Source organism: Arachis hypogaea, chromosome 20 (genome assembly GCF_003086295.3).
Source record: "Arachis hypogaea cultivar Tifrunner chromosome 20, arahy.Tifrunner.gnm2.J5K5, whole genome shotgun sequence".
Classification (NCBI taxonomy): domain Eukaryota; kingdom Viridiplantae; phylum Streptophyta; class Magnoliopsida; order Fabales; family Fabaceae; genus Arachis; species Arachis hypogaea.
The window spans coordinates 140,927,501-141,069,616 of record NC_092055.1 but is presented as its reverse complement, the minus strand read 5'-3'; the positions used below and the strand labels follow the sequence as shown (position 1 = coordinate 141,069,616).

The following is a 142,116-nucleotide window of genomic DNA, read 5'->3' as shown; positions in this document are numbered from 1 at the left end:
AGGGAACCAGATAATATATTATAATTGAATATACTCATTTGGTAATAATGGATAAGTGTTAAAACTGCAAAAGCCTGGAAAATGGATAAAATACATAAAACGGCAAATTTTAGTATGTATTATTTATTATTTATGTGTACTGACTACTGAATAAGAAAAGATCACATATATAATAAGGCAATAACTCATATAATGTAACAAAATTTTTCAAAACAAGGACTAATTTCTTATCCTAATGAAATGGTAGAAAAAAATGTTAAAAGGGCTGGATACTTGGAGTTTATACATTAATTAAAAATATTAAAAATATTATTTCTATGTTAAAATCAGCCACTAAAATTAATTATTAATATATTTGAATATAAATATATATGTATAGTTTAATTTATTTTTAATATATTTTTATATTTTAATATATATTTTATATTAGTAACTAATTTTAGTGTATATAAAAAATAATATTTTTATCTTTTATAAAATGTCTAAATGACACTTATTCTCTTTTGAATAAAATATTTTTTAACAAATATTATAATTATATATAATAGTAAAAATATAAAATATTTATTTAGTATTATCATAATACATTTTATTTATTTTTAATAATTTAACACATATTTAATTTATTTTTTTATATATTTCATGATTAATGATAAAATACTAAAAATAAATAAAAATTAATACATTAATTATAAATATACATTTTATATTATTATTTCATTTTTTTAAACAACCAAATAATTACAACTAATTAGTGTATATATAATGATTATTGAAGAGTATTTAATAAAATGAACTGAAGTGTAATGATTTAACTCTTACAAAAAAAGAAGAGTATACATTTTTGAAATAGAGAAAGAAAAGCGTTATTTATAGATCTAACTAGGGGTGGCAAGCGGGGAAGCCCGCCCCGCCCCGCCTAGTGAGGCGGTCCCAGAATCCTAGCCCGCTCCGCCTAACGGCGGGCTGGCGGGCCGGCGGGCTAAGCCCGCCAAATATCCTCTTTTTTTTTTTTTTACTTTTAACTATTAAATAATATATATAAAGATATAAAAAAATCTCTTTTGTTTTTTACTTTTAACTATTATAATTTCTAAAAGTATAAACAAATTATAATTTTTGTATTCACAAACATTAAAGTATTTGTAATTATAAATATTGTTTTCAAAGCAAAATAAACATAATCCAAAACATAATTAACAATATTGTCTCTAAAACAAAACAAACATAATCTAAAACACCCAATTTTCATCTTCATTCTCTTGTAAGTTGGGTTAGGGAAGTTGGGTTTTGGTAAAAAAAATTATAAAAATACCCCTTGCTAAAAAAAGACTAAGCCCGGCGGGGAAGCCCGCCAAAACCAGCGGTTTAAGCGGTGCGGGTTAAGCGAGCTTTTGCTATTTGGCGGTCCCAATTTTCCAGCCCGGCCCGCCTTTTTTGGCGGGTTACGCGGGCCGGCCCGGCGGGTTTAGGCCCGTTTGCCACCGCTAGATCTAACAAACAAAAAAAATGTTATTTTTTCTTATTAAATTCACAAAAGTCAGAGTATTATATGATATTTTTATATTCATAAATCACTAATGGTGAGTTTTATCTCTCTAAAATTGTAAATAGTAATTTTTTCCAAGCTCGTATTTACGAAAATCTCCTCACTAAATCATTTCGTGTAATTTCACCGTTTTAGGGGGCTATATTCGAAATTTTCAGCCTGCTTTTTACAACTAGTTTTTGGTCATTTTTTATTAATCGATCATTTTAAGTTTGGTTGATTTGACACATTAACCTCTTATTCCTTGTTGAATGTTATTTTATAATTTGTGAAGATACAAGAGTTTATTTATGATGAATTATACACAGAATTGCAAAGAATTTTTATTAGGTCCATATTAATATTTTATTTGCTCACTATCTAGATTAGAAAATGAAAGGTGCTTTGAATACATAAACATATTTTGGCTTCCAATTAAAAATGTGTTGAACGGAAAGCGAAACTATTCCAAATAAGGTTCGTGGATATGTACGTACTTGTATTTTTTATTTGAAAATAAAATCATATTTTCATTCATTTTTATTAATTTTTTTTAAATTTAATTATTTATATATTTTTAATATCATTCTTGCACAATAATCTTAGTTGAGGTATAATTTTTTTTAGTACTAAAATATAACTCCTTTTTCCGTTTATATAGAATTTTCTGTTTTAAGAATATAGATGCCGAGCTATACTTCAATTGTCGAGGATCATCGGAAAGAATTGGGACCTGTAAAAAGATTCTAATGTTCAAGTAAAAATAAGTATAAGATGAGGTATAAATTATTTAGAGGGAATAGCGTATCTTTTATGTGCTTTTGTATTTATAGAGTTATTATGCTATGAGTGGTTATCCCATAGTCTTAGTATTTTGATAACGACTTCTGTACGTGTTCAGATAGTTTCGTTATAACTGAGATTCTCTCTATTTAAAATAGACACATTTTATTTATTTTATTTAAATTCCGCTTTATAGCTAAATTTTATGCCGAGCTATAGCTAACGGATCAATAAATAAATTTAGGCCGAGTTATAGCTAACAGATCAATAAGTAAATTTGGGCTAAGGTATAGATTTTCATTGGCCGAGTTATAGTTAATGGATCAAGACTTGTTCTTTGAGTAATAGGTGGCAATTATTGAGTAATACGGAATAGACCAAATTATAGGGCTGCACATGGATCGGATAATATCCGCATATCCGTGGTAATTATCCGCATCCGATCCGAATTTGGCAGATATTATCCGATCCGCACCATGGTTGGATCGGATTGCGGATTTGACAGTGATATCCGTAGATCCGATCCGCAAATCCGCATATCCGCACATCACATATAAATAGCATAGTTTAAAAAATTAAACCCTAATGTGATATGAATTTTAGTGTGTCATTTTATGAATTTTATGATATTTTGTTTTTAATTTTTTATGTTGTACTTTAACTTAGAATAATTAAACTTAAATCTTGTGTTATTATTTTGTTTTTGTTATTCAAGAGAACTATTATTGATAATATTTTAGGAGTAAATAGGCTTAAACAGATAAAAAATGAATTTTCTGGATATTTTTTTTGTAAAAACAGCCAAACAGAATCTTAAAATAAATTTTTTTTGAATTATGCGGATATACCCGATATCCGATCCGATCCGATCCGCATAAGCAAGTATGCGGATCGGATCAGATCGGATCCGGCGTAAAAAATGCAGATATCGTATCCGATCCGATCCGATCCGATGAATGCAGTGCGAATCGGATAGAATTTTAGGTTATATCCGATCCGATCCGATCCGTGTGCAGTCCTACCAAATTATAACGGCCAAGTTATAGATATAACGACCGAGTTATGTGTTCGTAACTTATGAGTTATAAAAAATCTAACGTTCTTTTCACTTAATTTTCGAATTATAACTTGTAATTGTTGAGTTATAGTGACCAAAACATAGCTCCAAACTTGACCTATTTATTTTCAAAAGAAACAGATTGAATTTTTATAAAAATTAAATTATAATTTAGCATAATATAAAAGAGATGCAGTTGTGCTATAATTTAGAGATATAAAGATTAATCTCTAAAATTATCTTGATAATCTTAAAAATAAAATTAGATAAATTTGTCATTGAAAAAGGTGTTAATTACTTATATTAGTATATTTTTAAATGAGTTTATAATTGGTTGTTTGTTGAATTGACACTGACTTATAAATGTTGGTATACTTTAACTGATTTCGATTTATAATTATCAATTTATTTAAAGTGATTACAATTTATAGGTATTGATTTGTTTAGATTGATTTCAATTTATAATTGTTGGTTTATTAAATTGATCTCAACTTATAATTATTGATTTGTTTGAATTGATTCCAACTTATCCCAAGACAATAATTAGTTAAGAGAACAAAATACTTATTAATTATCTTTATCCAATTTCATATTTGTTATACTATAATATTAAATAAAAAATTAATAGATACGATAATCCTACACTATACCACATGCCCATGCCACCTACACTATACCACATGTGTTGCTAGCAACTTTAAATATTTTGTTTTAAAATACGAGAAATAATGTTATCTAAATAAATAAATATAATGTTGTTTAACAATTGGTGAGAGAAATTATGTATATATGTAGCTGGAATTTCCCCCTTAAAGTGACAAAGCCTATAATTAAATAATGGCTCTTACATGAATTGTTGAAATTTGTAAACAATTTAAAAAAAGAAAGAACCAAAAAAGAAGGCAGGAAAAGTTCAGTTGCAACACGATATATTTATAATAATATACAAGTAAAGTATTAATTTGGTTTCTTATATTTGAGCGTAATTTTATTTTGGTCTTTAAAATTTAAAATGTCTTATTTGAATTTAAAAAAGTTTCATTTAGCTTAAATATAGTCTTACCGTGATGTCAAAATTAAATAATTAACGAAATGTCATACATAACAGCAGTACAAGAACAAGGTCGATACTAGAGAACAAGTACAAGTTCCAAATGTACAAAATCAAACATTAATGCATCAATACGTTTATTTATTTATTTTCTCTTTAGTTCTATAAAAAATATTTTATTTAAATTGTAAGAAGAATGATAAATAAATATATTGATGCATCTACAGTTAATTTTATGCCTCTGAAATTTGTACTTATTTTTTAGATATCGACGTTGTTCTTGTACTGTTGTGATATAGGACTACATTGAAGTTAAATAAATTTTTTTTGAATTCAAATAAGACACTTTAAACCTTAAGGACCAAAATAAGATTACGCTCAAATATAGGAGACCAATTTAATACTTTATCCTAATATATAATGACAAAATATGTTTTGTTGTCTATTTTTTTTTTAATTTTATCCTTTATTTTTAATATTATTTTTTATTATATATCAGTTATTACACGTATATAATAGAGAAAAGATAAGATCATGACAGTTTCTAGACATGGAATAATTAATATATAATAAAAAAAATTATTAAAAAGGACAGACTAAAAAAAATTAGACACCAAATTATATTTTGTCATTAGATACTAATAGATATAAAATTTCAAAAATTATTAAATGAATTAATTTTATATCCAATAAAAAAATAATTAAATAAATATAACAGTGTCCGACAAATTTTATAATTTGTAGTTATTAATTAATTAATTATTAATATTTTAATAATATAAAATTATATTTAATAATATAAATTATTTTTTTTATTAATTAAATATTGACCAAATTTTAATAAAAATATTAGTTCTAAATTTTTTCATATATATATTTTGAAGATTAGTAATATATAACACAGTCATTACTGCCTTACCTAACTAGTCGGAAGTTGCTTCAAGGAATCATTGATGGTTATATTTTTGTCATATTTTTATAGATGACATATCCATTTAAATAAGGTGGAAAATAATAGACTTTTAATAATTACCCCTAATTCCCACCCTTCACAATCTGAACTTCCTAATTAAAATTAAAATACAACAAAAACCTAGATAACTTAAATAAGCTAAGTAGCTTTTAAGAAATGACACGTATGATAAAAATTTGGGATATATCTAAAATTATATATATATAAAATCTTTGTGTTGATTCTTATAAAAAATTTACAAGATCAACAATTTCTTTTTCAATGGTTAACAACAGTAATAATTTTTTTTATTTTAGAGTAAAATATCGTTTTTGTCCCCAACGTTTGGCGTAAGTTATAAAGTTGTTCCTAACGTTTCAATCGTCCTATTTAAGTCTCTAATGTTTCAAAATTGACTCAATATCGTCCTGCCGTTAGGGATCCGTTAACAGAATTGACGGCGAGACAAAATTGAGACGATTTTAAAACGTTAGGGACTTAAATAGGACGAAAACGTTGGGGACAAAAACGATACATAAAAATAAATTTTAATTTAATTTTATGTTTCAATAATATCAATTTTTTACTGTACATAGTATTCAATTATTTTTTAATTACATCTAAGTAAATTACACTTAATTACATTACTTTCATTTTAAATAAATTTATTTTTTTATAATTTTAAAGAATTTTGATACATTAGAGAGACAAAAGGTATAATTTATATTTTATTGTATATATATTATTTTTTTCTTTTCTGCAAGTTTATATACTAGTTATTCTACAAACATTTCATAATAATTAAAAATCTTTAAGAGTAAAATTATAAAAAAATAATTTATTTAGAATGAAAGTAATATAATTAAGTGTAATTTACTTAGATGTGATTAAAAAATAATTGAATACTATGTATAGTAAAAAATTGATATTATTGAAGGATAAAATTAAAATTTATTTTTATGTATCGTTTTTGTCCTCAACGTTTTCGTCTTATTTAAGTCCCTAACGTTTCAAAATCGTCTCAATTTTGACCCGCCGTCAATTCTGTTAACGGATCTCTACCGGCAGGATAACATTGAGTCAATTTTGAAACGTTCTACCGGCAGGATAACATTGAGTCAATTTTGAAACGTTAGGAACTTAAGTAAGACGATTGAAACGTTAAGAATAACTTTGAGACTTACCCCAAACGTTAGGGACAAAAACGATACTTTACTCTTTATTTTATTACCTTCTGTACATACACGTTCAATATAATTTATACGTACACTTACATTGTATAGAATCTGCATGTAGACTAACAGAAATTGAATACACATTACACACATACATAAATTATTATACAAAAATATTATATACACATAACAAAATTATTCACTAAATCAATTTTTATATATTTGTGTGAAAATACGATACATATTTAATTTATTTTTAATATATATTTTATATTTTATTATATATTTTATATAAATAATTGAATTAGTAGTAAATTCTTTTTTCACAAATAACACGGTTGATTATTGTATTAGTGCATGCACACATGTTTGAGAATATTCTATATAAATATTGTAATATATGTAGGCCAAAAACTATTAGCTTCATTGCAATCTAACAGGAATTTCTATCATCACTTAATGAGTTTGGGAGATGTTATTAAATTTACAGGAGAAGAACAAAATAAAAAGATAATATTATAGGTAAAATTATTGTATTAAAGTTATTATATAATACAAGAATCATTTATTTATAAAGATATTATTAACTTAATTTTTAACTATTAATTATTCTAATAATATTTTAATAAAAAATGTTATTTGTACACTAAAATTAGTCACTAAAATTAATCACTAATGTATTTGTGTATAAATACATGTGTGGTTTAATTTATTTTTAATATGTATTTATATTCCAACATGTATTTTATATTGGTGGGCTGACTTTGGTGGCTGATTTTAATGTACACGTAGCATAATCTTATTAAAAAAATAATAGATTTATGAAATTTAGGTTAATAAAGACAAAAATGATACATAAATTTAATAAAAATAGCGATGATTGTATCTAATTATTTTGTAAGATTTGAACTCAACTATCTTAACGTGGAGTCAAACTTAACAAGTAACGCGGCAAATTATTATACATACAATTGTACAGCTACTCCTAATACAATTACAAAATTTTGTGCAGAAATGTGCTCCAACCTCTTGATAGAGATCTCACTTAACTTTTATATATAGTCACACAAAAAAACTTAAAATTTATATGCTCAATTTTTTAAATCAAATAATAAATTATTTTATAAAAAATATGAAGTTACATGTGATTAATTATAGATTTATTCAGCTTATTGTATTATTTATTTACTTAAATAAATATTAAAATTTAAATTTTATTTTATATATAAAATAATTTATTAATTAATTATAAATTTTAAATAGAACTCAAATTTATATTTATAGTGAATTATGACTTTATATATTATGAAGATAAATAATGTCTATAAATTTTTAAGATGCTACATATGCTTGAATAAAGATGACACTATTTTATCACGACCTTCAATTATTTATCTAATTTGGAAGAGAGATGTTTTCGAGTAATATTTTATTTTTATATTAATAAAATTAAAATCTCAAATTTAGTATAAAAATATTTTTACAAATTAAATATTAAAAATAATAAATTTTATTCAAATTGATAAACAGCCTCCATATTATTCCATGTTAGTCGTTTTAATTTTAAACAATCTAAAATATTTTAAAAGAAAAGTATAAGTTGACAATAAAAATACTAAATAATGTGAATAATAGATATATCGGATGTTCATTTCATTAGGTGTACGGATTGTTATTTTAATATTGAGATTTAGATGGTTAATTTAAAAATATAATATATTTTTATTTGATTGGTAATTATTCATATTGTTCAAAATGATCATTATTTACCTAACACTCTCCTATTTTAAATTCACGGTGAATCTAAAATATGTTACTGAATTATCTTTCTAGTTCTAATGTATAATTTTAACACGTTAATATAATAATTAAAAATTATTAAATAATTTAATAAATTTAATTAAATTATCATAAAATTAACTACACTAAATTTTTACCAAAACTGCAAGTGACAGTTGTGCCGACAAATCTGAATTCTTAGCGAAGCTGAGTCAATGATATGGTTTCATGACTTATGAGGTATACCACATGCACGCATGTCCTCCATTAATTGGATATTTAGTTAAGTGCACAAGTGGGGATGCTGCAAAACCCCACCTCATCTTATCTTAATAGATTATGGGATTCGAATTTTTTTAATATTCTATATTAGCTATCTATATTTTGATTTACATAAAGTAATTTTATTATTGGTTTAAATAATAAAAAAATAAATTATAATTAGAGTAAAGTATATTTTTTGTCATTGAAGTTTGACAAAAGTTTTAAAAATACCCATAAGTTTTTATTTTGTTTTAATTTTGTCCTAAAAATTTTCGATTTGCATCAAATATACCCCGAACGGCTAATTTTTCAAAAAATTTAAGACTAATTCAACAATAATTTTATAAGAACAACCCTCAACACAAACAAATCAAGCATAGTTTTCATACATTATTGTTAGATTGGTCTTATTTTTTTTGAAAATTTAGTTGTTAAGGGTATATTTGATGCAAATCAAAAATTTCTAAGACAAAATTATAACAAAATAAAACTTAAAAGTATTTTTAAAATTTTTACTAAACTTTAAAGACAAAAAATATACTTTACCCTTATAATTATTTATCGATGAGGTCTTAATGAGAATAAACTAATACTAATCTATTTTATGTGGTAGTAATGATCGTTGCCAGTGTCACATATTTGTAATTGTAGAAGCCATTGTTGTCAACAGGAAAGATTAATTTGACCATCAAATAAAAATTGAGAAATTAATTTAATTGTTATCTGTTAAAATAAATATAAAATCATAATATGAAATATGCTCACATCAATGATTTGACATGTTGACTAAGGGCTAAGAGTGCAATACACGTTATTCTGTTTATAGTGTGTGAACACTAGTTAATATGCTTATCAAATTTATAATTTACTAGTGTATTAATAGGTCTTAGCGTGCTTATTAATATACTTTTTTTTATAAATTAAATATGTATAATAATAAATATAAATTTAATTAAGATGGTAAATATTTAACATTCCAAATAAAAAAGATTTGGATTCAAATATTCAAAATAGTAAAATTATTGATATTTCAAAACTTAAAAAAGTTTTTGTTCCAAATGTTGGAAATAGCTTTTTTTTTCTTTCTTTTTATTTTTTTTTTCTTGTTGACATTGGTTTTAGAGTTCTTGGGTTTGCCGAGATGTGAAGCTGAATAAGTGGATCAAAAATTTTTTTTTTGGTAAAATGTTGGAAATGGCTTTTTTTCGTTCTTTTTTATATTTTTGTCTACATTTTTTTTCCCTTCTTATTGGTTTTAGAGTTCTTGGGTTTGCCTAGATGTGAAGCTGTATAAGTGGATCAAATTTTTTGGTTGCCCATAATATTTTTCAACTCAATAGGTCAATGATTAATTTCTCGTAAATCGGAGTTTCATTTAAAGATTTATCGCTATCTAATGAGTCACTGCATGCACAAGGCGAGATTCGAATCTCCGACACTTACTTAAGCAGACAAGTAAACTAACCACTCGACCAACCCAAGTTAGTTAATAAATGGACCAGTTTATCACAATAAGGATACACTACACCTTGGACCCAAAATTAGAGTGATGACCAAAAACTATAAACGATGGACCAAATTTGGAATCCAAAATGTAGTGATTAACTTTAACTCCGAATAGTGTTGTATCCCGGTCCTTAGTTTGTCATTTTGGGCCTTTGGCCTATCATAATGTATTATAAAACATTAGGCTAATCGTCAATTTAGTGATTGCTTGCCAAATGCCAACTTAATTTTTCTTGTCCTTCCTTTATTTTTCTTTTCATTAAAAAATCCAGAATACAACCCCTTACAATTCAACCAAAATCTCTTTTTACCATTTTTTACTCCTACGGAGTTGATTAATGGAGGACAACATGATTAAAAGGGTTGCGAGCACTAAGCAACTTAATGAGAGAGTTCAATAGAATAATCATGAATGATTTACAAATGATCGAGAATCTATGATCTATATTATTTATTGTAGTTTCATTGTTTCACTTCATTACACTCAGTCATAAGCCCATTAAAAAGCCGGAATGAAAAACGCAAAAAGACCACATTATCACATGCGATGAGTATTTATAATTTTATATAACTTACTAGTGGCTATCCTTTCAAATTAAAGTGTAAATACATACATAACCTAAAGCGAAAGTAAAATTCTTACATGATTCTATCTGACAAAGATGGAAGCCTCCGAAAGAAGTTCAACGCCGGAGAAGGAGACCTATCACGGAAGATAGGGTGCCGAAGATAGTAGAACCCAGCCGCCATCGCCACCATCTTCGACGGCACCAAGTACAGTATCAACGCCACAACCAAGCACAACAAAACAAACATCCCCGTGGCACGTGGATCACGCCACGTCACCAGCGCCTGCACGCGCTCTCCTTGCGTGGCAAAATCTCCTAGCACAGTTTGCACGCGCGCCCCAAGCGTACGCAACTTATCATACCTCGCTCGCACCATCTCCGATGAACCACTGCTTGGCACAGCATCAAACTCTTCATCCAGCTCCTCTCTATCCACCACCTCAGCAAGCGAAATTTTGGGATCAAAATGTGGAAGTGGGTCACGCGAACGAAACCTGTAGTTCCATGCACCAATCACGAAGACGTAGAACAAAAATGTTGGAATGATCAGATCTGGAAACCACACTAGCATAACTAAAAGCGCGTGAACAAGGATCGTGGCCGTTGGATTCTTCCATCCACGTGTATCGTCAATCCACCGTACGATATCGATGACTCCGGCGACCACGTTAATTATCCTATACCAATTCGCACGCACTTTTCTCATGCTGAAGTTGTGAGAATCGGCATCCAGCATGTAGTAGACAACTTCCTTTCTCAGCGGCGGCTCCGATCTCGACAAGTGCATCGCCACCATTTTCACCGCCGTGTTCCGCAGCACTTCCTGTTGCACCACCCCCAATGGCTTTATGTGGTGCATTAGTGGCAGCATCGGTTGTGAGTACACGTGGAGAAAATCTAGCCGCTGAGTCGTTCGAATGAACCTAATTGCTATCTCTATTTCACCCATCTTCTTCAAACCAGCATGTGTCAGGACTAGTAGCGGGTACGTATTTCTGTACACACGACCCGTTTGGAGCGTAGAAATACGGATACGTACCTTTCCTATACGGAAATCGGGTCTAGTAGATTCTTTAGGACTGTCCACTTCGAATACACCCCAACTATCGAATACTCCAATGGTTAAAACTGTGCAAGGATCGTATACCTTCCACGTGTACTGCTCATTCCACTTTGGCTCTAATGTATCAGATACAGTTCGTGTACGTACCCATTTGTTGCCGTATTTGGCTACGCAGTATCCATCTGTTGAGCTTTTACCGTTCACCGTCTTCATCGGTATCAAGTTCTTGCAACCGATTATTCCAAGCTCAACTGTGCCAACTGCTGGCTTCCAAAGTTGCCTCGCCGTTGGGCGAAAATCGCTACACACGTGAGCTGACTCATCCATCACGTGATACCCTCCGTCAAAGCACAAGCGTAAGTGGACTCTGCCTTTGTAAGAACTCTTTTCCTCGTTTGGATCTTCGAATGTGAACCAACGCGACGCGACGTTCCGGTCATCCACTCTCCTTTCAATTGAGGCCAGTGGTATCATAAGAATTCCCATTGTCACCGGCGCTTTGGGTTGCCGGATTTCCAAAGTGAAAACGAGGTCTCCACTAACAGGCTCTGCCGCTACAAAGAGTAAATCTTCATTCCACAAAGCGGTGCCGTTTCGAGCAACGGAAGCCTTTGACTTCAGCACCTGAAATCCAAGTTGAGCTTTAACTTGAAACGAAACCTCCTTTGACGACGTTAACGGCATGATATCTTGAGCTTCAAGAACAGTGGCTCGTAAGTACCACAGCTTCGGTGACTGATACACCTTGGCTCTAGAGTTAACGTGGCCATGTGTGTCACTTTTCCACGCGTCCGCAAATGATTCGTCAGCTTGTGTGCCGAGCCACGTGGCAAGCATGAGATCACCGTGTTGGGCTCCACCTCCTTCTAGCCTGTACCACTGTGGGGCCAAAGGGCTATCCGGTGGGTCCCTCACAGGAATTTCTGTTACGTCAAAGCATACTCCACCAAGCAAGCTTCGACCGTCAGAAATAGCGGGGTCCCACACGGAGACCTCAAGAATGGGGGAAGAATCTGGTGCGTCGCGGCTGAAAGCGAAAGCCTGGTTCCACTCGAATAACGTGGTCTTGCGAGCTGGTCTGGACATGACTTGGTTACCGGAAACCGCTATCTTCACCACCGGGTTACCGTTGGTAGGCAAGTACCTCGCCTTCACCACATGAACAAAGAGGTAGTGCATCTTCTCCACGAGATCAAACGTGGACCGTTCGATCAAAACACTATCGGAAGAAGAAGCTTCCGATGTAAAGCTTGCCGTTGACGCAACCCTTCTTATTGGCTGTGGAGCGTTCATCCCACTGAATCGTACCTCAGAACTCGACCTTGACACCGACGCCGCCATAACATCAACGTTTAAAGGAGGCTGCGCAGGTATTTCTGGTACTCCCGGATCCACCTGATCCACGCTTCCATTTGGTTCAGGTTCTTCATGCACCGACTCAGGTGGCTTTTCAACTTCTGGATCTGCTTTTTCTTCTGCGTTACCGTTTTCAGTTGTCTCTTCTTTAGCCTCGTCACATTCCGGCTTCGCGTCAGCCTCTACCTTCGGTTGTTCTTCAACTTTCTCAGGCTCAGCCGGTGGTTTTGTCTCTGATTCCTGCGATGGCGGCGGCGGTGGCAGTGGTGGCTCTTTCTGCTCCGGTGGAAGTTGAGGCGGTACCTCCTCGTCTACGTAGTAAATCTTCAAGCCAATTTCGCCTTGGATCATGCTGAGTAAGTACTTCTTCTCGAGCGCGTAATATATGAGAGCCTCTTCGCCTTTTTTCACGAACTGCGTAGAACTAAGCTTTAAACGTCCCAAAGAGTTGTTCCTCCGGGTAGGGCCGTGGTTCTTGTCGTGGTAGACGTCGAGTTCGAGAACGTCGCCGAAAATGTCAGAAGGCGTGCCGACGTTAAACGACAGCGTTTCGTTCCAGACAGGGTTGAGGTCGCGAAGCACGGTGTGCGTCTTCCTCCGCTGGCCATAGAAATCGATAACGACGTAGGGGCTGGAAGTTCCGTGGCCATCCTTGGGCAAGAGGTTGCGAGCATCTACAACTTCCACAATGAGTTTCCGAACGGTTCCCATTCTTGCATGTGGCTTCTAATGATTTATTTGTGTTTGTACTAATTTAAGCTGAAGCAATTATTATCATGGCAATGGTGTTGCTGTGTTTGGGAATTCTGGGAGAGAAGAAGGAAGAACGGTCTCAGCGAAGGTATTCCCCTTATATCATTTGAGAAACACTGTGACAATGAGCAGTTAAGCTGGTCAGTGATTATACTTCTATAATATGAAACTATTCTATACTATTTCTTTCTTTCTTTCTTTTTTTTGCTTATTAATGTTATCTATTCGATTTTTATGCAAAGAAAATATTGAGTAAATAAGAGTTGAGAAAGCAAAGAATAAAAATAATACAAAATCCAAGGTATATATTCTTTAAATTTTCTGGCTGAACTTAGCTGTTTTTTTTTTTTTTTTTTTTTTTAAAGAATATATGATGATAATTAAATTGGTTTTGTTTGATATCATCTTTCCACTTTTTGAAATTAAGAATAAAATTATTATTCCTATTGATTTGTTATTTTGTTGTGGTCATCTTCAATTTTTTTTAAAAAATAGAAAGGTTATTAAAATTTATTATTTTTTGTCATGAGTTAGTTATTAATATTTAAAATAATAGGATAAAATATATTGTTGAATTACTAGATTAAAGAAATTAGACTAAAGAAATTGAGTTGGTGACTGAGTGATGATAAAAAATAATAAATTCTAATGGTACCTAATAAATTTCAAAAAATATTTATGCATCAAATCAAATTTATTTTATTTGTATAATTATTTTTTAAGATAATAATGTCACAATCAATTTATATTTAAATACTCTAATTTAAATTTAAAATGGTTTTATAAAAAACTATTTTAAGTAATATAATTATAAAAATGAGTATATAAAATGGAAAAATTTTTAAGTGCAGTGTTTTAATAATTTTTAATCATTAATTTTAATTATAAAAATATATATAATTAAAATTAACGGTTAAAATTTATTAAAATAATAATGTACCGTATATTTAAAAACTTTTTTTATGAAATGATTGTTTTTATTATTATTTAATATATGATGATTGAAGTTAACCCAAAAAAATGCTTTTTTTTTTGTGACCAAAAAAATGCTTTTGTTTATATACATAAGTTTTAAATTATTATTTTTATATTACTTACAGTTAGTTATTTTTAACCAGAAAAAAAAATATTTTCTTTAATAATTCCCACACGTGCTCGTAGAGTTCTTTTTCCCCTTTTATCTTCAACTTAATCTCATAAGAAAAATATTTTGAAATCTTCTCTTTTTCAGGCAAAGCTTATGGCACTTAAAATTTACCTATTGCTTTGTTTGAGTTAATAAAATATATTTTAACTAGAATCAATCAAGAAAAAAGGATTACATAAATAACTATAGTCAATAACCAGATTAAGAAAAGCAGGAGTGGAAGTCTTAGCTGTGTTGTTTGAAAAAGATGTGTGGTATGGAAGCCAGAAGTGATGATGAGGGGTATAAGAAAATAATGCATATATAATAAGGTGTATGTGGTGCTTAACTTGATATGCAAGCACCTTTAGACCTTTGCAGCTTTGTGTGTCTGTCTGTCCAATTGCACCATAATTTTCTTTTGCTTTGCATATTAGGTTAATTAATATATATATATATGGTTTCCCTTTCTCTCTTTTTATTTGTATTCTTAGTAGGGAAGATTCTTTGTCAAACTAGGCCTTTGCTTTTTGGCCGTCCCTTGAATTAAAGGTTCTATATAAATTAAGAAGACGAGCGAGAAAGAAGGGCATGGCAAGCCTTTTTCTTTTCCTTCCAACATAAATGGCTTTTGTGTCACCGACTCATCATCAAAGGTTCTTGTCCGTGTGAATACATGTTTAGATATGAATGATAATTGGAATTTTTTGACGAAAAATATGACACTAGCTCTAGCTGCAGCTTTTCACACGTTTCAAGGTTCTAGGGATAATTACGATCGGAACATATTAATCAATGTTATCAAATTGGTCCTTAGATTGAAATATTATTATTATTCTTTAGAAATATATTATTATTTAATTCTTATCCTCGATCGTCATTAGTTCTAGGAAGTTGTCATTACAATTTTTTGTCTCCAAAGTTGTGCAGTTTTCGTTCTTTTACAATTTGGACTGTTGCCTTCAGCGCATCTTGAACAGCTTAATTACTCTTTATTTGTTGGACTGGGTACTTATATGTTACCAACAGTGTATCTGCCAACTTCTGCTAACTCTTATTTATAATTGTATTTTATGGAAGTGTGTTCGTGGATGTGTCTAATAAAAATGTCTTTTTTATAGCTGTGTTTAATAGAAGTGTCTTTATAAATATATTTTCTGGATGTGTCTCTTTATATATGTATTTAAAATATATTAATTATTAGACATATCCACGAACACACCTCCATAAAACACAATTATAAATAAGAATTGGTAAAAGTTGACAGATAATATGTTGGTACCCTATACTTTTCCTATTCACAGGATTATTGAATTTAATTCTCAACTTTCACACTTTTAAATGATAAAAGCATTTGGTTCATTCTTGTTCAATTCAACTAAACCTTGGGTGGTGTGACATTTAACTCTAGTCTCCACTCTCCAGGGTTCTAATCTTTCGTTAATGTTCTTCATATATACTTAGCATTAAATGTATTTGAACATGTAAATAAATCATTGGATATGTTTGTTTGGAAGAAAATGTTTCAAATTTTAAAAATAAGTACTGCCGTATTTGAATAAAAAAATGGTGAAAACTCATGTGTCAGTCGATTTCATATGAAGTTGATACTTAAAAGTCGTTAGATGATTTGACTGATTTGACTAAACTTTTATCTAACAGCTTTCACCTGAGTTTTCACCAAACAAAATAGTGATCAAGTATATCTAAATATGAATTTCATTACATGTGAATTTCATTTACTTTCTCACTATACAACTGAGCTTCATCGTATGAAATCAAGTTAGATTCAATAGACGCTTTGAAAATTGAATAATGTAAGAGTATATACCTATCCCTAAACTCTTCAACAATGGAAAAACATAAGAGAATATAACTAATCCCAAACGCTTCAACAATTGAAAATGGTAAGGGAATAAAACTGCACCAAAATCCAATAGATGTCTCCACAACAAAAGAGCACAGCAAAATATGAATGCTTGTAGTGATGTGCTTTTCTCGTTCCCTTGGTTTGTTCTTCTTCCCTCATCTATGTGCCGTTTGTGCAAAACCATCATCTCATCATCATCAAGTTCAGGTTCAGGCTCTGGCTCGGGCTCAGGCTTAGGCTCGAGATGAATTGAATTTTCAACTTCCGTTACCGACATGGTGTCTTGTTCCAACGGCACATCGTCCGCTGTGGCTGATTCGTCTTCGATTTTGTAGGAGAGTTTCAAACCAATGTGGCCTTTCATATTCTTGAAAATGGACCTCTTGAGAGGGTAATATCTCAAAACTTCCTCGCCTCTCTCCACGAAATGCTTCAAGTCCAAGCAAACTTCACCAAGGTCGCCACTCCGCCGGGTTGGGCCATGGCTCTTGTCATGCTTCACCTTCACGCACATTCCAGTGTAGTTAGTGGAGGCACTGTCACTGCTAATTTAACTTGCCTTATTTAGCATTCATTCATGCCACAATTAATGAATGCTAAATAAAGCAAGTTTTCATTGTTGTCTTTCTAGCATTACCCATTTATTTAATATTAAAACAAGCTTTCATGTGAATTAAGCCCAATCAAAATAATAAAATTTGAGTGAGAGTAATATTTGTTGATATCCTAAATAAAAAGATGAATTCTATTCTATTAACAAAAATAATAAAAAAAATTTAAAAATTAACTATAATATAAATCAACTAAATCAATTCTCTTTTTTTTTTAAATTAAAAAATTAAAATAATAAAAAAATTTATAATCGACTTATTTTCCAACTAATTAACTATAATTAGCTTTACTTCTAGCAGAACTGATATAATAATTAAGACATAGTAACACTTCTATATATTAATTCCGTTTGCACGAGAATATTAAATACTCATCATTTGATATGAAAATAAAAATGCAAAAATTGTAGGAATAATTTTTTCTTAGGAATAAGTTATTTTGAGAATTAGATTTTAAAGTAGTTTCAAACAAATATGAGAATAATTTCTCTCTATTGATAACCTTCAGGCATAAATTAGAATTTTTCTAAACAAATACGCACTTAAAACATTCAATTAAAGATTTTTTAAAAACAAATTTGGAATACACATGAGAATGTTATCTGAATATTTGGGAAGTACTTTTGTCCCACTAATAAAATTTTCTGCTTGTGAGTTGTGACTTGTGACTGACCTTGAGGCTGATAACATCATTCCGCGGTCGGTTGTTGAGTCTAAAAAATTTAACAGTATTGTTGTTGGGTAAAGGTGGTTCTATCTCAAACGACAACGTTTCATTCCAGACCGGGTTCAGATCACGAACCTTGGTCTGGGTCTTGTATTCCTGGGATCCAAATCTAACCACTACGTAGGGACTAGAGCTACCAAAACCGTCCTTGGGCATAAGGTTTCTAGCGTCCAAAATTTCCACCCTCAGTTTTCCAGTTGTAACCATTTTGTGGTTTTTCACTTTTTCACTTTTTCTTCTTTTTGAATTTAAGGGAACCACTTATATTTAACTTATGGAACCATGCATGCATGCTTGAAGATATGTATTTATTGGGCAATTATTATATTTGCATGCCCTTATTTTTGTAATAATTTTTTACCATTAAATAGGTAGAATACATCAATTACAAGTATATATATTTGAATATATAAAATTGAGTGAAAATTTTGATAATGAGACGCACTCTCATGCGAGTTTTTTAATCATTTTCTTCCTATATATATTTTAAAAAAAATCAGTCCTAAAATAAAATAAAATTAAAGAGAATATAATCAATTAGAAAAATTTTATATATTTTAAAAAAATTCAGTCCTAGAATAAAAGTAAAAAATGAGAATGTAATCGATTAGAAATTTTAATTATAAAAAATCAATTAAGGGATGTTACTACTACACCCACGCCGATTACTATTGTTAATATTGATTGGGATTTATCAATAACAGCCGCGATCTTTCACGGAGCACGAATGATATGTGTTTTAAATGTCGGTTATACGAAGAGTTAAAGTATTATTTAAAAGTTATTAGTTTATTTTTTTAGAATGTTCAATTTAGTTTGATATATTTTAATTTTATTTATTTAGTTACTAAATTAGAATTTATGTTTATGAATTTAGAATTTTTCTTTATTTTAACCTAATAAAAATGTTATAAATATCTCAAAAATTATTGTAGATGATATTCAAAAATTAGAGGTGTGAGATATTTTTTTTTGGTTTCGTGATAAAATTATGATATGGACAATTAAAGTTGAGTGAGTTCCTCTCTTGTTGTGTCAAGAAATTACGTCGAAAATAGAGTTATATGAAGATTTCAAGTATTATTTAAAAGTTATTAGTTTATATTTTTAGAATGTTCAATTTAGTTTGATATATTTTGATTTTTGTTTATTTAGTTATAAATTGAATTTTATGCTTATAGGCTCATAATTTTCTTTATTTTAACTTAATAAGAGGTTATAAATACCTCATAAACTATTGTAGTAGTTATATTGAGTGATTAGCGATATGAAATCTCCTTTTTTTGGGTTTCGTAATGAAACTATGGTATGGACAAGTGAGGTTAAGTAAGTCTCTCGTATCTCTTGTTTGGGGAATTGAGTAGACGGTTGAATGAGTTCATTCGATTCAATTTCCAAACTATGATATGAACAAGTTAAGTTGAGGAGTCTTTTTCTTGTCGCATCAAAAAATTGAGTAAAAAATAAAATGACTGTTACGGTGGGTAACCAGAGATTAGTGGGCCGGATGGCGTTGGTTGGCCCAAACGTGTGAGGGAGGCGACTATCGAGTGAACCTGAAACTCGGTGTTCCTCCGTTCGACTTGTACGTGTGGAAGAATGGGGGGTGGTACCTGCAAAGACACTCCGATGCCTAAGTTAGCAAGAGTGTGAGCAAGTTAGAGAATATTGGACTTAGTGATACCTGAGGGAAGTCAGGGTATTTATAGTGGTGAGCCAATAACCACCGCTGGAGTAGTGCCACCTTTTTAGGTGGATAACCGTTCCCATATCTTAGGGAGGTTAAGATATGGCTTTATGAGGTGGTTAGAGAGTTTCTAGGGGCAGTTACTCATTCGAATGAGTGTTATCTGCCAGCTAACCTCGTATCCGACTTCTTTGGAGCAGGTCGTGTTCAGCACCGACTTCTTGGGATGAAGGTTGGTACTGGGTTAGGGCCAACCCTTTGGGTTGGGCCTATTTGCTTGGATCCTAGACCTTTATTATTGGGCCAAGGTATGAACAATGGCTATCTTTATATTCAATTTCAATCTATCTGTTTTGTTTTTATTTCAATTTTAATATATCTTTTTATTTAGTTTGAATTCTTATATATCTTCTTGTTTATCCTCTTTTTCTTTATATGACGCATTTTGATTTATGTTTTTTGAATTAGTTCTCTTCTATGTGTCCCTTCAAAAAAAAGCATCAATTCTTATTCTTGTGTATGTAATAAAAAAAATAAAAATGTTATAAATCAGATTTTACTTTATCTTTGTTATAAAAAGAAATAGTTAAGAGGAATAAAGAAGATATAACGTAATCATATGAATAAGATTAAGTGTAAAATATAATGATGTGACATATTATGATACATGTTTAATTTTTAAAATGCTTAATTTTAAAATAAATATTGATGGATAAATTTAAATAAAAGAAAAGAAATTCAAGGTGAAACAGTATTACGAGAATTTGAGTAAAGAAGAAAAAAAAAATTAAAACAGTGAAAAAGAAATAAAGATAAAATAAATCAATACAAATGAGATCAATTAGTAATTATTTTAGAATTTGATGTTAGTTGAAAAGAAATATGAAAAATAATATATAAGCTAATTAAAAAAAATAAATTGTAATATTCAAAAATAATTTTTTACGTTGTTAAAATTTAAATTATGTAATATACATAGGTTAAGGTGTTGACTGAGTAAATATTGGTTGAGTAGTATTTTTGTTTCTAGAATTAATTATTGAAAACAATAGTTTATAAATTTGTTAACACCACTTTAACAAAGGAAATCTATATATATTATGAATATGTATATGTGTATGTATATATAATTCTATTAATGATTAAAATTGTCTATTTGTATTTATGCAACTTAAAATTTTGGAGGAGATTACAACATATTATTAGATAATATTGATAAAAAAGCTAATAACTTGAGATAGTTTAATGCGGGTATTGGGTTTTTCTTATTTACATCGTATTAAAAAAAATTAATTGTTATATATATATATATATATATATATATATATATATATATATATATATATATATATATATATATATATATATATGTATGTGTGTGTGTGTGTGTGTGTATATGTGTGTGTGTGTGTAAAGAAAAATTTGATGGTGATTTTGAATTTATTTTTTTATATTTATTCATTTAAAAAATAATAATATAAGTGTTTATCTTATTTAATTTACAATACTCTTATTTTAGCTATTTTATTTCTAATTATACCATTGCATTATAAATGTTAATTTTTGTTTATCATATATGAATATGTAACATAAATTTGTATTTTTCAATAATTATTGAAAAATATTTAAACAAAAATATAATATAGAATAATAAAATATGAGTAATAATTAGGAGACTTAATTTATCCTTTTGAATAAAAATTTAAATATATTTTATTTTTTTAAATGTTAAAAATAAAAAATAAAAACCTTATTTATTTAAATTAAAAAAATAATAATTAGAAGAATAAATTAAGTCTCTTAATTATTTTTATATAAATTAAATAAATTAATAAAAAATGAACTTTGAAAATACTAATAAAACATAAACTAAATAAATATTTTTCATACATCATACGGATATATACATTAGTTTTTATTAACTAAAATTGTTTTATGACCTTGATATTGTAAATAATCTTTACTGTTATATACTTACATTGCTTGGTTGAGTTAGCTGAATGCATCGCTCAAATTTAGAAATGTTTCTTGAACCACAAAAAAAAATTTTTTTTCCTTCCTTTTCTTTCAACAATTTGATTTTTTTTTTCTTGACTCCTTGTTCTCTTTCCATTGTTCTTTTTCTTTTTCTATTATAAAAGTGGTTCCAAGTATCTAACCTACTTTTATAGTTTATCTATCTAAACTTCTTTTAAACATTGAAATGGGGAAAATTCAAAATCTAACACAGTAATTATTGGAATATTTGTTTATATATATATATATCCTTTAGTTAACAAATTTTTCGGTGTATTATATTTGTCGATCATACTAAATATACACTAAAATTAATTACTAATATAAAATACATATAAAAATATAAAATAATATATATTAAAAATAAATTAATAACATATGTATTTATCATAAAAAAATTTAATAATTAATAAATAAATACATAATATTGTTGTATTTGTGTATATTCTTTATTAAAAAAATGACACTCTTCTCACTTAAATGTCTAAATAAGAATTGAAAAAATATATATATATTTTTTCTCCTTTTAAATCAAAATAATTTTCAGAAACTTTTTTTTTACATTGTCAAAATCCAACTTTGTGTCACCAGAAAAATCTTGGGCTAATTCTATGATAAAAAAATTTTTACGTAAAAAAGAGCGTATAATTTATTTTAAAAAAGTAATAAAAATAAAATACACATTCTATATATTCTATATAAGTATTTAACTATTTCTCTTCACAGTAAAATGCACCAAAACCTTGACCCTTTACGATGTAGACGTGCGTGCGGTCCAGGCACGGCATGCTTCTGCAGGCTGCTGCTCTATCACCAAGGTTGGAGATGCATGCATGTGAACACCCTATAATCTATAATCAGCCGTAACTTGATTTTAATTAATATATATTATAAAAAAATATATAATATTAATTTATTATTAATAATAATTAATTATTATATTTTAAACACATATATAAAAAGATATATCTAAAAAATATATATATAAAAATATTTTTATTAAACACTATGATAAAAAAGATATTTTTATTAGATACATTTATAAAAACACTTCTATTAAATACAGTCATAAATAAGAGTTGGTAGAAATTAACAGAAATGTTATTAGCAGAATTAATATATTATATATATTTTTTATAATTTAGATTAACAGTTAAAATAACTAGAATATCGATATTTTTGATACATTTAAAATTCTTCCTAATCTATATATAATGTTGTAACGTCTAAGTTCTAACTTTTAATTAGAGGTGTTTATGAATAAATTCGATCCTAAAAATTTACTGGATCTATTTTGATTCGATTTAATAGTGATATAAAATAAATTGGGTTAAATCGAGTCTATCTGATATATAATTAATATATATAAATTTATAAAAATTTTATATATTAAAGTAAAAAAATTTTATTTTAAAAAATTAAATTTAATAAATATTACATCATATTTATATTAAATAAATTATTTAAAAAAATATCATATAATACAAAAATATTAATTAAAAAATAAAAATATAATATAATATTACTAATTTTATTAACAAATATATATTTTTATTATAAAAAAATTTATCCTAATTCAAAACATAACTCAAACTCGACCCTAAAATATCATCGGATAAAAATAATAAATTCGATACCAATAAAATATATAGAATCCAAGTTGAATTTTACCCCAGACCTTGAACGCCCCTAGTTTCTAACTACATTTATTTTGAAACCCTCATCCTTCGTATTAAAATATCAAAAGTTTGATGAAAAATGAACTGTACGATTGATGCAACTTTTCTCATATATAAAACCATAATTTTCTAGGTTGCATGGCTAATGATGCATCAAAGTATATATCAAAGATAGAAGATTTGTCAGAATAGCATTATATTGTTCAATGGGAAACTCTCAAGGTGGGTTGGGTTTTGGAAAGGAAGAAGTGTGTACTAAAAGCTTACTTGGAAAGCATTGAGAATTATTTGAGCAAAAAATAAAACATCACATGGCACCAAGACCCACCTATACAACCTGCGTTACACATCACCATCAACTCCATTCAGAGCAAAATTTCACTTCATCTTTACCTTTTGGACTTTGAATTCCACCCCAAAAATGTTTTGGAGGGGAGTACACTACTCATGACTCATGACTCCCCCCACTTCCCATTTTTGCTTATGATCCTGCCTTGCCCTTCAAGCAAGAATTGTACTTTTTGGTGACCACAAATAAAATACATAATTTTTAGTTGAGAAAAACACAAAATAGCCCCTAACAATTATCTCAAAAGACAATGAGATCCTTGATAAAAAAAAAATTCAACCCGGTCCCTAACAATTACTTCGAAATGACGAGACCCATGTGTCAAAAAAGTCAATATTATTTTTTTTTGCACAGAAACTAATCAATCCAAAAAAAGATCAGGAGTCGGATTGGGTGCTTTTTTTTTCTTGGGACCTTGTTGCCGGTATTCACTCTTTTTAGTTCTAATCTATTTGCCTTGTCTTTGATTAGTTGCATTTTTGTTTAAGTAACGTTAGGTAACTAATTTTTTTCGATTAATTTTTAAAAAAATTATTTTGTTTATCTTAAATTTAGACTTTAATCATAAATTTTTAACTATAAATCTTAAATTATAAACCTAAACTCTATAGTTGGCTAATTAAAAGTTAGTTTTTTTAATATTTTTTCTCTTTTTTTATTTTCATTATTAATATTTAATGTTTTTAGTATTTTATAAAAAATATGAAGATAATAAAATATTATTTTTATTTTTATTTTTATTTTTTATAAAATTCTAAAATAAAAAATATTGAAATGTAAATAAAAAGACAAAGAAAGTTTTTTTTTGGTTTTAGTCATAAAATTTAAAAATGATATATCTTAATATTTATTGCTAATTTGGTTCTTTAAATGGTAACGTGGTATGCCAAATGCTGATATGTGACAAGTCTTGTTAACATAATTTAGCTTGCCAGTAAGTATTGTAATTTGCCAAGTCAACATTTAGTTAATTAATAAACATCATCATGAGACTTTTAGGGTAAAAAATAGAGGACTTTTTTCATTGCTAATAACCTTTACATATGGGATTTAGAATTTAAGGACGAAGATTAGCATTTCTTATATATGTATTTTATAGAACCAACAAACATTATTGTTAATAACATTTGGCACAAGTATATATCAAATGCTCAAAAAGTATTTTAACAAATGATTTATAAAATTTCTAAAATTAATCATATTATATGAGCACAAAAAAGTTACCGTATAAAAGATATATATTTGGTATTTATCAAAAAATTTAATTATGCTGATGAAAAAAAAATTGATTATTTTATCAGAATTTGGATCTTCTAAATTTTAAATTTGTATTTTAGAGGGTAAAGTGTGATCTTCTACCCTTGAATAGTTTCTCTCTCATATTTATTCTTGCTCCCATCTATAAAATAAATGGTGAGAGATCACACTTTACTCTCTAAAGTGAAATTCAAACTTTAGAGAATCTAAATCCATTTTATCATTACACGTTTGATTATTTTGTTGTAAAATGTTTGTTGATTTAAAACCTAATTTTTTTTGGTTATGGGACATTTTCGTTCTAAAATATGTCCCATGCTACTTTAATGGCTGATTAGTAATACCAACTAGCTTAATTAAATTATTTTATAAAATAAAACAAAAAAAAAAGATAAATAAGTCTCTAACTTTTTAATTCAAAAACATACAAGTCTTTGACTAATTGAAAATATAAAAATGTCTCTAACTTTTTAAAATATAAGACATTTAAGTTTCTCTATGCAAAATATATAAGAACAAATCGATCACTCGAAAAAACTTAAATGTCACGTATTTTAAAAAGTTAAACAAATCAATCACTCCAAAGAACTTAAATATCAAAATGAGTAATATTTTTGTATTTTTAATTAGTCAAAAATTTATTTGTCTTCGAAATAAAAAATCAATGATATTTTTGTCGTTTAATAAAATAGGAACTCATGTTTGTTTAAATAGGAGTCAGTTGTAGTCTCTCCCTAAAATCTCTGTTTCTCTCTGTCTCTCTGATCTCTCTCATATGGCTACCAACATTCTAACCTTCTCAAACCACAATTTGGAGCTTGATTCCAAGAAGATTCAAGACTCTTTGGTGGGTTTGAGGCAACAACTGAATCCATCTTCTCTTGCTGGATTAAGCCAACTTGAAAGGCAACAACTAAGGGAAACCTACAAAGCAGAGTATGGTGAAGACTTAACAAGTCACTTCCAAAGATATTATAATGAAGAAGATGATGGGTTGAAATCATCATCAATGAAATGTTCTTTGTGTGCTTTGTCCTTGTGGATTCTTGACCCACATGAAAGAGATGCAGTTGTAGCCAGAGAAGCTCTTCAACAAGATGAGATCAATTTCAAGGCTCTTGTGGAAATTTTTGTGGGCAGAAAATCAAGTCATGTTCTCCTCATCACACAAGCATATCACAAAAGGTTTAGAAGGCTTTTGGATCAAGACATTATCAATTTGGACCCTCCAAGTCCATTTCAAAAGGTATGCCTCTTTGTTTTGAGTCTTGTGGAGACTACACTCAAATCATTCATGCAAGTTATCCATTGTTCTATTTATAAATCTAAGGAAATGATTTTTTTTTAAAACAAATTTTGTTTGATTATTATTTTATTATTATTTTTAGACATATAATCATTCATGTGTCTAATTTTATCCGTTTAAATTTAAAAAAAAATATTTTGATGATATAATATTAGAATTTCTCAAAAAAAAAATCTTAAGACAAATAAAAATTAGAGATATAATTATTCGTACGTATATTTTTTTCTATTAATTTAACTTTCTGAAAGAAGTAATTTTATGAGAATTATTATAACAATAAAACTACATACAAATATGTCTTAAAAAATTCTATAATATAATATTTAAAAGACAAAATTATTCATAAAAGATTAAAAAATTATTCACTATTAGATAAAATTTTAGTTTTTTTATGGTTACTCGTTGGAGTGATAAATATTTGAGTAAATTATTACAGATTCTGGTGGCATTAGCTGCATCACACAAAGCACATGAAGCAGATGTGAGCCAACATATATCTAAGTGCGATGCAAGGAGGCTTTATGAAACTGGTGAGGGAAGCTTAGGAGCTGCAGATGAAGCTGTTGTTCTTGAAATCCTGAGCAAGAGAAGCATTCCCCAATTGAAGCTAACATTTTCCAGTTACAAACGCATTTATGGCCATGACTACACAAAAGTACTATTAGCTAGCCAACACAATTTCCTACTAATTAAAATTTTATTTAATTGATTATTTGAATTAATTTAATTGGTTTTTTATTAGGCCATCAAGAGGGGAGAGTATGGGCAATTTGGTGAAGCTCTAACTGTGGTTGTTAAATGTATTTATAATCCAGCATGCTATTATGCAAAGGTAACCCCCCTTCTCCCCTGTATCACCTCCATATGTTAATGTTGCGTGTTAGAATCTTATGAAATTAGTCCCACGTTGAAAAAAAAAAAAAAAACTAAAAATTTATAAAATGAGAGACTCATTAATTTAATATCTTTAATATTTTGAGTTGAAAATAGTGTATTTTTATTTTATATTTTCATGGTTGAATTATTTAAAATCTTTAAAATTCTATTGACAGTTACTGCATAGAAGCATGAAAGGGGGAAGAAGAGGCATAGAAACATTGGCACGAACATTGATAAGTAGGGTTGAGGTGGACATGGATGACATCAACAACGTTTTCAAGGAAAAGTACGGCAAGGACCTTACTCATTTTCTTCATGAAGCCATTCCATCTGGTCACTACAGAGATTTTCTAGTTACCTTGGCCACCAGATGTAATAATAATAATAATAATAATAATAATAATAATAAAATTGCTTCTTCTTAAGTATATATATATACACTTCCAAATTTTCCTATATTGAAAACAGCAAAATAATTGGTTTTATATTAAACGAGTTGCTTTTGTAATTAAGTGGCTTGAATTGTAGTGCATGATTGACGAATGCCAGTATATAGTATAATTTTGAAGCACGGACTGATAACTCAATGTTTAATTATATCTATTTTATTAGATAATTATTTATAGAAAAAGTATAAAAAAATAATTGTTAATATATTTTTTAATTTACATTAATAGTATATTAAAATTATATATATGCGTATGTAAAAAACGAATAGATTAATTTAATTTTTTCTTTTGTATATGATTTATTATATTTTATAATAAATATAAAAAATAATAAGATGATTCATTTTATCTGTAATATATATTATAATCAAACTATCTAGTATATATGATAATTAAAAAATAAATCTCATTTAAGATTAAAAACAAAAACAACTAAATAAAAAGCAGTGACATTAAAGCTAGAAGCACATACATCTGAAACCGTTACTTTCCATAACAAGCAACGAAGACGAAGAACCTCAAACTAATCTCAGAAGAATAAAATGGCAGCAATGGCAAGAGTTGCAGCAATGTAGAACGACGACGACGACGGCAAAGAATGAGGAGCACCAGAAGTAGGAGCAGGTGCAGGAGCAGCAGATCCGACATAGATGAGTAGCTTCATCTGACGGTTAACACAGTGGTCGCTCTTTCCACAGATGTACCACTTCCTTCCTTCGGTTTCCAGTGAAATGAAATCATGACCTGAGGAAAATGGCTCTGTGTCGTTTGGGGCGGTGCATGAGTTAAAGAGTGTACCATTCACTTTGAACACATTGTGCTTCTGCTTGTCGTATTTGAACACTGCACAACAAGCGTTAAAAGAGTAAGCTTCCATTATTTAAGCCACCTTATAGTAAGTTTTGTTCCTTTTTATGGACTTAAGTTTTTAGACTAAGTGATTTTATAACATCTTATGATATTAGAATTTTATGTTTAAAAAATTTAAAATTTAATAATTTATATTATTTTTTTATTAATTTTTAAATTTTTAAAATAAATAATTTGATAATAAATTTAATTTAAAAGATTTTTTTAATAAATTTTAATTATTATATCATTATATATAAATATATATTATTTTATTTATTTTTAATTTATATTTTATACGAATATTTTAGAGTGGAAACTCAGATGCAGTCGACTTCACGTAAAGTTGATTACTGAGAACGGTTAGATGATTTGACTGATTTAACTAAATTTTCATATAACGACTCTCAACTATCAACTTCACATGAAGCTGCTATCAACTTCACATGAAGTCGACTGCAGCTGAGTTTTCACCATAATTTATTTAGCACTTGAATTTTTTTAGTAAACATACCGAGGCGGTCACCGACGTGGAAATCTTTATCATGTGCCCACTGTGTGTAATTGAAATAAGGAGACCAGCCCTTGTCATCACCCACGACGTAATCAGTTGCTATACAGACCGACCAAAGCAAAACCATGGAAACAGCAATCAAGGCTAAGCGAGCTGATGATGACGCCATTTAATCTTAATTAATTAAGCTAGATGAAAAAAGAAGCTAATAATAATACGTACTGAAAATTCTCAAACAATGTTTCTTTTAACTATAATAATTAGTGTTCAGAATGATATATAGCTAGCTAGCTACGAGTTTGCATTTTCTGGCTGATCAATATATATAGTATGTGGTATGGTGTCATGGTGATATTAGAATGTTGATGAAGGCGACATTTGATGAAAATTAGAAAATAATATAAGAAAGTGGAGGTACCGGCATAGGGCGGCTTCTTCCGCAACTGAGGGAGGGTGAAAGCAAGTAAGTGTGGAACATTGGTTTAGACGATGGGAAACAATTTTATATTTAATCAAGATGTGAAAAGTTGCAGGCGCTAGAAAATAAGAATGTGCAAATTGGCACATATGAGGAATATAAGGGCTAAAAATTTTTTAAATGGGAGCAAAATGAGTGATATATTTTGACATGATAATTTTTTGTGTTTTTTAAAATTGTGGGAGTACACAAATTGGAGGTTCCGATTTGTGTTAAAAAATGGAAAAAAGCTCATATTACACAAATCGGACCATGCGAGTTGTTTAATTTTAAAATTTTGCTTAAGAAATCGCATGGTCCAACTTGTGGTTGAGCAAATATGAATTTCCGAAGCTAGAAAACAGACCCTTCGAATTGTTTGTTGTTGTCAATTATTTTATGAAATGAAATATCAAACGCAATTCGGACCGTCCGTTTACTGATGAAGAACTCAAACTCTCTGAGTTTTGTTCCACTGACACCACATGGCTGTGAAGCACCTTAATTTTCCATATTCGAGTCTAACACCACTTTTTCTTCCATATTCAAATTAAAAAGTGGAATATAAGGAGATAATATATATTATATGTCAACGCTTGAAAAATAAGGTGTTCATTGCAATTTAATTTAATTTAATGTTTAAAAAATATTGGACTTTCATTAAAATCTGGATAACAAAAATGGCTACACTACTCAGAAATTAGATACAAACTATTCTTCTGTTTTCACTTAACGAGCAATTACAATCATGATTAGAATATTGATCGAATTGGATTGATATTATAACAATACTCTCCAGTTATACTAGTTCAGCTCAATGGACCTTAAGGATTTATAGGAATTTTCTATGGATAAAATTTGAATGATCAGACAAAAACCAAGAAGCTTTTTTAGAGCACTTGCACCAAAACTTTAGGATCCTTGTAGCTGAGTTTTTGTGTTTAGTGGAAAAAATATTGAGGGCAATGATATGATAAGTTTTGCATGATAAAAGACATCTTAAAAAAGTTCTTTTTTTTTTTTCATTATATTCAAAGTATTAGTTACGCCCTTTAAAGTTCTTTTCATCTAAAGATTTGATCCCCCAAATTTGATAAATAGCATAGTCTTGCCAAACACAATCCATTTCAGACTCGCAAACTATGATACACATTACAAGCAAGTCTGCAGATTCTTCTACCAATTTAGTTCTCAATGGGAATATTCGTAAGCAACCCATTTTTCATCACTAATTGGCATCAAAGTGCCACCTCCTTCAACTTCCACATTAGTCTCCCGCGAGTAAACTACCACCCTTTTTCTGCGTCCCGGGGAGCCTGATGCAGTGGAAGGCATATTGTTTGTGTTGGAAGCCATATTCTTGCTGTCTGAGAGTGAAGGTGTGGCTGCAGCCGCCTTGACAACTGATGAGAAAGAGTCCTTCATGCTGCCATTTGCGCATCCAGATGCATTGACAACTGATGAGAAAGAGTCCTTCATGCTGCCATTTGCGCATCCAGATGCAGAGGAGGACCCTTTCTTCTTTGTAACAACAGGCTCTGGAGATGGAATGGCAGTGCATGGGTTAGCACAAACTCTTCTCTTCTTTTCTTTTATTTTTTCGGTCAGAGTTTTACAGCAAACTTTAACACATTGTTTTTCTGTGTCAAATGAACTTATCAATGAATTACACATTATAAATCAACTGTATCGGTTCATCCCCGAAAACTAGGAAAAGCAAAAACAACAAAATCTATTTATCATATTTCTATTTTTTCTTCACAAAATTATAAAAATAGTAAACATCGAAAATAAAAAAAGAAATCAATCATGCCCTTATCTAGCTACAGGTCACTGTATAAAGGCAAAAAATCTGTCATTATAGGTGGCAAAAGGCACTAAAGCTATTAGCACAACATTTCCAAACATCAACAGTGGGAGGCCAGAAACTGCAGCATCCTCAAGGATTCTTATGCTTAGCGCTCCTGGAAATTGTCCAAAACCTTTCTTAAATTGAGTGCAGCATATCATCCACCATATGATGGACAAACCAAGACAGTTTTAATAGATTTTTAGAAAGCAACCTTTTGCTGTCTTTGAAGTGATTAAGCTAGACATTGACCTAATTAATTGAATTGGGTGAAGTTCTGATCTAAAAAGACCTACAATAACACTAAAAGCAGGACTTTCTAAGAGCATATTGGATTCTGTTTACTACTGTATTTGCAACCAAGTGAAAAACCATTGCAAACTTGCCAATTAGTTGTTGTCCCAAAAAAAGCTAATGGCAGTTTAGTTATTTAATAGATTGACTATAATGACCTTAACTTGAATTCTTAATTCTCTATCATTAACATTATGATCTAACTTATATATTCTCGAATGCTAAAGAATATAGTATTTGGCCTTAAGACACCAGAGAATTTACAAACTTCAGGTAAGATTCTGAGATTTCCCACAATCTTGTTTCAGAAAAGTGCAGCGAGTAAAAATGAAAATAGTTTTGAGGACTTACCCTTACTTTTGTTAGGTTGGCTTGATGAGATTACTCCAGGGATTACAGGATAGTTTGGATTAGCATGATGCTGGAATTCAGTTTGGACAGTTGAATCTAAGTAGTCAGGTACTGACTCAGGTTCAAGAGCTTTCCCCGGATGATCTAACAAAGGGAGTAAAGACCTCTGCTCTGACTTGCCTGATCAAAACACCAAGCAGAAATAAAACAACCAGCATTTCAGAGTAAATACCAAGATACCAGGCACTTAAACCTTAATAAAAATATAATAATAAGAAAAAAATATAACTTAATATTTTAATATTTTTTTTATAAATATTTTAATGGCAGTTTAGTTATTTAATAGATTGACTATAATGACCTTAACTTGAATTCTTAATTCTCTATCATTAACATTATGATCTAACTTATATTTTCTCGAATGCTAAAGAATATAGTATTTGGCCTTAAGACACCAGAGAATTTACAAACTTCAGGAAAGCTTCTGAGATTTCCCACAATCTTGTTTCAGAAAAGGGCAGCGAGTAAGAATGAAAATAGTTTTGAGGACTTACCCTTACTTTTGTTAGGTTGGCTTGATGAGATTACTCCAGGGATTACAGGATAGTTTGGATTAGCATGATGCTGGAATTCAGTTTGGACAGTTGAATCTGAGCAGTCAGGTACTGACTCAGGTTCAGGAGCTTTCCCCGGATGATCTAACAAAGGGAGTAAAGACCTCTGCTCTGACTTGCCTGATCAAAACACCAAGCAGAAATAAAACAACCAGCATTTCAGAGTAAATACCAAGATACCAGGAGCTTGCACCTTAATAAAAATATAATAATAGTAACAATACAAATTCTTTGGCGAATTTTGTGCTTTCCAGGTTCCAAATATTCTATAAAGTCACATTTATTTGGAGTTAAATGCAAAAAAAAAAAAAAAAAAAAAAAAACTAAAGCAGAATTCCCTGCCTCAGTTGCTTTAATGGGATATGCAGCTCATTTATTCCTCCTCTTGCTGCTCATCTATATTCTATGGTTAGATTCAGAGGGTTTTACATGTAATATGCAGCAAGAGCAGGAAGCTAAGTTGTGCAGAAGTTCACTTACTGCATTTCAATGATGATCAGTCCTCAGCATTTATAGGTCAATAAATATTCAGATCCATATTTGTGGACATATTATAAAATGGAAAATTATGAAACTACCTTTTTGTTCTTTTAAAGTGGTGTATGCAACCTTTGCTGCATTCATCTCTGCCTGTTTCTTGGTTTTGGCTTCTTGACCAGTGAAAACTTTCCCTTCAACTTCCACGTATGAAATAAATGTCGGAATATGAGCTTCGCCAGATCTTTCTGTATTATAAGAAGGCAGGCTAAATCCTTCCTTTTGGACCAATTCTTGTAAAAGGTTCTTGTATAATACGGAATTATCCTGAATCTTTTCAGAAATCATATGCATGCAAGCAACATTAAGAAAAAGAATTAAGATGTTATACAAGAAATTTCAGTAAATGGCTATAGGTGAATAAGACTAACCTCTTGAAATCCTCCCCGCAATAATGACAATAAAGCAACTTCAGCTGCTGCATGTTCAGCATCCTTCAATTTAGAAAAGGCGGTAGGACATTCGTAGGTCTGTCCATCAAGTGTGACTTTGCACTTGAAACGCATGGCATGAGGAGGGCCCTCCCACTCGGAAGTGTACACCGGTAACGGTAGGTTTTGCTTTTGAGCATAGTTTTGTAGTTGATTCTTGTACAAGTGTGCCATATCTGTAACAAATACAACGGGAAGAGAATATAACAACAGAACTTCTAAATTAGAATATGTGTATATATCGAATACCAACTATATCAAACCATGAGTGTCATACATACAAGAAAATAGATCATGAAATATACCATATTCAAAATAGACAACTACAGCTAAAGTCTTTTTCCTAGAATGACAAATTAGAATTTATACAACTTAACAAGTCTCAACAAAAAAGATATAAACCACAAATTTTGAGCCACCATTCAATCATACACTCACATGCATAAATATATGGTGAATGCTATCCTACCCTCTCTAAAGTAACATGCAAGTTACTCTCTCTGATGTGTCATATTTTAATTGGGTGTTTATTTAATCTGAGTTACTTTAATCTCATGAAAGTTAATAATATCTTGGAAGACGGTGATACTTAGGAGGCACAACGACAACAAAGGAATGGGGAGAAGTAAACGCAATTAGAGAGAATTGGAGTACCTTTTCTAAATTGAATGATTTGGGAAGAGAAAACAAGACACCCAATGAGACAGTGATGCTTGGGAAGCGTAAAGACGACGATGAAGGAGTACAATGGGGAGGAGTAAACGTAATTAGAGAGAGTTGGAGTACGAAAAAATGATTTGGGAAGAGAAAATAAGACACCCAATGAGACGGTGATGCTTGGGAGGCGTAATGACGATGACGAAGGAGTGAGGAGGAGTAAACGCGATTAGAGAGAGTTGGAGTACCTTTTCTAGAAGAATGATTTGGAAAGAGAAAACAAAATACTAATGAGACGGTGATACTTGGGAGGCACAACGACGACGAAAGAGTGGAGAAGGTAACTCAGATTAAAATAAACACCCAATTAAAATATGACACATTATAGAGTAGAAATAAATAGATACAATACTAACAATAGTTTATACAATACCACATGCAAACTTGTGAATCATTCATCATTTTGGATCATTAAATTGAGAAAAGAAAGAACCTACACAACTGGAAATAATTTTAGCATATAAGCATGCTAAACAAATTAAATGTCAAACTAATCAAACAAACTAACAATAACGGAAGCAGAGAAAGAGCAGTTGACTCACTTTTCCGATCTGCTGTTGTCACGGTATCTCTAGCAGCTGTAACAGGGCCAATTATCTGAGAAATTTGGCATCCTCCTTCTAATTTCTGTGGCAGCACTTTACTTGTGGGTAGTATGTTGTTGATACCAGTGCTCGCACTAGGGGTACCTGAAATATACCAAAATCAATCTCATTTTAACAATGTTCAATAAGATCTTATCCATGCATCTTCAATTCAAACAAGTACAAAGTCAGATTATTTCAGTTTGGAAAAAACCAATTCATTTTGTGTTATAAATGAAACTCTCAGAATCACTGATTTGATATCACAAATTTACAATATGAGAATGCAAAGAAAAGACGTACAGTGATGTGAAGGAGCCGATGAAGCAGCGGAATGAGCAAAGAGAGAAGGATGCTGCGGGAAAGAAGAGAGTCCCGGGAAGAGGGTGGGTTGGGGGAAAGAATCCAAGCCTGGGAGAGTAGGAGTGCCGGTGATTGGAATGTTGTTTGGCTTGGGCTTGGGCCTAAGCATGAGCCTGGGCTTTGGGGGGAAAGGAGGAGGGGAAGGGTTTATGACGGAGGGCTGTTGGGAAGAGAGATGCTCGAAGGCGAGCATAGCGGCATTGTTCTGAGCTTCCTTCGAATTCCGGCACAGTGACGGCGTCTCGTAACGGATTCCGTTAACAGTGACGGCGGCAGTGAAGCGAGGGTTATGATCGGGGCCGTCTCTGGTGGTTTCGTACTCCGGCAAGCTCCATGACCTCTTCTGGCACAATTCTTGCACCTTCGTTTTGTACATTTGGTATTGTGGGTGTTTGGTGCCTTCTTTCTGAATTCTGATTCCAATTTATTCTTTTGTGACTCTATTTTAGTGTTTTATTATGGAAGTGCCACTGTTACCTACCTCCGCTCACGTGCTTCAGCTGTAGCATCAGGAATCTCTCAGGTTCAATTGCTCAGGGTAGAGTCTTCAAGCTGACTTTCTTAGAAATCTGTATGGTATCTGCATGATGCATCTAAGGGATTAGATTTGGTACAAACAGAGAAATTTGCTTAATTGGTTAATGGGGGAATTACTACTTGGTACGAATTTTGGCACCGGAAATACCAACACTTTGACAATTTTATAGTTAGGCTTGTTTGGTGAGCTTCTAGAAAAAAATCTTTTTTTAAAAGATTTTATGAAAAAATAAAAGTAATTTTATGTTTGAATATTTTATGTAAAAAGATTTTTTTATATATTAATTATATTTAAATATAATAATATAAAAATATTTATTTATTTATTTATTAATTATTACATGAAAAATATGTTTTTTTAAAGAAAAAAAATCTTTTTAAAAAAGATGTAAATTACAACTTTTTAAAAAAGATATATTTTTTAATTTTTCTAATACTTTTTAAAAATTTATTAAACACACTAGAAAATTAAAAAAAAAATTTATCAAAATAATAGCGTCTAAACAATTACTTACTAGTAAGAAAGTTTATATTCTATTGGTCCCCTATCATGAATTTTCTTTTTTTTTTGTTAATAAAATTTTATTTTTATTTTTTGGTTTAAAAGTAAAATTTTAAAATTGTCAGTTTTACACCCAAATAAGGAGTACTCTTTTGGTAACTATGAATTTTTTGTCTAAAGTAGAAGAACGAATTCTCAAATAAAATTAAAGTTTTAAAAATTAAACCAATCATTAAATTAGTAGAATTAAAAATTCAAAGGTTCAATCAAGATTTATTTAAAGTTGAATCGAATATAATAAAATAATATATTTTATACGTAATTTTAAAAACAAATTTTTTTTGTGATTTATTATTTTAAATTGGTTAAACGTTTTTTTTTTTTTTGTGATTTATTATTTTGATAGATTCTTTTAGTTTTTTTTACCGTATCCTCTATTTCGATGAGCCATAGACCAATTGATTGCTATATGTTTTGATAGGTTCTTTGTCAAGGGATTTTTACTTTGCACTAGACTGGTTTGGCAGGCCGATTTTCGATTAACTTTTTACATTAAAATAGTTACACTTGATATAATAGAATAACAAAATTTTTTTATAATAGTGACCAGTCTCTCTATCTAAATTATATAATTACATGGGCAATAAGGCAAAGAGGTAGAATGATTCACATTCTTTCTTATATTTTTGAAATATACCTGGAATAAACATTGATTTGATAGTCGGAGTATTTTCTGCATATACACACTCCGAAGTCCGAAGCATTACTTGATATCATCTACCAAGGCGAAGTTCAGGGATACCAAAACAATTAACATAATTTTTTTTATAAACTGAAGCTTTCATATTCTTCTCTCAAGATTGGTGAACAAGGCTACATCGGAATCCAATTATACTGGATGGAACAAAACTAATAGCTGCGATTGCATATCAATAAAGATTGAGCAATGCTAAAAAAATACAAAATATTTATCTAGCAGTATAAGGCTCGGTGGGGAAGGGGGAAGAATTGCTCAGAGCATCACCAAACTAAGCACCTAAAATTTTTATAAACTAAAAACTCGGTTATTTCAACACACACAAAACAGCAAATATAAGCAGAACCATCTCTGTTGGCTACTGATACTCTCCTTTCCTACAGTGTTCACTTGCCAAGCTGCTTGCGGATGACCTTAGTGGCTTCAACCATGTTTGTGAGTGCAGGCTTCACCTCCGGGTACTTGCGGGTCTTGAGCCCGCAGTCAGGGTTGACCCACAAAATGTCCTTCTCAAGCACTGCAAGCATCTTGTTGATCCTCTCAGCAATTTCTTCCGTTGGTGGTATTCTTGGGGAGTGAATGTCATACACCCCAGGTCCAATTCCAGCTCCATACTTCACTCCTTCTCTGAACACTGATAGTAGCTTCTCATCTGAACGTGAGTTCTCAATGGTGATCACATCAGCATCCATATCAATGATTGAGTGGATGATGTCATTGAAGTTTGAGTAGCACATGTGGGTGTGGATCTGCCAAATATATACAAGATTATTGAATGTAGAAGAAAAATAGAAAACAGAACAAAGCTATAATTGGGAACTACCTGAGTAGTATCTTGCACGCCAATATTGGTGATCCTGAAGGAATGAACTGCCCACTTCAAGTAATCGGCTTGCTCCGACTTCCTCAACGGCAAACCTTCTCTCAAAGCAGCCTCATCAATTTGGATAACAGTAATACCTGCCTTTTCAAGGTCTTCTACTTCATCCTTGATAGCCAAGGCAATCTGATAGGTAGTCTCGGATCTGTAGATGAATTTTTAAACCATCTTAGGACTAACAACATGCTGATTCCAAGTTATTTCCATTTTCCTGAATGTATTTGAAGTTTATTCTTTTAGGCCTTGGGTATATACCTTGGCTGATCATTACGAACAAAAGACCAGTTGAGAATAGTGACGGGGCCAGTAAGCATTCCCTTCATTGGACGCTTGGTCATGCTCTGTGCAGCCGATGACCAGAAGACGGTCATCGGTTTTGGGCGGCTCACATCACCATAGATGATTGGTGGCTTCACACAACGGGATCCATATGACTGCACCCACCCATTTACAGTAAAGGCAAAGCCAGAGAGTTGCTCACCAAAGTACTCAACCATATCATTCCTCTGCAACAAAAGGGATAAGTAATTAGTGGAACCATAATTGGAATTGGAAACATCGCATTATGGTTAGAAAATATAGGAAGAGCATGATATTCTTCAGAAAGAAAGAGATGAAGAATATAGAACGGACCTCAGGCTCCCCATGTACCAGGACATCAATGTCAAGCTCTTCTTGAAGTTCAACAACTTTGCGGATTTCCTCCTTAATTGCTTTAACATATTCATCCTCAGAGATCCTGAAAAGTATAATATTAGTCAATAAATAAAAAAGGGCATACTCAAATAAACAAGTCTGGATAATCTAAGCATATGTTACTTGTTGGCCTTGTATTCTCGGCGCACCCTCCTCAGTTCTACAGTCTGAGGGAAGGATCCAATCGTGGTGGTCGGAAGGATTGGAAGGTTAAGCTTCTTTTGCTGAGCATCCAGTCTAGCAGTGACATTCGTAGCACGGCGATGGTCAGAACCCTTCAAAGCAGCAGCCTGAGAGGGAAAGGAAAGAAGTCATAAGTAATGAGAATAAATTTCACCAGAGTCAACTAAACAAAAATGAGCATCAGAACCGAAACAACAAAACATAAGCACTCACAGCTTTCTGAACATCTGCGTTAGTCACTCTTGGAGAAGACTTTCTTGAAGCCAGAGCTGAAGCATTAGAAGAAAAGAAGGCCTGGAAAGGAAACCACAAGAAGATGATTACATGAATGACGTAGCATTAGGGAGAGAAAAAAAGTAAAACAAAAACAACTTGGAAGAGAGATAACAATTTCGTTTTGCTGTGAATATTTGTAGTTTCTGCAACAAAGAAGCTACAATTTTATGGGGTACAAATATCATCCAGTTATTTAAAAACTTATCATGTCTAATCACTAATGTGAACTGCAGTAAGTAGAATGAACGTTACCTCATCCGTTTGACCAGACAATGCTTTAGCCAACGCATTTACTTCAACAACTTTTTGGGCAGCAAAAGCCAGCCATGATTTGATCTCATTATCCAACTTGGTCTCATTAACAAGATCAACAGCAGTATGAAGAAGTGAGCAAGAGCTGGACACAACAAGATTATCTGCACAGAATTTAGAAAATAAGGATATCATATGACTATATTAACTGCAGAGGTCTCCCAAAATTTTGCATAGAATGTGTAATTGTGATATACCTTTACCCACAATGCCCTCAAGACTCTTTAATGTATTCAAAGAAGCAGATAGATCATTAGCCCAAATGTTCCTTCCATCAACCACTCCAGCAAAGAGGTGCTTTCCACTAGGAAATCCACCCTTAATCAAATCAAGAGTCTTAGTTCCTCGGACTAAATCGAATCCAAATGCTGTGACGCCACTTAGAGATGTGAGGGTCTTGTAAGCCTCAGCGGGCACGTCAGCAAAGTAAGTCTCAATAAGTACATTTAATCCAGATAAAGAAGACGCAAATTCTGAGTATGCTGCAGTAAATGCTTGCAATTCTTTTGACTCAAGATCTAAGACGAGGGCAGGTTCATCAAATTGAATCCATGAAGCACCAGCTGCCTTAAGATCAGCCACAACCTCCCTGAGTTCATAGTTATAAGCAAGTTAGAGAAATAACATGAATATAATCACGAAGGTATAAAATTCAATAGCTGTATGCAAGTTAAATCATTACTTGTAGACTCCAAGGACTTTTGGGAGAAGAGAAAGAAGACAAAAGGATTTATCAACACCCTTGGCAGGTTTAGAGAGCAACAAGTATGTTACCGGACCAACAAGGACTGGAACTGTATCTACTCCAAGCTGCAAAAGAAATTAAGTATTCAATATTGTAATGAACTACGTTACGTAGAACAAAAAGTTGGCACATGAAAGATGGAATTAACCAAAAACAAAAAGAAATTTACTTATAGCAATAATCTCAAAATCTCTACTTAAGTAAGCTCCCAATACCTAACCTAACGTTTCCAAGTGATAAATAGTCAATGAGAATAATTTTAATACAAATAATACATACTGCCTTGGCCTCCTTGTACTCGTCTACTGCCTTGTGGGAAGCGTAAGTGAAGTTCATATCAGGTCCCAATTCAGGAACAATAAAGTGGCTGGATCAATGCACATATACAACAGATCAGAATTCAGATCAATAAAACTATGGCATCACGAAAAAGCAAACAACAAAAAGTAATAGCCATTATCCATCACTTACTAGTTGGTGTCGAACCACTTGGTCATCTCCATAGCAGGCACTGAGGCATTACCTCTAGCCATGGAGAAGTAGGTATCAAACCCAATCTCTCCACCACTCCAACCATATCTGGGTGGAACGGCGCCAAGCAAGGCACTGGTGTCGAGCATGTGATCATACCATGAGAAAGTGTTGCTGGGGATGTACTTGATCCCAGCATCTGCCATCTGCTTCCAGATGGATGCCTTGAGATCAGCAGCCACCTTCCTCAAATCCTCGGCGCTGCTCTTCCCCTCCCAGAATGACTCCAAAGCAAACTTTAGCTCTCTCTTTGGGCCCATGCGAGGATATCCAACAATATGGGATGCCATTGTTCTGGTACATCAAGACAGAATATGCAACCAAATCTCAGTTGTTTATGTGTGAAACTTTACAAAATTAACACAGCATAAGAAGTTTACATAAGCTAACAGCAAAAATTGCAGATAATTGAAGAAAATAAAGCAGATACAACCATAATCCGCACCAAGGTCACAATAGAATAGCATAAACAGCAAAAACACAATATTGAAACACAGTTAGCGAGTGTGAACTGGGATTTAAAACCATAAAGTCATTCAAATTAAATTGACTACTAACATGTGTTATGATTTTGTAGAGGGATATTAGGAATGCATCAAATCTATTTTATTTTTTAACACATGCATAATTAGCTTAAATTCTTATAACATATTCACCTGGAAACAGAACGTGCACATACAGGATAAAGAAATTAAGAACAAAAAAAACTCAATAATCATAAGTTTCTATTTATTTTTCAAGGTTACATATCAGTTGGAGGTTATTCAATTATGAGAACCCAAAATTATGATCTTTTAAATTGGTTGCAAAAAATCCAACAAAATGACACACAGAATCCATTTACTTACAACAAATCATGTTCATAAATTACAATGTTTGAAAACAACACTGTTGAATTACTATCATTATTATTACTAATTAAGCCATGAAAATTGAAGTGTAAGAAATGAATTTGGGAGAGCAAAAGCTATGGTTAGATCTATAGATTAAAACAATTCAAATAATCACCGAATCGGAACCACAAAATATCTTGCAGAATCGAAAAGAATGGGGCGCATGCATGTAAGCGTTAACATTTACCAGGATTATACCAATAACAATGAACGAATGTGTTATCAAATGAATATAAGAAACGAAAAAAAAATGTAGTTAGTTAGAAAAGAGAAGAAAAAGAAGCTTAAGGAAGGTGAAGAGCGTGTAATGAAGGGATATTTAATGGGGGAAAATGGAGTTTGATGAACGAAGGAGAGGGAGTGTCGTATCGTACCCTTGAATTGTGGGAGTTGTAGAGACCAATTCTTTGTTTGTGTGTGTGAAGAAGAGAGAAGAGCGCCACGAGTGAGGAGTGATCTTCGACGTATTTATAACAAATTTTTGTGTCCAACTAACGTACCAAACCGCCACCGTTTTCAGATTCATTACAGAAACAATTCAATTCAGATTTCAGAATATAAAAACAACACACTACTGCCTCTTAACACCATTTTGCATTATCTTTCACCTGACTATTTCTACAACACAAATATCAAAATATCAAAATATCCTTGAGATATATCAAATGGAATATAACTAAGTGGGAAAGTTTGTAAGATAATAAAAAATAAGTATAGAAAAGTTTTCAAGTTGTTTTAACTATTGATTTCGATTAAGGAAAAGTCTAGGGGCCAGCAACTTTATTAAATTTTGGCCAGCATGTAACCAGCAAAGAAAAGTGAGTCATTAGATAAAATTTCATACCAATCTCACACCATTAAAACCATTATTGATGGCTATTTGATGGCTACATATCACAAAAGTTGCTGGCCCCTAACATTTCTCTTCAATTAATATATATTATATAATATATATTATATATATTTTTTATAATTCAAATCAACAGTGCTGGAATACCAGTGTTCTTGGTACACTTGAAACTCTTCTATAAGTATAATCTCAAATTGTCTTAGTGCTGATAAAAATATTTTTGAATTTTATTATTGATAAAAATATTTTAAAATAATTTAAAAACATACTAAAAATATTTTGTCGTAATTAAATATCTACTTTGTTAACGAAAAAATATGACATATATCTCACTTGTTAATGTCTAACTCTCATTTGTCATGTACGAAATTTTGTTTGTTTCAGTCACTTTTTTTCGTTAACATAAAATGAAAAATGCATTTTTCTCATATTTTTAAATAATTTAAAGATATTTTTGTTAATAATAAAATTTAAGAATATTTTTTTAGTAATAAAATAATTCGGATGTATTTTTGTTGTTTATCCAAAAAATAAATATTTAATCACTTTTAACTTAAAATAATAAAACTTACAATAAAAGTTATAAATTTAATGATGTTATTTTATCAAGTTTTTACAGGTATTTTTTCCATTAAAAGTGTTTCTATTTAATAACCTAATCAATTATTAATATAAAGTATTTTACTATTCTTTGTGTTTAATAATATTTTAAAACTAAATAAATTATAAGTTTTATATTTAAAAAAAAAATAAAAAAAACCTCATGACAGACATTAATTTTGCAAAAAAAATGTATATTTTCTGCTCATAACAAAAACCATCCAGCTGAGTGAACTTGATATCAACTTGATATAGTAGTAAGAGTGAGAAAAAATAGCACAATTCTTTCTTCATTTACTCTTTGAACAATAAGATAGTTTTCAAAAAAAAAAATTCTAATAATTCTCCTAATTATTTTTTATGTAAGTTGTGGTACGTCAAGCGTTTGGTAAGGGACTAAACTGTCTCCGTGGTTGGTGATTGAAGAAGTTGGTCAGTGATGGCCGATGGGTCACCTCCCTCGCTTATTTATTTATTTATTTATTTATTATTATTATTATTAGAGTTAAGTACGATTTTGGTTCCTAGCATAGAGGCAAAAATTTTATTTTGTTCTCGACCTTTTTTTTACTACAAAATAGTTCCCAAGATTTTAGTTTGTTTTAAAATTGTTTTTTTTTTTCAAATTTTTTATTTTTATTACCAAATTACCTTTAATAAAAAATAAAAAATAAATAAATAAAAAAGAAAAAAAACGCGTAAAGTAAAGGGGAAAGAGGGAAGCGGTTACCCGAAGGGAGAAGGGTGGGGGAGGGGGGAGGGAGTTCGGGAAGAAGAGAGGGAAGGGTCCTCGCCGTCGCCGTGTTCTTCGCCGCCGCCGCCACTTTTCGCCATTCTATTATGTTGTTAATTTTTTATTATTATTGTTTCTGCTTGTTTCTGCTTCTGATTGATTATATTGTTTTATTGTTATGGTTGTTGTTGTTTTGTTTTTGTTTCTGCTCCTGCTTCTTCTGTTTCTATTTGATTCCATTGTTGATTCATTAGTGATTTATTGTTGTTGTTGTTGTCCTGCTGCTTCTGTTCGATTAATTGTTGTTACTTCTGGTTCTGTTTCTGCTTGTGCTTCTCCTAGTGCTTCTGCATGATTTTGGGGAAGAAGGAGAAGGAGCAGTTTGGTTCGAATGACAGTTTTAAAACAAACTAAAACATTTGGGACAATTTTGTAGCAAAAAAAAAAATTGGAGACGAAATAAATTTTCGGCCTCTACCTTAAGGACCAAAATCATACTTAACCATTATTATTATTATACGTGCACCGCTACAACTTTTACATTTTTTGGCTGTTTGCTAGTTTTTTCTTTTTTTTTTTGAGAAAATGACAAATAGGTCCTTAATCTTTTGATCCGCGGACATTTAAGTCCTCAAGGATTTGAAAATGCATTTAAGTCCCTGACCTTTTTAAAACCTAGATATATCGATCCCTCGTGTTCACTTGGGTCTGTCAGACCCAACAGAAAAATTAAACGTGACTTTCGTCGTACTGACCTAATTGATATGGATGCACATGTGAGAGTTTTTAAAATGGAATAAATTAGACACAGGATCGATGTGTCTAAATTTTAAAGAGATCAAGAAGTTAAATGTATTTTTAAATCCTTAGGAACTTAAATATCCGCAAACCAAAAAATCAAGGATCGATTTGTCCTTTTCTCTTTTTTTCATTACTAATTTGTAATAATTTCAATAAATTAGACAACTAGTTTAGAGTTTTAAACAATTTTTAATACCAAAAACAAGAATTGAACTTTCATAACGTAGCTAAGAAAAAAAATCCGTTTGTTTAACCACAAAGTACTTTTGTTGCTTTAACATTGCATTTTCATATTAATTAATTTAATTGGGGATTTAGTTGGTGGAATTTTAAATACCATGTGATCAATTTGATATTTTTATGACATATTTAATATTTTGGAGAATTTGTTTTTTACCAATAATTATTTAGTTGGTGGAATTTTAAATACCATGTATATTTCTAAAAGGTCATCCTAATATGATTATATTATGATAATTACTGTAACTATATATAATATTTTAAAAAATATTATTAAAATTAAAATAATATTTTTATTGTTAAATAATATCTTTTAAAAAATATTACTTAAAATAGTATTACCAAAATATCAAAAAAATATATTACTTGAAGTATATGGAAAACATTATTGATATAATTGAATAAACGCTTGACTCACCAAATCAGGAAGGTGGAGCTTTGAAAGCATAATATCATATCAAATCAACAACCAAAACCAGAAATAATAAGGAAGATACAAAAGATTCACGACCATCAAAAGCAATATATATGGTAAACTAACGTTTATGAGAGGAATATAGAAAAAGGCACACCTGAAACAAAGACAAAAAAGATAGGTTAAGAAAAATTAAAATTTTGTTTCTTTGTAAATGGGTTTTCTTTGTTTCTTTGTATGAATTTGGGATTAGTTCATAGAGTCCTCATTCTCTAAGTTGAGTTAGCTCTTTTTTTTTTTTTTTAAATATAAAAGACAGAAGTACAAAATTTTGTATTCTTATATTCTGTATGGTGATAAACTAGAACAAATTATAAAAATTTAATTTATTCTCATTTTTTTTCATTAAAAAAATTTGAGGCAAAAAAATATAATAATAAAAAATATAATTATAAAAAATTAACAAAAATAATAAAAAATAAAAAATAAGTTGTGTCCTTTGTTAGTGTTCAGTGTCCTTAAACATATTATTTCTGTCCATGTCTCTTTTGTCGAATACAATTTTATGTTTTTACTATTAAACCAAATCAAAATTTACAACATAACATATGTCTATGGTTGAATCTGTATGTATTTTTATATTCGAAGACAAATCTAATATTTTTATTAGTATAAATTTCTTATTCTCCGATCAAGTATTTGTGTTGGAACAAAAGAGTTGAAGGAAATGTATGCATGGTATTGCAGGAGAGGAGAAGGGGATCAGGAACAAGAATGGGTTCAAGAACATGTGTGTGAAGAAAGATGGATGAAGATGAAGAAAAAAGAACAAATGTTTATGTTGCTTGTGGGTGAACGAGTTGCTTCTTCCACATGAAAGAGAAGGAATGTGTTTTTATGCTATTTGTCTCATTATAATTTATTATATAGAGTCCGTTTGGAAAGTAGAAGAAGCTAATTTTTTTTTTTTACTTTTGGATTATGAAAAGTCATAATCTGTGTGTTTGGTATTATTTTAAAAAAAAATTTAACTTTTCGAAAAGTTAATTTGTAACTTTTTGAAGAAGTAGAAATATATGACTTTTCTACTTCTCAATAAGTCATTCTACCACTTACTTAAAAAAATTAATTTCAAAACAAAAAAATCTACTCCTTCTTGACTCTGTGAAAAATACTGACCTTTCACCACCATTTTTACGCAAGATATGCTAGAAGTACTAGCCTTCCACCATCATTCTCACGCAATGTTCCAAACTCACCATTTTCACGTAATAATTCATATGATGGAAATATTGATCATCCACTACCATTTTCAGACAATATTGTATCTGAACAACCTACTGTATATATTCCTTCTAAGTATTTTTTTATCATTTTTGTTACGGCCTGGCCCAAACCCTCTGCTGGCTTGGGCCGACCCGAGCTCCACCCGACCCGGGTGGTCAGGGATAAGGCGCTCCATCGCCGACCTGGACACGCGTCCGTAACAACTCACCCACAGCTGTGAAGGGAGCACCTCGAGAATAGTGGGCCTGCCTTTATAGAGCCCACCTCTGATAATATATAAGGGGAAGATTGTCTCTTCTCCCGAGGTACGTCACATATCACACCACTCTTTCTGCCTGCACATTTACTGACAAGAGCGTTGGAGTGTCTTTGCAGGTGGCACCCCCCTTTCTTACACGAAGTGCTCGGGTCCTTGCACACCCCTGACCGGCAGTCCACGACCCGACGAGCCCCTACTATCTCCCAGGATCTTCACCCGAACCGACCGGTAACCGACACACCAAACATTGGCGCCGTCTGTGGGGACTCGTCCATGGACTTCGTGCTAGTCGAAACGGAGACAGGCCGCGAGGCCGTACCCGGAGGCGACGCCGCCGGGACGGGAACCCGACAACATCCAAGGTCACCCCGAGGGACGCAACCCAATCACATGAAAGACGCCCCTTTGGGGGGATCGGAGACAACCACGCCAGAATAATGCAAGAGCTACGCCACAGGATGCAAGACTTGGAGCGCCGGCTAGCAGATAGGGAACGCGACCAACGCACCCCAGAGCAGAGTCACTCCCGCTCTCGCTCCAGGAGTCGCTCCAGACGCACGCCTAGCCCCCAACCTGAATCCGAAAGCACCGGGGAGAGAGGGCGCGCGAGAAGACGTCGTGACCCCGTCATTTACGCCAGACGCGAGGGGCGGCGTACCAGGAACCGCAGAGATGAGGACACTCGTCGGGAAAGCGATGAGAGAAGAACGACGGGAACACGGGGACCCGTAATAATGGGAGCAACCCCATTCCACCGTTCCATACTCGAAGTCCAGCTGCCGAAACACTTTGACAAGCCAACGGACATGAGGTACGATGGAATGCAAGACCCACTGGAACACCTCACGGCCTTTGAGGCCAGGATGAACCTAGAAGGAGTGGGAGACGAGGTAAGGTGCCGCGCTTTCCCGGTCACCCTAGCGGGACCTGCAATACGGTGGTTCAATAACCTCCCGCAGGCCTCGGTGACCCAATTCTCCGACATCAGCCACGCCTTCCTGGCTCAGTTCACGACTAGGATCGCCAAAGCCAAGCATCCAATCAATTTGCTGGGAGTGACCCAGAGAGCCGGGGAGCCGACCAGGAAATACCTAGATCGTTTCAACGACGAATGCTTGGAAATTGACGGGCTCACGGACTCGGTGGCGAGTTTGTGCTTAACGAATGGGCTCCTGAATGAAGACTTCAGAAAGCACCTTACCACGAGGCCGGTATGGACCATGCAGGAGATCCAGTGCGTGGCTAAGGAGTACATCAATGACGAAGAAGTTAGCAGGGTCGTGGCTGCCAATAAACGGCAACCCCCCTACAACCAAGCCCGACACTACGAGGGCAGAGAAAAACAGAAGGAACACGCCAGAGACGGCGGTCCGAACAAGGCGCCAAAGCCATTTCCCCGAGTTGGGAAATTCACCAACTATACCCCCCTCACGGCTCCGATCACGGAAGTCTACCAACAGATAGCCGAGAAAGGGATACTATCGAGACCCCGACCCCTGAAGGACAGGACGGGGGGAAACAAGAGCCTCTACTGCGAATATCATAAGGGATACGGGCACAAGACCCAAGACTGCTTCGATCTAAAGGATGCCCTGGAACAAGCAATCAGGGATGGAAAGCTCGCCGACTTCTCCCACCTCATAAGGGAACCGAGGAGACGGAATCGGGATCATGATAGCGAGGATAGGTCCCGGGCGACAAGACGACGTCAAGAACCCGAGGGAGACGACCACGGTCTCACGGTGGTGAATGTAGTAACAGCGAGGAATTCCGCCCCGAGGTCGAAATCGGCGCAGAAAAAAGACGCCAAGATCCTGGCGGTCTCCTCCTCATCCGCCAGAAGTTCCCGGGGACTCCCATCAATCTCTTTCGGCCCCGAGGACCAATGGTTTGACGAGGTACCGGAAAGTCCCCCCATGGTTATCACGGCCAGGGTTGGAACCGGACTCGTCAAACGGATCCTAGTAGACACGGGAGCGGACTCGAACATCATGTTTCGCAACGTTTTCGATGCCTTGGGACTGCGTGATGCCGATCTGGTGACCCACCAGCACGGCGTGGTAGGGCTGGGAGATCACTTCATCAAGCCAGATGGGATCATCTCACTCCCGACCTCCCTGGGACATGGACAGAGGCGAAGGACGATAATGGTCGATTTCGTCGTCTTACGAGACTCCACAGCTTACAATATCATCCTGTGAAGAAAAACCATCAACGACCTTGGGGCGGCGATTAGTACGAAGCTGCTCGTAATGAAGTTTGTTACTGATGACGGATCTGTAGGATCCATCAGAGGAGACTTAGAAACGGCAGTCGCTTGCGACCACGCCAGCCTCTCTCTCAGGAAAAAGTCCAAAGAAGCATCGGGGGTTTTCCTTGCCAACCTGGACGTCAGGATAGACGACAGGCCCAGACCTGAGCCAGAAGGGGATTTGGAAAAATTTAGGGTCGGTGACGGGGACGAGAAGTTCACATTCATAAACAGAAACCTCCCCCATGAGTTAAAAGAACCTTTGATGGAGATGATTAGAGCTAATGCCGACCTCTTTGCCTGGACACCAGCCGATAGGCCAGGGATAGATCCCCAGCTCATGTCACACCATCTGGCCGTCAAGCTGGAGGCCAAGCCAGTGGCCCAGAGGAGGAGGAAGATGTCACAGGAAAGAGCAGAAGAGGTGGCCAGACAAACGGCCAGCCTACTTGAAGCAGGGTTCATCCGAGAACTGGACTACTCGACTTGGCTGTCGAACGTGGTTCTGGTGAAAAAACACAGTGGGAGGTGGAGAATGTGTGTAGACTATTCCGACCTCAACAAGGCATGTCCTAAAGACTGCTATCCCCTGACCAACATTGACGCACTCGTCGACGCAGCGGCGGGGTACCGGTATCTGAACTTCATGGACACCTACTCTGGGTACAATCAGATACCGATGCACCGACCCGATGAGGACAAAACGGCGTTCATAACGCTGGGAGGGATCTATTGTTACAAGGTGATGCCATTCGCTATGAAAAACGCCGGCGCCACATACCAGAGACTGATGAACAAGATATTCAATGAGCTCATAGGCAAGACAGTAGAAGTTTACGTGGACGACATCCTCGCAAAAACCGCACGGCCCGACGATCTCTTGAGCGACTTGGGGAGCGTGTTCGCATCCCTCCAAAAACACGGCATGAGGCTCAACCCGCTCAAATGCGCCTTCTCCATGGAGGCCGGGAAGTTCCTGGGATTCATGATCACCCAAAGAGGAGTAGAGGCCAATCCTGAAAAATGCCAAGCGATCCTCCAGATGAGGAGCCCGGGTTGTATCAAAGACGTCCAACGGTTGGCGGGGAGGCTGACGGCTTTATCACGCTTCCTCGGCGCATCGGCAGCAAAAGCCCTACCCTTCTTCAATCTGATGAGGAAGGGGATAGCATTCGAATGGACCCCAGCGTGTGAGGAAGCGTTCAATCACTTTAAGGAGATCTTGGCAACGCCTCCGGTGCTCGGAAAGTCCAAGGCCGGAGAGCCACTCTACCTCTACCTAGCAGTAACAGAGGAAGCACTTGCAGCAGTGCTCGTAAGAGAAGAAGGGAAAGCTCAGCAACCAATTTACTTCGTAAGCAGGGCTCTACAAGGAGCAGAGCTGAGGTACAGCAAACTGAAAAAACTGGCGCTGACACTCCTAACCTCCTCCCGAAGGTTGAGGCAATACTTCCAGGGTCACCGAATAGTCGTGAGGACGGATCAAGCAATTTGCCAAGTGCTCCAAAAACCTGATTTGGCCGGCAGGATGATGACCTGGGCCATCGAGCTCTCCCAATATGACTTGCAGTATGAGCCCCGGCATGCGATTAAGGCACAGGCAATGGCTGATTTCTTGGTAGAGGTGACCGGTGATCCCCCCGAGGAAACGGGCACACGGTGGAGGCTCCACGTAGATGGGGCCTCCAACCAGACGTCCGGGGGAGCCGGCGTCATCTTAGAAAGCCCGGCGGGAGTCATTTACGAGCAATCGACCAAGTTCAAGTTCCCTGTGTCGAACAATCAAGCGGAATATGAAGCCCTCTTAGGTGGACTAACGTTAGCCCGGGAGGTCGGGGCAACAAGGTTGGAGGTATGCAGCGACTCACAAGTCGTCACCTCACAGGTAAACGGGAGCTATCAAGCCAGGGACCCCCTTCTACAAAAATATTTGGAAAAGGTGAGAGAATTAACAAGAGAGTTCCAAGAGGTCGCGGTCCAACATGTTCCAAGAGAAAGGAACACACGGGCAGACCTCCTGTCCAAACTAGCAAGCACGAAGCCAGGAGCGGGTAACTGATCTCTCATCCAGGGCATGGTGAAGGAACCGACCGTCGCCCTCCATTTGGCGGAGTCAAGCCCCTCCTGGTTGGACCCGATCATGAACTTTCTGGAACTTGGCAGGTTACCTGATGACGAGAAGGCGGCCAAAACATTGAGAAGGGAGGCAGCCAGATACGCAATCATACAAGGGCAACTGTTTAGGAAAGGGCTCAGCCAACCCCAGTTGAAGTGCTTACACCCCGACCAGACGGACTATGTACTTAGGGAAGTCCACGAGGGATGCTGCGGCCACCACATCGGGGGCAAGGCCCTAGCGAGGAAGCTCATCCGAGCTGGATATTACTGGCCATCAATGATGAAAGATTCCAGGGAATTTGTTAGAAAATGCGTAAAGTGTCAACAAAACGCCAACTTCCACAAGGCCCCAGCCTCTGAGCTGAGCCTGCTGACGTCTACATGACCTTTCGCCCAATGGGGAGTTGACCTTTTAGGACCTTTCCCGGTTGGCCCAGGACAAGTCAAGTATCTCATCGTGGCCATCGACTACTACACCAAATGGATAGAGGCTGAGCCACTGGCCAGCATATCTTCTTCCAATTGTAGGAAGTTCATGTGGAGACAGGTGATAACCCGTTTCGGTATCCCGGAGGTCGTCATCTCGGAAAATGAGACGCAATTCACAGACAAGAAGTACATGGAGTTCCTCACCGGCCTAGGAATAAAACAGAAATTCTCCTCAGTGGAACACCCCCAGACAAATGGACAAGTGGAGGCCGCAAACAAAGTCATCCTGCTTGGTCTCAAGAAGCGCTTAGACAATAAGAAAGGCGCATGGGCCGACGAGCTGGCTTCGGTCCTCTGGTCCTACCGAACAACTGAACAAAGCGCTACGGGGGAAACCCCTTTTCGCCTAACGTACGGGGTCGACGTGGTGATACCCGTCGAAATCTGCGAGCCGAGTCCACGTCTACTGCTCGCAGGTGTAGACGAAGCGGTAGAAAAGGACCTGGTGGAAGAGACCAGGGAGATGGCCCACTTGTCTGAGACAGCATTGAAACAAAGGATAGCTTTGCGCTACAATACTAAAGTCCTCAGAAGGGATTTTGAGGAAAGAGACCTCGTCCTACGACGCAACGACGTCGGTCTACCGACCCGGGAGAAGGAAAACTGGCGACGAATTGGGAAGGCCCCTACAGGATCAAAGAGGTGCTCGGTAAAGGCGCCTACAGGCTGGAAAGACTCGACGGCAGGGATATTCCGAGAACCTGGAACGCGATTAACCTGAGGAGGTTTTATTCATAGCTTGGGCTCACCGACCAACCGACCCGATGAGCTGGGTAGAGTTTTGCTTTGATCAAATGTTAATTCCCAGTTATTCGCTTTTATCAAATGCCTTTTGTGTTCATAAACATTGTCTAGATAATGACTAATTCTTACTTGTCCAAACTCTTCTATTTATTCTCTTTCAACGCGCACCTCACGAGGTCGCAATCACAAACGGCAACCCGGGACTGATCACCCCGGGAGGCCAGCGGAACCACGGCCATATCAAACGGCTTCATAAATAAAACCACAGCGGTTCCAATCGAATTACCAGCGCAAACGGCAAAACGGACACAAGCAATAAGCCCGCCTCGAAAAAACGGTAACAAAAATAAAACGACAAGCAAAATAAACGGTAATAACGACAAGTCGACCAAGCGACTAGTTAGCCATAAAAGTCACAAAGTCAGCCACAAAGTCACAACAAAAAGTTCAACAAATCCACACCAAGCCAAAGTTAAAAGAGATCATTTCCTAGGCATGTCAACAATTTTGCCATCTTGGATCATCTTGAAGACCCCAATGGCTGACGTGTCGAAGTCGGGAGCCACGATCTTCACCTGGGCCTTCAAAGCGTCCTCAGTCATGGAGATCGCGTTCTTCCCTTGCTCTTTGGTCGCTTTCAGCTTCTTCCTGAGCTCCTCGACCTCGGCTTTAGCGGCTTTAGCCGACGACACGGCTTGGTCACGCTCCTTCTCCAAGACCACCACCCGACCCTGAGCGGCGTTCAGCTGGCTCTCCAGGGTCATCTCCCGCTCAGCTAAACGGGCCACCGTCTCGTCGGAAGCCTTCAATTTCTCCTCGGCAGATGTCATTTTTTCCTCAGAAGCCTTGAGCTTCTCCCCCATCTCGGACAACTGGCTCTGGAGCAGCTCAACTTGCACCTTGAAATCATTGTTTGCCTTGCCAGAGGATTCGAGCTTCCTCCGGAGAGCCTGCATTCCCGACAACTCGAACTCAGCCTTTCGAGCTATCACGGCCCCCCGGAGCAAAGTCCGGTACATCCATCTCGCCTGTCCAGCCAGGTCGGTTCCATGAAAATGCTCCTCCGTCCCAGGGATCAGCTACGAGTCAATAAACTTTGTAGCATCGAAATTTCTTTCCATAATGGTGAGAGTCCCCTCCGGGCTCGCAGACGCCCTCCGCCTCTTAGGGGTGTGAATGAGTTCCACATCATCATCTTCCTGATGGGTAGAGGACGAATGCCCACCAACGACAACCTCAGGAAGGGGGGAAGCCTGCGACCCTTCTGGGTTCTTGTCCGACATGCCGGTATCCTGAGGAGAAGGCACAGCTTGATTCTCCTTCTCCCCGGAAGGCCTCTCCGACTTCCCGGCGTCTTTCTCTTCGGCCTTCTCCTCACCACTGTCCTCGAAGAAGGTCTTCATCAAATTTTCAAGCCCTGTCACTGAGGCAGACATCTCCACTGCAGCAAACAGATAAACGCATCAGTCGTCAGATCAAGAAAAACAAGCAATAATAAAGAGTACGAGCACAAAACAAAACAACTCACGGATATAGCTCCTGGCGGTCTCCCGTTCACCCATGAGAAGATGGGGGTTCACGGGGTTCTTTCCAAAGAGGGCAAACAACACATCAGCTATTTTCTTATCTACAGGGGACATCCTTTTGTACGTCACCTTAATAAAAGAATTAAACCCTGCCCCAAAACTCCAATAAGTTGGGATGAGGCGCTCCCCCTCTAACGATAACTAAAAGGGATGGCGACCCTTAGCAGGGCGAACTTTAAAGAATTTGTCCTTGAACCATGGTAAGAGTCCTCGAACAGACCAAATATCCTCCGACCTTGAGCAGACCGGAAAGAAAGGAACCCTTTCCTCGCCTTCCCTTGTTTGGAGGGGTTGGTGAGGTTGAAGAAAAAGAGGAAGACATCCACTGACGCCGGCAGCTCGAGATATTCATAGACCATCTCGAAACAGCGGATATAAGCCCAGCTGTTCGGATGGAGCTGCGACGGCGACACGGATATCCGACCGAGAAGAGACATCTGAAAGTCAGAGAAGGGTAGGCGAACGCCGACCTGGGTGAACATGGCCTTGTAAAACCAAATCCAGTCGGCAACCCGGGGAGAACGGAGGTTGATCTCGTACAACCGCTCGTCGGGGGCAGGAACGAAGGTCTCGTAGTTGGTCTCCTCGTCCGTTCCCCTACATAAGTACCCGGCTTGTCGGAATTCTGTCAGCTGATCCATCTGGTTAGGCAAGTCCTTTATGTCCGAGGTCACCCAAGCGTAAGGGTCGTAATTTGTGGCAGAAGTAGAAGTCCAAGCGACAACGCGAGGCATACCTACAACGGGGTACCACTCCGTTAGACTATGAGATCGGGAGCCCGGAAAACGCCCAGAAACTATGTTCATCCTACTGAACAGTTAAAATTAAGCATGGGAAAAGCTACACTTATCAAGCAAGCTACCTAAAAACCTACCCCGGAATGGTACCCCTCCCTTAACCCATTCACCTAAGCACTGGAAAGTCATCCAGCAACAAAAACCAAACGAAACAGCAGGAAACACAAAAGCAAATGCAAGCAATAGACATTCAACAACAAGGCAAAAAAGAGAGAAGCCTAAGGATTACCTGAATTTGTCGCGAAAAACTAAGAAAGACGAAGGGAAGATGCGTGAGGATATCACACCAATGCTCTGAGATCTTCGAAAGAGGGAGGAAGAGATAGCAAGAAGATAGAAGAAGCAGGAGTGTAAAAAATGGAGATAAAGCGAAAACAAACCATTTAAAACTATCCCCCAGGGAGCGCGAAAGACTGGGGGCAAAATAGTCTTTGCGTACGAGGATTCCCAACCCATTATGAGCATTCAATGCTCAGTACGGAGAACGAAGCGCTGAACGGTTACCTCAGTAACCAAAAGACACGCGCGCAGGGGGCACGTTCCCCCTACGGGCGGCCGATCTGGCGACGACCTATGAAGAAAGAGAGAACGCGCCACCAATAGTCCTCACGGCTACTACCACTGGCGCGTGGGGGCACTGTTACGGCCTGGCCCAAACCCTCTGCTGGCTTGGGCCGACCCGAGCTCCACCCGACCCGAGTGGTCAGGGATAGGGCGCTCCATCGCCGACCCGGACACGCGTCTGTAACAGCTATAAGGGGAAGATTGGCTCTTCCCCCGATGTACGTCACATATCACACCACCCTTTCCGCCTGCACATTTATTGACAAGAGTGTCGGAGTGTCTTTGCAGGTGGCACCCCCCCTTTCTTACACGAAGTGCTCGGGTCCTCCCACACCCCTGACCGGCAGTCCACGACCCGACGAGCCCCTACCATCTCCCAGGATCTTCACCCGAACCGACCGGTAACCGACACACCGAACAATTTTATAACTCTATTTTTTATTATTAAATTTGTATTTAACTGTGGTATGAAATTTCAGTTTTAATTTTATTTTTTTCATATGTAATTTTATAACTTGCTATTGTTTTCATAGTTAATTATAGCAAATTTTTTACCTCAATAAAGAAGAAGAGAGTTCTAATAGGAGCAAAAAAAATAAAAAACAGCAATAAAATATACATTGACACATATTTTATATTTTTTTTTTTATTTTCACCTACCATATCATACACAATATTAGTGATTAGGTTATGTAAAATCAACATTTAATATTGGAAAGTATTTGTTATCATCGTTATTTAATATTCATTCACTTCTGTAAAAAAAATATATTTTTTGAGTTATTTATTCAAACGCTACAACTTTAAAATAAGTATTTTTATAACTAAAAATCCAAACACAAAATAACTTATTTATAAGTTGCTATTAATAAAAATTCTTATATTTTAAGCTCTTCCTCCAAAAGAACTTATTTAACTTATGGGGAGTGCTAGGGGAACAATAAAAATTTTGAATAACATGAACAACCACTAATCAAATGAAAATATACTACACCTTAATTTAATGTTACTAATTAAATTTACTCTTTTAACCCTATTAATTCACATTGTTTACATATTGTTCAAAAATCTTGTTGGTTATCTATATTTTTGTTTAACTTATTTACTCAAACGGAGCATATTATCGCCTTAAGAAGCATATTGAAATCAAATTCTTGTAACTATCATCTCTATTCTACACTTCTTTGAAAACACTGTCTCCATTTTTATAATTATTATTTGCGAATATGATTATAAATTTATAACAACCACCATACGTGTAGTAAACTAAAATCAGCCAAAAAAAAAAAACATTAATCATCAATATTGAATATACAATAAAATATAAAATATATTTTAAAATAAGTTAAATTACAAATATATATATAAATTAATTTTAATAATTAATTTTAATTTTAACGTATAAATAATATTTTTGTTTGCTTAATAGTAAGTAAATAACAAACTAATTATTTCTTATCATTATTAGTAAGTTTTTAACAGAATAAGAGAATGCAACATATGATATCACTATCTAAATAGCTTCTTTATTTTGGGAGTCACTAAAATAAAGACGTTAAAAATATCTTTTTAAAAAAAAATTTTAATAATTAAAATTTAATATATATAATCTGATTAAATCGTGTTATTTTTGTTAAAATTAGGCTAGACAAATTTATCTGACCGAAAAATAGTAAATCAAATCTTGAACTAATCTAAATTAATATTATTTTTTATAGAAAATGACTAAAATAATTTTATTATATATATTAATTTTAAAAATCCTAAATTTTAATTTTCTATCGTAGAGTTGGGATTTAAAATTTTTAATATATATATATATATATATATATATATATATATATATATATTTTAATCATTCTCTATAATAAGGGTAATGTAGTCATTTTTTATAAAAAAAAATAATATTAATTTAGATCAGTTCAAGATTTGATTTACTATTTTTTCGGTTAAATCAATTTATTTAGCCTAATTTTAACAAAAATAACATAATTTAATCAATTATATATACTAAATTTTAATTACTAAAAAATATCTTTAAAAAAAGACGTTTTAGGCGTATTTATATTATCTGAGTAGCTCCCCTTTATTTTTGGCAATATTAACATCAATGTTTGATACCTATGCCATTGTATACGAATGGATGGTCCAAGCTAAGCCCGAATGCAAAAATCTTCTCAAGAGTATGAAAAATAATTAGAGTAGTGCTAGGGAGCCAATGGCCTAAGTGTACAATATGTACAATGGGCTAAATCGGTTTATGAATTAAATGAACATCACTTATACTATGCAGAATAACCATCCGGATAACCATCCGGATACCAAGGATAATAAACATCTCATGTTATAAAAAGTTAATTTTGGGTTCACCAAAGTTCAAACTCTTGACCTTCCGCATCTGGAACTCTTATACCATATCCTGAAACCACTCATCCCAAAAGCATAACCTGACAGGATAACGTAACACTAATAATGATATCTCTAATACTTTCTAAATTGGCTCCCTAGACTTTCTCAAATAATTAACATCAGAAAACAACATTCTTAACAAATCTACAGTTCCCATTCAACAACTTAAGAATTACACCAGCCAAAAGCCTCAAATCATCTCCAATAATAATTCTTCTCATTATAATCAATTTCAAAACGAGCTTATAGCTATAGCTAGCTAGCTTTAGAGTTTAATTAGAGCACAGCCAGAGGCGTTGAAGAACGATCAAAGTTATTATTATTACCCCGTACCACTCTGCTCCTAGAGATCTTTTTCTTCTTCATCAACAAACTTCCATCTTCCATGTTTTTCCCAAAAGGAATTACAGCAGGCGCTGCTATCTGATTCAAATTGTTATCTCTCGTAGCGCCTCCATTAACAAGAATCCTTGTGATCCCTACATAGTGTAACGACTCCGCTATTTGCAGAGCAGTTACACCTTTGCTGGTTCTTCCTTCCACGTCAGCACCTTTCTTCACCAGAAACTCCGTGACGTCAGCATGACCCGACTCAGCAGCGCAATGCAACGCAGTGTAACCGTCTTCGTCCTTCGCATCAACATCGATCCCTTTTTCCACCAAAACACGAACCGCATCCATTCTCCCTTTAAACGATGCTCTGTGAAGTGCTGTCCATCCGTGTTGATCCCTTCCATTGATCGATGCGCCACTTTCTAGAAGCTTCTGGATTGTTCTAACCTCGCCTTTTCTCGCTGCCACGCACAAGTTATCACCCAACCGAAGCGCGTCGAAGAGACGCGCGTGTCCGTTCTCAGCTGCCACGTCATACGCGGTCTTGCCCTGTAGATTTCTCACGTCTTTGTTCGCGCCTTTTTGCAATAAGAGCTTCACCATGTGATCGTCACCCGTGGATGCCGCTATGTGCAAAGGAGTGTCACCTTCCCGCGTGTTTCTAACGTCCGTTCTTGCGCCGTTTGCCAGAAGGAGCCTAGCGCAATCCCTTCTTCGCTCTTCCACGGCGAGATGTAACGCCGTGTTGCCATCTCTTGTGAGTGCGTCCACCTTGGCACCTTTGAGAAGGAGAAGCCTTAGAACCTCCACGTGTCCCGCTCTAGCTGCGTAATGAATCGGTCCGAACACAGATGATTCGGATCGTTCTGGGTTGGCCCTGTGGGCCAGCAGAAGCTCCACAATCAAGGCTTCGCCCGAAGAGGACGCGGACTCGAGTGGGGTCGACCCAGAACGACTCGAAGCTTCTATGTCCGGCTCGAATTCAAGAAGCAGCTGAACAAGATCAGCTCGTCGTTGCGAAATCGTGAGGTGTAGCAACGATTGTCCTTGTGAATCAACGGAATCCACAGGCTTCCATGAGGGGTCACTCTTTTCTAGTACCTCTCTGATTTGGTCCATTGAACCATCGGAAACAAGCTGAGCTAGGATCTGAGACCCAACGAACATGATCTTGATTCCACTATCTACAAAGACTTGCTTCTTCTTGGTGGTGAACCAGTCAGTGGGAACAGCATCGTACATGGAGGAAGGTTCTTTGATGGTTGCGCCGGGGACGACGACGCTGTGGAGAAGGAAGGAATCATCTGTGTGAGGGAAAGAATGTGGAAGATTGGAACCCGGAGGAAGGTAGTAGAAAATCTCAACCGTTACGGTGCCTAACGGTGATATGACACCGGTTTGTGGCTTGACGGCGTAACGAGTCCTAATGAGTGGCTGAAGCCTGAAAGCCACCGGCATAGTGTACATGACGTTTCTCAAGGTGATCTTGCCTTGACATTTTTGACCAGGTTCAACTCTTATTGGGACTATGTTTGAGGGGTCTAATCTTATTAATCTATCCATCTTTACTTACTTGGAAGAGTGTTGAGAAAAATGAAAGGAAGTGAAGAAGGTGAAGTTTGAAGGGGGTATTATTAGAGATTGGGGGATGCACAAGGGGCCGGCTATGTTTTAAGAATGTGCCAAGTGGTGGGTGAAAAAATCAATGATGACTTGTTCTATTCGGCGTCTTAACTGTCAATAACTCAATGCAGTTATATACTATTCCTTGGCTTCTCTCTAAACAATACTATATAAGCTTTGGGGGCTACCTTTATTTTAAGCAGTCAACATTTGAGCCAATATTTAAGTATAAAAAACACCTTTCAAACTTTTATTTGAAATTTAATTAAAATAAAGATTCTAAATCTAAATTCAACAAAAATTTATTTCTAATAAATTTTATATTAGATTTATTTTACAATTGATTATAATGTTAACTGAAATTAATTATTATAATATTAATTTTTTTTTAAATTACTCTTATAAAATACTTTTTATTTCTACGGGTGAGGGATTAAATTTCTACTACTTAATTGAGAGACTTAACAAATTAAAGTAACAGCTCGATGCACATATTTTTTATATATCAACAACATAGTAGACATAAAAAAAAAACCTATATAGCAATTATTCTAGAATCCGTCTTATATCAACAAGAAAAAAAAAATATGATTAAATAAAGAGTTAAAGACATAATAATTAAATGATAAAAAAATATAGCCAAATTTAGTTAAATTATCAATATACATATTTGTGTTATTAAATTTTTAAATAAAATTTCGATCCGTAACAGATTAATTCTTAGTTTGATAGGCTAAAAAATGCTGTCGATAACTAAAAAAAATTCTTATTTAAACATCTTAATACTTTAAAATTCTCATCTTAATTATGTAAATAGATTAAAAAAATCATTAATTAATATTTTGTGTTTATTTTTTTTGTCATTTCTTATGTTTGCTAATCGAATTAATTATTGTTGCTTATATTTTATAAAAGCAATTATTTGTTACTAAAAAAATTTAAATATAGAATAATTACCGTATTTCACTATTTGGAATGGAGAAGTCTACAAGTGGAAGGATTATTGTAAGAGAAATATCACGGATCAGCAATTTTTGTGATTTTTAGCCATCAAATAGTCATTAATGATGGTTTTAATGGTGTAAGATTGGTGTGAGATTTTAGAGCAATGTTAGGGGGCCAGCAACTTTTGTGATTGGTAGCCATCAAATAGCCATCAATGATGATCTAATGGTGTGAGATTTCATCCAATGACTCACCTTTTTCTGCTGGCTACATGCTGGCCAAAAATCAACAAAACTGCTGGCCCCTAAACTTTTCCGAGATTTTATTCAATAGCTCACTTTTCTTTGCTGGTTACATGTTAACCAGAATTTAACAAAGTTGCTGGCTTCTAGACTTTTCCATTATTGTAATTCAATATGTCTATTTCCTTCTGCTGCGCGTCACTTTCAGTGTTTTGGTTTACGACTATTTTGCAAACAAAGAGCCAAATTTTGTTGTTGAATTAGACGTAATTTATGAGGAGCCGTTAATTTTGGTGATAATAATAACATATCATTAAAAATGGGACCATGATGTAGTGTGAAAATTCAGATTCTTTTGAGATGCTTGCCTTTTCTCTCATTGTTTTCTATGAATCATTCATTCCTTAACTAGTACGAATAGGTACATCAGGTGGATATAATCATATAATATTTGGTTTGGCAATGTGGGAAAACATTCCACTGCGACCAACAAGAAGCATTAACGTTTTGTGTTGCCAAGTCTGAGTACGCAAGAAACATGATTCGTTTACTTGGCCAAACCATAGTATGGACATAAACAAATGGATACTCTTATTTCCTTTTTGCTTAGCACTATTAGTTTTTTTATTTCATGTTTGATTTGATGCGCCAAGTACACTGAAATGTGAAATTCGTTAGTTATAATTATTGGCACAACCAACTTGGGATAGTTGAATAGTAAGCTCACTCATTCGTTTAAGTAAGTGTCGGGAGTTTGAATATCGTCTTGTGCATGCAGCAATCCATTAGTGAGTGACAAATCTTTAGATGAAGTTTAGATCCGCAACGAATTAATCTTTACTATGTCGGACTGAGAGATACTTTAGAATATATATAAAGAGATATTTTTAAAACTTAAAATTTTCTGTTTATTTTAATGTTTTTAATGAGATTATTTCTTTGCTTAATGATAATTCAAAAGAAATTTTTGTTAGGACGAAAATAATAAATATAGAAAGTTTAGGGACTAACATTTTTATTAAAATTTGGTCAGTACTTAACCATCAAAAGAAAAATGAGTAATCATATTCATTAGATGTCATCTCACATCATTAAAAATATTGATAATGATTAATTGATGATTACACATCACAAATTATGCGCCTAAAACTCTTCAAATAAATATACTAAAAGAAACTAATTCAAACATGCAAAAGTATTAGGCAGAACACGCACAGCCATTTGCCTCAAGTGCAAGATGAGAATCAGTTCTTACTTTGGTGTTTGGCAATAGTAGTAGAAGACAAGTAGAAAGAAGAAGAACATTTAAATAATAAGAATAATTGTGTATGAAACGTTCAAGACTACATGTGGACTCACCTGAATTCAGCTATTGTGCATTAGTGCATAGTTGAAATTAAGAGTCCCCTTTATGGCATTTGAGCTTACTTTAGGAGAATAGCATGTGGCAGAATATAACAAATAGGCGGCCACTCACATACCCACGCTATAAACGTCTTTTTTTACGGACGATGAGGTGGATAAACTAGTTGACCGACATGTGTCTATTGTTCATTAATTAATTAATACAGCAGCTAAGTTATTTTTGAAAAATCGGTTAATAAAAAATATACGATTTTAAATGAACCAAAGATTTTTTTCTGTTTAACCAAAAAATGAACAGCAATTTAGTAAACCGGTTAATTTTTGTGGGCTTCTTTATTTTTTTATTTACTTTTGAATTTTGGACTTTATAATATCCAAACAATAAATTTGAGTTAGACTCTTATAATTTGAGTTCTTCTATTGCTTTAGTATTTTTAATTTATTTTTAAATGTAATTAAAAGTTTTAAAATAGTAAATTAACTAATTAAGTATCATAGATTAATAGATAAAATGAAAGTAAAAAATAAATTAATTCAACAAAAAAAATATGCTAAATTTATTATGTTCTAGTCTATTATCCATTTAACTTCTAATAAAATAAATAAGGTTATTGTTATTTGGGAAAAAAATTTTAAATATAATGCAATTTATTTAAAAAAATTAGAGAGATAAAAATCTTAATCAGAACCAAGTCTAAATTAAAAGCATATAAATGTGGACGAAGTTAGGTTCGATAGTGTTCATATTTATAAAATATTTGATTGTTTTTGTAATTAATTATTGTTATATATATATACCTTTATAATATTCTTTTTTTTATAGAAATATATATTTTTTTTTAATTTGGTATGCATGATGAGATGTAAATTTGGATGATCTTGAATAAAAAATGAAATAAGAATTAAGCTGAATTTTTAATCTTTAATATGTTAACAATATTTATGTTTTAGTCTATTTTATTTTATATTTAGATACAATTATATATTTATTTAATTTTTTAGTTGATTAAAAAGATAATCACACAAGTGTATTTTTTGTCTAGAAAATATATTAAGAATCAAATACTATTAAGCAAATCAATTATAGAATTAGTTTTTTGAAGCATCAGATTGAATTGAACATCTAATTTATGCACAATAGTTTATAGAACTTAATTAAGAGTCAAATTTGTCTTTTCTCTAATATTAGTTTCCAGACCTTTATGGACAGCCTAGAACCATTTTTTTTAAGTTATTGACTTCATTCCACACTCCTAATCCAAAATAAGCAAGCTCCCTTCATGTGTAAAACAATTAGCAATGATTGACGGATTAGGGAGGAATCACTACAACACACCCCTATATACAAAATAAGAGCGACGACACACTAGTCGTCTGCCAGCAGAAGCAACGCATCCTCCACGATTAACGGTGCACGAGAGAGCCGTCTATCGTGATTACGCCACACGCAATCTTCTCCTCTTTTTCTTATCCAATGACCATTACTGTTGTCGTTCACCTCTTCTCAGACCTATTCTTACTTGTGTCTGTTTCAATTTTTCTTCTACTTGATTGCTTTAATTATGTGTATTTTCTTCTACTGCTTTTTTAAGATTGATGCTTTGACAAGGAATATTACTTTAAAAAAATTATTCCTACATTAAAAAAGAATAAATTCTTTTGTTCAATTTTTTTTGTTTGTTTTAAATTATTAAACTAAAATATATCTCCTCTAAATTTTTAAATTTAAAATATTATAATTTAATAATGTTATAATTTAAGATAAAATATATTTATTATTCTTAACGTTTTTAAAATTTTTTTAAATTACTCTTAATATTTTATTTAATTTAATTTTATCCTTAAAATTTAAGATAATTTTAATTTTATCCCAACAATTAATATCATGACCGTCAACATATAGTAAAAAATTATAATTCTTTATAAAAAATTTATCCCTAATTTTTAATTCATATAATAATATCAACACCATAAAAAATACAAGGCCATCCAATTTTCACTGTAATAACCCATTCTCATCCCCTTTCTTCTCACCCATTATTACTGTGATCTCGCCACCACCACCTCCTACACCACTATTTCCTAAAAAAATAAATAAATATATAATTGTATCTAAATATAAGATAGAATAGACTAAAACATAAATATTGTTAACATATTAAAGATTAAAAATTCAGCTTAATTCTTATTTTATTTCTTATTTAAGGTCATCCAAATTTACATCTCATCTCATGCATACCAAATTAAAAAAAATTACATGTTTTTATAAAAAAAGAATATTATAAAGGTATGCATATATATATATATAAAACAATAATTAATTACAAAAACAGTCCAATATTTTATAAATATAAACACTATCAAACTAACTTCGTCCACAATTATATATTTTAAATTTAGACTTGATTTTGATTAAGATTTTTATCTTTCTATTTTTTTTTAAATAAATTACATTGTATTTTAAATTTTTTTCCCCAAATAACAATAAATTTATTTATTTTATTAGAAGTTGAATGGATAATAGACTAGAACATAATAAATTTAGCATATTTTTTTCTTTTGGTTGAATTAATTTATTTGTTACTTTCATTTTATCTATTAATCTGTGATATTTAATTAGTTAATTTACTATTTTAAAACTTCTAATTACATTTAAAAATAAATTAAAAATACTAAAGTAACATATAAGAACTCAAATTATAAGAGTGTAATGTATTGGTCCAGTCCATTTTCAATTTAAATTTATTGTTTGGATATTATAAAGTCCAAAATTTAAAAGTAAATAAAAAAATAAAGAAGTCTACAAAAATTAACCGGTTTATTAAATTGCGGTTCATTTTTTGGTTAAATAGAAAAAAATCTTTGGTTCACTTAAAACCGTATATTTTTTATTAACCGATTTTCCTAAAATAACTTAGCTGCTGTATTAATTAATTAATTAATGAACAATAGACACATGCCAATTAATTAGTCTATCCACCTCATCGTCCGTAAAAAAAGACGTTTATGTCGTGTGTATGGGAGTGGCCACAAATAACCATTTATATTTCTTCTTTTATTAGCTAAGTTTATACTTTATAGAACAAATTAAATAGTTCAATAATATATATACTATGAGATTTTATGACTTAGAGATTTAGATTACGATTCTTGTTGAACAAAAAACATATTTTAGCATAAGATATATATATATATATATATATATATATATATATATATATATATATATATATATATATATATAATTTACTTAAGCCTAACAAAATTATACAAATTCTAACAAAGAAACTCGAATACTTGAATTAAGAAGAAGAAGAAGAAAAAGATGATGATGATGAGCATAATCGTCCCTTAAATAAAATACAATGTGTATATTAAAATTATCTACTATATATTTATGTATAAATACATATATAATTTAATTTATTTTTAATACATATTTTATATTTTAATATATATTGATATTTAATTTTAATGATAAATTTTAGCTTACATCTGACATAGTTAAAATATAAAATAAGAGTTTTAGCGATCACCCCTTAAATATAAAATAGGACTAAAACTTTAATGAATAAATTCTATATAAAATTTTACATGTAAGTTTATTTAAAATTTCTTTTATCTCACTTTAATCTCGAACCAAATTTGCTATAAATTTTCAAGAACAAATGGATGCTCATCTAGCTCTAGGCTTATATAACCTATTAATTTATGAGAGTAGACAACAATAACATAACTAAAATGAAACAAATAACTCTAAATTAGTAATTAATTTGAGGTTATCAAGATTTTATAGTGTTTTGGTAATGGTACAAACAATTTTGCGAAATGTCGACAAAATTAAAATAAATTAATCGTTAGGTTACCTTTTAAATTTTTTAAAAATTTCAAAGAAAACAAATATAGAATAATGTTATATATAATTTCAATATATTTTTTTATTTTTTAAAATATTTTTTAATTTTACAGGTCAAATACTAATTTGTCATAGTTTATTGCTAGATGTTAGCCAATAGATTATTGCGCACATAAGGAGAATTTGAATCTTGATATTTGCTTAAACGTATGAGTTAACTAACTAACTGATACGTGCTTCAAATGTTCGTAATATGCAAAAGTTCAAATATTATTTAAAAGTTATTAGTTTATATTATTTAGAATGCTTTGATACTAAATGATAAGAAAAAAAAAGAATAAATAAGACCATAATTAAAATTAAATAAAAAAAAAATTGTAATTGAAATAGAAAAAAAAGGATTAAAATTGAATATAAAAACAATCACTCTACTTTCTATCCAATTTCTTGATGCAACGAGAAAAAATTTATCAACCTAACTTGTTCACACCATAATTTGAGAATTGAATCGAAGAGATTTATCAACCTTCTACTAATTTTTCGCCTCACTTGTCCACACTATGATTTTATCACGAAACCAAAAAGTGTCTTGACACTTCTAATCACTCAATACTAAGACTATATATAATAGTTTATAAGGTATTTATAATCTCTTATTAGGTTACAAAAAAATTTCTAAGCTCATAAACATAAAACTCAATCTAATAACTAAATAAACAAAATTAAAATATATCAAATTAAATTAAATATTTTAAAAATATAAATAAATAACTTTTAAATAATATTTAAATTTTTATATCACGAACATTTGAAATAAGTATTGCCAATTGACTAACTCAAGTTGTTTAAATTAATTTCAATAATATTAACACATTCACGAGACTAATGCCATTGAGTTTGTGACCTCAAGTTCGAATATTTAAAAAAAAAATGTAATTATACCCTGTTTAAAATTGAAAAAAAAAAGGTTCTAGGTTCCTTCCCTCTTTCCAACTATGCCAAAGGGTAAGATGCCATTTTTTTTTTCTTATTAGTGCAAGCATGTAAATCGTTCAATTCGAGACGATACGCAATAATACAACTGCCAGAATATCTCATGGGTATGTAATCTTTTTATGAACGCAAGATCTCACTAAAAATTAAAAATCTTCATTTATTTCTTAAAGCTTATGTACAGCCAACCGAAACAAAGTAGCTAGTGAGGTTATACATTTACGATATATAAATTTAAAACACAGAACTACTAAACCAATTTCAGAAGAAAAAAAAAAAAAAAAACAGAAAGAAACATAATCATCCCTTTCTTAATAATTATTTTAGGCTCCTCGCTGCCATGGTCCCATACACCTACTACATGCATGACAAAAATAAGAAACCAAGTTTAGTCCATATTCTCTCTATAATCATTATATTTATAACAACAATAATACTTAGATTCAATCTATAATTTTTAATTCACTGTATGATTACTACATGAAAGGGTTATTTAGATTGGAGTTAAATTGGATTTTGACTGTTTGAAAAAAATTTAGAGATAATACTCAATTTGGTCTCTGAACTTACACGCGAGTCTCAATTTAGTCCATAAAGTTTCAATTGCTTCTATTTAGTCCCCAAATTTTGTGAACATAACTCATGATAGTCCTTGAAACAATTTTCAACGTACAAACGTTAACTGAACACTGTCGTGACAGTCGGATGCCACACTAAACTTTGTAAAATGATGTCGTTTTAGTTTTGATGGCACTCAAATAACCTAAAAACAACATTCTAAATGGTGTTTATTAAAATTTTACCTAACAAAATAAGTAATACGATGTCGTTTTTGAGCAATTTAAATGTGAAAACCAAAACTGTATTATTTTACAAGTTTTAACGTGACATGTGATAGCCTACAACAGCGCTCTATTAACGTTTTTATACTAAAAATGGTCTTAGGGACTAATATGAGGCACGTTTATAAACTTCGAGGACTAAATAGAGACAATTGAAATCTCAGGAATTAAATTGAGACTCGCGTATAAGTTTAGGGACCAAATTGAGTATTATCTCACAAAATCATCTGCACTAAGGATTGGTGTCAACGTCAAATGCGGATCCAATTGTGTCCTTGACTCTTTTTCGGTTTTTCTACATCATACAAAATTTTTCACACTGTTTTCCCTTAAATTTCCACCTTTAAACTATTCTAATTATATTTAGCTTATGTTATCTCATATTACATATATTTTTTTTATTTTTTACTTTTTACCAAAGATATGAGATTCGAATCCGCAACCTCTTAATTGAGTATGGGGAGATTATGCCATTTGAGCTATAACTCATTGGCTCATATTACATATACTTAATCTCATTAAGATGGCAAATTGTATTATCCTAAAAAATGTGTTAGTTCAACAATATATATAATTTAATTTTCATACTCATTATTGTAAAAGAATTTTTTAAAGACAATTAATAATATATTATTGCCATATTAAAAAAATAAATAAGTTTTAAAATTAATCTCATATATATTCTCTAAAAGTTAGAATCAGAAAAAGACAGAGTCAAAGAGTTTTGTCCTATTGTTTTTGTTGCTCAAAACTCAGAAAGTTAAATGGCAAATAACACATTCAATTTGAGTTGATTGATTGATTAATTTATTTATTAAATTTCGTTCACTTATCAAATTCCGCCTTATGCAGCAAGCCAGCAACCATTGATCAAGTGAAACCCCCCCCCCCCTCTCCCAAAAAAAAACATTTAAAGGTCAATAATAATGGCTATGGTGATAATCTGATAATAATCACACATAATCTCAGATTCAAGGTTTAATTATCAACAAATTAAAACATAGTTACACTACCTTAAAGATGATTAGCATTAAGCTGTAGAATGAAGATCTAATCGCTGTCGCTGCCGCTGCCGCTACCGCTGTCGCTTTCATGGTCATGGTCATCATGGCCATCCTCATGCTTTTTCTTGTCCTTCTTCTTTTTCTTCTTCTTCTTCTCTTCACCCTTGTGCTCGTCCTTGTCATCATGATCTCCATGGATCTTGTCCTTGATCTTGTCCACAATGCTATCTCCATCATCATCCTTCTTTTCCTTCTTTTTCTTCTCATCATCATGATGATCCTTGTGTTCTTCCTTATGATCTCCTTTGTGGTCATCATCTTTGTGATCACCATCCTTGTTCCCTCCAATATGGAGGACCTCTTCAATCTTTTCGATGATTCCTGACATTTTTTTTTCTAATTTGTTTTCGGCTTTAATTTTCTGGTGTGAGGCATATAAGCGTTGTGGTTTAGTGCTATTTATAGGCCCGGAAAGGAAATGAATTAATGAAGGATAATGTGAAGGGATTATCACAAAGGGTTGTAATTCAATGCTATTACACGGCGTTGTTAATTACCGGATATTTTTTTACTTTTTCTTTTTTGGAATACTTAAATTGGGGTATGTCTAAAACGAGGACAACCATTATGTGCTTATTGAATACGCCACATTTATATCGACCGTTAGATTTGATTAGATGAAAATCAAAGGCTAATATGAAAAAAGAGCATTGATGGACTCTAATAAATACAGAATATCTTAGTACATAAATAAATACTTTAAATGACAATACTTTAATATACAATACTTTAAATGGTAACAGAATCTTTTATTCTTAAATAATTAAATATAAAACATAAATACAAAAATATGAGTATTCTTTATTTAATAAGTGTACAAGATGTCTCTGGTACGGGTTGAGAGATGGATCGAGAACCTGCGGGTCGAGGCGGATGCCGGATCACTTGACTGGGGCGATGGGGGGACGTACCTGCAAAGACACTCCGACGCTCAAGTCAGAATGGATCTGAGAGGTGTAAGGTGTGTGGAATGAACGAATACCTGAAGGGACCTGGGTCCTCTATTTATAGGTGATGGAGAATATCTTATCTTATCTTATTTGGCTAAGATAAGGGAGACGTTTGAATTCGAAAGTCGGTTAGGAAACCGAGAGTGCCGTTTTCGGGCCTTCTAGAAGTGGGGAACGGGTCGGACCCGGGGAACCGGTGTTGGGTTCGGTCTTGGATCCGGGATGGTGGGCCGGATCCGTAACAGTTGCCCCCGCAGCGGGGGAGCGAACAAGGTCGGTCTGTCGCTGAAAGGCGCGATGCTTAACCGTGGGCTTCAGTTTGTCTCGGGAGTTCGTTTGTTTTTTGGAGGGAGATCGCTGCCTCGGCTCCGGCTTCGCTGAAGGCTCGTCTGACCGTTTTTTGGTTTGACGTGACTCCTCCGATTCTGCCGTGTCTGTTGCGTTCTTCGAGGCTTTATTAGCTTCTTTTTTCGAGGGAGGGTCATTAAATGTGAAGGGACGCTTTCCCTCTTCTGCCCCTACTAGCTTTAACTGCGCCTAGGGGCAATTGTGTCTTTTCACCCCTCTCTTTGAAACCGTTTTGGATTTTTATTTCAGTTCCCTCGCTCGTTTCCCTTTCTTTTTCCTTTTTCCATTCTCTTCTGAAGAATTTCTATCTGAACAGAAAGTCTCCTCCTTTCTCTGTGGTCTTTCATTTTTTGGTTTTTGCTTGCTGCTTCTGCTTTTCGAGCTTTCTCAAGTGTTCTTTCTGCATTTCTAGGTTAGCACGTTTCGCTTATTCTTTCCTGTTATTTTGTGAATGCTGCTCTGTCTTTTGCCATGCATTGTTCTGCCTGTTTTTAGTTTTGCGTTGAACTGGTTTCTTTGGGGGGGTAGTTTTTTGAGTTTTTGGAGGGGTTGAGCACCGCCGTGTTCATTCGGTGATTGCGGTGTACCGCCGTGTTGGTTTGGTAGTGGTGTGTAGGTTTCTGTCTTGCTTCTGTCTAGGGTTAGCAGGCTGATGGTGGTGCTCCTCCCTGTTTTAGCTATGCAACGGCGGAGAAATGAGGGTGTGGGAGCTCCAGTAGCCCCTTCCAGGGGCGTTCCCAATCGTTATGGTTGGGTGACTAGTGATGTATGGGGCGTTCCGTCGCGGATGACGGAGGGCGACCTTCAACGGCTCCGTGATCAGGGGGCCATCTGTGGTGGTGGTGATGAGGAGGGGCGGTATGAGCTCATCCTCCCGGATGCCGACGAGCGCGTTTGTTACTTGAATCTGCGTTCCCCCACCGTTCCGGATTGGATGTGGGTTTATGAGTCGATGTTCACTCGGCTTGGCGTGCGACTCCCCTTCTCGCCGTTTGTTCAGGATCTGTTAAGTCGGTGTTCCGTGGCGCCGTCTCAACTTCACCCGAACAGCTGGGCTGCTGTGCGGTCGTTTGAGTTGGTGTGCCGGTATCTCGACCTTCCGGCTTCCGTTCCTGTTTTTCTTTTTCTTTTCTTATGCACTCTCCCGACTAAGGAGGGGAAGCATAAGAAGGGGTATATGTCTTTCCGTGCTCAGCCTCATCGCCGTATTTTTGGCTTATTTGAGGATTCTTTTCATGGTTTTAAATGGGAGTATTTCAAGGTGCGTCCTGTCCAGGGGCATCATCCCTTCTGGCTGTCGCCGGAGGGCGTACGTCGGTTTCCGACATACTGAAATTTCCAAGCTGGCCCGTCGGTTCTAACTAAATTCACCTACAATGGTTTGTCCCAGGAGGATAAGGACGTTGCCAACGTTTTGCAGCATTTGTTTGGTGAGCGTCCGTTGAATCCTCGGGACGTTATGGGGGATCCCGAGGCTTGTCGGGCGTATATTGGTGTGTGCCTTGTCTTCTTTTCCCGATTTTATATGTTCTATTTTTCTCTTTTTGTAACTTACTTTGTTATTTTTTATTTCTTTCAGTTGAGATGGCTGGTGGGCTGACTTCTCTGGCTAGGTTGAAGGCGGCGATGGGCCGGGAGGAGGGATCCTCGTCTCCTTCTACCCCCTGTCTCCAATCCTGCCGTGGAATCTCAACCGGTTTCTCAGGAGGTGATTTCCTCGGCTGCACGGGCCGAGGTTCAAGTTTCCCCTGGCCCTGCGAACTCTCCTGAGGTTGTGGTGGTGTCGGCTGCTGAGGCTTCTCGGAAGAGAAGGAGGCCTGAGGACCCGAGCAGCGAGACTTTTGAGGAGGGTTTGGTGCCTAGTGTGATGGATCGTCATTTTGATGCCCCGGGTTTCATTGATCAGCATTTGATGCCTGGTACGGAGCCTTATTTTGATGGCTGTGATGTCTCGTTCCAGGCCAAGTCAGTGTATCGTGCTCTCCTTCGCTCTGCTGTTGTTGTTCGGAAGGCTGAGCCCGTGATGGCTCAGGTCGGTTTATTGGACAAGAAACTTCGCCAATCTCAGGCTGAGGTGGCTAAGTTGAAGGAGGAGCTCGAGGCTGCCGAGATTGCGAGGGAGAAGGCGGTGAAGTCTTCTGAGGAAGCCGGGGCGGAGATTCTCCGGCTTTCCGAGGTTGAGACTTCACTCCTTTCTCAGCTAGGTGAGGAGCGGCGCAAGGCTTCCGATGCGGGTTCCCGGGTTGCCGTACTTCTTGGTGAGACGGAGGCTCTGAATGCCGAGGTTGCTGCATTGAAGAGGGAGAAAACGGAACTGCTGGCCGATGCTAAGGATGCAATTGCTGCTACCGAGACGATGAAGGCGCAGGCCCTGGTGCTTGCTCCGGGAGTGGATGTGTCCGTGATGGGAGCATTCAAGACCGTTCGTGATGGCCGGATAGTCGACCTCGAGTAGCTTTATCTTTGTAATTTTTGTTCTTCCGCTCTTTTAGACTTACTTTGTTTTTTGGATACTTTTGGTTTGGCCGTGGGCCGTGTAACCGTGACTCCGTAGCTTTTGGATTTTGTTTTAATGACTTTTCCAGCCGTTCGAGCTCTTTTCGTATGTTCCGTTTTAAAGCTATTCCGTTTAATTAATCTTATTCCCATATTTGGGATGGGTGGACCGTCGTGTGGTCGGGTTTATATGGATATCCGTGGGTTGGGCCCGAAGGGTGATCGGTCCTCCAGTTGTGGCCGTGTTTTTGTTCCGTATTTAGGACATTGTGTGAAAAATAAAGAATTTAGGGATAGCTTTGTAATGTGATTTTATTGATGGGTGGGCCTCGTTAAAACCCTCCGTTGTTGGCGGGAAAGAGTACCCGAATTTGATACATAGGCGTAGTTTTGAAATGTAAATTTGCAACCACTGAATAAGTAAAGCGAAAGCGTAAAAGAAAACGGGGGGGGGGGGGAGGAATGGAGACCTGGGTTGGTTTTAGGAGTAGTATCGCCGTAAGTTGGCGGCGTTCCACGTTCTCGGGACTTCGTGACCGTTAAGCCGTTCGAGCTTGTACGTTCCTTTCCCGATTGCAGCTTTGATTCTGTATGGTCCCTCCCAGTTGGGGGCGAGTTTCCCTTCTCCCGGGGTTGGGGGACCGATGTCGTTTCGTCGTAGGACGAGGTCGTCTGTTGTGAACTCTCGCCGAATGACTCCGTGGTTGTGTCTTAGGCTGATTCTTTGTTTTAGGGCTAGCTCTCTGAGATGGGCTACGCTTCTTATTTCGTCAGTGAGGTCTCGTTCTGCTTCTTCGTCGTTGCCTCCGATTGTTCTTCACGGGCTTGGGTCGCCGATTTCAACTGGGATAATAGCTTCCGTGCCGTAGGTTAATCGAAAGGGGGTTTCCCCGGTAGCTGTCTGGGGGGTCATGCGGTACGACCATAAGACCGATCCGAGTTCGTCCGCCCATAGCCCTTTGGCTTCGTCGAGTCGTTTCTTGAGGCCTTTGACTATTATTTTGTTTGCTGATTCCACCTGCCCGTTTGTTTGGGGGTGTTCTACCGAGCTAAAGCGGTGGGATATGCGTAGTCCGCTTAGGAATTCCTTGAATTTTGTGTCGGCGAACTGGGTTCCGTTGTCCGAGATGACGATCTCGGGGATCCCGAATCGGGTGATGATTTGTCGCCAGAGGAATTTTCGACATTGGGTCGCGGTGATAGAGGCTAGTGGCTCGGCCTCGATCCATTTGGTGAAATAGTCTATGGCGACGATGAGATATCGGAGTTGGCCTGGTGCCGTGGGAAAAGGTCCGACAAGGTCGATCCCCCAGGTGCCGAATGGCCGTTCTGCCGATATGATGCTGAGCTGGTGCGGGGCGGCTTGGTGGATGTTGGCATGCCTTTGACATTTATCGCAGTTTTTTACTAGTTGCATGGAGTCCCGGATGATCGTGGGCCAGAAGTAGCCGGCGCGGATGACTTTTTGGGCAAGGGTTTTACCTCCGATGTGGTGGCCGCAACAGCCTTCATGGATTTCGCGTAGTATGTATTCCGTGTTCCCGGGCTCGACGCATTTGAGCAGGGGTTGCGAGAGTCCACGTTTGTATAGTTGTCCTACGACGACCGTATAGCCGGCGGCCTCCCTTTTTATTCGTTTTTCCTCTTTGGGGTCTTCGGGCAGTGTTCTGTTGAGGAGGTACTGTAGGATGGGGTAGGTCCATGACTTGTGGTGGGAGTGTGTCAGGTGGGTGTCGGCTGTTAGGGATACAGACGGCGTTTTGACGACCTCCTGAATTAGCGATTTGTTGCCGTGTCCTAGTTTGGTGCTAGCAAGTTTAGAGAGGAGGTCGGCTCTGGCGTTTCTTTCCCTGGGGACGTGCTGTATGGTTACCTGGTCAAATTCTTCTTTTAGTTTGTTGACCTTGGCGAGGTATTGTTGTAGTAGGGGATCTCGCGTTTGGTAGTCTCCGTTGATTTGGGAACTGACTACTTGCGTATCCGTGTTGATTTCCAGGACTTTTGCCCCGACTTCGCTGGCTAGGGTTAGGCCTGCCAGGAGGGCCTCGTATTCTGCTTGGTTGTTTGAGACCGGGAAATCGTATCGGACCGATTGTTCGATCATGACGCCGTTTTGGCTTTCTAGAATGACTCCGGCGCCTCCGGAAGTGACGTTCGAGGAGCCGTCGACGTGTAGTTTCCATGACTCGGGAGGGGTGTTTCCCGGGGTCATCTCGGCGATGAAGTCGGCCATGGCCTGTGCTTTGATTGCGTATCGGGGTTCGAACTTGATGTCGAATTGGGATAGTTCGACGGACCATGCTAGCATTCTACCTGCTAGGTCGGGCTTCTGTAGTACCTGTTTAACTGCTTGGTCGGTTCGAACCGTTACGGGGTGGGCTTGGAAATATTGTCGCAGGCGTCGGGACGCCGTGAGGAGGGCAAAGGCTAGTTTTTCTAGGCGCGAGTAGCGGGTCTCTGCGTCTTGTAGGACTTTGCTTGTGAAATATATAGGTTTTTGCTCCTTTTTCTTGTTTTCTCGGATGAGTGCCGCCGCGAGTGCTTCTTCCGTTATGGAGAGGTATAAGTACAGGGTTTCCCCTGTTTGGGGTTTGGCGAGAATTGGTGGTTCCGCCAGGGTTTTCTTGAAGTGTTGGAATGCCGCTTCGCACTCCTCTTTCCACATGAAGGGGGCTCCTTTCTTCATTAGTTTGAAGAAGGGGATTGCTTTTTGGGCTGACGCTCCGAGAAAGCGAGATAGGGCTGTTAGTCGGCCGGTGAGCTTCTGAACGTCGCGTAGGTTTTTTGGGCTCGTCATCTCGAGGATGGCACGACATTTCTCCGGGTTGGCTTCAACTCCGCGTTGTGTAATCATGAAGCCGAGGAACTTCCCTGCCTCCATTCCGAAGGCGCACTTTGTTGGGTTGAGTCGCATTTGGTGCCTTCTTAGGGTGTCCATTATGACCTTGAGGTCGCTGATGAGTTGTTCGTCGGAGTCAGTTTTGGCGAGCATGTCGTCTATGTAGACTTCTAGTTTTGTTCCGGATAGGTTCTGGAATATTTTGTTGACGAGCCGTTGGTACGTTGCTCCGGCGTTTTTCAAACCGAAGGGCATGACTGTGTAGCAGTACGTGCCGTCGGGGGTGATGAACGCCGTTTTTTCCTCGTCGGGTCGGTGCATGGGTATCTGATTGTAGCCGGAGTATGCGTCCATAAAGCTGAGGTATCGATGTCCGGATGCGGAGTCCACTAGTCCGTTGATGTTCGGCAGGGGAAAGGCATCTTTTGGGCAGGCTTTGTTGAGGTCCGTATAGTCGACACACATTCGCCATTTCCCGTTGGATTTATTTACAAGTACAACGTTTGCTAACCAGGTTGTGTAGGGGAGTTCTCGGATGAAGTTTGCTTCGAGCAGGGCTTGTACTTGTCTCTTGACTTCGGCCGCTCGGTCTGCTGACATTTTTCTTCTTCTTTGTGCTACGGGTTTGGCTTTGGGGTTTACGGCTAGCCGGTGGGACATGAAGTCGGGGTCTATCCCCGGCATGTCGGCTGGCGTGAAAGCGAACAGGTCTCTGTTTTGTTTTAAAAATTGGGAAAGGTCTTCTTTTAGGTCATAGGGGAGGTTCCTGTTGATGAAGGTGTACTCGTCCTTGGTTTGTCCTATTTGCAGTTTCTCCATGTCGCCTTCCGGCTCTGGTCTAGGTTGGCCGTCTTGTCGGGCGTCTAGGTCGGCTAGGAATATCCCGGCAGCGTCGCAGGATTTTTTCCGTAAAGCCAGGCTGGTGTTGTCGCATTCTACCGCGATTTCCCGATCTCTATGGATGGTCCCGATGGAGTCGTCCTCCGCTACGAACTTCATAAGGAGGTACTTGGTAAAGATGATGGCCGAAAAGTCATTGATCGTCTTTCTTCCGAGGATGACGTTGTAGGCAGTGGAGTCTTTTAGGACCACGAATTCGGCTAGGATTGTCCTCCTCTTGTCACCGGTTCCTATGGTGAGGGGGAGTGTGATGGAGCCTTCCGGTTTGAGGAAGTTGTCCCCGAGTCCCGTGACACCGTTGCGGTACGTCTGGAGATTTTCGTCGCGGAGCCCAAGCTTGTCGAAGGCCCCTCGAAAGAGGATGTTGGAATCTGCGCCGGTGTCTACTAGTATTCTTCGGACTAGTCCGGTTCCGATTCTCGCCGAGATCACGAAGGGTGCGTCTTCGGCTGCGGTGCCGTGCTGGCAGTCCTCGGGTAGGAAGCTTATTGCTTTGTTGGTCACGGGAGTTGGGGCTTGGTTTCTGACGGCCATTACCTGGAGGTCTTTTTTTATCTTGGATTTTGACTTGCATGGTGCATCTTTGCCCGTGATGACGTTTACTATGATGGTCGGGTCTTCTTCTGGACTTTCTCTAGGGGGTCGCTTTTGGGTTCTCGGGTTACGTCCTTCTCTCTCCGGTGACCTGTCTCTCCCCGCGCGTCTCGGTTCTCTGATGATTTTGGTAAATTCTGGGAGTTTGCCGTCTCGTATGGCTTGTTCAAGGGCGTCTTTAAGGTCGAAACAATCTTGTGTTTTGTGACCGTAACCTCGGTGGTATTCGCAGTAGAGGGTTTTGTTGCCTCCTGTCCTTTCCTTGAGTTGTCGGGCTTTCGGAATGATGCCTCGATCCGCTATTTGGTGGTATATCTCGGTAATTGGTGCAGTTAGGGGCGTGTAATTAGAGAATTTTCCTATTCTCGGTGTCCGGCTGGTTGGCCTTGGGTGGTCCCGTTGATTCTCTTTGGGTGTTGGGTTATGGTGAGGAGCTGAATTGCCGCGTTGGGTGTTGCCGTGCTGCCGTTTGTTGGCCGCGACGACCTGGCTGACTTCTTCGTCGTTGATGTAGTCTTTGGCGACGTTCTGGATCTCATGCATGGTCCATACCGGTCTGGTGGTGAGGTGTTTGCGAAAATCTTCGTTCATTAGCCCATTGGTCAAGCAAAGGCTTGCGACGGAATCCGTGAGTCCGTCGACCGTTAGGCATTCGTCGTTGAAGCGGTCGAGGTATTTTCTTGTGGATTCGTCTTGTTTTTGTGTGACCCCAAGCAAGCTGATGGGGTGTTTGGCTTTAGTGATCCTTGTAGTGAACTGGGCCATGAATTTTCGTGTGATATCGTGGAAACTGGTTATGGATCCATTTGGGAGGGCGTTGAACCATTTGATCGCTGGCCCGGCGAGGGTTACCGGGAAGGCTCTGCATCGGACCGCGTCGGCCGCTCCTTCTAGGTTCATTCTGGCTTCAAAAGCCGTTAGGTGTTCTTGGGGATCCTTAGTTCCATCGTACTTCATATCGGTAGGTTTGTCGAAGCCTTTGGGGAGTTTTGCTCTTAGGATTCTTTCTGTAAAGGGTGTAGCGCCCATTATTATATGGTCGTTTCTCGTGCGTTTTGTGTCTCGGTGTCGCCGCTCTTCATCTGAGTCGCGTTGGTGGCTTAGGTCTCGGGAAGCGTTACGGTTGTGCCTTTTGCTGTATCGCCGTTCTGGCGATTTTTCCCGTCTGTGGTCGCGCGAGGTGCTGCGACCGTTTCTCGTATCATGTCGCCGAGTCGGTGACCTGCCATGACGGGATCTTGACCGGGAAGTCGCATGGCTTCCGTGTTCGTTATGGCGTCTGTTTTTGGTGGTCAATTTGCCTTCGAGCTCTTGGACCCGGAGGCAGAGATCTTGGATGATTTGAGCTGCTTTATCTCCCGTGTTCTCGGGATGTCGTGGTTCCGTCAATATACGATCATTTGTGTGGTGGATAGCGCTCGTTATCCTAGCTTGGTTTGTGACCTCTTGATGTTCTGGGGTCGGATTTCTTGGTCGAGAGTCCTCCTGACTTGAGGAGGCTTCTTCCGGTATGTCCCCCATTCCGATTTAGTCGGCGCAGGTCCCCACAGACGGCGCCAATGTACAAGATGTCTCTGGTACGGGTTGGGAGATGGATCGGGAACCTGCGGGTCGAGGCGGATGCCGGATCACTTGACTGGGGCGATGGGGGGAGGTACCTGCAAAGACACTCCGACGCTCAAGTCAGAATGGATCTGAGAGGTGTAAGGTGTGTGGAATGAACGAATACCTGGAGGGACCTGGGTCCTCTATTTATAGGTGATGGAGAATATCTTATCTTATTTGGCTAAGATAAGGGAGACGTTTGAATTCAAAAGTCAGTTAGGAAACCGAGAGTGCCGTTTTCGGGCCTTCTAGAAGTGAGGAACGGGTCGGACCCGGGGAACCGGTGTTGGGTTCGGTCTTGGATCCGGGATGGTGGGCCGGATCCGTAACAATAAGATTAATTATTATGCAAAATTTTTTTATGATATTAAAAAATCATATTAAAATAAAATTTTAAATTGTAACATAAAAATATAAAATAATTAAAATTTTATTTTATATTACTTGACAAATAATTAGATTATTATATTCAAAATTTATTAATTAATTAATTTTGTTAAAGATATTATTATATAAAATAATTTTTTATCAAAATATTTTAAAAATATAATTTATTTAAAATATTATATATAATACATGAAAATATTAACCCTTTTTATTTTTTTTTTATATCTTTTAGAAAAACAGAATGAAAATAATATAATTCTAAATACATGCCTATTACATTATATATTTACTTATATTAGTAAGACCTAAACTAATCAAACTTACATAATTAAAAATATAAAATATATAAATATAAAAAATAAATATTTTTTATTTATTAAAATTAACATTTAAAGTTTTATATATATAATATTTAAAATTATATATTTATAATAAGATCAGTTTTTATTTTTATTATTTTCAAGTATTTTTTTATTGTTTTAGTTAAATTTTTTATTCTCTATTTCGACCAAATTTATATATATAGGTAAATTCTACCCAACACTCTCTATAACAACATGTAAATTAGCCTCTATGACGTGACACATTTTAATTAGATGTTTAATTTTAATTTGAGTTAATTTAACTCAATGAGAGTTAATATCTTAACTAAAGTAGAACCATTTTATAATTAAATATTTTTTTAAGATGGATAATTATATAATTTTTGTAAATATTAAAAAGTAAATTTATATTCTTTTACCAAATCATTATTACTTAAATTCGTTCCACCCTTCTATTAAAAAATACATTTTCTGTTGACTGAACTATATTTCCTCCCTTCCACTATTCCTTCATAACTCAAGCACGTTGAAGGAACATACACTGTAACTCGAAGCAGGACGGAGAGTAAAGATATAAGTATCCTTTGAATATCTAATGCAACGGATCTTGTGTACGATCCAATGATCCATAACCATTTCAAAGAACGGCTTTGATCTAATTGATATAGTCCAATTTAAATTCTAATAGATGGATGGATCAAATGCATATCTAATTCAAGTATCACTTTAATATATGTAATAATTATCTATCATGACCCTAAATCATAGATTAATGTATCCTGATAATCAAGAATTTATATGTGACACGAAATTATGTGAACTAAAGAGTAAAAGACAACTACAAAATAACAGCATGACCAAATACACTCTCTTCAACTAATCGCAGATCCACTACAAATTGAAATCAACACAGAAAAGCAATCAGAGAGAGAAACATCGAGGTTGCAGAGAGCAAAGATTCAGTTTTTAGTATTTTATCAAATTATACATTTATTCTTTTAAATAATTTTTTAATTACAAAATAGCTTAATCATAGTTAACATAACAACCAATTAGAAAGTGACATATCATATAGGGTAATTTATATGTTAAAATATAAAGAATAGAGTAGAATTTACTATATATATATATATGAAAAATTAGTATACAAATGTTATAATATTTCTAAAATATTTTTATTTTTTTATATTTATATGTTTTATATTTTTAATTACGTAAGCTTGATTAGTTTAGGTCTTACTAATATAAGTAAATATATAATATATGATAGGCATGTTTTTAAAATTATATTATTTATTTCTTTTAAAAAAAAATAAAAAAGTTAATATTTTCATGTATTATATATAATATTTTAAATAAATTATATTTTTAAAATATTTTGATGAAAAATTATATTATATAATAATATCTTTAATAAAATTAGTTAGTTAATAAATTTTAAATATAATAATTTAATTATTTGTCAAATAATATAAAATAAAATTTTAATTATTTTATATTTTTATGTTATAGTTTAAAATTTTATTTTACTATGATTTTTTAATATCATAAAAATTTCTTATATAATAATTAATCTTATTGAATAAAGAAGACTCATATTTTTGTATTTATATGTTTTATATTTAATTATTTAAAAATAAAAGATTCTGTTAGTATTTAAAATATTGAGTTATTATTTTTAATTATTTAAAAATAAAAAATTCTCTATTTAAATCATATTTTAATATGATTTTTTAATATCATAAAAATATTTAATTATAAAAAAGTCCTACTTTTGTTAAGATATTAACTCTAATTGAGTTAAATTAACTCAAATTTAAATTAAACATCTAATTAAAATGTGTCACATCGTAGAGGCTAATTTACATGTTGTTTTAGAGAGGGTTGGATAGAATTTACCTATATATATAAATTTGGTCGAGTTAGAGAATAAAACATTTAACTAAAACAATAAAAAATACTTGAAAATAATAAAAATAAAAAATGATCTTATTATAAATATATAATTTTAAATATTATATATATGAAACTTTAAATGTTAATTTTAATAAATAAAAAATATTTATTTTTTATATTTATATATTTTATATTTTTAATTATGTAAGTTTGATTAGTTTAGGTCTTACTAATATAAGTAAATATATAATGTAATAGGCATGTATTTAGAATTATATTATTTTTATTCCGTTTTCTTAAAAAAATTGAAAAAAATAAAAAAGATTAATATTTTCAAAATATTTTGATGAAAAATTATTTTATATAATAATATCTTTAATAAAATTAGTTAATTAATAAATTTTGAATATAATAATCTAATTATTTGTTAAGTAATATAAAATAAAATTTTAATTATTTTATATTTTTATGTTACAGTTTAAAATTTTATTTTAATATGATTTTTTAATATCATAAAAATTTTTTGCATAATAATTAATCTTATTGAATAAAGAATACTCATATTTTTGTATTTATGTTTTATATTTAATTATTTAAGAATAAAAGATTCTCTTACCATTTAAAGTATTATGTATTAAAGTATTGTCATTTAAAGTATTTATTTATGTACTAAGATATTCTGTATTTATTAGAGTCCATCAATACTCTTCTTTCATATTAGCCTTTAATTTTCAACTAATCAAATCTAATGGTCGATATAAATGTGGGGCATTCAATAAGCACATAATGGTTGTGCTCGTTTTAGACATACCCCTTAAATTACCATTGCTTAAGATAAGCCTCCATATATATATGCCGAGTTGCCAACCTAATCTTGGGAGATTTCGGAAAAAGAATTTATTTTTTTATGCCAATGTGTAAATAAAAAATAAACATTAAATCAATCTATACACAAAATATATATTATAACGGTTCCGCTATGTTACCAACAGCATATCTGCTAACTTCTGCCAACTCTTATTTATAATTGTGTTTAATAAAAGTGTCTTTATAGATATATTTTTTGGATATGTCTCTTTATATATGTATTTAAAATATATTAATTATTAGACACATCTACGAACACACTTCCATGAAACACAATTATAAATAAGAGTTGGCAGAAATTGACAAATAATATGTTGGTACCCTATACTTTTCCATATTATAATTATATAACAATGTTCAGTGGATATAAAAAATTAGTCACTAAATTAAATTATTTGTATAAAATATATATTAAAATAAATTAAATAACATATATTTATACATAAATATATAATAATTGATTTGATAACTAATTTAAATTAGAGTAAGTGTAGGAAGCCAATAGAGTATCTATACAATGTGTACAGTGGAGGTATAGGGATGTTCGATTCAGTAGAATATCAGATGTTTATTATTCTTGCCCGGATGGTTATTATGGATAGTATAGGTGTATTGTGTTTGAGAAATTTTTTTTTTTTTTTTTACCAAAGTTATTATTATTGTACTTCATATAAGAATAGGAAATACATGGTCCAAATTGGGACAAAAATTTAGAGGTGGGGTTCTCCCAAAAAATATAGCCCTGGACTATTGAAAAGGAAGAAAATTACTTAAGAGAAACAACACAAAATCATTCAATAAGGATGCGGAAGGTAAACGATAGCTCTTTTAGTTTGGCCAAATCTCTTGCTGCAGTTTCATTGCAAGGTTGAAGGTCTCCCAAGGTGCTGTCTTTGTTCCCTCGAATATCTCTTGATTCCTTGATTTCCATAGGCTCCAGCACAGAATAGCACACAAGGTCAGTTTTCTATCACCTTCTCTTCCGGTTCCAATTGAAATCGTCAACTGTTTCCACCACTCTTCAAAGGTACTCATGGGTTGGTTCAGTGCTATCGCTGCTAATGTAGACAAACCCCAAACTTCTTTCGCAGCCTTGCAACGTAGGAGACAGTGACAAATGGTCTCTTCTTCCACACCGCATCTTGGACAAATCGGTAAAGTTGTTGGGAATCGTTGATGTAGCAATTTAAGAACAGGAAGTTTTTCATGGATAGACTTCCATAGAAATAATTGAATCTTGTATGGCATTTTCAGGCTCCATAGTCTTCTCCAAATTGCTGGGTTTTGCATTGCCTGTGGAAATTGCTCTATTGGGGCATGAGAGAAGGCATATGCAATTTGATATCCAGAGGCCACATCATATTTTCCATTCCTATTCCAGGCCCAAGTGATCTTGTCAATTCCATCTTCATTCAAGCTTACGGCGCAAATTCGAGCAGCTGTGTCAGGGGAAAAAAGTGCATTTATCAGCTCCAGGTTCCAACTTCTATCATTTCTCAATAGATCTTTAACTCTGTAGATTGTTGCTACTGGATTATTGGTAGGATTAAGATAAAAGGGGTATGGAGGGGGCAGCCAAGGGTCTTGCCAAATACGTACTGATTCACCAGTTCCTATACTCCATCTAAGCCCCTTCTCAACTACCTTCCTTCCTTCTCAATTGTGTTTGAGAAATTAGTAGTATTTTATCCTAAATGTTCATTTTTTAATTAATATTGGGCCAAAGAATTAATTATTGTACACATTCTACACTTATTTTATTGGCTCCCTAGTAGTACTCTTTAAATTAATATTAACAAATTATCTTTAATTAATGAAGAAAAAATATAATAACTTGTAATACTTTATTTATTGATGATATATAGTAATTGATAATTGAATGATAAATTTTCTACAATAAAGAAAAACATTGTACAAAATTAAAATTAAGCTAAAAAATAAAAATAAATAATAAATAAAAAAGGAGGAAGTAGTTAATAGCAATTTCTTTTTTTGGCAATCATATCCTCAACTCAACTGAAGAGAACGTTTTGTAAATTCCTGATTCCTTTGTTCCAAATCGCAAAAACGAAAAATAGTGTCAGTGTTGTGCCATGGAAGCTTGAGCTCGTAGTTTTGGTGTGAGCCTGCGACTGCGACACTCTTCCTTCTCTTTCTTTCTTGCCTACAATGAAGGACGCCGAATCCCTTTCGCCTTCTGTCGTTCGCCTCAACATCGGTATGTTTCTTATCTCTCCCATTCATTCCAATCTCTTTTTCCCCAATTCTCTAGAATTAGGGATTTTATGTAATTGCGAATTTATTATTTTGGAGTTTGGACCGTTCAATGCTTGGTTGAGGAAAGATGAATATCTGTCATAATTATGTATTTTGGTCCTTGTTCGTGAAAATTTTTCGCAGGGGGCAAGAAATTCTGCACCACCACTGATACGTTGACTCAGCGGGAGCCTGATTCAATGCTGGCTGCTATGTTCAGTGGTCGCCATACTCTCTGCCTAGATTCTGATAAGGCAATGTCAAATTCTGTCTTTCTTTGTTTCTTTGTTTATACTTGTATATGGTTTCCTCAATTATGCACTGTTGGCTTTGTTTATTGATTTGGTGAAAATTGCAATGAGTGATTGCAGGGATATGTCTTTGTTGACAGGGATGGTAAACACTTCCGTCACATTCTTAATTGGTTGAGAGATGGTGTGGTGCCCACTCTGGAGGACTCTGAATATAATGAACTATTGCGGGAGGCTGAGTACTATCAGTTACTTGTAAGTATTGCACTTTTCCAATGGATTGTGGTTCGATGATTTGGAAGCTGAAATTTACATTCTTAGACTACTTCTTGTTTGCTTTGTGTAGTTCTAAGATTGTCATAATTGTACTGTCTAGTTTTCAGCTTTGACTAAAACATGTGTAAATGAGTTCCTTCATCGATTTGTCATAAGAATATCATCATCATGGGAATGCCATGCACCATCATTATATATTTATATTGATAATGTGTTTTTAAATTTTAATCAAAGAAAGGTTTTGATGTTTTTAAATTTTAGTACACAGTTCACATTTCTTTTGACATCTGTATTGAGAAGAGCAATCTGTGATGGAATTACCCCCTTCTTAAATGTAAAGAATGTCCTTCATTGTATCATAAACAAATAGAATGCATACTTGCACCTGCTATTATTGCTTTGATAGCTCCATAGCCTTCATGTTGAACTTTAATCTCCTCATATACCTTCCTATAGCTTTGCTCCAGTTGCTTGATCATTTTGAAAAGAAAGTAAGAAACTTAAACTTCAGGCCTTCATGGAATCCCTGATCGGCTGATCCTGTGAGTACTTTTGAAATATCAGGGGCTAATAGATGGAATTAATACTGTCCTTAATAAGAGGAAGGAAGATGATGACCTCCATACAGAGTTAACACGTACTGATATTATCAAGTGCATACAATCTGATAAAGTTAGGTTTCGAGGAGTTAATCTTTCTGGCCTTGACCTCTCTAAACTGGTAAATTTCGATATCATTAATATACTTTTTAACATTATTTTAGACCCATAGATCACTTGTGAAAGTAGTTATTTAATTAATGTAATGTATTTTGACAGAGTGGTGCATTGACCTTCAGATGTCAAATATATACCTTGTCTTTAATTTAGCTTTATCTAGTGTCATTAACACAAGTTTTGTCAGTTATACTAAGTTGTCACTACTCATTAGTTACTCATATATCCGTATTTCAGTATTTGCTTTCAATATTATACTAATGTAGCACTTTAAGAATGTTCATGACATGTGACTTGTTACCTTATGTGGAGAGAAATTGAAGTAACAAGATGATGAACCAGTGCAATATGTTAAGGGGATCTAAGTCATATTCGTAGGAAATCTTAAGTGATCAATGTATGGAGAATAATATCTCTGATATTGTCTGTCTTTTGATTTGGATTTTCAGGATTTATCCTTTGTAGATTTCAGCTATGCTTGTCTAAAAAATGTGTTCTTTTCAAGAGCAAACCTTCAGTGTGCAAAGTTTCGGGTAAGTATGATTCTGACTAGACTTATAATACTTGCGTGTCAATTCAACAAGTTAAGTCTGGCAAAATTACTTAAGATTGGGGTGAATTTAGTATGGGCTGTTTCTTCAATTTGTGTACAATTTAAAATCCAATTTTATGATCATCTAAAAAATATACATCTTTTTAGTGTAATTTAGTTGCAAATGATCAATGTTACTTATTAATGCAGACTTGCTAATATGAAAAAGAACACATTTTCCAATATGTTTCAAAATTTGTCAAGTTTTATGCTTGTGAGCTTGTCTTGTATTAGTTAGGTGCGGGATTGTAGAATTGGCTGGTACTAACCACATTGTGCATGTTATCTTGATACCTACCTATTATTCAATTTAATAGGATGTTGATGCTGAGGCTTCCATCTTTCACAATGCAACTTTGCGGGAGTAAGTCACTGAGGAATTTTGTTTGTTTATTTATTGTATGCATTTTTCGGCCTCTTAGTTATTTAATCTTGCCTAGGGAAGATGTGAATTTACTGGGGCAAATCTTCGCGGTGCTTTATTGGCTGGTGCATGCCTTCAGAGTGCAAATTTACAAGGTCTGTTATTATCTTTTTGTGCTTTTTGTCCGTTTTGATACAGCAGATCAATATTTTTTACAGCTAAATGCTGGTTTATCACTTGATAGTTCCACCGTGTATGTATTTTTGCCTCGCAACACCTTGTCATTGTTGCTGTTTCATTATAACCAATAAAGAACAACTAAGCCTTGTCTCGCCATATGGGGTTGGCTACATGGATTAGTTGTCCTATGGGATTATATAAAAACCAAATTTTCAGTAAAACCTCTTATGTTTCATGGGGCTTCTATTTCCCTTGGTCTTCTTATATGACTAAAATACCTTGATAAAGTGTCCTATCTTCAGTTTGATAGATGCCACACCAAATTTCCCTTGGTTATATCCTCTGTCTGTACACCCACTGACCCATAACACATTCATCTTAGTTATATATATTTCTTCTATTAGCTGTATATTGTACAATATTCTCTACTGCAAAATATCACTTGCTTAAGAGTTGTCCACTGAATTTTCCTTTGACTTTTATAAGCGTTTCTCTATTTTCTTCCTAACTTGAATGAGATCATTTGTAAGGTGATCAAGGTTCCTAAATTTCTCAATTACTCAACCTGCACTGTGAATTAATTCGTAAGCATATGCTTGCTATTTCTGGAAAATGCCATTTTAGATAATGATGAACTTAATGACAGAAAATATTTATAAGCACAAAGGAAGCAGATATAGTGTAAATCAAGCCCTAACTTTTGTGATCTCCTTTAATTTATTCTCCTAGCTTCCAGCTTAATATTTTAATTTGGTCTCCATCCTTGTTGGTGGTATATTTGTTATGGAAACCAAGTGAAATTGGAAGGTGCAATTTTCTCCTTTTTTTTTATGAGTATGACAAAACACTATTCTTGAAAATGACGTCATTTGTTTGAAACCTTATTCTGCAGATGCGTGCCTAGTAGATTGTAGCTTCTGTGGAGCTGATCTGCGTTCTGCACACCTACAGGTTCAACAATCTGAATCATTAACTTGCACGCATATGTTTGTGTTTTCGCTTTTGCTCTCTTGGTTACTAAAAGCATTTGATATGAAGTATCTTCCAGTATATTCTTCCATTTGTCTATTTGTTATTCCCCTGGCAGAGGAACGTTATCAACATCAGTACAGCATATTGAATTTTTTAAAAACTCCTAATAAGATAAAGCCATGGTCGAGAGACACAGACGAAGAGAGGGAGAGTGAGTTAGAGAGTAGAGACTAACAGAGGGTTCACAACTATGTTGGTTTGGATGAAATGATCTTTGGTTGGTTGGGGATTTGAGATCATTAGACAATATTGTTTTCTTGATGGTTGGGCAGAGTGTCGTGGACAGTGACAGTGCAGTTAGGCTGCTCGTCTTTTGTTTTGTCCCCTCCCCCTACCCTCCTTTCCACATCAACATCAACAACAAAGTCTTATCTCATGAGGGGGAAAAAATCCCCAAACAACAAAAACAACATAAGAATGTTGTGTGTTTAAAGTGTTAATATTTAATACATAATTAGAGTAAGAAAATAACATTTACTCGTATATGTTGCTTGATGGATGGTTTTGATACCCATGAGATGGTTAGTTTGATACAAGCAGCACCATGTGTTGATTGAAAGATTCTGATGACTAATAATAGCACATTTGATTTTCTCAGAATGCAGATCTTACAAATGCCAATTTAGAGGGGGCTGTCCTAGAAGGAGCTAACTTAAAGGTAATTTATTCTGGACCTGTATGGGATTTATATAAAAGGGTTGTTTTTTACAGGGAAAATGTTGCAAATGATTGCAGAATAATCAGTTTACATTATTTGGAATATTTTTCACCTCTTGCTCCTTTTGGCTGATAAATTGTACAGATTTCCTCCAAAAACATTTTATCCATGATGTGGTTCTTTAGCTTTGCAAGATATTTGATAACATGTATATCTGTGCCGGTTCTGGAAATTAATCCCACTCCTTGGAGGTTGCAAACTTTGCTGATTTATAATAATAATATTAATGAATCATACATGTATTATTGCTGGCCAACCATGGATCCCAACTTAAATAAAATTGTGTGTAAATCATTAACATGTCTTGGTGCAAAATGGGATTTCTTATAACATGGTTTCATGCATTCTGGAAACAATCTCTTCATTCAGAGGTTAGGCTACATATGCCTAACATTCTCCCGTTGATAGAATGATGATGTGGGTATCTAACAAAATTATGAAAAAACTTTGTATGTTATAAGTTTGAAATTTCTTTGACCTTTTTCTAACAAAAAAAAAAAAATTAAGGAAGGCCTAAGTTATTTTGGAAAAAATAAAGGAAGAGGCTTATGTAAAATGCAAAATAAGAGAGGCATGTGTTATATTAAGAAAAAGATGGTACTGTAATTTCTTATTAAATCTATCGTAATTATATATGCTTTACTAATAATTAAGTTCAGGCATCTTCCGTCAAATTGTCTTCGTGGTTAGTGTGAAGTGTTTCCTTATTATGAAATCATTTATGTTCTTCTCAGGGTGCAAAATTGAACAATGCTAACTTGAGGGGTGCTAACCTTCAACGAGCTTATCTACGTCATGTCAATCTTCGAGAGACAGTACGTAATTTAGCTAACTCTTTTTTATTAATTTGAAATTTCTTGCTATTTATGAAGACCTTAGGGAGGGGAATCTTGGAGCAATAGTTGAGTTGTCTCCATGTGATGTTTATAAGTGTGAGGTAATCCACACATCTAGAACTAACTTTTGGGGTTGAGTTAGGTCCAGAGCCCACTCAATTCTACTAATTGCTTGATAAAAACTGCTAGTTGTAACCAAAACCAAGTGGTTCATTTTAAGCAATTTAACCAATCAGTAGTAATTTTTATGTAGGAAGAGATATGAAGTTTCTGATTTCCTTTCGATTTGATTCTGGCTTTGCTCCCAACTGCAAATATAGCAATATATGCAAATGCAACATATGCATATATGGCTGGTTTTATTGTCCTCTTTATCATAATATAGATGAGTAGCATGAGTGCATGACTAAGCTAAAGTGAAAGCAAGAAAATAGAGGAGTGATGTATGTGTGTTTTCTATTACCACTGTTACTAGTAAAAGACTGAGAATGTAGAGTAGGAATGTGCATTGAATTGGGGAATTCCTAGCAATGTGCCAAGAACCCAAAAATTTGGTAAGATACACGTTTCAGGAAGTTGAAGACTTTTATCGTAGCTCCACAATCTCTAAGAATTACTCTCATCATGATCAACCACACTAACTAATGAGAATAACCATTTTCTGTTCGAAGTATGATAGTCTAAGCATATATTCACTACTTTTTCCTTTTATTATTTACTCAGCACTTGGAAGGTGCAAAGCTTGATGGTGCCAATTTGCTTGGAGCAATCAGATAAGAGTTGAGCTGCAGCTGTGTATATTGGGAAGTTGGCATATGGGTATGGAATGTTAATAGTAGATAAGTGAAACCTGTGAAGCAGAATATTATGTTTGAAGGGTACACGCTACGCTAGTGCTGCTCACGAAGCGATACTTACTGGCCATTATTGTTAGTGTTTGTGCTGGCTGATGATCACCTCCGGTATGCCGTTGTTGTGCGGAGGAACGCAGTTTGTGTCATCTTTTCGGTTTCTTGTGGTTTGGTGTTTTCCTAATATATCCTCCTAAAGAAAGTTCTGTGATATCACTATTTATATGTGAACCATCTTGTGTTTATCGCTTTACTCGAGTGACAATAAGGCATGTACTTCTTGTTGAAACCACATAATTATGATTACGAAGTGTATATAGCATAGTTAAATATGATTGAGTGTATGATTCCGTATTGTGGGGTTTATTTGATTCATAAATCATAGAGGATATTCTCCTAGGAAAAAAGAGAGGAATGATTTCTGTTGGAGAAGGGACAATATCTAGGGTTATGCTAGACTTTAATTAGTTGTTTAGGCTGAAAATTTTTGGCTCTTATATAAGCCATAACACATCAAAAGAGTGGCAGAATTCTAGTTCACAGGAAGCATTCCAATTGAGAGTCCATCGACAATCAATATACATACAAAAATAATGGATTTAACTTAAAAGATTTTGTTAATTAGTTATGAATTTAGTTAATATGTGTTCTAACTTATGTTGAGATTATTTTAGTAATTTTTTTTAAAATTTTTTATTTTAATAAATATATAATAAATATAAAAAAATTAAAATTTTTTTAATAAGTAATTTTAACATGTATCTTTAGATCATATTTTGCTAAACTCTAATAATTTAAGGACATTCTTTAAATTAAAAAGAAAAAGCTTTGAGCCTTTGATGTATGTGTATTCAATAAATGGAAAAGACCCAAAAAAAGGGTAAAAAAAATAAAAAAAAGGAGCGCGACAGAAAAAGAGAAAGAAAATAATAAAATACGAATAATAAAAAAAAAAGACGGTGTGTTCCCTCCTAAATCGTAATAACCTATAAATAGGTGGATACCCACACTCCCATAAGACACATTTCTGTTCTCTGCGCTTCTTTTCCAAGTTAAAATCTTCTTTTGAGAATTTGGATCTCCCGTCTGTCTGCTGTGCGATTTCCGATCCAATACTCTTCTCAGGTTTGCCTCTTCTCGCACACGAAAACATTAGCAGATTCTCCTTTTAGGGTTCTTCCTCGTATGATGGATGATCCACAAGAATGTTTGTTCTCTCCGATTATATTGACCTCAGTGAAGGGTCACGCACTCCCCTGGTGGAAAATTAGGGTTTCAATTTTATGGTTCCTTTTGATTTCTTTATTAGGGTTTTCTGAAGGGTTGGCGATACGGTATATAGGGGAAAGGGGTAGGATGATAGCGTAGTCATGATTAAAGTTGATTTGCATTATTTGGATTTCCACTCATTCCTCCGGTTTTGATGGACGTGAAGTTCCGCAATCTGGAAGCACCGTCATCGTTTTTGTTTTTGTTTTCTTGTTCGTCTTTTACGTTGTAACTAAGTGTACTAGGGTTTGGTTAATGGAATATTTGGTGAGCATGTAGTTTGGGGTTTTGATTGTTGAATTGATTCTGGAAGTTAAGTTATTGTTGAGTTTTGGATGAAAGTATGAGTAGTGGAGGATGTTATTGATGGACTGTAGAATATGCCTGATATGAGATCTTATTGGAATGTGTCATTTTTTTAGAGCAATATGGATATAAAGGCTGCAAGAAGGACTGAACGTTTTGGTGCAAGAGCGATAACGTGTGTCTACTGGCAAGCTGGGAAATGCAACAGAAACCCGTGCAGTTTTTTGCACAGAGAAACACCAATACCACCAAATACTGGATATTGTAATGGCAAGAGTACTTATTCTCATAAGTGCATGAAGAAGCCCCATTCCTCTGCTAATAATAAGTCTTCCCCTAAGCATAACTCGAAGAATGTATTCATAAGAAAGATGGGAGGAGGTAGTCTTGCTGGGGATTATCAGAAGCCATCACAAAGTATTTGTAGATACTGGGTGAATGGCAATTGTGTACGCGGTGAGCACTGTCGCGATTTGCATTCATGGTTTTATGGTGATGGCTTTTCAACATTAGCAAAGCTTCGAGAACACAAGAAGGTACTTGGGGTCTAATGCCACCTTAAAGAATGATACATTAAACACACGGATATTCAATTTTTTGTCTTTGTAAATATCTTCTTTTAATAGCTTTCCGTTTATGGTTGGATAGGTGTCTAAATATTGTAATCATAATTTGTGGACATTTGTCAACAGGTTATCACTGGGATTGCACTTCCAGCTGGATCAGATAAATTATATTCTGGAAGCACTGATGGGACAATCCGGACATGGGACTGCCATACTGGAAAATGTGTCAATGTGGTAAATCTTGGAGCAGAGGTTATTTCTATGATCAGCGAGGGTCCATGGATTTTTATTGGTCTGAGGAATGCTATCAAAGTAAGATCTCACTTCAGTCCTGTTTGTATCACTGTCATTATTATATCTTATAGATAGGTGATTTGCATCTAATCTAAAGTCTGATTATGTGGTTGTGGTTATTGTGAAGGCTTGGAATGTTCAGGCTGCACTAGAGTTTACTTTAGATGGACCAAAGGGGCGAGCCCTTTCCATCGTTGTTGGCAGCGAAACCCTTTTTGCTGGGGATGAGGTAATTTACCTTCGGCAGTTGCCATGTTTTCTAATACAGGAACCTTATGAAATGTAGCTAGCAATTTGATGATTGTGTTTTTACAGCTGTGGTTGGTCTTACAAACCATTTTTTTACTGTACTAATTTTTATATCTTCTGATGATAAATTGCAGGATGGAGTAATTTCTGCGTGGAGAGGCGGTTCTGAATCTATATCTCCTTTTAAACTGGTTGCATCACTAAATGGCCACACCAGCGACGTAGTTTGCCTAGCAGTTGGAGGCAAGATGCTATACTCAGGGTCCATGGACCACAGCATTAAGGTGTGTCTACTGTCTGTTCTTTGTATGTTCCCTCAAAATTGGATATATTGGTCTATGCAGAGCTATTTAGAATATGTGAATTTTTTTTAAACATGAGATTGGGCAAATTTAATATATAATCTGAAGATCAGTTTCTTCATTCTGATTTCGCACTTTGCTAACATCTATGAGTTCTTTCTTTTGTTCTTTCTTTTCTTCATAATGTTTACTTTTGGTCATAATGAATCTTGGGTTGGTTGCTGTCTTCCTTTGTACACAATTGCTTGCTGCTTCTTCCTGCAGTACACAGTAACCTTATTAAAGCAATGTCTATCTTGTTTTTATTCAGGTTTGGGACATGGATACATTAGATTGTAAAATGACCCTTAGCGGACATGCTGACACAGTAACATCCCTTATTTGTTGGGACTCTTATTTGTTATCAAGTTCGTTTGACTGCACAGTCAAGGTCTGGGTTGCCACCGAAGAGGGATCTTTGAAAGTGACATACACACATAGAGAGGAGAATGTAAGTTGCATAATTATAAAGAAGCTATATTATAAGTATATGGTGTTTTCTCAAGCTAATGTTTCTTATTATGGTAATTAAGAAATTAGTTTATTCACCCAATCAATATCTTTTATTTTGTTATAGGGTGTTCTTGCACTTTGTGGGATGACTGATGCAGATGCCAAGCCAATATTGTTTTGCTCTTGCCTTGACAATTCAGTTCGCCTTTATGAATTGCCATCGTGAGTGAACTTAACACTTGTATTGTTTCACAACTTTCATTGTTATGTCTGTTATGCATACTCTTCTATGCTGTTGACCCTCCTAACTGCTCCTCCTTTTACAGATTTTCAGAGAGGGGTCGGTTATTTGCAAGACGAGAAGTGCGATCACTTGAGATAGGTCCTGGTGGTCTCTTCTTTACCGGAGATGGAACTGGTTCAGTGACGGTGTGGAAATGGCTGGATGAGCCCAAGGTGTCATCATCTTGAGTTTCTTCACCAGCTGCCTAGATTTTAGATTGTCCGTGATATTATGCATCTGCTTGCCTCTTTCAGTGGGCAGATCATTATTTTTTTGCTTCATGAGAAGTGATACTAGTTGTAAATAAAACAAAACTATATATTCAATTAAGAATCCTGGTTCAATTTTACTACCTTCAGCTTCATTTCTACTTTTTTAATTCCAAGCACAAGTTTTCTTTTCCCGTCTTTGGAAGAGACTCGTTTTCATCCGCTTCCTATTGTAAACATCAACATTGGTTTGACATACCAAGTTATTGCAAGAGTTTTTATAAAAATAATTTAGGTTATGTAATTTTGTAGGGTTTGTAATTAAATTCTTCCTGTTCATAAAAATTAAACGAAACTGCATATTATAGATATATACTTGAAGAGAGTTTATTAAAAATAATAGTTAAAACGAACAATAAAAATTTAATTACAAATTAAAAACAAGTTATGAAGATTATATTGAACCACAAGTTTTTGGCCTAGTTAGTGTTGAAGAAATGGAGATTATTTAATTTATTTCAAACTATCTTCCACCTTTATTGTTGTGTCTTCAACGAGAGAAAGTTTAGTAAACTAGTATTTTTATTAAAATTTGACTAAAAAAACGAATAATCAAATTCTATATTATTAAATATAATTTTATATTATTAAAAATATTAATGATAACTACAAATCATGAAATTTATTGCCTCCTAACCCTCTTTGTCTTTAATTCATGTCGAAAATGACCCCGGTCATAGCTAAAATTAATCACATACGTCTATACCTTAGCATTAAATTTCAGATAGTTATTGCCGCCCGCTTAATTAAAGTTATTATTAACTCGTAATTAGTATGTGTACTAGCCTTATGCCCTGAAATGGAACAACCGAACAAGGATGGTAACAAAAAGATAAGTAAAAAATATGGGATATACATAACCAATCATTTTCTTGAACAAGAATAATCATCGGCACACTGGTGAATTAAACATTTGATATATCTATTATTTATGTCGTTTAGAATTTTTATTGTCTATCTATTCTTTTTCAAATAATATTTCTCTTTCTCTTATTGTAAAATGTGCAATCTTTTCTAATAATAACCGAAAAAAAAAAGCTTTTCTTAAGCGAAAAAAAAAAAAAAAACATAATTTAAGTACAAGAAGTTGGGTTTACAAGAGGAGAGACCGAAGTGATTCAGTTGATCTTCTTATCCATGTTGTTGACAAGCTGCCTCATCTGAAACCTCCAACCCCAGAAAAAAACCAACCCCACTCCCACCATCACATACAACCAAACATTCTCACCCTCGCTTTCTTTAGGCGACCTCACTTCCTCAATGGCAAAACTCTCCCTCTCCGAATTCCCCAAAACACCCTCCTTCATACGCCCGTACAACACATACGCCCTATCACCCTCTCCAACTACCACCGAAGTAGGGTACCCTTCCAAGTCAAGGTCAATTTGGTCAAACACCACAGCCTCACCCCACCCATCGTTGCTCTTTAGAAACCACAGCTTCCCAGCCACAGGTGACACAACCAAAACGACACCGTCGCTCCTCAAAGCGACAGCGTCAGCGCCAATCAGATCGTCGTTCAGCAGCACGAGCCTTGCGGTGCCGTCTTCAGCATCCACCTTGAACATCTTCCCCGTATTCGATTGCACCACCAATAAGTAACCGTTGCTGACGTAAGCGATGCCATTGAGGCCGCAGAAACTATACCATGCTTCGCGGTCCACGGGGTGTTCCGTGAACCTGCGGGAGTTAGATAAGATCGAAGCTTCCCCTTTGTCGTTGACTTTCCAGATGAAGTTTCCTGCGGAGTTAGTGACGTAAGCGTTTCCCTTGAAGTCCACCGTGACGTCGTTTGCGATGGCTTCGTCGGAGCCATCGGATTCGCCGTTGCCGGCGGAGGAAAGGTGGGAAAGGAATAGGCGTTGGCCGGAGCTGAGGTCGTAGGCAGCGAGGGCGTTGAAGGGAGGGAGGGGTTTGAGCGCGTGGAGTACGGCGAGGACGCGGTTGTTGCGTGAATCGACAGAGAGCCCCAAAACAGTGACGTTTTCTGGGAGAGAAGGATCGGAGATTAGAGTTTCCACTACGCCGGCGTCGGAGACGGCGGAGATGGTGCGATGGCGTAGGGAGCCGACGAGAAAGTGCTGTCCCTTGGAATCCCAGGCGAGGCCTTCGGGAAAGAGGTTGGGTGACCGGAATGTGATTACATGGTTGTTTCCGGCAAGTGAAGTTGAGATCCCGACAGCGGAGAGAAGGAATAAGAGGATTGTTGTAGTGGTGGCCGCCGAGATGAAGGAGTGAAGATGATTGGATGAGAGGATTGGGAGAGTCATGATTGCGTTTTTGAAGCTGGTTTTTTGGGATACGTCTTTGAAGGTTCTGGTGTGGAAGGGTTTCGCCGTAACAAGATTGAAAGAGTATATAAAGAGTACTTAAACTTCAAAGAACACATGAAGAATATGTAAAGATAACGAATATTTTGTTATATATTTTACTATTGATTGAATTATAAAAATAGAACTAAATATATATAAAGTATTGTCTATAAAAGATAAAAATAAAGATAAGATAAGAAAGTAATATAAAATTAAGATAAGATAATAAAAATTAAAATTAAAATTAAATTTATATATTTTATTAGAATAAATTTATAGATTATGAGATTTTTTATTGTTATTATTGACTAAAATAAAAAAAATGGTTTAATACGTCACTAGGACTCCATTCAAGAGAGTGCCATCCTTTAAACCACCCTCTAATTATCTTTTTGGTTCTTAGATTATTAGATATAGATATTAGGGGTGTACAGATCCGCTCCGGCCCAAAGGTCCGGCTCGGTCCCGAACATTTTAGGGGCTAATTTGGTGTGATTTCATCGAGTTTAGGGTCGGGTAAGGATCTTAAAAATAGACCCGGTCATTATTTTGGGTCGGGTCCGGGCTATAGCTCTGGTCACCCGAAGTCAGCCCGGTGGCCCGGTCATCATACACAATTAATATTTTGTGTTATTAGTGATGGATCATGACTATTCTTATGTGGAATTTAAGTTTTGTAAACCTTAATATTTTGTGTTATTAATCATTATAAGACTATAAGTTAATGTTTTATGTTTAGAATGCATAAGACTTTAGACTAATGCATAATATTGTGTTATTTGTATTGATTTAAATATTTGGTATTATTAGACAATATTAGTATTGATTGTGGTTTTGCTTTAGTATTGATTGTGGTTATGCTTTAATGTTAAAGAAGGGTTGGTTCTTGTTATATTTTTCTAAGTGAATTTTACCATGTTAAATAATGGTTAGAGTCTTAGAAATTTGGATATTTTTACATGCTAGCTTACAAGAAGGTATCAACGTAATGTAATGTTAACGGCCCAGTTTTTACCCGATTTTCACCCGGTATAATTGTGGCCCGAAAGTGTATTGATTTCATCGGGTCTAGGTCGGTTTCGGGTCTAATAAATAGACCCGGTGTATATTTCGGGTCAGGTCTGGGTCACATCAAACCCGGCTCACCCGACCCATGTGCACCCCTAATAGATATAGGCATATAGCTAATGAATTTAATTTTAAGGAAAAGTCTAGGGGAACACTAACTTTTGTATTTTGTGGTCATCAAATGAAAAGTGAATTTTAATAAGTTATCCTGTCAGTTAGATTAATTTTTTAAAAAATATTTATTTATTTATTTATTTCTTTTAAAAATATTATTTTTATTAGATAAATGTTTTTAAAAAATCAAATATTAAAAATATCTTTTATTTTTTTTTAAAACAAGATATTATTAAATTTAAAAAACATAAATAATTTATTTTTTTAATAAAAATAGTTAAAAAATATATTTAAATAAATTTAAAATTAAATAAAAATATTTTATTTTAAAAAATATTTATTTTTTTTTACTTAAAATAGCCAATTTAAATCAATACTATATTATAAACAAAAATCACTGCATGCTCTTAGTATATACTTTGTGATATGCTGATAGCTCATGTAAAGTTAATAGATTTGAATAATTTGATTCATGCTCGTTATCATAAATTTGTAACACACGAATATCGTTTAGGATTTTTTATTTAAATTAAATAAATATAAAAATTATAAAAATATATAAAATATAAAATAATTATCTAAAGGTACAAAGTATCATATTTGGAATATTGAGGGATGAATTAAAAAATAATCATACTATATATCCATCTAATTTTGTATTTAAGTCCATTCAAGTTGACTCAACACAAAAAAATTCAAAATCATTAAATGTGTGTATAATTTGCGCTCCAAATCCCCCAAAACGTTAACATTTACTCGCACTTCATTATGAAATTTCTTTTTCAATACGTACAAAACCGCTACTCTTCGAATTTCTCTCAAAATTACTCAAACCCCATTCACGTTTTTTGCGGAAATCGTTCGCTATTGGAGAAGAATCGCGAGAAGATTTCGCAAGGAAGAAGCAAAAACGACCGAAAATAGCAACAAAAAGTGTAAAAGGTATGAGAAAAACTACTGTTCATCCAGACAAATTGTTCATGTTAGGAATAAGGAGTATGACCACAATCCAATCAATCATGTGTCAAATAATTTGTTATTGTTATTATATTAAAATATTAATATAATAACGTCCTTGATTAAATTTAGAGATTTATCATTGTGATAGTGATCATAATATTGAGAGATAAATCTTTTATAATTTAATTTAAATTATTTTTGCCATAGAATTATTAAAAAGAATATTAATAATCCGAAAAGATATATATATATATATATAATGGTTTTCATTGGATAAAGATTAATAGATCTCGTTTATTAAATTATATATATAGATGGTGCATATAGAAATATGACCATTGAGCTGACTCATTCTGAGAATTCCTAATGGTTATAATTACTGCATATTTGTCAATATGATATTCTCAATATGAATATAGTAATAGAGTTTTCTTTGACCTGCGACTATCATAGTAATTAACAATGTATTTATTATACTTTGATTCCGGACACCTAATACCCTGGGGTGCTAGTTGAATGGATATTGAGTATGATTTAAATACTTGTAGAATTAATAATTAGTCAATAAAGAATCCGTCAACTCTCGGTAAAGAGTTTGAGCTTTATGATTATAATGACTGAGATGAATAAAACCTTGGCCAAGGAGATTGAATGAATGAAGAAATGAGTTTCTTAAGTCATTCACAGTTCATTATATTTTTTTTTTTTGAAAGTAAAAGAGCTCAACACATTATAGTGGAGCAAACAGTATAAAACAAAACAACAAGACAGGCAACTCCCACAAACTCCTTGAACAGAGAACAACATCCCCACGCCATTTCCGGCATAGCCATCAACAACCCTATGGATGCACACCTGTCCACTCTTCACAGCTAAGGATGGTCAGTGTGATGATATCTTCTACCCCATTTCTTTGGTTCTGAAATATCCTCATGTTTCGCTCCAACCAAATATGCCAAATAATCACACAGAAACATCTTAATCGCTGCTTTTGATCTGCTTTCCTTCGCGACTCATCTGTCCAACTCAAGAAATGGTCCTTCAATAACCCCGGGACAGCCCAAAGTCGGCCAGCCATAGACAACCATGCATTCCACACCTGCCAAGCAAAATCACAACCCAGAAAATAAGTGATGGACCTGTTTAACATCCTTATTACAAAAAACACAGCTCTTATCATCCTGGCTAATAGTCCCGATCCGGCACCCTGCCTACCAGGACGAACCATGTAAACAGCTCCACCCTTGGTGGAACCAAACCTTTCCAGATGGTCTTTGTGAAGCTGTAACTGGTTACCTCCTCCGATAGCATTCCTTCCTGTAGCACCTGCACAAAGGAGTTAGTCGAAAAAATACCAAGTTTATCATATTTCCACACGACTCTATCCTCCCTATTATTCGCTAGCCTCACAAGTCTCAGAGCCTCATGTAACTGACTCAAAAGGTCTAACTCCCATTGAAAGAATTTCTTCCTCCATTGGAAGTTCCAAACCCACTCTAACCCATCCCAAAATTCACACTCCCCAATCACCACCCCACATTGGTTTGAAATAGAGAAGAGCCTAGGGAAGCGATCTTTCAAGGAACCACATTGCAACCAAATATCCTCCCAAAACCGTGTCCTTCGCCCGTCCCCAATCTCCATTGCCAGACCTGTAATCATCTTATCCCGCATATGTTGATCCTGAAAATCTATATGGCAAATATCCCTCCATGGGCCCCTCTAGTAGGCAGCACTTGAGAAGACAGTAACTCATTTGGCCTTAAGTTATTACAGGAGTAAACCACCTTTTTTCACAATGGGCACTCTTCCTTAGCAAAGCGCCACCACCACTTAAACAACAGTGCTGAGTTCCGAATCATAGCATCCCCTACTCCCAACCCTCCAAATTTCTTCGGGGCCTGTACCATCTCCCACTTCACCAACACCATTCCCTGCCTCTCATCCTCCTTACTCCACAGAAACCTTCTCTGTAGAGAAACTAGCTTCTTATCAACTGCCTTCGGCATCTTGTATAAGCTCAGATAATACACTGGCAAGCTATTCAAGACTGATTTAATAAGAACCAGCTTACCCACTTTATTTAGCACCTTAGCTTTCCACAGGCTTAATTTCTCTTCCACCTTGTCGATTATCGGCTTCCAAGTCTTAACCAACCTCGGATTAGCTCCTAAGGGGACTCCGAGGTATTTAACAGGGAGCGTGTCTTCCTTGCAACCCCACAAAGTACATATACTACGCACCCCACTTTTCTTTACAGTTGATTGGAATCAAGCTGGACTTATCGAAGTTGATACTGAGCCCTGACATCAACTCAAACCATCGTAGAGCCGCTTATAATTCCACATAGTCTCATCTTCTGGCGGACAGAACATAATGGTATCATCAGCAAACTGAAGGTGTGAAAGCTCCACACTGTCTCGGGCAACCAGCAAAGGAGAGATACACCCATTCCTGACTGCCTCACCAACCATCCTATGCAGTACATCGACAACCAGCACAAACAAAAAGGGGGAAAGCGGGTCACCTTGTCTCAAGCCCCTCTCCATTTTAAACGGTTTAGACGGCGATCCATTAATCAAAACCGACATCGAAGTTGTGGTCACACACTTCATAACCCAAGCCCTCCACTTGCGCCCAAACCCCATCTTTTCCAACACAATATCCACAAAACCCCACTTCACTCTGTCATATGCCTTTTGAAAGTCCAACTTGATTATGGCTGCGCCCTCTTTTCTCTTTTTAAGCCAGTGCACCGTTTCACATGCTATGAGAGCCCCGTCATGAATTTTTCTACCCTGCACAAAGGCACTCTAAGTCTCTCCTACTAGCCCAGGCATCACTGCTCTCATCCTCCTAACAAGCACATTCGAAATGACCTTATACACACACCCAACCATGCTGATAGGTCTGAGGTCTTTGATTTCCTTCACACCAGTGAACTTGGGGGCCAGCGCCACCCACGTAATATTGGAATCCGCAGGTAGCTTGGATGCCTGAAAGAACCCCATAACTGCTCCTGTAAACTCCGTCCCAATCTCATCTCAGCACCGCTTAATAAAATTCATGTTGAACCCATCACACCCTGGCGCCTTCGAAGACTCGCAATCCCATACTGCTTGCCGGATTTCCTCAGCTGATGGCATCGCCTCCAGAGACACAGACTCTTCCTCAGCTATCTTAGCCACCAGACCATCTCTGAACCCCAGCAAAGGAGAACTCTTCTGATGATACAGATCTTTATAAAACTCTTTTATAGCTATTTTTATTCTAGCTTTGTTCCTAACCATTCTTCCATTGACTACCAGAGTATCAATCAGATTATTCCGCCTTCTTGTCAATGCTATATTGTGGAAGTATCTTGTGTTTCTATCCATTTCCTTTGCTTGCCAAGATCGAGACATTTGCTTCCATTGAATTTCTTTCCTCACATACCATCTCTCACAGCAGGTGACTAACGCCTTCCTTCTAGCCTCCGTAGTTGCATCATACACTCCAGTACTTACCAAGTCATCAATCTTTTTTATCTCTTCCTCAAACTTCAAGATTTTCTTGTCCATCTCACCAAAGTTGTTCTTGTGCCAACTTCTCAAAGGAGCCGCTAGCGCCTTCAATTTATCTGTGAATTGCATCTTCCCTAATCCCTTCCATTCCTTCTTGACCATCCGGAGAAAGTCGTCATGTGTGAACCATGCGTCAAGGCCTCGGAAAGGCCGAGGACCTCCCTGCATCCGCTGCTCTTCCACAATAATAGTGCAGTGATCTGACAAGTCTCTTGGACCCCCTCGTAACCGGGTCTCAGAGAACTCTTCTAACCATTCCATACTCACCAAAGCTCTGTCTAATCGACTGCAAGAGCGACCTCGAAATCACGTGAATTTGCGATCTATAAGCGGCAAGTCCACTAGGTGCATATCCTGAATCCACGTCTTGAAGTCATCTGCTGACACAGGTAAGCTAACAGTTCCTCTCCGTTCTTCAACATTCACTATCTCATTAAAATCTCCCATAAAGCAACAAGGAACTTGACATAACCCACCAATGTAACTTAACTCCTCCCACACCTGTCTCTACTCATCTTTACTATGTGCACCATAAATCAAGACAAAAGCACAGTTGAAACTATTCTTTAGCAAAGCACCTTCAACACATAACCACCGTTCCCCCTTATAGTAGTTATTCATATTAAAATACGTGTCATCCCAAATCATCAAAAGCCCCCCGGATGCACCGTCCGAGCCTACATATTCCTACCCTACCCCAGTACACCCCCAGATTCTTTCAACATCGAACCTTGTCACAGCCTGTCTCTTGGTCTCAATCAAGCCTACCAAGCTCAGGTTATGTTTATATTTTAAATCCTTCACCATTCTCATCTTCCCATCACCACGTAACCCCATAATATTCCAATAACAGAAAGTCATTTAGTACTAATTTTACACACCTGGCTTTTATTTTTAGGTCTGCATCGTCTCAACTTCGCCTTTTGTTTCGTTATAATAATAGTAACAAGTTAGAGTTTGACAATTAAACCATACTCTATGGGTTAACCAAGAGCCGGAAAGATGGAAGGAATTATACTTTGTTCTTCTGAGGTTCTTAGTAAAAATATATTACTTCATACTGTCGGGTCATTGAGGAGTGTTGCTAGACGCCAACCTTGATTAGTAAATTTAGTATGACTAATTTACTACCCGCTTAGTATTGAACCTATGGGGTCACACACTAACGAGTGTTCTAGTCTTTTTGTAGAATTATTTAATTATTATTTTGATTTGATCAAATAAATCATTATATTAATTTAAAATAGAATATTATTATATTCTTTGCTAGCACCAAGATTATAATAATAATATGATAATTGAGAGTATTAAATGAGATTTGAGAATAATTAGTTATTCTATTTCTAAATTTGGATGAGATCCTAACTGATTCTGTTTCAAATTGAGTTATGATATGATTCATAAATTTGAAGGATTCAGATTTAGAATTTCAAGATATGATTTAAATTTGAATTGAGATTCAAATTTAAAATCAGTAACAAATCTCATGCTATATATATATGTATACCAAGAGTACAGGAAATAAAAGAGAATAACAAGAGTTTTATTCATTTACCTCTACACACATAAGTGTATGTGAGCCTAATTCTTGGAGAAGAATTTTATGGTGTGCAAAGAGTTGCAAGAGCCAAGAGGTTTCTCAATCTAGATCAGATGTCTATTGGTCAAAGAGTTGACAGCAAAGATTAGTCTCGGTGTGGATACGCATAGAGTCTTCGTACAATCAAAGAATAAAGTTTTTACTAAACCGTCTAAAGGTATTTAGATCTGATCTATATATTATTTCAATAAAGTCTAAGTACAAAATAGATCTTTAAGGATTACTTTCTTTTCTTCCGCTGCGTGTTATGAACACATGGTAATCCTTCAGTTCATCCACAACACACCTGGTCTGCATAATGAACCGAATATGTTATTATGGTAAAACAATAGAATAGAACTAGATGAATGGAACATTATCTATTATATAAATTCAAATTCAAATTCAAACAGCATAATAAACCGAACACATACTCATTGTGATACAATTGTATAGTATTGAGTGAACGAAATATAATATATTATATAAAATCAAATTCGAAACACCTCTGTTTACAATTTACAGATTATCAATTCAATTCAATTCAGATTTACATCCATTCAATTCAATTCAATTCAAATTACCAATTACATTCTATTCAATTCGATTCAAAATTGAATAATCTAAACCTCATCAGCTTGATTCATTTCAAAAGAATAATCCAAATCGCTCTCTCATTTGCAGTTAAATCATTCATTGTTTCGATTCAGAAGTGCAGATCGAATAAGAAAACAAAGAAGAATAGGAAGAAGATAAATGCAACGTAATCAGATCGAAAAAAGAAAAAGAGAAGATGAGCGCGACCAAGGGAGAATGACGAAGGCAATGCAGATCAAAGAAAAACGCGAGAAGAAAAAAAAGAAGAAAGTGTAAGTTACAGCACGTTATATGTAGCACGTGTATGCAAACGAGTGAAGGAAAGGGAGCGTATGGCCACTAGAATAACTTTGATGCATTTTTTACATGAATGTAGAGCATTATTGATTAAAAAATAGATGTGCTACATGCATATCAAGCCAGTATTTTTAACCATTACATATACAAATACAAAATTTTAAAATTAAAAATTAAAGTCTCACTCTCATTTAAGTCAACACGCGAATTAATTTATTTTTAAATTCAATGTATGAACGCCATATTAGCATAAGGGTTCTTTATTATCATATGTAGTTAAGTTTAATATAAATATAAATATTATCAAATTAAATGTGAAAATTTATATGTAGTTAAGTTTAATAAAATTAATAATTAAAAATCGTTAAATAATTTAACAAATTTAATTAAATTATCATCTATACCCCTCACATAATATTAACGGTAATTCCACCTAACAAATACTAATAGATATTGAAAATTTGAAACCTGTTTGAAAAGAAATCCTGAAACCCATTTGACAAGAAACCTGGCAGAAATCCTGAAACCCATTTGACAAGAAACCTTGGCAGCCACTTATTCGGAAATTCTAAACCAAGGGTTAGGTTATTAAATAGACTATTATCAACCCATCGTAGTGTTATATCAATCACTAATTATCAAAGTTGAACGGATAAAACATAAGCTTTATAGAAATAACAATGCTACCATCGATACTCTTCTTCCTCTTGGCTACCGTCGAGATCTCAACTGCACTCGTCGCCGGAAACAGCCAAGTTATCACTTTCCGATCACCCAAACTCTTCCCTGAAGGCCTTGCATGGGACCCAACGGGGCAGAACTTCCTCGTCGGATCTCTCCACCACCGCACCATCTCCAAAGTCTCCGATGCGGGAGTGATTGAAACACTAATCTCCGATCCTTCCCTCCCTGAAAACGTCACCATCTTGGGCCTCGCCGTCGATGCCCGTAACCACCGTGTCCTCGCCGCTGTCCACGCTTTTAAACCCCTCCCTCCCTTCAACGCCCTCGCTGCCTACGACCTCCACTCCGGCAACCGGCTTTTCCTCACCGTTCTCCCCACCAACGACAATTCCGACGAAGCCACCACCGCGAACGACGTCGCCGTGGACTTCAAGGGAAATGCTTACGTCACGAACTCCGGAGGAAACTACATCTGGAAGGTGAACGAGAAAGGGGAAGCTTCGATACTTTCGAACTCCCGCAGGTTCACGGAACAACCCGTGGACCGCGAAGCATGGTATAGTTCCTGCGGCCTGAACGGCATCGCTTACGTCAGCAGCGGGTATCTCCTGGCGGTGCAAAGCAATACGGGTAAGATGTTCAAGGTGGATCCCGAAGATGGCACCGCGAAGCTGGTGGTGCTGAACGAGGATCTAATTGGTGCGGACGGCGTCGTTTCAAGGAGTGACGGCGTCGTTTTGGTGGTGTCCCCGGTGACTGGAAAGCTGTGGTTCCTGAAGAGCAAAGATGAGTGGGGTGAGGGTGTGGTGTTTGACAAAATTGACCTTGACTTGGAAGGATTTCCTACTTCAGTTGCTGTTGGCGAGAGGGACCGGGCTTATGTATTATACGGGCATGTGAAGGAGGGCATTTGGGGAAATGCGGAGAGGGAGAGCTTTGAGATTGAGGAGGTGAGGTTGCGAGGTGACGGGGAGGGTGTGAACTTGTATTGGATGTATGTGATTGTTGGAGTGGGTTTGGCCTATTTCTTGTATTGGAGACTCCAAATGGGACACTTTCTGAACCGCATGGATAAGAAGACCAATTGATGATTCTTTCATAGTTCCTATAGAATGTACCATTCAAAAATAAAAATTTGCTTGCTCAGATACTGTAATGAATAATTTGCATGAATCGATTGAACTAAAATATGAAAGAGTAATAAGATGATATTTGTCACTGGAGTTGTTGGCATACCATCAATGTATTCACAAACACCACATCCAATTACACTCCAAATATCATGCCCATGATATTCGAGTATTCTGCATTTCTTCTTGTTGTTAAGGTAGAATGTTTTTGAGAGTATAGGTAGACAATAAAAATATTAAATAATGTGAACAATAAATATATTAAATATTCATTTTACTAGGTGTACGAATGTTTATTTTAATTTAAATATTTATATGAATAATTTAAAGATGTAGTGTATTTTTATTTAATTGATAGTTATTTATATTATTAAAAAAAAATTATTGATTATCAACCATAGCCTCTTTGAAAATAGAAAATGTTCTTAACAAAAAGATTGTGCATGTCCTTTGAAAAGAGAAAATTGTTCTTCTTAGTAAAATGATTGTGCACTGACTCCAAATTAGTTTTTAAAATTTTTTAATCAAGTTTATCTTTTTAAAATTTTAAATTGGTGATATTAATCTTTTTATCACTTTAGTTGTTAATAATATCAGAATTTGCTTCTAATATTGATAAGTGTATAAAATTATATTTAATTAATTTTTGGAATGGATTTGATCTAATTTAATAATTTTATAAATTTATTATGTTAGTCGTCAATTAAAACTATCAAATATATCTATGGGTGTCACTTAAAGTATCATATCATTAAATTTTTACATTGTTTACAAAAGAACTAATGTAAATAATTTAAAATTTTTAAAAAACGAACTTAATAAAAAAAATCTTTCGACAATCAATTAAAAAAAAAACGATTATTCAAAAATAAATATGACGATTTACTCGTACATTTTTTAAGAGAAATTTCTATTGATTTTATATACTTATGAACATGGAACCGAAGGAAAATCTTTTTTCATCGACTTGCGACTTTTCTCATACGTATATTATGATGATGTAGGTATGCTATTTACTCATGTAATGAACATTATCTTTTTTATTTTCATTTTAATAAGGTAATTCTTAAACACTTTTTTGTATAAGTAAAGAATGATTCGCTCTTTCTTAATTTTTTTATTTTATTTTATATTAATCATGTATATTTAAAAGAATAACCCATTAATTAGGTTAATTAATTTTCTTATAAGATTATAGGAAAAAAATTAAAAAAAATTGTTCATTTATTTGTCCACTTTAATAGTAAGTATTTTTTAAGGAAACACTTTCTACTTGCTCTCCAAGCAGTGGCGGAACTTGAAATAAAATTTTGGGAAGGCCAGATAGAAGATAATTATTAAGATGTTTTTGATATGGACCACATTTAAGATAAGTTCGTCTAACCTCATCTCTCTAATTTGGGTGATATTGCCAAATTTAAAGCCGTTTTTCAGTGTCTTGTTCTAAATAATTAAGGTCAAACTCATCAGATCTTTAAACTTTTGAAGGTTGTATCTCACTTTCTTCGTGATTCATTAAAGTAGAAAAACTATCCACAGGTGTTGATATTGTAAAGGGTAATGCTAGGTAACCAATAATTTTTTTAAACAATATGAATAACCACCAATCAAATTAAAACACACTACACCTCCAAATTAACCACCTAAATCTTAATATTAGAATAATCATCCGCACACCTAGTGAAATGAACATCCGATCTATCCATTGTTCACATTGTTTAGTATTTTCATTGTCTACCTATACTTTTTTTATTGTAAAAATTATATGTTCTCCTTCTTGAATATTAGCCTTCCTCTTAAAAATGCATCAATTCTTTAATTTTTCATGATTATTTTATATAAAAAATTGAATATATATCCTGTAAAATATGTAAAAAAGAAATTAGAAAGATAAATATTAAAATTTATAATATTTATTGAATTTTTTTACCAATTCATACAAATACAATAATATCAATACTTATTGAATATTCTAATATTTTTTATCATATAAAAAATTAAATTAAATAAACAGTAAAATATAAAATAATATTAAATTACATAAATAAAAAATGCCTAATTTTTTATCTTTGAATTCAAAGATAGAGGAAGTGTTGCTTATTGAATAGAGAGCTGCGAAATGCAAACACACTCAATTCAGTCCAAATCCAACAAAGTTTGAATGTTTAAAACTAAAAAATTATTGTGCAATAAAAGCAAGAGATGAAGATTGAACTTTAATATTTTATATCATAGTAAATTAAAGTATTTGAGCCAACTGAACTATTTTTTATTTTCTGAAAAAGTACTACTAATTTTTTTAACAAAAATTTGGGGGGACCATGGCCCCTTTGTCTTAACTAAGCTTCGCCCCTGTCTCCAAATAATAAGTATACTGTTTCTCAAAAAATATAATTATATAAAGAGTCAAAATATTATTTTCTTTTTCAGAAATGTCATTTTATCAAATTTGTAGAATCAAAACAATAATTTACTGATTAATAATTTATTATCTATTATCTATTAAGAACATAACAAGAATATAAAATTATTTGGAGTACAAATTTTAATTCATGACATGTTACCCAATTTAAATTAAAATATATCTATATTGCTGATTAATTTTATCATTTTCATTAGGTAAAATTATTAAGTAATTTTTATAAATAATTTAATATATTTGACTAAATTACTATATGATCATTTTAACTATTACTTTTATTTAAAAATAATTTTACATGAGTATTTAATTTTTTTATTATTATGTATATTTAGTGTTCGTTTAGACGACATTAAATCAATATAAATATATCTTTTTAATAAAAAAAATTTTTCTTTTATTTTTCAGTGTTGTTTAAAAAAATTTTAATAATAAAAATAAAAATATTAAAAAAAATATTTTTTAAAAAATACAATTTACATTTTTTTAAAAAAAATATTTTTTACATAATAAATAAACAAAAAATATTTTATTTTATTTTATTCAAATATAATTAATAAATAATTTTTTTTACATAAAATATCCTAACATAAAATTAGTTTTATTTTTGTAAAAAATCATTAAAAGAAGATATTATCTAAGATTGGCATTTAAAAAAGTAAATTAACAGATGCGAAAGAAATAAATAACATATATATATGCAGTAGCAGCTCTTCCTCTTACACTTTTTAAGTAATAAAGCAAAACGGAGGAGTCTTGGGCATGGCGACGACGCTGCTAAACTCCTAAAACCCTAACCCTAAAACCCCAATCTACGACCACCGATCTTTCGTCATCCCACAACGCCATGAACGTCGATCGCGACCAATCTCACCTCACTACGAAGGTCCAGACCCTTCAAACCCTAACCGCTGGCCCCCTTTCCTCCTCGATCGCCAAGCTCTCCGCTTCCTCACGCTGCATTCCTTCCGACAAGGACTTTCACTTCTACCGCAACTTCGACGAATTCAAGGTCCCGATCGCCGATATCGCCAGGGAATCGCGGTCGATTCTTGAAGCCATCGGTGCCTCCGGGAGCATTTGGGGCAGGGAGGCGGCAACAGCAACGGCAGGGGCGTTCCCCGCCGACATGGACGAAGCGTACGACTGGATGGTGAGCGTTAACGACGACATTTTGGAACGGTTTGACGTGTTGGCGGACGAGTGCAGGAGGGTTCGTCAGCAGCAGGAGGAGGCTGGGCGTCCGGCGAGTGCAGCGGCGATGGAGGGTTCTGACGACGGCTTTCAGTTGGTTTGTGGGAAGAAAAAGAGAGGGAGCAGTCGTTTGGGGTCTCTGGGGAATGTGACCATGGATTCAGAGACGAGTTTGGCGGCGTCGGCCGTTAAGGTAGCAACGAAGGACAAGAAGACAGCGGGGCCGAAGCCAAAGGTTCCGTTTCACATACCAACAATTCGGAGGCCTCAGGAAGAGTTTAACATACTGGTTAACAATTCAAACATGCCTTTTGAGCATGTTTGGTTGGAGAGGAGTGATGATGGTCTGAAGTTTATTCATCCACTGGTTAGTTGATTGCTTAACTATTGTGCATTGATGTAATAGTAATAGATAGTTTGTAGATGATCCTCTACAGAAGTTACAGCTTAGTTCAAATCCTTTTGTTTCGAGCTTTTTACTATTTGTGTGAATATATTTTTGCTTGATTGAGAACTGAAGAGTATTAGTATGATTACAATTGGACTAGTTGTCATTGTTTAATATGTTTATTGTTCGCTGCTTATGATAAAAGAGCTACTGAGCTAGTTTTCAGATTCGGGTTGATTTGGGTATTTTACTTTTAATTTCTTTTGGTAAACAATTTTCAATTGTTCGTCAAATAAATGCTCAGAGTTTCATTATATTTCAAGTTAATCAAGCAAATAATTTGGTTGCAAGGTTCTTTGTGTTCTTATTGATGTTTCTATATTTGCCGCTAATTAGTTTTCTGTGATGACATTTATGTAGCTTTTTCCTGGATTACTTTGATACTCAGTGCAAGCACACATATGTATGACTACATATTTGCACACTTTGAGAGTGTTGGAACCTTAAAACTAGGGTTTGAAAGATATGAAATGATTTTAACTTGTTAGTGATAATCACTCTGAGTTGCATTTTGGTGTGATTATAGCCTTACATGGTTTGCCAACAATGAACTGAATATACACCCTTGGACCATTGTTCTCGTCTGTCAGGAATATTAGTTTCCATACAACAACAACAACAACTGCTAGTACTACCAAGCCTTATCCCATTAGGAATATTAGTTTCCATAATTTTTGAAAATTTTGTTCCTTATAATAGCGATTATATTTAAGGGGATGCAAATAATTATGTGGTCGTTCTCATCCGTGAATTATACATTCTTGAATATACTTGTCAGGCGCGCTGCTTGTCCGTTGTTCTGTGGTCATGCTTTTCTGTTTTATTTGGTTCTTTATGGGTTTTTGTTAATTAATTACTAATGTTTTATTCCAGGAAAAACTCAATGTTTTGGACTTTGTTGACAAAGATCTTGGTAATCTTGTGCCAGTCAAACCTTCCTCCCTAGATAGCACCCCCTTCAAGCTAGTGGATGACGTCAAAGGTTTGAAGGAGTTGGCTGCTAAGCTGCGTTCTGTTGATGAATTTGCGGTAAAACATGATTGCTATTCATGAATTTTCAATAGTTTTCTTCATGACCAGTTATAGAACTAGATTATTCTTTCTGATATGTGCAACTTCAATGTTACATGATAAATAATCAGGCGTTTTAAACTCCTAATCTTAAGTAGTATAAATCCAGATGAATTTCTCTGCAGTCTGGTATCTATTTTACCCTTTTATTGTTCCCTTCTCAGATCAGAGAGAAAATTCTGTTACTAGAATTTCAGCTCTTTTTTATATTATATTTAACAGTCATTGACCAAAAACCCCCAGATTCAACACCAAGCGTGAATTGTATCATGTGTTATACTCTACCATGTATCTTTTTATTGTTTTGATATAAGAAGAATATCATTAAGATGGAGGGAAGAATAAGTCAAGGAGATGGTGGATAAGAGTTCCTCCACACAATAGCTAAAAGAGCTATCTTGAAAGCATCCCTTTCCAATCTCTCAAAAATGTCCAAGAGAGAAATTCCTCTAAAAACATATGAGCTTTACACCAAATACATGCCAAACTTACTGTCCCAATATTCTGATTGTTATGTTTCCATTGCTTATTTTTATTAAAATTTTTACTTCTGTTGTTGTCTGGATATTCAGGTTGATTTGGAGCACAATCAATATCGATCATTCCAAGGGTTGACCTGTCTGATGCAAATCTCAACAAGATCTGAAGATTTTGTTATAGACACTTTGAAACTCCGTATTCATGTTGGACCCTATCTAAGGGAAATCTTCAAGGATCCTTCGAAGAGGAAGGTAGTTGCATGTGATTGGTGTTTCTTTCAATTCAACATATTTATTGGCAACATTCTGTTGACCCTTTTCTTTTTAATTAGGTCATGCATGGTGCTGATCGAGATATTGTGTGGCTCCAACGAGATTTTGGCATTTACATTTGTAATTTATTTGACACTGGCCAGGTTTGTTACAAATGTCTCTATTCAATATTGGTATTACTATTACTATTACTTTTCATATTTGATTATCTGGGATACAGAACTTTATAGGCAGGTCTATGGTCAAAATACTTTACATATCAAATGATGCTGGATCTAAATCTAGATTCTCATTGTTTGGGTATTGATGTATTCATACTGTATTGAATTGTTCTGCAAAACGAAAAATGGAGAGTCAAATATCTGCTAAACTCTTTTGCTCGTTATATGATGTTGCAATAGTCCATGTTCCTTTACTGCTTAGTAGTATTTCTTGCTTGTAAAAGGAAAATTATTTATCCATTTCTATTGCATTTCTTAGGCTTCAAAGGTGTTAAAATTGGAGAGAAATAGTTTGGAGTATCTTCTGCATCACTTCTGTGAGGTTACTGCAAACAAAGAGTATGTTATATTCATACTTAACTTTAGTTACTCATTGGAATGCATTTAGTTTGGATATAATGTCAGTTTAATTTTTTTTTTTTCACATGGTTATCCAATAATGTTTAGAAAGATTATTATACAAGTTATTTGTATCACTTTTAAGACTTTTTCCCTAAGGTTTTCATAAATGGTTGGTTCAAGTGGCTTTTTTTTTATCTCGCCAACCGATATTTAAGAGGCACCTTGGGGTGTCATTTCAAAGTCATCTAAAAAGTGATACAAATAACATTATGCTAGCATTATTTTTAATCATTGTTAAATATAATCTATGTATTGGAAGGCTCACTAAGTAAACTTCTTTCAGATACCAGAATGCAGATTGGAGGTTACGCCCTCTTCCTAATGAGATGCAAAGGTACTATTGTGTTTAGAACTAATCATTTAATCCTCCCATGGTCCTTCCTGTTATTTCATTTTATATTCTACTGGTTCCATTCTCACTGTGGTACTAGATTTTAAAAATGTTTTAGTAAGTTGATCAATGACTAATTTGCAAGACAATAATCCAAGGTATCTAGAAGCCCTAGGTTAGATTTCCCATGTGTTCAGGTGGTATTTATATTTGATTGACCTGAGACTATGGAATTCGCTCCTTTGGCACTCAGGACGAGCCAATCAATGTTGACAAATCCGCGTATTTACCTAAACTTGTGGAGCTTAAGGAGAAAGCCAACCCACAAATAGTGTATTATCTTCAAAATAATGTTTAAAAAGTAAAAAAACACAATATCCAACACAATATAAATCTCTGTTGTGAATACTTGTCTTCGTTTATCAAGGGGAAAAAAAGAATTGCTATGATAGATGAGTCATGCAAATAGTGAAAGCATTATGAGAACTCTGGTTGTCTTCTGTTCTCTTTTTTCCACTTCCAAGAAAATAAATGTATGAATCACGGAAGATAGATGGTCCAGTCTTTAATGGTTTCGATTTCTTACTGCTGTTTATGGGTTGATGGTCCTACTACTCTAGTTACTATAATATAATAAACTGTTTTTTTCATGTTGCAGATATGCAAGAGAAGATACACACTATCTGCTGTATATGTATGATTTGATGAGGATTAAGCTATTTTCGATGCCTAAGGAGTCTGAAAGTTCTGATACACCTCTGGTAGAGGTATCTACTTAGTCCCAAAGAAATATCTCATGTTGGAATAAGTTCATTAACAATGTCAATTGAGTTGGGAGTCAGCCTTGTTAACTTCTCAATAGATTTCAAGAAGTATTTTCTCACTGGTTTATGTTTGTCGGTATGCCAGTTCTACGATCTTGAATTTGTGGTTTCCTCTATGGTCCAGTAATTTATAATTTTGATTTCCAACACTAATGCATTTACTGACAGCAAAATAAAAGTTCACATTTCAGTTTATTTGGTCAGCTACTTTCTCTTTTTTCCATTTCTTCATTGTGGCACAGTTGCAGCTTTCCAATCTCTTCAATATTTTCGTACTTCTTTAATTCAGACTTCAGAGTTGATATCAAACTAGCTTTTATCCATCAATCCTTTCCTTAAAGGCATTGTAGTGTTCCTTTTTTCCACTAGAATACCATCTCACTTATTTGAACTACATCTGTGTATTCTGTAATTTTGCAATGGTTGGTTTGACCTACTTGACCTTTCCATCCTGTCCATGTTTTTCAGTTGTATTCGAAATCATTAAGAAATTAGCAAAAACATCATAGTTGACTGATGCCTCAGTGAATCTTTTGTTTTCCTCCTTGTCCTCCTTTGAGTTCCTTTTAAATGGAATTTTATTTTGCTCACAGGTGTACAAGCGCAGTTATGATGTCTGCATGCAGCTATATGAGAAAGAACTTTTGACAGAGAACTCCTACCTCCACATATATGGGTTTGTTACCGTTAAATTTTCCAAAATTTATTTTTTACTTTTTTCCCCATGCTATACAAGTAGCAAGCATTCTATGGCTTACATATGGTTGACTACTTTCAATTAGAAGATATTGTTTAAATTTTCTGCTTTCTATGTAATGTCTGTCTAAGAGGCAAAGGGGAACCTGCTGCTGTTTCTCTACAGGTTGCAAGGCGCTGATTTTAATGCTCAACAGCTTGCCATTGTTTCAGTAAGTTGCTTGTTTACTGTCTGTAGCACCAATCATAGAGCATTTTATAGGGATTAGAATCTTGCCTGATTTTCCTGTTGTACATAGGTTTTGCAGTGGCTTTGGAAAATGGTTTCCCTTTGCTGGTTTATTTAGATAAATTTTTGTACATTAAATTTGAAGCATTTTGCATGATCTAACATCTGTATTTATTTCTTGAATTCAAGTAACATCTAGAAATGTGTGATTTCTTCAAAATCATCTTCACACGAATGTGATAAACTGCTTCCCACTCTTGAACTTATGAAATTTTGTAAATTAATCACTTCCAATTCTTTTTAATTACATTAGTCTGTTCGCTCTTTTTTTTTTTTTTTTTTTTTTTTTGGGGATCACCGCCACCTTTGCTTCTACTATATAGTTTTGCAGTTTCATTAAGTACTTGGGGATCATCTTAAATATTAACTTGCACTTTGTACTTGTACAATCATAGTTGTCCTATCTACTATAGTACTATCAGATTTTATTCTGTGAAATAGTGTTCCACTTTGTGTAATGAAACTAGTTGCATGGCCAATTAAGAAAAAAAGGACGCAATATCAGGATTCAGGATGTTGTAATGAGAAATAAAAATAATAAAATCTTCAAGTTGTAAAGCCAATTGTTAACCTAAAGGCATCCTGGATGCTTATGTCAAGTCGGATGTCCTTACTGTCACATCTCTTCTTGCTCTTATACTCTATCTGCATGGCATGCAGGGCCTTTGTGAATGGCGGGACCTTGTTGCTCGGGCAGAGGATGAGAGTACTGGATATGTATTGCCAAATAAATCTCTTCTTGAAATTGGTAAATGAAACTCTGGAGACCTTGCTATCTTTTTTCTTTAGATGTTAGTAGTTAACTCGTATCTCACATGTCAGCTTAATTTATCTTTACTTGTTTTAAAGCTAAACAGATGCCTCTCACTACAAGCAAGCTGCGGCGATTGGTAAAGTCAAAGCATCCATACATTGAACACAATCTTGATACTGTTGTCAGCATAATTAGGAATTCCCTTCAAAATGCTGCTGCCTTCGAAGAAGCTGCCCAACAATTGAAACAACTTGCTGCTTCTGTGAGTAATATGTTTACCATTTTTCTTAACCTGGAGTGACACTATGGTACACATTGATGTTTTATTACTGTGGGAAACACAATTGTTTTAAAGTTGCAATTTTAAAGCGGTAAAATATTATCTCGCTTTTATATGACGTAATGTTAAGAGAATTTTTGCGAGAACATTTGTGTGAAACCTTAACACGTGCAACACTGGACATTCAAAGTGCGATGTTTCTTGGGCAAAGGCATTTGTGAGTGATCCAGACCCAACCATATTAAGAATTAAGTGGGTTTAAGTTCAAGGTTTCCAAGATACACCTTCACGCTCATGACTTGACGGATTAGAATATGATGTTTGCAATGCTGGACATTTACAAGTGGCTAATTAACAACTGCGGATACTCTCTGTTGCCATATTTAGAATTGATCGAGTTAACTTGAGATGTTATCTAATGTGTCTTCCCTGCTTTTTGAGTGCTCAATCAGCGTACTAGATTGATGTTATACATTTTATTTGCTATTAATTTCTGATTTCATATTTGGTTACATATTTGGATGTTACTATATAGGCATCAGAAGTTGTAAATGTCAAAGGTGGAAGTGAAGATGCGCAGCAACACACACAAAACTCAAAGGTTGGAAATGCTATTCGAATTGAAAACACTAGTTGTGTTAATATCCAAGGGAATTCACTTACATTCCTAGACCTTAAACAGGAAACTATCCAGCAACAGGGTACAAACGTTCTTGTAAAAGTCAAGCCTGCAAGCCACCCTTCAGAGCCCCCAAGGGACAGTCTTACTATTGCAGAGCAGCATAAGGATGGAAATGGTAGCACATTTGCAATCACAAAGGTTGCAAAAGTTTTACATTTTTAAATGTTATTTCAATATGTTTGTCTCCAACTGAGGAGCGTTGATCTAATTGTTGCTGTTTCACTGATAGGGAAATGGTGCCACTGTTCAAGTGCTAAAAAAACCTACTGGCGCTTTTGGAGCACTGCTGGGAAATTTAGCTTCAAAGAGGAAGCTTGATCCTGATAAGGTAAGCTTGTCATAGAGATTTCAGTATTTCACTGTGCCTGTTATTGGCACGATTAGACCTATAAATTGTGACTTAGAAAATCTAATTGGTTCTAATTGCTTGTGACTGAGATAATCTAATAAGTTCTAATTGCTATTGCTGTCGCAACTTAATATCCACACTGCATCTCTTGTGATGTCTTTTTAGGGCAAGGAAGATACCAAGCTGGAGCAGATTAAATCTTCAGTTAATCTTCCTTTCCATTCATTTTCGGGCAGAAATGAGAAGCCAAATCCTGTGGTAGAACCTCCTACTGTAGCATCTGAAACATCTGACTTACAGAAACCTATTTTAGAACCAGTTTCCACCTCCAGTCTAGAAGAGATCATAATGCTCGAGTCCGGTGTGGGTGAAGAAAATACAGAGCAGAATGACCAAGAAAATTCTAACGAGCACAGGGAGAAAAACTCCAGCGTGTCCACTTCAGGAGAAGAGGACGACAACAACGAGCCATCTTCTCTCTCAGAATTGTCATCAAGCTTTCAAAAGTGCTTTCAGTCAAACAATAAACAGAGTAAAACCAAACAACCCAAGAAACTAGATCAACCCGGTGGCTTGTTGAAGCTGAAGCCGTTTGACTATGAAGAGGCTAGAAAACATATCAAGTTTGGGGAAAAGACAAATCATTCATCTCCGGAGAATGATGATAGCCATAGAGAGCAAGATGACTCAGGTAGCAAGAAGAAACGTTCAACGGGACAGGGACAGGGGCAAACAAGTGATTTGGCAAAACAATTGCCGCAAGGTAGAAGACGCCAGGCATTTCCAGCTTCTGGGAATCGTAGTGCAACTTTCCGCTATGATTCATGAATGCTATGTACAAAGTAAATTGGAAACCAAAATGTTGCATTTAAGAATCACATGTCTTGTCCCATAATTTTACGTGTTTCATTTACAAGAATGAGAACTTTTTGAAGCTGAGCAGCACTTAACTTAATTGGGTATAGGAATTATTAGAAGTTATGAGACAATATAATATACAACATGGAAAAGTATATGGAGCTAAAAGGTTACAAGCCAAAAACTAAATAAAATTACATTAATTTATATTAATAATTAATTTTAAATTTTTTAAATTTAAAATTTAAAAAAATTTAAAATTGATTAAGTAAATATAATTAAAATCTATAAAAACTTTCTTTTTCTCTCTCATATTTATCTACTCACTTCCAATAATTACACACATAATCACACACATAGGCCTCTCTCTCTCTCACCGTCAGCCCTTTTTGCCTCCTCATCGCGATCCACTTCTTTTCTATCACCGACATCTGATTCGTCGGATTCATCCGACAAGAATCCATACTCAACACGTGGATTAGACAAGTTTTGAGAACTTCTAGCTGAACTTGATGAGAGAAGGAAGAAGGTTTATTCCAAGATGAACCCTCACGACATATCCTTCGTTCGATTCGCGTATTCCGACAATGATGATTTCGTCCCTATCGTCATTATGATATTGATTTTGGTATTCTTGACGGTGTTTGGTAGATCGGTGGCGACACTTTGCACGTGTGTTTTGTGGTATGTAATTCCAGTGATGAGTGATACTTCTTTTTCTTCTTCTTCAAGTTCAAAACCAATAAGAAAAACCGTGAGGAATACAAATAAAAAGGAATATGTAAGAGGGTTGAGTGAAAAGAAGATGGTGGTGATGAATGAGGGTTTAAATTCTTCATCAAAGGACAATGGTTCACCGAAACATGGCACGGTAACAGCATTATCATGATGTTGCTCTTTGCGTTTTGGGATATTAGGTGCCGTTTTGATGATTAAAGAGACGACAAATTACACAATTACAGAAATATAAAAAAAATATTCATTTAATATGAAAAAAAAAACATTCTAATACTTAACAAAAGAAATATCCAGTTATATTTTAGCAAAAGTAATTAAATATCTATAAAATTTTAAAAAAATATAAAATTCTTAAAGAAATAGAGACATTCACAGTTGCAATACAAAAAAATTCGAAAAATATATAAAAGAACATCTATTTAGTATGAAAAAGAAACATTCTGATACTTAGCAGAAAAAACATCCATATATATTAACTCGTAGAGATTTTGGATTCACCCAAAGGTATTTAGCTGGTTTTTGGCTAATACCCTTTTGGTTCCCTAGCATTACTCTTAATATTAGGGTAAAAATAAATATCCTCGCTCCCTTTGAAGCCTGTTCATAAACCTTCAAAATGGAACCAAAAAATTTTGTAGGTAATGCGACGTTCTCTCACGACTTTTTCTTAGTGTTATGAAAACTCTGTTGGTTCAACTGGGTTAATCGAAAACTGATTTTCTAACCGATTTGGTTGATGTAAAAAATTGTCTGACAAAAAACCGATAAAAAATTAGTTGAACTGGCGATAAACCATGAACCAGTAGAATCGGTAAGTTTTTTAACGGTTTTTATAATTATAATTAAAAAAAGAAAAATAGATTATATAAACAATCCGGCGGCTAGAGAATCAAGAGAGGTCTAGCCAATAATAAGCCAACAAATATTTTTGAATTATATTCTATACTAATTAATAACATTAATTGTTATTAATAACATTAATTGTTATTAATTAGTGGTTATTTAAATTTTTTAAAAGATACAAAATTATGATTATTAATTGTCTCTTCTTACTCTAATTTATCTTTTTCCATTTATTACGCTAATTCCTCTTTCAAAAAAAAAATCGAAATTTCAAAAACAAAAAGAACCAAAAGTCCAAAACAATATAAAGAATCATCCAAATCAAAAAAAAAAACGTACAAAACATAGGAAAAAAAATTATTGAAAACTAATAAAAAGAATAATCCGAAATGTAGAAAAAAAGAAACATAAAAAATAGTTTAAAAAATCATTCAAAACCAAATAAGAGGAGGAGAAGAAGAGCCACAGCCCACAGGGTGGCCGGCGACGATGTCTTGGACGGCGTTGCATGGACAGTGGAAGACTCGCGGTGACGTGTTGCGACGAATGGAGGAGTCGCCGTGGATCGGAGTAGTTGATCGCGCGTTGCGAATGGAGACCTGGTGGTGGTTGCGTCACGACGGTGGAGAGTCGTGGGGTGCAAGTGGTGAGCGATGGGGAGTCACGAGTGGTAAGGGTGCGTCGAGCGACCGATGGGGAGTCACGATAGGACACGAGAAGGGTGAAGTAAAAGCGCGATGGTGGTTGTCTTTCCTACGCGAACGGCAGATGAGGTGACAGATAAGGATGCAAGGACAACTGGCGATTGCGCGCCAGGATGAAGGAAAGAGGGATTAGGATTTGTGGTTTTGTGTGGTGAATGGTGAGTGCTAAGTGAAAATAAATTTGAATAAGTTTTGATTCAAAAATGCCAATAATTTTAATTAATCAAATTTTAAGTTTAAAAAAAATTTTAAAATTAATCATTATTATTTGAGTTCTTTTTTTTTTGTTTGGGTCATTATTATTATTTGAGTTCAATTCTTGCTGCTTGACACTTACCTTCCTATCCTTTTCCCTTATATAAATACTTAAGTAGCAGCCCTCCTAACCCACAAAACCTTAATCCACTACGCCACTACCCCCTCTCTCTCTCTCTCTCTCTCTCTCTCTCTCTCTCTCACAGCCAGCGGCAACAGCAGCCACCGCCTCCGCCGTCGCCGAACTCTTCTCGTCAACCAGAGGGTGCCTCGCCGCCGGCAGTGACAGACATAGGGTTCCCTTATATAACTACCTAGTTTGTAACAGGTCATAAGCTATCCTTGATATGTAATGTTTTCACCAAATTGCTGTTGAAAAGATGAATCCTTTTGCTGTTTTCTCCCATCTTCGTTGCTGTAAATAACTAAATATGGTTTTGTTTTCTTTCAGGGACGATCCAGAACTTGACAACATGCTCAAGGAAAGATTAAGATGGGGTGATCCTATGGCACATTTGGTAAAGAAAAAATATCCAGAGCCTGTTCTTCCGGATTTGGGAGAAGGTGAGAAGATGAAAGAATCAGGTTTTGTTGTTCCGCAAGATATTCCAGATCACAGCTGGTTGAAAAGAGGTTTAGATGCTGCACCAAATCGCTATGGGATAAGGCCGGGACGACATTGGGATGGAGTTGATCGTAGTAATGGTTGGTTCATTTTGCCCTTCGTTTTTGTTACCTGGCTTTTACCTTTCATTATTATGCGGAGATTATAGACAATTTTATTCGCTTGTGTTGAATGATTGACTTAAGCTTTTCTCGTTATAGGTTTTGAGAAGGAATTGTTCAAGAGAACAAATGAGAGGCAAGCTCGAGACAGAGAAGCTTATCTTTGGTCTGTCTCCAATATGTGAAAAATGATAGTGTGTAGGTGGACATGTTTGTAGATTTTAATCATATGGATTTTGAAGGATTTAAGGTTGATATGGCCAAGATTCAAGGGAGCTGGAAAATTGATTAGTTCTGCTACCCTTAGCCAGCCAAAAATTCTTTGCATCCCATCACTTCCTAAGTAAATGGCAACATTGGCAGAGCGCGTTCTTTGGTTCCGAAATACTCAACACAATAAATAAAATAAAATACAAATTCAAACTGATTAAGAGATTGTCTTAGGCGCATATCAATATTCAAAACAATAAAAGAAGTTGACGGAAAGTTTAAGATCGGACATTTTAAAGTACTATTATTTTATTCGTTTACTTAATTAATTAATTAGTACTCAAAATAACTAAGAAAATTATCTTTCACTCAATTAAAATTTTGACACGATATTTAATATTAGGGTAAAAATAAATATTCTCATTGCCAAAATTTTGTAGGTGATGGGACGTTCTCTCACAACTTTTTTTAACTCTTGGTTTCATAATTTGTCTTAAAAACATAATTCAAAAACAAATATATACAACTTTTTCTAACTCTTGGTTTAATAATTTGTCCTAAAAACATAATTCAAAAACAAATATATATTAAATATATATATTTTAATTTTTAGTATTGACTAATTGACAATGTAATACAATCACAATTGTTCTTTTAAATAATTATTTAATCAATGTAAAATGTGATTATGTGATTGAATATATATAAAATAATTTTATATTAATAATATATTAAAATTATATATATTAGTAGTAATAAAATTAAAACAAGGATTCAATTTTCATATATTGTCAGTAAAAAGTTTATTCATGCAATACTTATATTATTTTATTGGTAAAAATTAATTATATAAAATTAGCTGATGATAATATGTCCCCAAGAAAAGTAAAGGATGTTGTAGTGTCTTTTTAGAAAATATTCTGCTATTAGAAATAAGAAATAAAATTAGTAGGTTTTGAGTTTTTTTTTTTTGTAGGTTTTAAGTTATTTTTGTAATTATTTTATATTATTAACGTGATATAATTAAATGTCAACAAATTATAACTTAAATGATATAATTTTTTCGTACTCATGGTACTCATAGCGTAGTAAAATTTCATTCTTAACTTTAAAAAGAAAAACCGTGACATAGTTAAACACTTGAAACAAATTCCAAAAGTATACTTATCGCTAAAACAGAAAAATATCTAGGAGAAGAAAACCGGACTACGTTGTTGCATGCCAAAGGTGAAACGAAAAGACAAGTGGACACGCGTCAATCTGAACATAGAAGCAAGCCCACCACGCCTTTCTCTGGTCTCTAAAATGATAACTACGTTGTGAATTACCTTAATCTACCTGTGATCTCATCTTTTCCCTTGTTTTGCGTCCACGTACATCGCCCTTTCATTCCACACACAACACTACTTTGATTACAGATCTAATCAATAATAATTATTATAATTTTGTGTGCTGTTAGATCTAAGCTATTATTATGGACGTGGATTACAAATAAATCAGCCTATCTATATATTTATTTATTCACTAATCTTCTCCTCTAAGCTCTAAGTCTATTAAAGCACCTTGATTTTGTCATCCTCCCTTTTGAAACCAGTAACAGTGGATAAAGAAAAAAGTTGCCACCTAATTTACTATTTATATTATTTTGTGTAATTTTTTTTATAAGATGAGTATTTTGGTAAATTCAACTATGGGGTCGTCGTCCCAGGTCTCAACTCAAAACAGGGGGTCGCTCTAACCGCCAGTTTCCAAACAATTCTATGGGGGCGCAAAGTGGATCTAAATACTGCTTTTTCTTTTATTTTTTTAATTTAATTTATATAAACTATTAATTTTAAAAATTTAAAAAAATTACACAAATAATTAATTATATATTATTATATTAATAAAAAAATTAAATTTTAAATTAAAACTATTTAAATATAAAAATATAATTAATTTTTTTTTACTAAAAATAGGAGGCTCGAATCCACAATCTCTTAATTGAATATAGAGAGATTATGCAATTTGAACTATTACTCATTAGCATATAATTAATCATTTTACACATTAGTATAATTATTAAAATATTTAATTTTACTGATATTATATTATTGAATACACATGTAAAATTATCTTATACTACTAGAATACATCAAAATTAAAATCATATTAATTTTTTTATTTGATTTTGTTTTGATTTCTTCGTACTCGCAATAACGGTTGTCACTTGTCAACATGGCACATTGGCACTACATTCCTAAAAGAAAATAGCCCATGGTTTTCAATCTTAGATTTCTCTCTCTCTACACTTTCTCTCACTCTAAACTAATTCCATTATTCTTATCTCACTACATATAAATATCATCACCTCCAATTTCTCCCAATCTTCTCTTACATCTTCAGAAACCTCATCGTACTGTAGCAATTTTCATACACGTTTTATTTAAGTTGTTTGGGTCATTTTTGCAGAAAATATCAAAGATTCTCTTTCTTTCTCTTTCAGTCAACCATTACCTATTTCATTCTTTAGTTCCAAATCAAATTTATAGTAATATCAAAAGTACCAGAAGAGTTTCCATTTTTGAATCACTCCAAAGTTGTTGAAGAAGAAGAAGAATCATCAAACTTAGAAGTCCATCTCCAAGAGGAAAATGTTGATCCAGCTGAAACACTGAAGAAAAAATAGAAGTTCGTTCGTTCATTCATTCATTCATGGAGGGTGGTTTAAGGATTGGTTGTGCAAAAAGGGTGATCGCGAAGAAGAAGAAGCCTTATCGGAGAGTAAAGAAGGCAGTGCCTAAAGTTCCAAAGGCACTTGAGGATCTTTTCCTTTCATGCAGAGAAACATTCAAGGGTCCTGGAACCGTTCCTTCACCACAAGATGTTCACAAACTCTCTTGCATTCTTGGTACGATATATATGATTTCATTTCTTTGGATTTTCATGTTCTTTTATAATTACACTCACAGGTTGATTATGACTAATTAATTGGATTTAATTTCCATTTACGTGTAGTGGCTATTTGATTGTTTTAGCCTTTGCACTATATATTTCTTTTTTCTGCCCAAGTCTTTTATTTATTTATTTATTTATATTTTGCAGAATTTTATGCCTAACTATTTTCCAATTTTATGCCTAACTATTTAATTACCGCATGTATTCTCATCCAAAAGAACAAATATGAATCAAAATTAAACTCTACCTAGATAATGTAATGACATTTCAAAGTTTGTTTATTGTTTTTGTTTATGAAAATATAAACATTTGAGGACAATGCACCTTTCTTGTTTTTGCTAAAATTACATTTGACAACATCAATTAGTAGAAAAATTGAGGGGATTTATTTCCGTCATTCAAGGTCCTTAATTCTTGATTGATTTATGACTTTCTCTGAAATGGTGTGTGGTTAACAAAACAGATACCTTGAAGCCAGAAGATCTTGGGCTAAGCAAAGACTTGCCATTCTTCAATCCTGAAAACCCCATCAAAGATAACCCAAGGGTCACCTACACAACAATATACCAGTGTGCTAATTTCTCGGTATGTCTTGGGAGGATTCATCAATCCAAAATGATGCTAATGTTAGGATACTTACTAACTTTCTTTTGTTCTTGCAGCTCTGCATCTTTTTCCTACCAGCAAAGGGAGTAATTCCTCTCCACAATCACCCGGAAATGACAGTTTTCAGTAAGCTTCTATTGGGGAAAATGCACATCAAGTCTTATGATTGGGTTGATCCTGAGATCACTCGCCGTCTTTCGCATCCACAATCACAATGTATGTATTAAATTTGTTAGTCTTGAGTTAATGGGATTGGGAATTGAGATATACACTAGTTTCTGAAATCTAACCCATATTCTAAACCTTGTCTTGCAGTGAGACTGGCAAAATTAAAAGCTGATAACGTCTTCACAGCGCCGTGCGACACTTCGGTTCTGTATCCAAGGACAGGAGGTAATATCCATGAATTCACAGCCATAACACCATGTGCTGTGCTTGATGTAATTGGTCCTCCTTATTCCAAAGAAGACGGAAGGGATTGCTCCTACTATAAAGATCATCTATTCACTACATTTTCCGGTAAGCAATCCCATCATTTTAGACAATTACTCGCTCCGATTCAAACTGATAAATTGTTTTTAACTTATATTTGGACTGAATGGTTTTATGACATGGTATAAACTTTATCTGAAAAGATTTAGAGTTCGATCTTTGGTGAATGTCAAAACTAAAAAGTTAGCATAAGGCAAATAAAAAAAAATATCTATGCAAAAATCAAGCAACCTCAAAAGAGTCTTTTGCTTGAGTAGGAGTGTTAGAGACATAACTATTTATGGTGCCTCATCTTATTAGCTTAAGCTTTTGGAATGGATGGTTAATGTATGTTTGCATGCAATTTGGATTCATAAATTTGTTAATATGAAATGAAAAAAGTGTTGTATAAGGAATTGTCACTTCTTAGACATGTAATTCATGTCTTCACAAGCAGGATGGATTTTGTTCTTTGTTTAGGAAAAGGCCTCACCTTTTAAGGTTTGGTTTGGTTTGGTTGGATAGATATTTGTTCTTAAAATTTTTGTCTGAATTTAATTTTCATGACATTTAGACGCATATTGTCACATCAATAAAAATAATTAATAACTAATTTTCAAATTCGTTAGTTAATCATCTAACATGGCATGGCATTAAAATTAAATTCTTTTTTATTCCATAAATAGAAAATCTATGTCCTTGTCTCTGTTTTTTGTCAATGTATTTCTTAGATTAAGAGACAATCTCTAAACACAACCTAATATTTTATTTAGAATTACACTATGGTGAAGTTTGGGTGATTAAGCTAATTAATTATGCTAATTATGTAGATGGCAAGGGAGCTGAGGTGAAAGAGGAAAGTGATAGGTACGGATGGTTAGAAGAAATTGAGATGCCAGAGAATTCAAGAATGGATGGAATCAAGTACTTGGGTCCTCCAATTACTGCAGACAGAGAGTTGTAGATCAATGATATGTGTTCCATTTAGGTCTTAGTTCTTACTTCTTACTGTTCATAACCACAGGCATATACAAGTCACCTACCACTTCATCATCTGTTTTCTTGTGTTGGTTTTAGTTTTTTTTTTCCCTTTCAATTTGTTTGGGTGCTGTCGGTTGTAGATGTTTAATGATACCTACATGTTTAATCACGTTGAAAGTAAATCTCAAATCGGTAATTTCTTGTTACTACCTTTGGTTTTCATGTTCTAAGTCATTTGCATAGTAATTAAGAAATCTAAAGTTTGGAATCAGTTGTAAAATATTTTACTATTTTATGGAGGGTGAAAATAGAAAATGCCAAATAAAAGTATATTAAATGTGGAGAGTAATAAACGAGTTTAATTAAAAAATTAATTATTTTTCAGTTAATTAATTTTTTATAATTTTTTATTTTAAATTTTAAATTTTATATTTTAAATTTTTTGCATAAAACTTGTCTCATGAGTGGCTGTAACGAGTTGACCTACTTAACATAGCTAAAATCCTAAAAGTAAACTGTTCAATTATAATTATAACTATGTATATGAATTAAGAAAATCTTAATAACATATTTGATTAAGTGCTTGTTTGGGCGTAAGATTTTTATTTTTCAGCGTATTTAGTAAATTTCTAGTAGTAAAAGTAAAAGAACTAGAAAAAAAAATATATATATTTTTTGAGAAACTGTAATTTATATATTTTTTTAAAATTTTTTTTTTAAAAAAAATATTTTTATGTAATAAATAAACAAAAAAGTACTTTTATATTGTTATACTCAAATATAATTGATAGATAAAAAGATTTTTTTGCATGAGATATCTAAACATAAAATTATTTTGTTTTTTCATAAGATCTTTTAAAAAAAGATAATTCGAAAAAAAATATTTTCTTCAGAAAAAAAATCTTTTTTTAGAATCTCATCCAAACAAGCTCTAAATAATGTGTGTACAAAATTACTTTTTATTAATTATCCAATTCTTCTATTTATTTCTTCCCTACTTATTCTCTGTTATTCAGTTAATAATTAACTTAACTGAATTATTACTTTGGACCAAGTTGAACTACAAAGATGGACAACTATTTGGTGACAAGGCGGGTCAGACGGTTCGGGTTAGATGAGTACGGTCCGGGTTAGACGAGTTTTTGGAATATAGCAGCCTCAAAATTCTAAATTGGTCCATCTTTTTGGTGAGTTATGCTTGCCAGGTTCAGCCAGGTTCAAAAATTAATCAATCGTGGATTGGAATTTACATACATGAAAGCGAAAAAAATTCTTAACACTTACTTAAGTAAAATAAGTGAACGAGAGATCTGATTGTTACGCCAACTAAAGTTTGTTTTCATCATGTAATTACTTACATACAAGTGTTTAGTCATGGCTGGTGTGTCCAATTTAGCATGGAAGGCCCAATAACTTTATTTGCATGACCACACTGTCCAAGATTGTGTCATGCATTTTCATGATCCGTCTTCAAGAAGCTACGCCTTGTCCTATCAAAACCTAAACACCTTACGTCATCCTACAAATGGTTAATTATTTCCTATCTTGTTATTCTTTCTATGTTCGCATTATTCTTTAACTTTAAGGTAAGAGTATATTCTTTAACTTTGTTAACTCATGTTTAGATTTAAATTTTAGTAGCACAATAGCGGTTAAATCACTAGGATCGATCTACTTATGCATTATATATATGTTCTAGAGTCTTACTGGAACCGAGATATATCTCTACCAAGGACTAATTCTTTAAAAGAGTCTGGTGTTGACTAATGAGTTGCTGTATATATAAGACAAGATTTGAATCTCTTATACTTGTTTAAATGGAATAATAAACTGACCACTCAATCAACTAAATTGGTTCATTGCTTTTACAATTTGTACTTCATTTGGCAAGATTTATGAAGAAATTTTTTGAATCGGAATGATAAGTGATTAACATATGTAATTAAAACAAAAGTCTCAACCAATCCCTATCTCAAATTAAAAACCGGAACTTTCATAATCAGCTAGACCCTCATATTATCCAAAACTTTTGTTTTATTAGATTTTGAATAATAATAATAATAATAATAATAATAATAAATAAACCTCTTAAATGCCAAGAACCACCCTTGCGCTCGTGTCACTTCTATTCCCACCCAGTGGCTGTTCTTTTTGGTGAAACAAACAGAAAATATTCTAACTCAAACACGATTTTAGCATTATTTCATAGAGAACATGATTTTTCGAGGAATAAATGGTCATTTTTCATCATATAAATGTGAGTTCTGATAATCCTAATCATAAAAAATATACACTAATTCAATACTCATAAAAGACTACAGAGATGAGTAATATTCAATTGTTAATTTTATGGAATTATCACAACATCGGATAAATAACAAATTACTAAACCTATTTCATAATCAGAATCAGAACAGTGAGGACTCCCGTTTTGATTCTGAAATAATAATTTACTCTTTTTGAGTAATTTTGGTAGAAATTTGAGTGCAATTAATTTCATTTGAAGCTGATAATTTAACTGATAATTTAATTTGACTAAATTATCATCTAAAAATATTGAACTATCAACTTTACACGAGGTAAATACCAGTCACTTCTAGACGCCAAGATTGCATACACTGGCGGAGTTTCCAGCAGCGACTAGTGACTTGTAGATCTGAACTATCACCTTCTCGTCGTACTCTTTGGGCTGGGCCGGCCCAAGCCCACCAATAGCTACAGAGTACGGCCCACCGAAGCCCGTAGCGGAGGCATTCATGGTCATGACACGGGAGTTGGCGAAGCCGAGCATCATCCTGACATAAGCATCCCTCAGCCACAGCAACATCTTCTTTGGCGAAGGGACTCTTCGGATTCGGATCTTGGGCGCAACCTTGACCCGCCATCCCCAGAATCGGGTCCCACGCCGTGACCCGAGTTGCTCAGACTTTGATCTGCGACCCGACCCATGGAGCTTGCGGTAGCGTCTCCTCTTTTGGAAATCCTTGAAGCTCTTGTAGACGCTCACTGTGATGCCTTCCATTGAAGTTAGAGAATGAGAATGAAAATGAGAAAGAGATTGAAATGAATTGGTTAAGGAAGTGAAGGGAGTAATAATGGTGGTAGGTGCATGTGGACAGGGACACCTTATAGTAGACATCATACATTAATACATGGGTTTGTGCTAAGCATTCCTTGTACATTTGGTTCCGGATTCTTTTGGATTTTCTGTATACCTATTAGAAAAAAATTTATATGTATTAAAAATAAAAATAAAAATAAAACTTTTTATTTTATATAAAAAATATAAATGTTAGTTTTTAGTATATTTATTATGTATTTATTAAAATAAAAAATAAAAAATTTTATTAATAATAATTTTATTAGATCTTCTAACTTTTAACTAATCTCTTACTATATTTACCAATTACTATTCCCAAAATTTTTACTCTTAATGCGTTGACAAATTAAGAATGTATTGGATTTGTATTTTTATTTTTTTATTATTATTTTTTAATTTTGTGAAAACAAAAAATTAAAAATACTAAAAATAAAAAAATTTGAGAAGGTAAATCAAACCGAGTCTTTAATTTCTAAATTCAATACAATATTAAATAGTAATAAATAAGTCTCCTAATAAGGTATTTTCTCTCAGATTAATTCCTTACCAAGAGAAACTTTGTCTATGAAAAGGTCTATTCATATTGAAGTTGTCGGGGTTCATAAATTGTAAGTACTTTTAAATATGCTGATATAAATATCTCTCCAATATATCCATCTGGAAAACGAAAATCTCTCCAAGTAATTTGATTGTGCAATAATAAAAAATATTTGCCTTGTAGAACAAAATTCCTTGCATTATTGTAACACTACTCCATATTACATCAAGATGAAGAAACTGAATTTTCAAGTAGGGTAATACTAAGGAGACAAAAAAAAAAAAACAGCCAAAATTTGTTTTATTTAATATTTATTAATTATCGTAATAATTAATGAATACTAAATAAGATAAATTATAACTGTTTTTAACTGATTTTCTTTAGTTACCAAATATTTTCGTTCCGAGCATGCGCATACTTGTAATGTATGTATTTTATCTATTTTTTATATATTCATATGATTTTAAGAGAATTTAGATTCGAGTAAATTTTTATAATAGTGTTTGAGATTTATGAGATTATTTAATTTAATTTTTGAGATTTTAATTTTATTATAATAATCTCTCAAATTGAATTTCATATACCATACTAGTCCTTGAACGTTTTTTATTGATAATTGTCATGTATCATGATGGTCCCTCCGCCACCTTTTTATCCTTTTTCTCTCTCTCTAACGCACTCTTTTCCTTTCTCTTTCCATCATATTTTTTTGAAAAAATGCTTAGAAATTATTATGGTACCTGAAACTCAATTTAGAAAATCATTATACTAAAATTAAAATCTTAAAAATTAAATTGAATAATTCTATAAATCTTATGAACTGATATAGAAATTTACTCATTTAAATTTTTTTAAAATAAAAAATTTAATAAAATAAAAAGTTAATCACGATTGATTTATAATTTTTAAAATATATAAGTTTTATTATTTTAATTTAAAAATGATTAATTTTTATTTTATTATTTATCAATTTTTTTATTTTATATTTTAGAGAATGTTGATCCGGTTTAGGAGGTGAGGCAGACGTGACATATTTAATGGGCAACGCAAGCTGGTACCTATATTTCGTGCACATATAGTCATCACTCTCTTTTAATGAGTTTGGTAGAACTTAGAAGTTGCATACTTGCATGTGCTGATAATTTAATTTGTGGCCAACTAATTATAATTTATTAGTTTTGAGCATTTGTTGTATCTAGGGATGGTAATAGGTAGGGTATGGTAGGGTTTGGATCCAACCCTAATTCTACCTGTGGATTGAGATTTTTATATAAACTCAAACCTATTCTATTTGCGGGTTGAGAATATCCTAACCCTAACCCTATCCGCTTTTGACCCGCGGGTACTCGACTCTACCCGCGGGTTACAAAAAATATACAACATTATTATATAATTTGATGATAATTTAAAATAGAACTGATTTTTATATAAAAAAAAATATTAAATTATCAATTAATGATTTTCTTTTAATGGTTAAGTATCTTTTGCATTTAGTGAGAGGTATTTGATTTAACATACACTTAATATATATTTTTATATAAGTATATAATATAAACATATATAGAGTGCGGGTTGGTCGGGTAGAATTGAGATTCAACCCGCACCTTATCCGACCCGCACAAAAACCCTACCCGCATCCTACTTTACTCGCTGCAGATTAAGTTGGCAACCCTACCCGATCGGGTGGAATCAGGTTGAGTATCCGCAGGTAAAATACATATTGCCACCCGTAGTTGTATCATTGTAAAGGCTCATAGTTAAATGCACACCTCAACAATTGTTTCTGACTTCAATATAATGTTTCTAACTTCTTAAATTTCAATATTGTATGATCCTCCAAAAATTGTTTTTATTTTATTATTTGTATATTTCCAGATAATCTACTTAGACCCACCAATTACTCCACATATCTTTTCAGTCTTCTTCGAATTCTAATTTCAAAATATTTCATTCACATAGTCTCCTATTTCCTTATTTGCAATTTTGTATGGTGCACAACTTGGTCATTAAGTTTCAATGAAAAATGGCGGATGGTTATCAGTGGCTAAAAGAAATGGGTTGAATCTTAGCTCCCTCTTTTTTAGCTTAAAAATACTTGTTGACCTTCAAAACCAAGTTTGGAAACTTTTTATCCTTTTTATCTCGTAACTAGTCACGAGACTTTTTCTTTTATCTCGTCCCCAACCACGAGACTTTTTTTTTGTCTCGTCACTTGGCACGAGATATTTTCTATTTTTGCTCCTGTGCAGTAGAAACAGAAATGGAGTAGAGAGGAGAGAAAATTACACCCAGATATATCCTGATTCAGCTGCTAAGTGCAGTGCAGCCTACATCCAGTCTCCATCACAAACATGATGGAATTTCACTATAATCTTCCTGATTACAATCTGTAAAGTGCTAACCCAGCTTACAAGGGGATTCCCACAGAATCATGAAACACAACATAGATGAACAAATGAACTCTAAGGATATCTATGGCTTTTTCTTTTAATTTTGCACTCTCTGCCTTTTTCCGCTCTATGGCTTTTTCATACAAATCTCACTGTTTGCCTTTTTCCATGAGACTCAAGACATGACAAAATTAAACAGAAAAATACAAAACAAAATACATTGAAGGAGAAGAGAAAACTGTTAGCTCAGGTAGCTCTGAGAATTCTGTGCCTTGCACTCTCAAACTTTCTCCTTACTTCAAACTGTGACTGTTCTCTCTTTTTATAGAAGGGGGAAGCCTCCACACTTGAAGCCAAAATCTAAGCCAACTTCTTCTTCCTTCAAGCACAAACCAGTTCGGCCAGAGAGAGAGAAGAGATAATCTATACAATAACCAACATGCAATTACCTCTAGTCCTTCCTTGGTCATCACTCTTCATCAATCCGAGCTCTCCATCCTTGGCTTGCTCTCGAAGATGGATTTTTGGCCCTTGATGCTTCATGATGATGATGACTTCTTCTACTCCACTTTTGCTTCCTTCCTCACGCAGCCACCCTAGCTACTTTCTGTGATGAGTAAACCCAAAAGCAGTGACAAGCCATCTCCTCCAAGATCTTCTTTCCTATTGGCCGAATCTCCTTGCTCCATTTTTGGTATGGAGAAGCTAAGATCTCATCACAAAATCATATTACAAGTGATAAGAATCTCAGCCACTATATTTTTTATGTTTTCTTGCCATCATTGTGATGGTCTTGAGACGTGCTCCATCTTCTTTTCGGTGAGTAGGTGTAGCTTCCATGGCTTCCTGGATAATGACCGAAAGAGAAGAAGGAAAGATGAGAAAGAGTGTAGAGTTAAAGTAAAAGCAATTAGTTAAAATGAAACAAATTAATGTGATTGCTTTTTCTTCCCTAGCTTGAGTGGCGTGCTGCATTAATCAAATCAATCATGTCACTCATACTTTCTCACTTATGTTTCCAATGCTTGCAAATTAAAATTTGAAATCCATCCCAAAGTGAAAAAAAATGGAATCCGTTGGAGAGCATAAGGCAAATGATAACATTTGCTTTCCTGATGGACTTTGGATTAAGCATTGGATCACTTAGCATAGATCTTGGGCTTGTGACAATAATAAAATTAATTTGGCCCATTATAACAACTAGCTTCAGCCACAAATTAATTTGGACATTCAAAGCTGAGCTAATAGTAAAACACTTGAGCTTGTCAATTTTCTTTTGTTTCGGCCCAAAATCAATTCAGCCATACTCATCATGTATTCTTGCATTAAATCAAGGCTGAGTATAATTGGGCTTGCACCAGAATTTTATTTTCGGCCCAATTAAAATCTGCATCACAAAATTATTAATTAACATATGTTAAATGAAAATTAAATTAATAATTTTGTAATTAAATATTTCAATAATGTTTGCTCATCATCAAAATTAAATTGGAGTTTTTCAAACTCATCAATCTCCCCCTTGATGACAAACATTATTAAAATTGAAATAGAAAGAAATTTAAAAATTAGAGTATAGAGTACTCCCTTTGAAGATTTGTTTTTCTCCCCCTTTCAAATTGTTACAAGGCTCTCCCTTAATGTATGCCATTCTAATCAAGGAAAGCACTAACCTGTAACAGTTTTAATCAAGCTTCAAGTAACAATGTTATTTAGCATATTCATTACATGATGCTAAATGCTTGATTTATGAGCAGATTTGAATTGATAATCAAAACTTATTTGTTATCATAAATTGATTTTCTGCTCAAATATTACACACATCAATTGAGTACAAAGAAAAATGATGTTCAAATATTTTCCAGTCAGGATATCAAAACAATATTATTGTGGTAAGGGAAATATTTTTTGAAACACACTTGATCACATTAAACATGGCAGCTATTATATATAACACAGTTTAAAGGAACTGCCAAAAATAAGTTATCAAGCCATCATATTTATCAAGATGAATCAGAATATTCTTATTTCAAAAAGGCATGTATCAAGATAACTCAACAACTAGGCATTCATATAATCAAAACAAATGCATTGCCAAACATCATAAACCAAATGCATTTCCAGCAGCACTAATCACAGTAAAACAGATCAAATATTATCAACATGCAACATGTATCCTTTTAACAAGGGTGATCATGAATTTTCAACCGAAAATTTCATCCCCTGTTCTCCTGTTCATCATGAATTTTCAACTGAAAATAAATTTCATCCCCTGTTCTCCTGTTCATCCCCTGTTTTTCATTTCAATTTTTTTTTGCTTTCTCCCCCTTTTGTCATCAAAGGGGCACCTGCAAAAAGATTTAACATAGAAGCATAATATGCAAAATATAACCCAAAAGTGTCTACAAAATATCACAGAGTTATTGTTCCAACAGAAACAAAACAAAGCTCCAAATTGAGCCTAAGTGTGCCAATATCAAACAGTAAACATAACTTTAATCATCAGAAAGATTAAAGTCAGATCCCTCAGCCCCTGCTTCACTACCAACTTCATCATCAAGGCTTTCCAGCATTAGACCGACCCTTTCTTGGCATTTCTTCCAGGCCGACTCATTTTCATATGTAAGTTTGCGAGCAGACTTGTGAAACTGAACCATGAGATCAGACATGTTTGAGAATTCTATGAGAATGTCTCTTAGGGAATCGGTTGCCTTTGAGGATTCTGGCCGGCTCTCAAAGTCATCATTAGAAGCCATAGATTTCTTTTCCTTTTTAACAGCCCCACCTCCTTTGATCATAGAGACTTTGTTCTCTACATCCTCATTTGTTAAATCTACCTTAAAGTACTCAAAGATGCACGTGAGAAACTTCCATAAGGTAAATTAGTCTTTTTTGTACTCTTTACAGACTCCCACATATGTCTAATCATGAGATAACTAAATGAAATAGAAGATGAAGTAACGAGAGCAAATATTATGAGACAATCAGATACGGTTACCCTGTTATGAGAGCCACTTTGTGGGGTGAGAATGTGAGTTATGATGTGGTGCAGCAGGGAGTTGGTTGGTCCAAGAGCCTTGTGAGTCGGAATAGTGCCGTCTAGTCCAGACAGATTCTCACAAATTTGATGAAGAACTTGCTTGTATGCGACCCCAACGTGCGCATCCCATTTGTCAGACATATAAACCCTCAGCCCTTCATCAGTGTAACCAAGGGCAGAGCCAATGGTCTCAGCATTCAGAGTGATATGCACACGCTTCACGTAGGAGTGAAGACTACCATCAATCAATCTCAGATTCGCATAAAACTGTCTTACCAACCCTGGGTAAACCATTTTGTGAATGAGGAGTAATGGAGACCATTTGAGATTGTCAAACAGAGGATATAAATCAATCCCTTTGGAAGCCAGAGAATCAAGATTCACCAAGTATGAGGGACACAGATACCGCTTTTCCAAAACCTCTTTGTGAAATTCATAGAATGCACATGTAGAAAACCTTGAAGGATCAAAATGAGAATGTGGCTTATGAAATTTGTTCTTGAAATCCATTGAACCAAGGTTTGCGGGTTTCCGGGTCTCATGAAGCACGAAACCTTTGGTTTTCTGAGAGCTCTTCCCAGATGCATGAGGGGTGGACTTCTTCGGTGGTGATGGAGGAGGTGATGTATGAGATTTCTCTTCCTCTTCCTCCATGCTTGGTTCCTTGTTCTTGTCACTTTTTCTCCTTTCAGAGGATTTCTGGGCTATAACCTTGCGCCTCATGGATTCAGTTTTCTTGGTGAGAGGTGAAGGGGAAGATGAAGAAGTGGAGTGAATGTGTATGTGTGTATGTGTTTGGGGAGTGGAAGGCTTTTGAGAGAGACTAATTCTTTCACTCTTCCTTGGTGCTGTTTTCTTTTTCATTATGAGGAAGATGAATGGTGATGGAAGTTGGAGAGAGAGAGGTGGCCAAATGGTGAGGTGAGTGGAGGAAGGTTAGAGGGACATTAAATGCTGATTGGAGAGAGATAGTGGAGGGAGTTATTAACCATTAAGGGCGCGATTATTAACCAGGGAAGTTTCAAAAAAACTGAACTGGAGTTTCCTTGAATCAAGGGATTAGTTGGAAAGAAAGATTTGATTTGACAACATGCTTTTTCTAACAAGATTTGATAAGACAACCAAGAGATTTTGTGATTTTAATTTTCAAAAAAAATTGAGGAACTAACAAAACTATCATGGTGGGGTCAAAGATATTTGGTGGGGCCCATGAGAATTAAATTCTGCGTTGCCTCCCCCTTGATCATAGCTCTTCCATCATGCCCTCATTTTTATCTCGTCCAAACCTACGAGACAAAACTGAACAGAATCAAATATTCACAGTTTATCAATAGAACTTAAATCAAACATTCCCAAACTTTTTCTCAAGGTGCAGAATCTGTCTTCACAGAGGGGTTTTGTAAAAATATCAGCAATTCGGTCTTCAGATTTTACAAATTAAATATCAATAGTACCCTTTTGCACATGCTCTCTAATAAAATGATATTTTATTTCAATGTGCTTAGTTCTCGAGTGCAGAACATGATTTTTTGAAATGTTTATAGCACTCATATTATCACAAAATAAGGGTATACTATTGATCTTTAATTTGTAATTTTCTAATTGTGTTTTTAACCAAATTAATTAAGAGCAATATGCAGATGCTGAAATGTATTCTGCTTCAGCCGTGGATAAAGCCACTGTGGCTTGCTTCTTGCTTGACCACATGTTGAGTGAGCTTCCAAGGAAGCAACACATGCCGGATGTGCTCCGTCTATCCACTCTATCTCCCGCATAATCTGCATCACAAAACCCTCATTCTTGTCGAATTGAGCAAGCTCTTCTTGCATTGCTTTGACCCAAGATGGATCTTCAAGAGCTTGTTTGACATTGTTGGGCTTCATTTGTGACAAGAAGGCAAAATTGCTTGGTTCAAATTGCCTTTTGGTGGAGGATCTTGTTGTTACTCCTTGAGAGGAATCACCAATTATGAAGTCATGAGGATAACCCCTCATAGACTTCCATACTCTGGGCTTTCTAAGTGGCGCTGAGCTTTGATGAGCTTCTGGTGGTCTCACTGTCTCAGTTTCTCGTGTCTGTTCAGGAGATAAAATGGAAATATCTCCTCCAATCTGACGAGACAAAACTGGACTGGCAGATTCTTCATTTTGAGCAGATTTGGGATTTTCTTTACTTGTTCCAGCCTCTTCACCATCTGAATCATTATGTATCACAATACTGGAAATTAAATTAGAATCACAAAAAGTAACATGTATGGATTCCTCTATGGTTCTATGCTCTTTGAGATAAATTCTATAGGCCTTGCTTGTGGTGGAATATCCAACAAACATTCCTTCATAGGATTTTGGATCAAACTTTCCAAGGTTTTCTTTATTGTTAAGTACAAAGCATTTGCATCCAAAAACATGAAAGTACTTCAGATTTGGAGGGGTTCCTTTCCATAGCTCATAAGGGGTTTTCTTCAACCCTTTTCTAATGACTGTCCTATTCAAAATGTAACAAGCTGTATTTACAGCTTCAGCCCATAAAAATTTAGGAATCTCATTCTCACAAAGCATAGCCCTAGTCATCTCTTGAAGGCTTCTATTCCTTCTCTCAACCACCCTATTTTGTTGAGGTGTTCTACGGCATGAAAAGTTATGAGAAATTCCTAAGTCATCACAGAATTTTTCAAAATCTTGGTTTTTAAATTCTATTCCGTGATCACTTCTTAAATGGGCAATTTTTAAATCCTTTTCGTTTTGAATTTTCTTGCAAAGAGTGGAGAAGGCATGGAAAGCATCATTTTTATGAGCAAGAAAAAGTACCCAACCAAATCAAGAGTAATCATCTACCACCACAAGACCATAGTGTTTACCTCCTAAGCTTTGAGTTCTTGTTGGTCCAAAAAGATCAATATGTAACATCTCCAATGACCTTTTGGTTGAGATTCCATCTTTAGGTTTAAAAGAGAATTTTACTTGTTTGCCCAATTGGCAAGCATCACAAGTAAGATCCTTATCAAATTTGATATTTGGAATTCCTCTAACCAGATTTTTCTTAACTAGCTTAGAAATTTGGTACATGCTTGCATGACCCAACTTTCTATGACATAGCCATTTTTCAGATTCAAGAGATGTAAAACATGTCACATTTTGTTCTTTTAGGTCCTCAAGAGTCAATCCATACACATTATTGTATCTTTTAGCTTCAAATAAAATATCTCCAGTTTTTTCACAAACAATCAAACATACAAACTTCCTAAAAATAACTTTAAAACCTAAATCACACAGTTGACTAACACTAAGCAAATTATGTTTCAAACCATTTACAAGAAGGACATCAATTATACAAGATGAAAAGTTTTTACCAACTTTCCCAACAGCCACTATTTTTCCTTTTGCATCATCACCAAAAGTGACAAGTCCTCCATCATATTCATCAAGCTTTATGAAGAAGGTTGTCTTTCCGGTCATATGCCTAGAGCATCCGCTATCCATATACCACATATTTTCCTTCCGTTTGGATGCTAGGCACACCTACAAAACAAGCTCAAGTGACCTTAGGTATCCAAATTTTCTTGGATCCTTTCACGTTAAACCATCTCTTATGTCCTAAGCCATTATAATCAAAGACAACTTTACAAACTTTATCACCAATCATTCTTTCACCAAAAAAATATTGAATCGGAACGTGTCCATTTCGATTGCATAGTCTACAAAATCTTGGAGTTGCTGTTTTGTTAAAGTAGGTGGGATCTTGAAATCTTGTATCATTAGAGGATGAAGCAAGGTTTTCAAAATGAGATTTTTCAGCAGATTTATAAAACTCCAACCCAGCCTTATCATAAAGAGGTTTTTGACTAGCCAAGATTTGATTCAGATTTTCAGAACTTTGGGTGAACTTGGCTAAGTCTTCCTTAAGCCTTTTAACCTCTTTAAGCAACTCTTCATTTTGTTTAAAATAATCTACATATGCAAGAACAGAATGATTACTTTCACAGCTCTTAATTTGGGCTTTTAACTGCTTATTTTCTTCAACAAGATCACAAGCAGTTTTGGCCTCCCTTACTTTTTCTTTAAGAAAACTGTTTTCAGCTTTAAGAATGGTGATTTGTTGTTCAAGTTCTTGATTTTTCAGCAGGAAGCATCTTATTTTTTCAGAAAGATGGTCTATCATAAGATGAAGATCTTCAGTGTTAGGGTTATGGAAGACTACCTGATCTATGTGATCTGCCATGAGACAAGGTTATGACTTGGTCTTGGATTCCTCATCATCATCATCCGAGTCATTTTCCAAATCTTCCCAAGAAGCCATCGGTCCCTTCTTTTTTCCTCTTTTTGGCTTCTCTTCCTTCTTTAACTTGGGACAATCAGATTTGAAATGCCTCATTTCTTTGCAGTTGTAACAAGTTACTTTGCTAAGGTCTTTCCTTATTTTCCTTGAGCTGCTGCCTTTGCCTTTGAGCTTCATCATTTTTCTGAATTTTTTTGCAAACAAAACAAATTCATTTTCAGATGAGTTGTCACTGGATTCATCATCCAGAGGGTTAGTGATAGATGAAAAAGCTATTCCTTTTTTTTGAATCTTTTTTCAAGTAGGTGTTTTCAAAAGCAAGTAAATTTTCTCTCAAATCATCATAAGTCATAGAGTCAAGACCACTACTCTCAGAAATAATTAAAGCTTTTGTTTCCCACTCTTTTGTGAGACATCTCAACACTCTTCTCACTAGCACAGATTCAGGATACTTGATTCCCATAGCATCCAAGCCAACAATGATGGTGTTGAAGCGCTCAAACATCTCATCAATGGATTCTCCTTCCTTCATTGCAAACATTTTGTACTCTCTGTTTAACATATCAATCCTGGTCTTTTTCACAATGGTTGTTCCTTCATGAGTAACTAGGAGTTTATCCCAGATTTTCTTTGCTGTTGTGCAACGTGATACCCGTCGGTACTCCTCAAAGCTGATAGCACAGTTGAGCAGATTAATAGCTTTGGCGTTGAGCTCCACCTTTTTTCTATCTTCATCCGTCCAACTTGCTTCTGGTTTAAGAGAAACAACTCCTTCGGCACTTGTAACAGTTGGATATTGAGGCCCTTCCAGGATGATCTTCCAAATTCTGTAATCCACTGCTTGTACAAATATCTTCATCAACTCCTTCCAATAGGTATAGTTTTTCCCATTGAAAAGAGGAGGTATGTTGCTTGATTGTCCTTCGGTCAGATTGTAGGACACCACATTTGAGCCACTGTTTTCTGCCATGAGGATCTTTACTCCAAGCTGCAAAGCTTGATCTCTTTGAGATCAAGCTCTGATACCAATTGATGGTTATCAGTGGCTAAGAGAGGGGGGTTGAATCTTAGCCCCCTTTTTTTAGCTTGAAAATACTTGCTGACCTTCGAAACCAAGTTTGGAAACTTTTTATCTTTTTTATCTCGTAACTAGCCACGAGACTTTTTCTTTTGTCTCGTCCCCAACCACGAGACTTTTCTTTTTGTCTCGTCACTTGGCACGAGATATTTTCTATTTTTGCTCCTGTGCAGTAGAAACAGAAATGGAGTAGAGAGGAGAGAAAATTACACCCAGATATATCCTGGTTCAGCTGCTAAGTGCAGTGCAGCCTACATCCAGTCTCCATCACAAACATGATGGAATTTCACTATAATCTTCCTGATTACAATCTGTAAAGTGCTAACCCAGCTTACAAGGGGATTCCCACAGAATCATGAAACACAATATAGATGAACAAAGGAACTCTAAGGACATCTATGGCTTTTTCTTTTAATTTTACATTTTCTGCCTTTTTTCGCTCTATGGCTTTTTCATACAAATCTCACTGTTTGTCTTTTTCCATGAGACTCAAGACATGACAAAATTAAACAGAAAAATACAAAACAAAATACATTGAAGGAGAAGAGAAAATTGTTAGCTCAGGTAGCTCTGAGAATTCTGTGCCTTGCACTCTTAAACTTTCTCCTTGCTTCAAATCGTGACTGTTCTCTCTTTTTATAGAAGAGGGAAGCCTCCACACTTGAAGCCAAAACCCAAGCCAACTTCTTCTTCCTTCAAGCACAAAACCGGTTCGGCCAGAGAGAGAGAAGAGATAATCCATGCAATAACCAACATGCAATTACCTCTAGTCCTTCCTTGGTCATCACTCTTCATCAATCCGAGCTCTCCATCCTTGGCTTACTCTCCAAGATGGATTTCTGGCCCTTGATGCTTTATGATGATGATGACTTCTTCTACTCCACTTTTGCTTCCTTCCTCACGCAGCCACCCTAGCTACTTTCTGTGATGAGTGAACCCAAAAGCAGTGACAAGCCATCTCCTCCAAGATCTTCTT

The 142,116-nt window shown here is 34.6% G+C and overlaps 18 protein-coding genes across 37 annotated transcripts; 8 read left to right on the top strand and 10 right to left on the bottom strand.

Moving 5' to 3' along the window:
- Nucleotides 1-10,519: 10,519 nt before the first annotated feature.
- LOC112783182 (multiple C2 domain and transmembrane region protein 16) lies at nt 10,520-14,147 on the bottom strand. The gene has a single exon (XM_025825991.3). The coding sequence runs from the start codon at nt 13,792-13,794 to the stop codon at nt 10,735-10,737; it is 3,060 nt and encodes a 1,019-aa protein (XP_025681776.1). The 5' UTR covers nt 13,795-14,147; the 3' UTR covers nt 10,520-10,734.
- An 11,723-nt stretch (nt 14,148-25,870) lies between these two features.
- Nucleotides 25,871-27,942, top strand: LOC112786644 (uncharacterized). Its single transcript, XM_025830009.2, has 4 exons — nt 25,871-26,404; nt 26,901-27,119; nt 27,207-27,296; nt 27,517-27,942. Exons 1-4 carry the CDS (start codon nt 25,934-25,936, stop codon nt 27,766-27,768), a joined length of 1,032 nt encoding a protein of 343 aa, XP_025685794.1. The 5' UTR covers nt 25,871-25,933; the 3' UTR covers nt 27,769-27,942.
- Nucleotides 27,943-28,062: 120 nt separating this feature from the next.
- On the bottom strand, nt 28,063-29,433 carry LOC112784614 (blue copper protein 1a-like). The gene is made up of 2 exons (XM_025827884.2): nt 29,156-29,433; nt 28,063-28,635 (listed from the first exon to the last, which is right to left on the bottom strand). The coding sequence occupies exons 1-2, from the start codon at nt 29,322-29,324 to the stop codon at nt 28,322-28,324; spliced, it is 483 nt and encodes a 160-aa protein (XP_025683669.1). The 5' UTR covers nt 29,325-29,433; the 3' UTR covers nt 28,063-28,321.
- A 1,178-nt stretch (nt 29,434-30,611) lies between these two features.
- LOC112783286 (uncharacterized) lies at nt 30,612-36,049 on the bottom strand. 16 transcript variants are annotated; one of them, XM_025826174.2, is made up of 7 exons: nt 35,293-36,049; nt 34,948-35,094; nt 33,629-33,864; nt 33,299-33,530; nt 32,661-32,840; nt 32,107-32,286; nt 30,612-31,576 (listed from the first exon to the last, which is right to left on the bottom strand). In XM_025826174.2, exons 1-7 carry the CDS (start codon nt 35,726-35,728, stop codon nt 31,443-31,445), a joined length of 1,545 nt encoding a protein of 514 aa, XP_025681959.1. In that variant the 5' UTR covers nt 35,729-36,049; the 3' UTR covers nt 30,612-31,442. The 16 variants fall into 16 exon arrangements, with proteins under 16 accessions (XP_025681959.1, XP_025681951.1, XP_025681955.1 ...); XM_025826166.3 differs by having other exon boundaries at nt 30,612-31,252; XM_025826170.3 differs by having other exon boundaries at nt 30,612-31,150.
- A 1,141-nt stretch (nt 36,050-37,190) lies between these two features.
- On the bottom strand, nt 37,191-42,310 carry LOC112783370 (5-methyltetrahydropteroyltriglutamate--homocysteine methyltransferase). The gene is made up of 12 exons (XM_025826302.3): nt 42,039-42,310; nt 40,712-41,065; nt 40,520-40,607; nt 40,178-40,305; nt 39,693-40,084; nt 39,436-39,599; nt 39,121-39,201; nt 38,848-39,014; nt 38,662-38,767; nt 38,284-38,534; nt 37,972-38,173; nt 37,191-37,897 (listed from the first exon to the last, which is right to left on the bottom strand). The coding sequence occupies exons 1-12, from the start codon at nt 42,188-42,190 to the stop codon at nt 37,535-37,537; spliced, it is 2,448 nt and encodes an 815-aa protein (XP_025682087.1). The 5' UTR covers nt 42,191-42,310; the 3' UTR covers nt 37,191-37,534.
- A 4,976-nt stretch (nt 42,311-47,286) lies between these two features.
- Nucleotides 47,287-49,050, top strand: LOC112786557 (uncharacterized). The gene has a single exon (XM_025829927.1). The coding sequence runs from the start codon at nt 47,287-47,289 to the stop codon at nt 49,048-49,050; it is 1,764 nt and encodes a 587-aa protein (XP_025685712.1).
- An 8,676-nt stretch (nt 49,051-57,726) lies between these two features.
- LOC112784880 (protein VAPYRIN) lies at nt 57,727-59,974 on the bottom strand. The gene has a single exon (XM_025828215.3). The coding sequence runs from the start codon at nt 59,701-59,703 to the stop codon at nt 58,084-58,086; it is 1,620 nt and encodes a 539-aa protein (XP_025684000.1). The 5' UTR covers nt 59,704-59,974; the 3' UTR covers nt 57,727-58,083.
- Nucleotides 59,975-67,383: 7,409 nt separating this feature from the next.
- LOC112784976 (uncharacterized) lies at nt 67,384-69,489 on the bottom strand. The gene is made up of 2 exons (XM_025828370.3): nt 69,020-69,489; nt 67,384-67,521 (listed from the first exon to the last, which is right to left on the bottom strand). The coding sequence occupies exon 1, from the start codon at nt 69,396-69,398 to the stop codon at nt 69,057-69,059; it is 342 nt and encodes a 113-aa protein (XP_025684155.1). The 5' UTR covers nt 69,399-69,489; the 3' UTR covers nt 67,384-67,521; nt 69,020-69,056.
- Nucleotides 69,490-82,973: 13,484 nt separating this feature from the next.
- LOC112782487 (FH protein interacting protein FIP2) lies at nt 82,974-90,679 on the top strand. Of its 4 annotated transcripts, none has more exons than XM_025824889.2 (14): nt 82,974-83,233; nt 83,367-83,429; nt 83,530-83,751; nt 84,354-84,493; nt 84,676-84,785; nt 84,903-85,037; nt 85,623-85,778; nt 86,224-86,307; nt 86,684-86,730; nt 86,812-86,885; nt 87,803-87,861; nt 88,541-88,600; nt 89,395-89,475; nt 90,220-90,679. In XM_025824889.2, the coding sequence occupies exons 4-14, from the start codon at nt 84,445-84,447 to the stop codon at nt 90,271-90,273; spliced, it is 909 nt and encodes a 302-aa protein (XP_025680674.1). In that variant the 5' UTR covers nt 82,974-83,233; nt 83,367-83,429; nt 83,530-83,751; nt 84,354-84,444; the 3' UTR covers nt 90,274-90,679. The 4 variants fall into 4 exon arrangements, with proteins under 4 accessions (XP_025680674.1, XP_025680675.1, XP_025680677.1 ...); XM_025824890.2 differs by having other exon boundaries at nt 84,298-84,493; XM_025824892.3 differs by lacking the exon at nt 89,395-89,475.
- LOC140183279 (uncharacterized) lies at nt 83,104-83,899 on the bottom strand. The gene is made up of 2 exons (XM_072231314.1): nt 83,895-83,899; nt 83,104-83,788 (listed from the first exon to the last, which is right to left on the bottom strand). Exons 1-2 carry the CDS (start codon nt 83,897-83,899, stop codon nt 83,104-83,106), a joined length of 690 nt encoding a protein of 229 aa, XP_072087415.1.
- A 629-nt stretch (nt 90,680-91,308) lies between the features above and the next one.
- Nucleotides 91,309-94,460, top strand: LOC112782486 (zinc finger CCCH domain-containing protein 48). Of its 2 annotated transcripts, XM_072229376.1 has the most exons (8): nt 91,339-91,472; nt 92,039-92,458; nt 92,615-92,800; nt 92,910-93,011; nt 93,166-93,315; nt 93,644-93,823; nt 93,950-94,047; nt 94,152-94,460. In XM_072229376.1, exons 2-8 carry the CDS (start codon nt 92,045-92,047, stop codon nt 94,294-94,296), a joined length of 1,275 nt encoding a protein of 424 aa, XP_072085477.1. In that variant the 5' UTR covers nt 91,339-91,472; nt 92,039-92,044; the 3' UTR covers nt 94,297-94,460. The 2 variants fall into 2 exon arrangements, with proteins under 2 accessions (XP_025680673.1, XP_072085477.1); XM_025824888.2 differs by having other exon boundaries at nt 91,309-92,458.
- An 818-nt stretch (nt 94,461-95,278) lies between these two features.
- LOC112783727 (uncharacterized) lies at nt 95,279-97,240 on the bottom strand. The gene has a single exon (XM_025826773.3). It carries the CDS (start codon nt 96,645-96,647, stop codon nt 95,496-95,498), a length of 1,152 nt encoding a protein of 383 aa, XP_025682558.1. The 5' UTR covers nt 96,648-97,240; the 3' UTR covers nt 95,279-95,495.
- Nucleotides 97,241-101,875: 4,635 nt separating this feature from the next.
- On the bottom strand, nt 101,876-102,655 carry LOC112786550 (uncharacterized). Its single transcript, XM_025829920.1, has one exon. The coding sequence runs from the start codon at nt 102,653-102,655 to the stop codon at nt 101,876-101,878; it is 780 nt and encodes a 259-aa protein (XP_025685705.1).
- Nucleotides 102,656-105,260: 2,605 nt separating this feature from the next.
- Nucleotides 105,261-106,769, top strand: LOC112784820 (uncharacterized). Its single transcript, XM_025828149.3, has one exon. It carries the CDS (start codon nt 105,548-105,550, stop codon nt 106,637-106,639), a length of 1,092 nt encoding a protein of 363 aa, XP_025683934.1. The 5' UTR covers nt 105,261-105,547; the 3' UTR covers nt 106,640-106,769.
- Nucleotides 106,770-109,783: 3,014 nt separating this feature from the next.
- LOC112785194 (protein RRP6-like 2) lies at nt 109,784-118,327 on the top strand. The gene is made up of 15 exons (XM_025828645.3): nt 109,784-110,661; nt 111,616-111,771; nt 112,386-112,544; nt 112,625-112,708; nt 113,046-113,125; nt 113,472-113,522; nt 114,178-114,286; nt 114,937-115,019; nt 115,206-115,251; nt 115,989-116,076; nt 116,178-116,344; nt 116,898-116,963; nt 117,045-117,182; nt 117,274-117,372; nt 117,559-118,327. The coding sequence occupies exons 1-15, from the start codon at nt 109,948-109,950 to the stop codon at nt 118,219-118,221; spliced, it is 2,703 nt and encodes a 900-aa protein (XP_025684430.1). The 5' UTR covers nt 109,784-109,947; the 3' UTR covers nt 118,222-118,327.
- Nucleotides 118,328-120,850: 2,523 nt separating this feature from the next.
- Nucleotides 120,851-121,902, top strand: LOC112784947 (pre-mRNA-splicing factor cwf26). Its single transcript, XM_025828330.3, has 3 exons — nt 120,851-121,119; nt 121,243-121,496; nt 121,617-121,902. The coding sequence occupies exons 2-3, from the start codon at nt 121,265-121,267 to the stop codon at nt 121,700-121,702; spliced, it is 318 nt and encodes a 105-aa protein (XP_025684115.1). The 5' UTR covers nt 120,851-121,119; nt 121,243-121,264; the 3' UTR covers nt 121,703-121,902.
- Nucleotides 121,903-122,686: 784 nt separating this feature from the next.
- Nucleotides 122,687-126,931, top strand: LOC112783133 (plant cysteine oxidase 2). The gene is made up of 5 exons (XM_025825915.3): nt 122,687-124,617; nt 125,128-125,249; nt 125,327-125,486; nt 125,586-125,789; nt 126,572-126,931. Exons 1-5 carry the CDS (start codon nt 124,422-124,424, stop codon nt 126,703-126,705), a joined length of 816 nt encoding a protein of 271 aa, XP_025681700.1. The 5' UTR covers nt 122,687-124,421; the 3' UTR covers nt 126,706-126,931.
- A 2,387-nt stretch (nt 126,932-129,318) lies between these two features.
- Nucleotides 129,319-129,744, bottom strand: LOC112785257 (uncharacterized). Its single transcript, XM_025828717.2, has one exon. The coding sequence runs from the start codon at nt 129,742-129,744 to the stop codon at nt 129,319-129,321; it is 426 nt and encodes a 141-aa protein (XP_025684502.2).
- Nucleotides 129,745-142,116: the final 12,372 nt, after the last annotated feature.

Excerpts from the sequence above, each read along its gene's own strand:
- LOC112783182 (XM_025825991.3), bottom strand. The coding sequence starts at position 13,794 with ATGGGAACCGTTCGGAAACTCATTGTGGAAGTTGTAGATGCTCGCAAC.
- LOC112786644 (XM_025830009.2), top strand. The coding sequence starts at position 25,934 with ATGGCTACCAACATTCTAACCTTCTCAAACCACAATTTGGAGCTTGAT. Across the intron at positions 26,405-26,900 it reads CTCCAAGTCCATTTCAAAAG|ATTCTGGTGGCATTAGCTGC; the intron begins GTATGCCTCTTT and ends AAATTATTACAG. Across the intron at positions 27,297-27,516 it reads CAGCATGCTATTATGCAAAG|TTACTGCATAGAAGCATGAA; the intron begins GTAACCCCCCTT and ends TTCTATTGACAG.
- LOC112784614 (XM_025827884.2), bottom strand. The coding sequence starts at position 29,324 with ATGGCGTCATCATCAGCTCGCTTAGCCTTGATTGCTGTTTCCATGGTT. Across the intron at positions 28,636-29,155 it reads CCACGTCGGTGACCGCCTCG|TGTTCAAATACGACAAGCAG; the intron begins GTATGTTTACTA and ends CTTGTTGTGCAG.
- LOC112783286 (XM_025826166.3), bottom strand. The coding sequence starts at position 35,728 with ATGTACAAAACGAAGGTGCAAGAATTGTGCCAGAAGAGGTCATGGAGC. Across the intron at positions 32,841-33,298 it reads CACTTTAAAAGAACAAAAAG|GCAAGTCAGAGCAGAGGTCT; the intron begins GTAGTTTCATAA and ends TGTTTTGATCAG. Across the intron at positions 31,253-32,106 it reads CCAACCTAACAAAAGTAAGG|AAAAACAATGTGTTAAAGTT; the intron begins GTAAGTCCTCAA and ends CATTTGACACAG.
- LOC112783370 (XM_025826302.3), bottom strand. The coding sequence starts at position 42,190 with ATGAATCTGAAAACGGTGGCGGTTTGGTACGTTAGTTGGACACAAAAA. Across the intron at positions 40,608-40,711 it reads AAGTGGTTCGACACCAACTA|CCACTTTATTGTTCCTGAAT; the intron begins GTAAGTGATGGA and ends GCATTGATCCAG. Across the intron at positions 38,535-38,661 it reads TGGTACATGGGGAGCCTGAG|AGGAATGATATGGTTGAGTA; the intron begins GTCCGTTCTATA and ends CTTTTGTTGCAG.
- LOC112786557 (XM_025829927.1), top strand. The coding sequence starts at position 47,287 with ATGCAAGAGCTACGCCACAGGATGCAAGACTTGGAGCGCCGGCTAGCA.
- LOC112784880 (XM_025828215.3), bottom strand. The coding sequence starts at position 59,703 with ATGGATAGATTAATAAGATTAGACCCCTCAAACATAGTCCCAATAAGA.
- LOC112784976 (XM_025828370.3), bottom strand. The coding sequence starts at position 69,398 with ATGTCAGGAATCATCGAAAAGATTGAAGAGGTCCTCCATATTGGAGGG.
- LOC112782487 (XM_025824889.2), top strand. The coding sequence starts at position 84,445 with ATGAAGGACGCCGAATCCCTTTCGCCTTCTGTCGTTCGCCTCAACATC. Across the intron at positions 85,038-85,622 it reads CTGAGTACTATCAGTTACTT|GGGCTAATAGATGGAATTAA; the intron begins GTAAGTATTGCA and ends TTGAAATATCAG. Across the intron at positions 89,476-90,219 it reads ATGTCAATCTTCGAGAGACA|CACTTGGAAGGTGCAAAGCT; the intron begins GTACGTAATTTA and ends TTATTTACTCAG.
- LOC112782486 (XM_025824888.2), top strand. The coding sequence starts at position 92,045 with ATGGATATAAAGGCTGCAAGAAGGACTGAACGTTTTGGTGCAAGAGCG. Across the intron at positions 92,801-92,909 it reads GTCTGAGGAATGCTATCAAA|GCTTGGAATGTTCAGGCTGC; the intron begins GTAAGATCTCAC and ends GTTATTGTGAAG. Across the intron at positions 94,048-94,151 it reads CGCCTTTATGAATTGCCATC|ATTTTCAGAGAGGGGTCGGT; the intron begins GTGAGTGAACTT and ends CTCCTTTTACAG.
- LOC112783727 (XM_025826773.3), bottom strand. The coding sequence starts at position 96,647 with ATGACTCTCCCAATCCTCTCATCCAATCATCTTCACTCCTTCATCTCG.
- LOC112786550 (XM_025829920.1), bottom strand. The coding sequence starts at position 102,655 with ATGGAATGGTTAGAAGAGTTCTCTGAGACCCGGTTACGAGGGGGTCCA.
- LOC112784820 (XM_025828149.3), top strand. The coding sequence starts at position 105,548 with ATGCTACCATCGATACTCTTCTTCCTCTTGGCTACCGTCGAGATCTCA.
- LOC112785194 (XM_025828645.3), top strand. The coding sequence starts at position 109,948 with ATGAACGTCGATCGCGACCAATCTCACCTCACTACGAAGGTCCAGACC. Across the intron at positions 113,126-113,471 it reads GAGGTTACTGCAAACAAAGA|ATACCAGAATGCAGATTGGA; the intron begins GTATGTTATATT and ends AACTTCTTTCAG. Across the intron at positions 114,287-114,936 it reads CTGATACACCTCTGGTAGAG|GTGTACAAGCGCAGTTATGA; the intron begins GTATCTACTTAG and ends TTTTGCTCACAG.
- LOC112784947 (XM_025828330.3), top strand. The coding sequence starts at position 121,265 with ATGCTCAAGGAAAGATTAAGATGGGGTGATCCTATGGCACATTTGGTA. Across the intron at positions 121,497-121,616 it reads TGGAGTTGATCGTAGTAATG|GTTTTGAGAAGGAATTGTTC; the intron begins GTTGGTTCATTT and ends TTCTCGTTATAG.
- LOC112783133 (XM_025825915.3), top strand. The coding sequence starts at position 124,422 with ATGGAGGGTGGTTTAAGGATTGGTTGTGCAAAAAGGGTGATCGCGAAG. Across the intron at positions 124,618-125,127 it reads CAAACTCTCTTGCATTCTTG|ATACCTTGAAGCCAGAAGAT; the intron begins GTACGATATATA and ends TTAACAAAACAG. Across the intron at positions 125,487-125,585 it reads TTCGCATCCACAATCACAAT|TGAGACTGGCAAAATTAAAA; the intron begins GTATGTATTAAA and ends CTTGTCTTGCAG.
- LOC112785257 (XM_025828717.2), bottom strand. The coding sequence starts at position 129,744 with ATGGAAGGCATCACAGTGAGCGTCTACAAGAGCTTCAAGGATTTCCAA.